Genomic DNA, 144,179 nt, shown 5'->3' with positions numbered 1-144,179 from the left:
CTAAGCAACTGAGGGTTAAGGACCTTGCTCAAGGGCCCAACAGTGGCAACCTGATTACTAGTCCAGTAACTTAACCACTAGGCTACAACTGCCCTACAGCTACCCCTTTGGACAGAGTTCAAGAAATACACCGATCAGCCATAACATTAAAACCACCTCCTTGTTTCTACACTCACTGTCCATTTTATCAGCTCCACTTACCATATAGAAGCACTTTGTAGTTCTACAATTACTGACTGTACTCCATCTGTTTCTCTGCATGCTTTGTTAGCCCCCTTTCATGCTGTTCCTCAATGGTCAGGACTTTCCCAGGACCACCACAGAGCAGGTATTATTTAGGTGGTGGGTCATTCTCAGCACTGCAGTGACACTGACATGGTGGTGGTGTGTTAGTGTGTGTTGTGCTGGTATGAGTGGATCAGACACAGCAGCGCTGCTGAAGTTTTTAAACACCTCACTGTCACTGCTGGACTGAGAATATTCCACCAACCAAAAATATATCCAGCCAACAGCACCCAGTGGGCAGCGTCCTGTGACCACCGATGAAGATCTCAAAGATGACCAACTCAAACAGCAGCAATAGATGAGTGATCATCTCTGACTTTACTACTACAAGGTGAACCAACTAGGTAGGAGTGTCTAATACAGTGGACAGTGAGTGGCATTTAAAAACTCCAGCAGCGCTGCCGTGTCTGATCCACTCATACCATCACAACACACACTAGCACACCACCACCATGTCATTGTCACTGCAGTGCTAAGAATCATCCACCACTGAAATAATACCTACTCTGTGGTGGTCCTGACCATTGAAGAACAGCATAAAAGGGGGCTAACAAAGCATGCAGATAAACAGATGGACTACAGTCAGTAATTGTAGAACTACAAAGTGCTTCTATATGGTAGGTGGAGCTGATAAAATAGACAGTGAGTGTAGAAACACCAATCACTGTCTTGGCAAACATACCAGCACACATCCCTCAAATCTTGAAGTGGGGGTCTTTGGGGAAACAGAGAATAAAGCAGTTTCACATTTAAAAAAAAATCCTACTGCAAGGCCAGAAGAGTCCATCTGAGATTTGTCCTGTCCTTAGACTAAATAGGTGCTGGCATGGGTATGAACACCTGTAGTGAACTACTGCAGAGGAGAAGCGCTCTGCCATCTGGTTGAGAAGTTAAGACCTCCCACAGGTCTAACATATGAATGAAGAGGCCACTAATGTGAAGTGGTACTGAATCTGTGATCACATCTCTTTTCACGGTTCTCTCAGGCACATGCGAGCCAAAACCAGCATACGTCTGCCATATCAGAACAAGATCTTTAAACTAGAGATTTTAAGATAAAAAGGTCAGGCCTGAACTTTACACAATAGTTGGACATGCTGTTTAGGACATTTTCCAGTTACTTATGTAATGATTTAAAATATAACACTATCCTAAGACCTTGGGAATAGTATCTAGTTGTCTGGTTAACAGGAGGAAAGATAAATTAGCCTTCGGATCAAATGTTTGTTATGGTTGATGCAATGAGTTTTGTTCACACCATAACTGATGAGATTAATTTAGGGCTGTGCCAAAACAAGACAATGACACCCAGACAACATAGCTCACAGTCCACTCCTGACTTTTGTTCTCAGCCCAAGAGAACAGCCATTACTTCACTAAAAATCCTTTGTTGTTGTTGTAATTCAGATGATGAAACTAGTAGATAACACCAATACATTAAAACAAAGTGTTGCCGTTGCACCTAATTTCTTTTAAGACTTCAGCCGTGTGTAACTTATCTCCCACTCATTCTTTGCTCTGTCTGTATCTGGATGGCATGCTTGAACATATCATATCAAAAAGATGGGTGGGAATTTAATAAATATTTGAGATTTTGAAGTGATAATAGTAACATATTTGTCTTATGAGCTCAGTTGACAGCATTTTATTAGACTCACCTACTTTTTACTTTTCTTAGCCATGTCTTACTCACCCCTGCTTGTACATAAGAAAAAAAAAATACATATATTCATGGTTAGATAAAAAAATATGATATATATCTCTCTGAAAATACTTTTTTCATTAATGGTCAAACACATGGCTGAAAAGGTGTAGATGTCTCTTCACCTTTGGGTTCATAACTTCGCCAAAAATAAGCTGTTTTAATTAATGAACTTGGAGGGTGGCACGGTGGCTCAGTGGGTAGCACTGTCGCCTCACAGCAAGAAGGTCCTGGGTTCGATTAACAGTGGGAGTCCTCTGGGTCCCTTCTGTGTGGAGTTTGCACGTTCTCCCCGTGTCTGCGTGGGGTTCCTCCGGGAGCTCTGGTTTCCTCCCACAGTCCAAAGACATGCAAGTGAGGTGAATTGGAGATACTAAATTGTCCATGATTGTGCTTGACATTAAGCTTGTGAACTGATGAATCTTGTGTAATGAGTAACTACTGTTTCTGTCATGAATGTAACCAAAGTGTAAAACATGACTTTAAAATCCAAATTAATAAATAAAATAAGTTAATGATTTTGGAGGTAGAGCTCTGCATTATTGTATGGAACATTTTTGACAAAAACAGAAGGTAAAATTGTCCAGTGTGGGTCAACAGTTTTATTGTAGGCACAAGTCACACAATATAGCAATATTGGTACTCATAAAGTATGGTTAAAAACTACAGTGTTTCCTATTATTTTATTTATTTGCTCTTTAGAACCTCATTACGGACTCTCTGTGCTTTTTATATGTGTGTATAACTAGTGGGATGTCATAAAATAAATAATTATTATATTTTTGTAACATCATTTGGTACGGTAAAGATTTTAGTTGGTGTGACAAATGCATTGATTTAATCTTCGATAAGTTACGATAATGTAAGTTGACCTTTAAGCTCTTCAAGCTAGAAACTGCATAATGGAGTATGCATCTGTTATAGATTGATCGATCTGTTATAAAACATAAGCCTGGACTGTGTTTAATAAAGTAATGAAAAGTATGAAAAAATAAAAATTGTGGAATGTGTTAAAAATCTGATTTGGATGAAGATGAGAACCCAGTTAATGAGTAATGAATGCTAAAATCTAGATGTATCTAAAGGGTTCACAACCTTTTCCTCATGACTGTCAAAAGGCTGATCACATTTCTCTAAAAGGTCGATCGTTCTTACCTAGCGAAATAAAAGAAATATGAAATGGATTACAATACAACTGAAGGGCCCTGCCTTTATTATTTTTGGTGAATTCAAATAGACTAGCTGAGAGAAAATCAAAGCGTTCATGGAATGTTTATTTGAAGAAGAAGTTTTAATTCCAGGTGTTTGAGACGTTCTTTTCCATAACAACCTTACAGTGATCACCAGCATGGTGCTAACATTATTTAACTACATCAATATGTTACTATTATTATGTGTGGATACTTAATAAAAAAAAAACCTTTCATTTTTCTTTCATTAATCAGCCTTTTAGGAGAAAACATTTTCCTATGACCATATATAATAAATATGTGTACTACACCCTTCGGTCGGTGAGAGACAGATGTTACCACTGTTGATAATGTCATCATCTTCATGACTGTAATCATGCAGTCTAGGCTTGATATTGATGTGCTCTCTGCATTCTCCAACCTGCTGCTTCTGCCACCTTTGCAAACAGCTGCTTCATCCTCTGATCAGTCTCTTTCTTCATCCACAGATTTGCTTAAACACAGGCCTTACTCTCCAAATGTCACATCGAGCAGCATGAGCAGCATGGATCAGCCTGACCGTGAAGTGGCGCTGTGCCATTAAGAAAGCAGCGATGTTGTAATTAGCAGCTTGTTCCCAACTGACAAGCCTTGTGGTGATGGACATGCACTCGCCATGGGTTCCCTCTGATTGCACTATGTGAAGTGATGTTGTGACAATGTTGTTAAGCTTGATTTTCACTCTGTAGACAAGAGCTAGGGCAAGCATTGCCCAGCCCCTGAACTTCTGGGCCTGTTAATCGATTAGAGTTTTTTTCACAGCAAGATTGTTTTTATTAACCTTGGAGCTTACATTTCTATGCAGTTAGCATGGCTAAATGCTACATTTGTAAATTCCTGCTTTAATTAGCTTTAATTTACTGCAAAATGTGCTTAATTTCACAGAACTTGTGCTTCAAAAATCGCAGATTTCACAAATTTGGCACAGCAGTCATTTAATAACACTGATAAATTGAATGATATCCATGTTTTGACACCCCCCACCCCCCACCCCCCGTGTCCACATAATCAGTTGGAAGTTTTCCAAACTCTGCTTCAGACTTTGACATCTTGGATATTTTGTCTAACAGATTGCTAGTGTAACCGAGCATCTTTAGAGTTTGCTGAGTTTATAAAGAAATAAATAAACTGTAAATAGACAAACTTTTGGGAGCTTAATACTTTACTGGCTTGTTCTTTTGAGGCGCAGCACAGACTACAGAGAGATGATCACGTGTGTAGAGAAGCACACTTTTCCATTGAATATGGAATCCACAAAGGGACAAAATGCACTCAATACATAAACACGTACATCAAACATCATATACACCACAGAAAAGTTTGTTATGCTATGATGATGGTTTATGCAGGAACATGGAAACAGAGATCTTCAAAAAGTTTCGGCATTTTTATATTTTGGTTTGAAAAGGTGAGGGTGGGAGGAGTAGTAATTAGTCATGTCTGAGAGATTAAGAGATGCTTATAACCCGGATTTAGCGTCATCTGATTTCCACCTTTTTGGATGCTCAAGGAGGTTTTAAGGGGAAGAAGATTTTCAGGTGATGATGATGTAAAAGTAGGGTGCATCAGTGGCTACACACTCAACCAAAAACATTTTTTTGCTGATGGCATTAAAAAGTTGGTGTGACGATGGGCAGAATGCATCAGAAGGTGACCATGTAGTAAAGTGATGTCATTTGTTTCTGAAATTCTTAATAAATAGAGTTAAAAAAAAAGTGAGGAAACTTTTTGAAGAACACTCGTACATTTAAAGCCTTCGTGAGCCTGGCACTCATTCAAATGCTCCCAGTGGTGCAGACATATGCACATTTCTTCTTGACAGACTTGAATAGCCAGCAAAGTAAACAATCAAGAGAATAAAACCGGCTGTCTTTACCCAGATACCTTTGTGCTACACTCCCCATACGATAAGCTTGATTTAGGTGTCTTGTCCCTCATCGCTGGGTGACGACTTGATTTTGCTTTAGGTTGCTTCAAATAATTTGTCATGCTTTTTATGCAGCTGACAAATCGATTGACTGGTGCAGTGACGGTTTGCCGTGCACATGCTCAGACTTGAGCTCGATATTCGCTAAGCGGGAGAGCTGCCAAGCATGGGGCCGAGAAAAGACCTGCTTGAAACGTGGACGTGTGAAAAATAGGTTTTCTGTAGAAAAACCCAGTAGAAGATTGAGCAAGAGCCAGATGTGTACAGTCGGGTGAACACTGTCAGCTGTAAGTCATCAGGAGCCCAACAATAGAAGATGTCACACACCTACAGGCAGTAACACCCATGCACACATAAGAAGCATTACAACAAATACACAGCATTCATTCACTGCATGTAAATGTCCCGGTGCATTTACAAAGACCCTTACAGTACATACTCGTTATTAGGTGGAGGGGTCACACACGAGGACCTGGGTGGGCCATACATAGTGAGTGAAAAGTCCCAGCGCATGAAAACTGATACATTGTCAAAAAGTGTGTGTGTGTGTTTCCAAATGTGTCTGATCCACAGAGACTAATGACCACTAGAGGTTAAGTTACCCTGCGAAGTCTATGTTAACATACACTGCTGCATAGCCTCACTATCAGTGAAACATGTGTGCAGGAGGGTGGACCTGCTACCTTCCAAACCCCACCAAAGATATAGCGCATGTTGCACTTAATCCTACCATGATCTCAGTCAGTCTTCATCGTGCTGGGAAAACCACCCATGTTCCCTGCCATTTGAATCGAAAAAATGACCTAATGCTGAATTCCACACAAACGCAATGGTCAACCTGGATCGCTTAGTTCAAAGTGACATCACTGGTCGCACCCAGGCTTAATCAGTGGCAGATTGAGCAGAAAGGAGACACAAAAAATCTACAGCTAAGACGCAGTTATTGCCAGAAGCGATTTTTCAGAAGCTGCTAAGATCTACACCTAGTTAACAAATATGCAGATCGATTTTAGTTAGTCATTAATATCTCAGGGTTATGGATTGATGTGCTGCCATCAATGCAACATCTGGTTTTAAGTTTTTTTCTGTTCAGCCACACAATACCAGGCCTCATTTTGCACATGCTACAACGATGTGGGTTTGTTTGTAGACATAGAGTGCATGTGCTTGACTGGCTTGCCTGCTCTTCAGATCTGTCTCCCGTAGAAAATCTATGGCAAATCAGGGAGTTGAGAATCAGACATCGTTGACTATGGACTGTTAAACTGTTTGGACTTTGGGCAAAAACTTCTTGCAAATCTGAAATAATTTGTATTCTTAGCTCCCAAATGATTAATAAATAGAAAAAATGATGTAACAAAGTGATATTTGCAAAATACAATTAAGTTGGTCAGTAAAAGCATTAAAATATTTTATTTCAGCTTATGTGAATTTCAGAGAATTGAGAAACCACAAGTCACTAATTCTTGTTTTTTTCAAATTAACCAAACTTTTTTGGAAATGGGGTTTGTAGTTTTGAAGGTGTTGGGTGCAATCATTCCAATAATTAAGAATTGCACTACCTCCCCATGTTGCTTCTAAAGTCTGCATATTTTCTTGTCAGCCCAAATAACCAGCATGCACTGAACCTTGTCCTTACCCCAGGTCAACCCCCAACTCATGTTGCCACAATTAACCTAGCTAAGATGATTTTTTTTCAGTTGTCTCGCTCCTTTGCACTTAAATCAAACCCCATCCAAGGTCATGTGGTACTGTCCTGAGACTATGTGTTGAATTCAGTCTGCACATACAGTATGCTCTAGGAGCATGTTTACACTTGTGCAAAAGAAAGAACCAAGTAGGTAAATGTAACATGCTTTAAAATAAACAGATGTAATTTTTTAGGATTTCTTATTTTCAGAGCATCTTCTAAGCCCTTGGCAATATTACAGGTTTCATGTCGACAGGATCGTCCATGTTTCAGACCTGCTTTTAATGGTTCTTGGATAAAACAAGATTATCCAGACAAACATCCTTTTAAAAATTAGCTGACAGCTTAAGTTTTCTTCACAATCCTGCCAAAGAGACAACTGTTCCATGTAGTTTGTAATATGTCAAACTAGCCGTATTCACATAGGCATAATTATATTGAATAAGGAATAAGCAGGCCATGTCTAAATCACAATAAAATTTAAGATTTATAGAAGTTTTATTTTTTTTCTCCATTTGTTTAGACATTCACAATTAATTGTGTAAGAATTTAAGTTTATAAAAAAGTTTTGGACCAAAAAGATAAATGAACTACTGTTCATTCATAATAAAAAAGCAGGTACATAAATTGTTGAATTCAGAGGCCACCAAGACACACCATACGGTTAAAAAGAGGTGTACACCCTTTCTAATTGCTGTTTTCAGGTTTTTCAGCCATAACTATTACAAACAGGTGGATAAAGCATATGCTTCCAACTTAGTGACGACAATTTCCTGCTTTAATATGGAATGAATTAAAGTGTTGATTGTGAGCCAGACCTTGTCTAACGTCAGTGCCTGACCCTCCCACAGACACACTTCAAAATTTGATGATTTAGCCATATTCATGACCACAGTTTTGGATTGGCACATCCAACAAGATCATACTTCACATAGGTGTCCGTATACTTTTGGCCATACCGTGTACATATCCCTGACAAGTGTATGTAAACTTTTGGCTTCACCCTATGTGATGATTAGTGTTTAGCAGTACAGATTACTTGGGTAATTTGAGAACCGTTCTCAGAACTATCGCTTTTTCTCACAGACCCAAACTAGACGAGATTCATAGCGTTAAGGAGTAAACTCAGCACTCATAACTAACAATAAAAGCCAAAACATCTCACCTCGCTGACAGTAATGGCTTGTGTGAGATTTAAGTGCAACACAAATCGAAGCTCAAAGTTTGAGCTTAAAACCGAGATGTGAATCATTGTTCTAGATGTTTGATGGCAGCTTTTAGGGATGACTGAAGATAGATACCTTGTACATGGTCAAATAAACAAAGTCTGGTTACAACCAAATTCCATTCCTGTTGAGGGACTAGAACACCAACTTAGCTATGGCAACATATCTTATGTTACTGGCTCACTGCACATCAAAGATCCATGAGAAGTCTGGCTGATTGTTTTATCGTTAATCTTTTTATTATTACAGAGTTTAATTGCAATGAAAACACACCTAACATTGTCACGTCAGGTGGTTCATAAAACCTGGAGGTTTGCTGTGTTTTCATATAAAACCTGCATTTCCATATATAAACCTGTGATGCTTGTGGCATTGGTTTAAGGTGTCTGTCCATCTAGGTGACCACAGCGGAGCACGCCACTTAACCTCTCCGCTCTAATGTTGCCCAGCAAGCTGTGAAGCTTCATCAACTTTATGAGAGAGAAAAGCAGAGAGAACAGGCCTTAAAAGCTTGTTTATGAAAAGCGAGTGTTTACCTTGTGCTTCTAAATGGATTTCAGAGCGACGCAGGCAACAGAGATAGGGGAAGGATGAACAGGAGGGTTGGAAGAAGGAGAGAGAGAGAGAGTAGTAAAAGAAAGCAAGACAGAATTGGAAAAAAGAAGGAAACAATGGAGAGAGTAAGGAAGAGAGATTAAAGAGTGGTGTATAAGAGGATGGAAAATATTAAGATAGAGGGAACGCTTGGTGGGGAGGTAGCACACATTTGGGAGAAAGCTGGAGGTGCTGGATTTTCTAAACAGTGAGCAATAATTCCCCTCCCTGTGCTTTTGAACATGAATTAATATAAATTCCAGGCGTTTTCATGCGCCGTCTCTGACGCTCCTTCTCACCGGCGAGCTGGAATCTCATAGGCATGTGTGAATCGTGCAGTAATGGCATTCCTGCCCTGCTACACGGCTGCTATTTCCCAACCATCAATCATACGCAAGAGAAGCAGCGTTAGGAGGAGGGAGGAGCAGGTTGTAGTGGTGGCACAGACAGGGCAGGGCGGACACTCACTGGTATTAGTGCCAGGACTGATAATGCAGTGACTGCTTTAAAACACCTCAGCTTAAAGTTAACTTGTAAGGCAGTTGTAGCCTAACAGTTAAGGTACTGGGCTAGTAAGCAGACGGTTGCTGGTTCAAACCCCACCGATGCCAGGTTGCCACTTTTGGGCCCTTGAGCAAGGCCCTTAACCCTCAATTGCTTGGACTATATACTGTAAGTCGCTTTGGATAAAAACGTCTGCTACATGCCGAAAATGAAATGAAATGAAGTACCAAACTTTTACTAATGTATCTGTCTGTTATTGTTAGATGTTTTAGTCGCTCAAATCCGTGTATGATTTGTTACTGAAATGGTTTGATCTTATTCACAAGTAGTGTTGGTCATGGTCTTCATTAAATCTCCTGGTGTTGTCTGGGTCCTAGGCTTGAACATTAAAAAGATACTTGTTTTGGTCTTTGTTGGTATAGTTCTTGATCTGAAGTGGAATGGGTCTTGGTCTTGTCTAGGTCTTGACCACAAGAATTAATACTCTTGGTCCTGTGATCTTTGAACTCTTTGTTTTGGATGCTATATGTTGTTGTGGATTTTGGTGTTATGGATTGTCTTAATCTCTACATTCAAATGTCGTGGTCTTTGCCATTACAATGGGCAGTTGTAGCCTAACGGTTAAGGTACTGGACTAGTAATCGAAAGGTTGCTGGTTTAACCCCCACCACTGCAAGGTTGCCACTGTTGGGCCCTTGAGCAAGGTCCTTAACCCTCAATTGCTTAGACAATATAATGTTGCAGTACTATAAGTCACTTTGGATAAAAGCATCTGCTAAATGTCAAAAATGTAAATCTAAGCCAATTAAATCCCATGTGAGCGGCATCAAGCATGTACACTATATGGCCGAGTATATGCTCACATACTTTTGTTTCCCTGACCCATTTGTGACTAAAACAGCATCCCAACAGTGACAAATGTTTTTAGTAATGTTAAGGTCAAAGCTTTGTGCAAGACCACTGGAGTTCCTCTAAATCTAACTTCTCAGAACATGTCCTTATGAACCTTGCTTTGTTCACAGGGAAACAGTTCTGCTAAAACAGGAACGCCTTCCGCAAAGTATGTTATTGATTTTTTTTTGCAGTGGGTGTAGCCGAAACAACAGAACTTGATCATTTAGAAGAGTAAGGCTCTGATTCTCGTCTCAGCATGACTGTGCTTCTGTGCACAAGTGAGGTCCATAAAGATATGGTTTGACATGTTTGGTGTTAGAGAACTACAGTTGCCAGAAAAGAGCCATGACTTCAACCCCATTAAACCTCTGAGACTGCATGCCAGGGATTAGAAATTATAAATACATGACAGGCTTTCTTTTACAATATTGGTGACTGAATTGACACAAATTCCTACAGATACACCTTACATCTTTGTGGAAAGCCATCAGCAGATATAAAGGCTGTTAGAACCATGAGGTTGGGGCAGGGGGGTCCATATTAATATCCATTGTTCTGAAATGGAACATTTAACAAATTCATGGTCAGGTGCCCACATACCTTGGTTCAGCGTTAGTGTTTTTTTTTGCCATGTGGTATCTAATTTTTATTTGTATTTTTTTCTGTCTATACATTTCCCCTCCAATTGTCCTCAAATCTAGTCTTATCCAATTACCTGATTTAATTTCTATACTAAGGAGGGTCACAATCACGTCTTTTCACATGCACAGGGAGGCTTTATATGGGGATTTGTATAACACAATAAGAGTCACGCACTGGTTTCCATTATTACCCGTCTAATAGCGAAGGCACCATCGATCAGCCAGCAGAGGCCATACTTGCAGCATTTATGAGGAAACCTTGTTCAGCCATTGTCCCAACCCTTACAGACACGCAGCCCCTTGTGTGTCTGTGTGGGCGCTTGATTGGCTGATAGTAGAGCTAAGATTTACACTTATGAGCTCGAGATCTCAGCACTGGTGGGCATGTTTTATCAAAGATGCAGTATATGGTCATCTATAGCTGCCCTAGTGGTCAGAAACCACAAACCAAATACAAATGTTCATTCACTAAGTACATACAGTATACCCCTTTTTTAGAACTGCCAAATAGGTAAGCTTAGGCATTAGGTAAACTCGACCACCACACAGTCTTAGAGTTGGGTAGTCATTGTGAACTCTGTATGCCTTGTGTCACATTTAGAATTGTTCATTGATTGCTGTGTTTGACATAATGATGTCATATTCTCTGGAAAGATGTACATGTTCATTTGGGTGTGATGGGTCCCTGAAAGGGCTCTTTTTTAACATTGACATTACACACACTTGCAATATGTATGAGTGCAAATGAACCTGCTATGTTGTACACCAAAACAAATCAGCATTAGCCTAGCGTACACAGAGTCTTCTGCACTTACTTTTACACCGGCCAGTGTTCTAAGGATTATCTGAGATACAAATTGTACATGGGTCTTAAAGTAAAACAAAGCTTGAATCAAAACTAAAACTAATCCATGACCAATGAGATTACAGCGTTTTGGGGTGGGGGGGTGGGGTGGGGGGTTAGGGGAATAGCGTTGGGCATTATGGAAAGAAACCTGGGTCTTGAATGGCTGCCAGAGGCAACCTCTGCCAGCTGCACAGTAGGCCTAGGATGCCTATACCAGTAAGGTAAAATACTTTTATTTACTTTGATTTACAGCTAAGAAAGAATTTCTGCCAAGTAATTAAGGATTAAATGCTTAAGCTCCTACAGTGGTAACTTGGTGTAGCAGGGTCAAACTCCATTTCCAAGTTCCAAGTGTTAGCCATCTAATTTATTTCTATCCAAGATCAAAATTTGACCTGCAGGTTTAGTCTATACTAATAAATGATATGTCACTGTAAGAAGTTACATTCAAACTTTTTAAGGTTCAACAGGCATTTTATATGGTTGAATGTAAAACTATACAAAAAACTCACTTCAGAACCAAGACATTTGAACTTATTATTCAGCTCCCCAGCAAAAGCTCAGTAGATGTGACGTGTTCATTTTAAGCAACAAGTTACCAGTTTTTTAACAACATCAGCAACAACAAAGAAGAACTCACCACAAGCAGTTCAACAGTTAACCTAAACAATCTCCACCACAGCGAAAGAAAACTGTGGCTTTGCAGCTTTTGTGTTTTCTGGTCGCTCACACATTCACTAATCCCGAACAAAGACAAAAGACACACATGGGGACATGAGGACAAGTTAAATAGGCACAATCATGAGCACCACAGGTGTTCACAATCACTAATTAACCTTCCTATTCGTCCCCCAATCTCCACACCCTACCCGTCACAGAGGGTTTTTGCTGCTTTGCTGAGATAAGATTTACTTAGGTGAGACATTCTACATATAGAGCATCCCAAACAGCAAAGGGCTGAACTAAATATTATAGATAATTAGTACAGTGATGATGTTTCTATTTCAGTACACAATTTGGTACATAGTGGGGTACCAGTCTAGTATCTATCTAGGGTTTGTAGAAAACAGCTTTAGGGACTATGGTTCGTTTCTTATTTGTCTGTGGAGATTAACAAGTTCTTTATGTTTAATTCCACATGCCAGTAGGTTAGTTGGCTACTGTAAATTAAGCAGTGTACAAAAGAGTAAGGGAGACTAATGCCCTGTGCTGGGTGTATTTTCCAGTCTTTTAGACTGCAGACCAACTATGACCCTGACGTAGCAGATGTAGGGTAGTTGTAGCCTAGTGGTTAAGGTACTGGACTAGTAATCAAAAGGTCACTGGTTCAAGCCCCACCACTGCCAGGTTGCCACTGTTGGGCCCTTGAGCAAAGCCCTTAACCCTCAATTGCTTAGACAATATACTGTCACAGTACTGTAAATTGCTTTGGATAAAAAAGCGTCTGCTAAATGCTGAAAATGTAAATGAAAAGAGATGATGAATGGCTGTATAAAACTTTTGCAGTTTCATTGTCAAAACAAATAACAATAAAATAAGTGATTTTATCTACAGAAACTATGTGTTGACCACTCACACTTTTGTTTAATAGACAGCTTTAAACATATTTTTTATGATAAACCATTAATATTTCAAGCTTTCAGGAGGCTTTTTAAAACACTTATGAAAAAGCCTGAACAAGGGTACGTTTCCATTTTTTTCCATTTAAGACTAAATTGTAATGTGCATATACTGTATATACTGTATATATAATACTTTAGCAAGCTGGTCTTCTCTATTTCAGAAACTGGCACATGATGTAGCACACAATCATGGGTGTGCATAAAAAGCCTCTTTTTTTTACTGATGAAGGGACTTGTAAGGGTTGATATGTGCACAATGTCCTTAAAGCCTTTGATATGGACAGAGACTGTTTTCTAATTGAACCGAACGTTCTGGAAAGTTTATGTTGCTTTTAGAGACCCATTACTCTTCTAATCTCAGACTATCATCAGACAGTGTTTACGCTAGACACACAAAATCTGCTCCGCACTTTGAAGGGTGAGGATCTTCTCATCATTCAGAGGGAATGCTTTCAAATGCACTGGGAGATTAATCAAAAAGAGAGAAAGAACCAACCAGAGCAGTAATCCTAAATTATTTCTAACCTTGACCTTAACTGAAAAAAAATGTTTCTCTGTTTTTAAAAACACTGATCACTTTCAGTTTCAATCAGCTAATCATGTGCTCAGGTTTACTGATCAATGTAAAGTGCCACAGTATAAAAGGACAGTGCTGTACAGTACAGTAGAAGCAGGGTAGTAATTATTCATATTAAAGTAAAAAATGGCAGTATCTTTATGAGAGACAGACTGATCACATCTCTCTGCTGTTTAATTCACCCTCTTTTCCTAACATACCTTTCTATCAAACATTCTTCTATCTTTTGTTGAGTGATTAATAGTTAGTCAAACTGTCTTTAATAATGAAAACGTAGGTTGTAATTGCTGATAGGACTTACACCATGATGAAGGGGATTTTTAGACCATTCTGGGGATTTTGGTGTGAAAAACCCTACTCAGGTCATGTCACATTATCTTACTGTCTGAGCTCTAGGTGTAATTTCAGGAACTTTTTAAATTAATTTTTTTAATTATTAATTTGTTATATGCCAATCTTAATAGTTTTAAGCTGCCCAAATTGTGTGCAGTATAGCAGCCTCAACCATTATGCTTCCTCCACCATGCTTTAGATATTGTTTGTTTGTTTGTTTATTAGGATTTTAACATCATGTTTTACACCGTGGTTACATTCATGACAGGAACGATAGTTATTCATTACACAAGATTCATCAGTTCACAAGGTTATATCAAACACAGTCATGAACAATTTAGTGTCTCCAATTCACCTCACTTGCATGTCTTTGGACTGTGGGTGGAAACCGGAGCACCCAGAGTAAACCCACGCGGACACGAGGAGAACATGAAAAATCCAGACAGAAAGGACCCGGACCACCCCACCTGGGGATTGAACCCAGGACCTTCTTGCTCTGAGGCGACAGTGCTACCCACTTAGCCACTGTGCCGCCCCCTTCAGATATTAGGATGTTAATATTAGGTGTTGTGTAAAAAGCCATTCTCATAAAAAAACAAAAAAACAAGCATGATTGATTTCTGCTAAAAGAATGAATCTGAATGATCAGTTGTTTGATATTTTTAACAGTTTCTAACACACTGTAAAACATTTGTGTTCACTGTACAAAACTGGGATGGTATCTTTTTTTCTGCAGTGTCCTTTGATTTCTAGTGGACAAATATAGAGTCTTTATCTTTGAGGAAACATGTGTAGGTCTTTTGCTTTCATTTCTGCTTAATTTTAATTTATTCTTCTCCTTTAGCATTATAGATTGTGCTTTTCGTTTTATCTTTGCAGGATTCTTTAGAGCTGACAGGTAAAGATGTCACTGTAAAAAGTTACTCTAAAGTGCAAAAAGACTTAGTCCACATGATGGAAGTGATGGTAAATTGCTAATGCTTTATAAACAATTAAACAATTAAATAAACAATTACAAACAATGTCAGTTTTATTCATTTATTTTTGTTTAAGTCAGTATGATGTCACATATTACAGCCCACATAAGAGGGTTTTTTTTGTACATATTTGTGGAAGACGTGTTGATGGTGCCATTTATCGAAGCCTCTACAGGAGAGAATTCACATCTGCTTTCGCACCTACATGGAAATACAATTTTATTCTAAAATCCACGATTTGCCTTCTTCATTCTAAAGACTACTCAACACGTTGCTAAAATCAAAACCAATTTACTTAACACCTTCATAGGGGTTGTTTTTTAAAGTCTGGGTGGCATTACCTTCCAGAACTAAGCCTTATCTTTTTACACATCCCAAGATAACACCAAGAAGGTGGCAGATCTCTCCACAATGTGCCATTAATTTCTTCATCTAAAGCACCTTATCAAAATATTTTGTTCCAGCTTCCATCAAAATATTTCAGTAACCTTGGAATCTGTCAAAACATTTGGATATTCTGGAGTTTAGCTGACAGCCAGCGCTGATTTGCCATCAGAAATAGTTGTATGAAATATTCTCCACGTCACAGGTTAGAGATCTACTTGCTTTAAACAAAGACGGGTTTGATTGTGAGCAGAGCAGGCGAGCTCTCCACCTTGCAGCATTACATAAAGCATGAGCTTTCGTCTTGGCACGGCTGAGCTGTAGACTGCTGGGCGAGAACATGACTGTGCAATGCTGAAACCTCTGACCCTCACCTCACCTCCCTGTTTTTTAGAAAGCCAATGCTAGCTCCTTAAAGCATGATCATCTAGTAAAGATATGATTGCACTATTGCAATTGTAACACTGGGGCTCTGTTATGATGCAGACCAAATTCGTTAACAGATTGTTAGGAGTTAATGGAAATTGATTGATTTAGACACATATGCTGTTGTCATTTAAAAAGACAAGTAAACATGCAATTTCTTGCAAGAATTAAACAATTTCAACCCTTTTTAAACCTCTATAGGATGACCGACCTTCTATACATCAGTTTAAAATAGTAATCTATGCTGAATCTCAGCCGTTGTTCAGTCCCTATTCTCAGTGAGCTTTGCACACTTGTATTTGGCTTAGAGCAGCTGCTCCTTTTTAAACATTGAAAAAGGATTTTCTTACAGCCGAGCTCTCCTGAGGAAACACCTCCTTTCAATTTAAGATGGCCACACATCAAGAAAAAGCCACAAGCTCTCGTTTAGTTCAGGATCTGACCAGGGAGGATTCTGCACACTCTGCTCTTGAACTGCAGCCAATGCAGCCGTTCCTTAGCTTAGGGTTTAGCGGCAGTTCACTTTGGACCTGAACCCGCCATCCCACTACCTCCCCACCATCCCCTGAGTTGCAAAGGGATCAGTGTCTGCAACGCAACCGAAGCTGAAGGCATTCTTTCAGGATAGAATAACAGCAGGTGAGTTCGCAGTCTGACAGCGTATTGAAATATCCCTATATTGTATAAACATTACATCAGTGCTCTTATAAGCTGCACCTGGAAAAAGGCCACATGTTATTCGCTGGAGATTGGAAAGCAGCTTTGATCCTCAGCATCAACGATGACTTCTCCAAAACAGCCACAAAACACCAGCGAATGTTGAAATGGTTCCAAACTGAGAACTGTGTGCTTAGAAAATGTACTTCAAAGAAATACTTCTCTGATTTCCAGGTTAATGTACTGCACATGATGCATATAAGCACTTACCATCAACAGTAGGTGTGTTCTGTTCTGCAGGCAGCTGCCTTACTGACCTTACTGGGCAGTATTTGATCTGAAGATGAAACTTGGTAGGCATACTTGGTAGGACATACTTTGGAGTCATTGTATAGCATCACATGATGGTGTGCTTATCACTTTTGTGTCTTTACTGTTACTTACAACGCTTCCCATGCTCACACACACACACACACACACACACACACACACACACACACACACAGAGAGAGAGAGAGAGAGAGAGAGAGAGAGAGAGAGAGAGAGAGAGAGAGAGAGAGAGAGAGAGAGATATGTCTATGTGCAGTCATTAAAACCCATGATACAAAAAATTTCTCCAAAGCATAATTACTCACTCTGGGTTTAGTACCACATAGAAACAGTGGGCACAAGGTGTGAGTCACTCCAGATGACCTTGAGTTGGTTTATAGTGGTCTTCCACAGAAATCAGACCCACCATAATCCTGACCAGGATAAAGCAGTGGTAAAACATGAAAATGAAATAAAATAATAATATAGTCAGTTTTACAAGGTTGGTTAGCAGTTTGTTCCAAGTCCACACAGTGTTTGTGTTCAGATATTTCATTTGCTTCCCACATTAATAAAAACAGACCTAATAAAGTGTGCACATTAATTTACGCATTAGGAGCTGGTATTGGCTCACATTTGTCTCTTTAGTCACCTGGAAAAAAATCTGAGAGGATTTTCATAGAGACTTGAATGAGAGTCACTCTGGTGTTGTTTTGGCTGTATGCTTTGGGTCACTGTCATGTTGAATTTTAAACCATTGCCCCAGTCTGAGTTTGTGTGTACTAAGAAATAGGTTTTCTTCAAGGATGCTCCTGTATTTGTCTCTACATTTTTCTGCTTAGACTTTTTCTGAGAAATACTTTATATATATTATACTTTAATAAGCACAAGTATACTCAAAATTTTATTGGATTATTAAAAGTAGTAAATTTGGAACAATAAGCCTTGAGTTTCATGTTGTCTTAGTTACAAATTACACAGCTTAAGATAGGATTAAGTTATAAATGTGTAAATCTTGCCTCAAGCCAGTCACTTCATAAGTAAAGAAAGAATAAATATGCAACACTTACACTTTTTTCACTGCTATCACTGATTTGACTGACAACCCAAGCCAAGGAATAGCCAAAACCTTCTCCAGTTCTCTAGTTTCTTTTGTTAGATTACCGGCACTGTTTATTGCATTGTTGAGTTCAGTCATCTTTCATTTTTACAAGGAGCATCATTTTTAATGTGCATGGAATGTGGAATCATATAATGAAAATACATTATTACTTTTGCCTCAAGTTGCGTTCCTACATAAGCAAAGATTGATGTATTGTATGCGTCATCAGAAAATAGATTTTGTGTGTTTTATAATGTAATCCACTTGATCTATGTGTGATTTCATATTAATATAAAACCCATGCGCTAATAATTCCCAGATGTTGCTCTTATCATGTCTACCACTCCATACAGAACATATCTGCACTGGTTCAAACACTGAACAGCAAATACCTCAACAAAATAAACACAACCCAGAAATGTGTCATCATTAATCATTTCCAACATAGCTACATTGCAATGCAACACCTACAAATTGGCTTTAGATTTCTAAATTGTAAAAACAGTGTTTTTGTAGGGGTTAGGAAATTCTTTTTTTTATCCCGTAGGGCAAATCTGACGGGAGTCTTTTTGAGGATGGTTTGATTAATGAGTATTTCCTCTAGAGTGGAAAGTCCCAATCACACATAAGGTAGCAGCCTGCCCTTCAAAAAACACAATGTTAACTAATCATACTGGAAATAAGCGCCAAAATAAAACAAAAAGCTTTATTGGCACTTATACATTTCATGATTATTTAAAAAAATACACTAAAAGCAAATTTCTGTACCACTCATTTTATTGCATTGCTTTCCACTTATGTGACCAGGTGTGCACTTACAGACAGTCAGACAGATACACAGACAGAGACACGCCCATGGAAATCTGAGGAAAGGTTTCTGCTTTCTGTTTTATTGTGTTATTTGTCATGACATGTTGCATTTTTGTTAGTATATGACATTTCATGCCTGTATTTGTCAGAAGTAAATGGTGAAGTAAGACACGTCCTTGTTGAATACTTAGGATGGCTTTAAATCAAGTGAAAATAGTAATAAGAAAAATAGTTATCCTGGTCAGGCTCAAAGAGGGTAGACATTCCGTCATGAAAAAAGTTAAAAGCAGGAAACATCAGTCAAGTTTAAAATACCAATTTTGAAGCGGTTCTTTTTTTTGCACGGCAGCCTTGAAACATGACAGTGTAAAATCTGCTTGACTGTGAACAGCATAAACCCTGCCTGATCCCGCAAGCTTTAATACCTGTTTTTTTTTTTGTTGTTGTTGTTGTGCATCTGGGTGCTTGGGTGGCACAGTGGGTAGCTGTCACTGTCACCTCACAGCAAAAAGGGCCAGGTTTTGAGTCCTCATATGTTCAGAACACCCATAACAAACTTGCATGAATCCATGGATCCTCCTGCCTTGTGTCAACAGTAGGCTGGTGCTGGTGTTGTAACGGTGTGGGAATGTTTTTAAGCCACATGCTGGGCCCCCTAATTGCAATCAAGAATCAATTGACTACCATGTAAAACTGGTTTCATTACCATGATTGCAAGTTCAGTGTACTTCAATTGCCTGCCCATTTACCAGATCTTAATCGAATAGAGCACCGTTGAAATGTGATAGAATCGCAGCACCAATGTACAACTGACAAATCTGCAGCAGTTATGTTATGCAATAATGTCAACAAAAATCTCAAAGATGTGTTTTCAACACTTGGTGAAATCCAAATGAGTTCCTACCCAGTATTAACATGATAGTCAAAACACTGCCATTATTTGTGAGATTAATTACTCCCTTATCTTTCTAGCATTCACTTTTCTACTAGGTTTGCTAAACCTATAACATGAATCAACATAATATAGGGCCATCACCCTCCTCTCAAAATAAATATAATAAAACATGCAAAAAAATATTGCTTAAACTTCATTTTAAACTTCATTAACTTCACTTTTAAATGTTGATTAATTTATACAAACTGACAGCTTGTCATGCCCAACCAATACATCTGGATCTGTATGACTTTGGCCCCTTTATTAATAAATAATCATATGATCTACCTATCCCATTATGTATCTGTACATCCCTTCTCATTCTCTCACCCTTGTCGCCCCCATCGGCCAGTCTCCGCCAACCCTGTAACCTAACCCAGCATTTAAAACAAAAAGAGAGACACTCTTCAACAAGCAAAGGGCCTTTATCGTCCTCCAGAGTGGTTTTGGATATCAGCTTGTTGAGATAGCATCTACCCTCCACTATTCAAGTGTGTCACAGCTTCTTTTCATTTGATCTTTATTTACACCGGCCATTGTGTTGCTGTGGCCATTTAAGGCAAGAGTTGCTGAATGGATGGGAAGCTGAGGAGAATGCCTCCATCCTCCGTTCACTCTCCTTCATTAGAGGGCTGTCTGCTCGTAGTGATGGATGAGCGATAAGAGAGAGAGCAAAGACAAAGAAGGAAAGGACGGGACAGAAGAAGCTAAAGAGGAGGACCTGGAGAGGCACTGGAAGGCAAGAGGATGACACACCTCATCGAATACCATTCAAATCAAGACTTGAAGGCAAAGTCAAGCTCTGTTTCCCTCAGACAGAGACGGAGATGGCACAGCTCCATGTAGGGGAGTGTGTGTATGTGTGTGTATACATGTGTGTGTGTGGCAGAGTGCACACTACAAATTGCACAGGGTGAGGGAATTTCCCCCCTACTGCGGTCTGTCAATCAAATAAAAGTAAGTGTGTGTGTGTGTGTGTGTGTGTGTGTGTGTGTGTGTGCGCATGCATCCCTTAATCTATTCTGTCCATCCATTGCTGTTTTCTATTGCACAAGTATACAGTATACACTCTATGGACAAAATTATTAAGACACTCCTTTAATAAACTAAAGGGTTAAACATTTATTTTTTAGAAAATGCTGACAGGTGCAAAAATGTAAACATAGCCATTTACCTCAGACACAATTTAACACCGAGATTTAAATGTGTGGAGGTTTAGATTTAATCCAAGTGTCACCAAAACTGATCTGTCATAAGTTGGAATCTGCTCTAAAAGGGGCAACACTGCCCACAGTCAAGTGCATTGTCAAAGATTCGAAGGCTGCCTTGCAAGAAAGAAGGCACTTCTTTTATTGTTGCTTATCATACAGACAAAGAAAGCAGGGACTCCTTTCTTGCTCAAAAGAATCTAGCTCATAATGGTGTAAAGCTTGCTTGACTGTAGACAGTGTCGTTCATATTTCAGCAGCTTGTAATTAATGGCAGACCTGACATTTGTTGGCTCTAGGATTACCTCTGACTATCCAGACAAATTTACTATCAACCTTGTTAAGAGGCCACTGTCTAATGGATGGAGTCAAAATATGACTATTCATATGGGCACAGAGAAGACCTCACCTGTAGTTCATAACAAGCAAAGGGCCATGTTACAAAGATCACAGAGATTCTTAAACCCTTTAAACTGATCATTCAAATTGCTAGATGTACATTTTTGAAAAAGAAAACTTATGAAGAAACTTAAATTCATAAAATAATAATTACATTTTTGACAAAGAAATGTGTTTCAGTAACTCAGCCTGTTGCCAAAATCCCCTCAAAATTATAAATAATGTAATAATAGAGTTGTTGAAAACTCTAGTCTGAATGTATAACAAATATATTTCTATTCCTGGACCTCCAGCAAACCACAGTGAAAACCATTACATCTAAAAACAGAACATTTAAAACAGTATTGAATCCTTCCACAATTCTCCAGACTAGTAATATTTAATCAATGACTTATGCAGAAATTAAAAAAACAACCAAAACAAACATCTAAGATACAGCAGGCATCACTTGCCTCAGATGTAGTCAGTGTTCATGATTTCACCATTAGAAAAAGTCCAACAGAAAAGAAACCAGTGCTAACCTGAAAGAACATTAAGGCTCATATCACATTTGTTGGAATTATATTCTGTGGACTAGTGAGAAAAACAGTCAATGATTTGGAAGACTTGGGTTTGGTTACATTTGGTGTAAACAGAGTATCCCACAATAAGAAAATCGTACCAACATTCGAAACAGTCAAAACAAGTGACAAATCTATCTATCTATCTATCTATCTATCTATCTATCTATCTATCTATCTATCTATCTATCTATCTATCTATCTATCTATCTATCTACCTACCTACCTACCTACCTACCTACCTACCTACCTACCTACCTACCTACCTACCTACCTACCTATCTATCTATCTATCTATCTATCTATCTATCTATCTATCTATCTATCTATCTATCTATCTATCTATCTATCTATCTATCTATCTATCTAATCTCCCATAATTTACAAAGACATTTTGCTTTCATTAATCCCTGATCTAAAGCTCAAGCGGAATCGAGTTATGTCTCTACCTCTGAATGGCTTAAAACAAATAAAATTAAGGTGTCAAAGTGACCTAGTGAAGTCCTGACAGGGTAGAAACTACTGACTGTATAAACTACTGCCTGAGGGTGTGTTAGTTGTCATGGGTAGTGTTTGGAGGACCTAAGCCTATAAATGCTCTGGACTTGGCTGTAGGTCACAGAGTAAAATCCCTGTGTGTGTATGTAAAATGTGTGGATTCATGTCTTTTGGAGCTTGTAGTTTGTAGGGGGTCAAGCCCTAGTTTGGTCGCTGACACATTCCAATGTAGTACTTGATAAGAGGCAGGACAGTAAGCGAGGAAGTCAGCCAGCGGTGGGGTCTACAGCCGGACAATGATTAATCAGGCTGAATCATTAATGGCTTTAATGCTTTCACAAAGCACTCTCACACAGATGGAGTCCAGCTCTGGAGCACGGTGATACATAGAACAAAGAGAAACAAAAAAAAGCAAATAAATAAAGATTAAGGTTGTCTGATCATACCTCATTATGGCACTAGGATTATCATAAACCACATGACCTGTTCTGAGCACCGTATGCATTTTTCTAAAGGCACAAACGACAGTGATGAATGTAAGAGCATTTTGCATGTGTACCAAATGTAGGTAATGAAGGTAGGACAAAATTATGGATGATGTTTAGAACTCTTGCAGCATGGTGCCTACAGGTTTGACAGAAGGCAGCTGTGAATTCGTGGCAGGTCTCGGGTGGGTCTGCTGCTACACCGGCTGCAGCGTTTTGATGAGTGCAAGTTGATCGGTTTCATTAAGACGAAACCTAATCTGAGCTATCGGATTGTCTGTGATGGATTCCCCTAAGCGAGCCACCAGTGCCCTCAGGGGAAGCAGGGGGGGGGGGGGGGGGGGAGTCAGCTTAACATGAGAGGTCTGGTAGCGTTTACTATAAACATACATGGGCAGGAGTGCTGCGAGGTCATTCTGTGTGTGTGTCTGTCTGTGTGTGTGTGTGTGTGTGTTTGGTGTGTGTGTGTGTGTGTGTGTGTGTGTGTGTGTGTGTGTGTGTGTGTGTGTGTGTGTGTGTAAGTACTCTATGCAGTCTTTTACTGTGTTTTTCATCCTTTTTAATACGATGAAACACTGACCGACAGAATATTTGAAGTAGTCAACCCACACTAGGCAGGTTGTTGAAAGGTAGAAAATAAGCACACTATATGAACAAAAGTATTGGGACACCACTTCTACTTTTTGAATCTGTGTGTTTCTGCATCAACTGTTGCTAACAGATGAAATAAATCAATTACATAAAGGAAATAATATGCTTCCAACATGCAGCAACAGTTTAGGGAATACCCATTCCTGTTCCAGCATAACTGTGCCCCGTGCACAAAGCAAGCTCTATAAAGACATGACGAAAAGCTCAGTTTAAAGAAACTCCAGTGACCTGCACAGAGCTCTGATCTCAGCCCCACTGAACAGCTTTGGAATGAACCGGAACATTAATTTAGGCTTTCTTGATCAATATCAGTGCCCAGCCATACAAATGCTGTTTTGACTGAATAGGCACAAATTTCCACAGTCTTGTGAGAAGCCTTCACAGAGGAGTGGCTGCTGTTATAGCTGAAACGATCACACAGAGGTCACTCTGTTTTAATACCATTTCTTTAAATGGGATGTCCAACAAGCTCATGGCTAGGTGTCCAAATACTTTTGGCCATATAGTTTATATATGTGTGGGAGGTGGATATGAACTTTTTTTAAGCTTTAAGTAATGTACGTTGTGAAATTTACAAGGATTTTAATGACTTGAGAAGCATGCATCTATCTGCTTTACTCTGTTAGCCTCATTATCCTGATCAGGTGCAAAGTGAATCCAGAGCATATCCTGAAAATACTGAGGATACAGCAGGAATACATCCTGATTGGAGCATCCAAATAAGGATAGAATAAAGGTGGTTGACGAGGTGTACAGAGTCAGTCATCTACCATACAGATCAACTGTATGTTGCCTAGTAAGTTGCTATTGTCACCCCTATGTACCCCATTTATTATTCCCCATGAGAGAACTGATGTGGATTGTAATACATGAATGGAAGTGTATCTGTTCAGCTTTAAAAACAGGTTTGGTGTGAACTCGCCCTAACATGATGCTGACTTTTTGTTAAGTGTTGTGATAGTGACACTCCAGTATGTCTGTCAAGTTGGTAGAACGTAAACTACGAGGGTTCTTCAAAAAGTTTCTGCACTTTTTAAAACTCTATTTATTAAGAATTTCAAACACAAATTACATCATTTTTCTACATCGTCACCTTCCGATGTATTTTTCCCAGCATCGTACCATCTTTTTAATGCCATCAGCAAAAAAACGTTTTTGGTTGAGCACGTAGCCACTGATGCACCGCTGTTTTCACATAATCATCATATGATAATTTTCTTCCCCTTAAAGCTTCTCTAGTGGTCCAAAAAGGTGGAAATCAGATGGCGCTAAATCCAGACTATAAGTCTCTTAGTCTCTCAGACACGACCAATTACTCCTCCTCCTGCCCTCACCGTTTCCAACCAAAATATAAAAGTGCGGAAACTTTTTGAAGATTCCTCGTAGATTCTGGCTTTTGATTGTAGAGCTAAAATCTACCTTTATTACACCCGTTCCGTAGAAGCAGCTGGGTCATGCTGAGAAAAGTGTGATGGATCTGTATGTGCATCAAGGCTACGTCTGACAGAATGTAGTGAATTTATTAGTTAAGATTTTGTTGGCAGGTTGTGGTGCATTAGCAGAAAGTCTCGGGCCATCATTCTCAGACTCCCTGCTGGTTTGTGTGGTGTATTGAACAGTGGGGGGTTACACTGTGTTTGTTTAAACCTCACAAGAGTCCCATTAAGCCCTGATTCCTCTCATTTAGAGCTTCCAGTAGGAGATGGAGCAGAGCCCCTGGGAAGCAGCACATTGCAAGGGACACCAATTATTGTCCAAAGGACACTGGTGTTCCTGTTCCTGGTCATGGCAGCTGTCACGTCGTGAGATGCCTCTCCCTGTCAAACCCATTCACCCAAGCACAGTGAGAGCTGCCCTAATTGGTGTTGGCCAAACAGATTTTACACAAAGCTGCAAAGGAACCTAAGTAGCTGAATGTTCACATTGTCCAACCCTTGACCTGCAGTTAAGGCCTGGTTTGCGATCTCCATCATGCTCCATTATGTTGATTAATAATCTTTGACTCATCTGTACAGAAGCAGCAAATCTAGGGCACCAGTTACAATATTCTGGCAATGAACAATGCCGTAAATGGTTCTCGCAGAGGTGGAAAAACTGGTTCAGTCTTTGGGGTACAACAGCTTTAATTTACATACGACCTTTGTCTTCTGCTTTGGGATTTATTTCTCATTTTTACTTTGCCATCTACTTGCCACTATCACCCTTTTCCCATTATTCCTTGCTTGTCCTCGTTCTCTTTCACCGCCTTTTTTAGCCTTACATTCTTTCTTACACTCTTTTTAGGAAGGGGATTTTGTTAGGGAATCACTTGACATCATTAGTTTTGGAGAGTTGCCACAATTACTGAACGCTTGTCTTGGCTTACAAAAACACGTCACATCAGCAGAAGTGAGGCTGTCTCTCGTCCTCAGGTGGAAGGTCTGCCTGCTTTTGTGCTCGCTCTGTTTTTGCCATTTCATAGATTTTTTTTTTCTTTCTTTCCTTATTTCTATTCAACCTCTTTTCCCCCCTCACTGTAGGCCTGCTCATTTCCCCAATGTATAACAGAGGTACAAGAACACCTTTTTTTTTACTAAAAATGCCTAATATGTTAACTATACTTATTTTAATAACAGACATTCTGCCCAAATTAATTAAATTTAGGTTTTATGTTACTGAGTGTACTTTTATGTCTACTTAATGCAACATGTCCAGAAGTGAGCTGGTTTAACTGCTAAAATGCAGTTGTCCTGCTCTTCACATGAAATAAGGACTGTCTGTCTGGTTAAGGTACCAGTATGAGCAGCTGAGGAATACGGAAAAAGTATCCGCATCCCTTGTATGTGCTGAGGCTCTCTCAAAAAATCTTACATGGTGTCGGAGAAGTTTAGTGCAAAGTGTGATAATGCAAAAAAGACAGGGGGGGGGTTGTTTAAATAAATAAATGTCGCCTCCTAGCAGTTCCCAGGTAAAGCGGTCTAGGTCCTTTCTGTATGGGGTTTGCATGTTCACCCTGATGCATTGTATCCACCGTAGCCATATAAAGGATAAAGCAGCGGTAAATCAGACAATGAATGAATAAAGAGGAATACATGCAGCAGAGTATCAAGATAGAGGTTCATCAAATAAAAAGTAAAAGATGAGATAAATAAGATAAATAAGAAAAAAATTTGGAATGGCCAAGTGAAAGCCCAAACTTTATCTAAACTTAGCTTCTGTGATATGACCTGACATAACCAGCATGTTCATTAAACACATTCAAGCACAACTGGTCTCTGTGTTATTATTTATAACGTATAATACGCTTTTCTTATAATGTAACTTGGATGAAAGTCTAATGAATTCCGATGGCTTTTTTGCACCTATATGTCAAGGTTACTTTGATTTAAGGTAAATGTGGAAATATTAGCAGTGACTATTTTCCACTCTTATATCAGGATATCAGGCAACTACGGAACTGTTTTATACAGAATTGCCCAGAATTTGGGTAAGAACAGCACTTTGACCTTAACAATGGGAACTTTAGATGCTCGATATAACAAACACCTCATTGTTAGTCACTTTAAACCCAGATTGAGATGATGAATAAAGTGTGTGTACTCTGAAAGAGAACCCTGTAATAAGAACTCACTGTAAAAACTCAACGTCTCACCTGATTTGGTTGTTCTGTTATTCTAGACAATGCTGCCACCTGATATGGAAAGTTTAAGTTGCTGAGGAATTGTGAGAAGTGTGTAAGAGAACAATGATAATGCTGTAAAGTAAAATAAATCTGGCTAGCAATATAACAAGATCATGAGATGACGTTGGTCTCACAGCAAATAATGATTGTGCATTTCTGGATTGTTAATGTACAGTGATGAACTTTTGTTAATTATGTGTAATCTTAAATCAATTCTGGACATGTTGCATCAAGTGTTTAGAGAATAGGATTTTAAAGTCTGTCCACACTGGACCCATCTTTGTGTTTTGTACAAGCTACTAGCAATGATCACCAATAGAAAATACTGCTACTCGACATTGGGTTGTGGGACAGTAAACGTCCAATGTGTTTGTGTTTTTTGGTTTCCTGTAAGTGGATTACAATCAATATCATACCGTACAAACACAGATTATGATTTAAAATAAAGTCTACAGTGTCTGACAGATATCTGGTCATAGATGTCAGCTCATCATCTTAAGCCTAACCTCGGCAAGACTGAGCTGAAACATTCCTGGAAACATGCCAAGATCCCCATGCAAAAATCTTGTCATCTCCTGTAATGACACTCAGTTCACACCATCCCAAACCTTTATGTTGTTCTGGATAACAGTTATCCATCTCGGCTCACGTTGCTAACCTAAACCAATCATGCAGGTGCTTTTGTACAACATCAGAACAATTTGGCTGTTTCTTACTTTGGACGCCACTCAGATTTATGTCCAGTCTCTTGTCATTTCAGTGCTGGAACATGGAAACTTCTTTTCTGGCAGGTCTTTCCATGTCCACTATCGGACCTCTGGAACGATATGCAGCCACACCTGTTGTAGCCACATATGTAGCCGTATTACCCCACCGCTGTGCTCTCCACTGGCTTCCTGTAGCAACCCTCATTAAAATTAAAATAATGATAATTGCCTAAAAAGCCAAAAACAGCACTTATTAAACTTTCAATTCTCCAAAGCTTTCAAGTCAGGTTTGTCTTGAAGTACCCCTCAGGACTCAAGGAAGACAGGCATCAATACTCTTCTCTGAATTTTTCCTGTCTGTTAAACAGACCTCTCTTGCTGTCTTGAAATTAAGTACTTGAATAAAAGTACTTGAATCAAGTATTTGAATAAAAACTAGCTTTTCACTTACTGCTAGAGGACTGAGAAAGTTTCCACTTCTTTCTCATTACTTACCAATCTACGTGTTATTATCCATAATGACAAAGATAATAAATTAAGAATCAAAAACTTAAATCTCCTTCTCACCAAAATATTTAAACCCATTTCTGTGGTAGTCCACATTGTGGTGCATCCTGTTTGCTTTAATTCTCCTTAAGATGTATCTGGAACTTAACTGGAGTTCACCTGTTGCAATTTGAATTGATTGGACATAGTTTGGAACGGGTCATCTAGGTCTATAAGGGCCCAAAGTTTACGCTGCATTGTCAGGACAAAAACAACTATGAACTCCAAGGAACTGTCTGTGGATGTCAATGATTAAATTGCAGCAAGGCATGGATTGGGGTAAGGGTATAAAACAATATCTAAGGCTTTGAGTGTCTCCAGGACCACAGTGAACTCAATTATGAATCAGAAGAAGCTTGGTACTTTGTTGTACCTCCCTAATGTTGGCAGTCCAGACAGACTGAGTAAGTTGCGCTGGATAAGTAAACGTAAATGTATAGAAAGTTGAATTGTGTGAATTGAATGGGCTTTATTGGATGGATCTCATTCTAATTAACATGCTCTTGCTCTTGTGCACCAGTATATTCTCTTCCAAGTAACATTTAATATAATGGAGGTGTCAAAAAATCAAACCTACATTTTTTTAGTATCCACTTAAAACTACAGATAAGCAACAGGATGGCTCTACCGTAAATAAATACATTAGCAACAAATGTGATACGTAAGTGCTTGGGTGGATCAGCAGTCTATTACACTAGCCCACCACCACTAAGATCCAAGTCTGAATTTCAGCAGTGCTTTTACAGTGTCAGTAAAACACTCCAGGCTTTGGATTAGAAACTAAACTAAAGAAACTGAAGTTAAATATTAATTTCATAATTTGATCACTCAGTTGCAGAGTTTGTATGTAGTTTTGTATGTAGTATGTAGTTTACAACGTGTAAACAGCAGCACAAGGCTGATGTAATAAATACCTACTGTATGACGTCTCTCGTCTTCAGGTGTCTTAATCCCTTTGAATGGACTCCTCCAGAACAAAAAAAAACAAATGTATGTTGGACTACATACTGACATGACGTAATGATTTTTTTGTTTACAAACAAAGAACATTCCATCAAGCCTGTGTGGTCATTGCAGGGTGGTTATTAGGGGGCGGGTATGGGGCTCAGCTCCTGAGAGCAAGAGAGTCAAGAGGCTTTGGCCATCAGTGGGAAAGGCCTGATTAATTGTGAAGAGGGTCTGTGAGAAAAAACACCCAGCACACAGTTCACTAATTACAGGCCTGCACAGCGTACAACAAAGAACCATCTCATATCTCAGTACAATGAGGGACCTACAGCGAAAGAGAGAAAGTGAGAGAGTGAAAGGAAATTAAAAAAAAAGAAAGACAAATAATTTATATGAACTAAACACTGGAAATAGAGTGTGACTCAGTCTGAAGACCAACGTTTAATTCTTGCCTCTATTTAATATCTTTAATAAAATTACCAGTTACTAACAAGCTCAAACAATGATGCTTGCCTGTACATCCAAAAAATGACCAGCTATGACCCTACCTTAGTGCTAAATCCCATTCTGTACCTTGTACCTTTTAAGCCACCTCTCAGGACTCAAGGTAGACAGCCATCAATGCTCTTCTCAGTTAAACCAGGTCAAATTTATTCAAATAGCACTTTGTATATTAAGGTAATTTTAACATATTCCAGATCCAAAAAACTTGAATTAAGACAAATTCTAAATAGATAATAAGAAAATAAAAAAAATAAAAAAAATAATTATTAAATTCAATGCAAGCAACTAGAGTTCATAATGTATCTATTTGGTCTGTGGTAGAATAATGTCTAATTGTGAGTATCTGGACGCTGTAGACTCATTTGACTTCTAGCAGTCCAGCAGAAACTGCATTGTTGGCATGGCAGCCTCAAACCTAAAAGCTTCAGCCTTCAGTGTGAAAAACCTTGAGTTATAAAACAGAAAATGTAGTTAAAATATGATACAAACAAAATATTTAGTAATAAGAAATCATCTCAGCAGTGTATATTAGGAGTATCTGGCACCCCTAATTATTACAGCATAACAAAAAAGAAGAGCCAAAACTTACGACAGTCATGAGGGCTTTCACAATCCTGAGTGATCGTATGTGAGAGGCAGAATGACAGCAACCCAATATTCCTGAACACTGCAAATCTGTATGGTCATAAACACCCTAAACTCTGCTTGATCTAACACAGGGGTGGACAATATAATGTCCATTGCATACATCCATGTCAACTTTACACAAATAGTGCCTTCAACTTATAATCGTTGTGCTTATGAATATGAACAAAATGTGTAACAATTGTCTATTTTAAAAATAATTTGAGATGGAAGAAAATAGTTATCTTTATGCAGCATTGTGTTTGACCCATTCCTACTGGCCGGTTTTAATCGGATACAAATTGTTCTGGTATGACTGCAGAGGTCAGTGAGCTACGTAGCTATGAATACAAAATCTCAGTCATTATTCCAATGCCCACTAAGCAGTTGTCTTTCTTGCTATATAAAACAGTTACTATAGTCTTATGATAGTCTTAGCAATTTAAATTGACACCTAGCTTTATTGTATCAGAGCATCTTTCTCATATTGCCCCCTGGTGTTAAGAAGTTGCAATTACTGTTGTTTGATGTTGGATGTACGCCATGGGCGTGCTGGACATCCAGTATCAAAACCATGGGCAAAATATTGTGGATTTTACCATAGACCTTGAATGAGAGTTACAAACACTTAAGCTTATAAAACCTTTCACCTAATTCATTAAAACTGGCAAAAATTATTAGTTAATGAATTAGACATCACTAATAGAGAGTTGGTCTTTGTGTAAATTCTCTGTTATACATAATAATCAAATAGGTTTGAAGCTTCTACTAGCTATGTTAATAATTTTGTTAAAACATCATGTAACTACTTTATACAAACGATTTCATTTATTTCATGACATTTTAAGAAATATACATCATTACATTTTTAATAAATGTAGTTCTATTCATGCTGTAAAATGCCCTAATTTTTATGTTCCTCATTTTGTGACAGCAGCTGGAAAACACATCAGTCTCCACAGTCAAGTAAGCTTTACATCACCATGAGAGGCAACTTCAGTCAAGCCCTAAGGTGCAGATTTTGGAGCAGGGGATTATTTCTTTTGCAATGGGTAAGCACATGGCAACATAAAGCATGGTTGACTGTTGACAATGTAACATATGTTTCAGCAGCTTCTAATAATAATAATGATTCTTATAAAGGCAGACCTTCATTTCAGCATTGAAAGACAGTTTTTTTTTTTTTACAACCTTAGCAAACAGACCACTGTTCCATGTACATTACAGCCTTATTTCAATAGGCACATAAATGTTACCAGCTGTAAACAGTCATAATTGGGATTTTAAATAAGTTGCTGTCTTCTTATTTTTGATCGAGCAAAAATTTTATTATCTGTCAGTAAAAAACATAAATAAGTTACTCCCATTTATTCAATTTAACTGGATTTTAACCCACACCAAGTTTCCCCTTATACTGTTAATGGTATGATATATCACTACACACCAAAACCATCTTTATAGCCTGAGTTGGGAAATTCCAGCTTTTGGAACATATAATAACATTTCAGCAATGTTAATATAAGAAGTCATTTTGGGAAGAACAGAAATAGAACCAAAAATAACCTTGAATAACCTTGAATTAAAGCTGACATTTGGCTATAGAACCAATATAACACAAATTTGTCACAGTAATTTATGAACTGGCCTGCATGTGGTTCTCCAGAAGTGCAGACATGCTCGGAGATTCACTACTTCTCTCTCAGTTCTCTCCTTACAGAGGTTGTTTTTTCCACTAAACATTCAATAACATGAACTGGTCCAAACAAAAGCCAGTTAAATCTGAGGTTTTAGTTAAAATTCCACCAAGTGGAGAAAAATAGGCTAGACAAAGCAATGACATTCCGAGTGACTGGATTATTATTTGGGTACACAGTAACAGCATCACAGCAACTGTTTCTACAGCATTGTTAAGTCCAACATGGAAAAAAATACTTGGATTAAATTGTCACATTGTCTTACTGGCTGTTTGAAGAGGCGTAAATGTACTGTCTGAGAATACATTAGTGTCTTTAATGTTTATAAATCAATTATTAACCACCAAAAACTTTAGATTTATATTCAGATTTTTTCTTTTGAATTTAGAAGATCTCTTAGTTCATAAGTTCATAGGCTCTTTCAGGCTGTATAACTTGATTTGTTTTACCAACCTACCATTGTGGGCAAGCCTCAAAAGAACCATGCCCGTCCATTCAGACTGCCAGGACTGTCCAACTATGGTGTGGTAATTTATTTATTTTAAATAAATACGCTTCTTTTTCTGGAAAAATATACATAAAGTTATGATTTAATAAAGGACTCAAATGTTTTGATAAACAACACTCGTGTAATTATGGTTCACCACATTTTATACAATGATGTGTTACTGATATGGTTAGACTGGCACTTTCTTCTCAATTTGACATTGTAATATTACAAATAAAGTATCCAAAAATACATGTTTAATGCTCAAAAACCACCTCGTATTCATGCTCCAATCAGAGTTTTGTCAAAACAAAAAGTGCATGGCATTAGTTTATTCTAAAAAGATGTTACATGCAACTTTAAAGATCTATAGAAAAGCTTTTTAATGAGAAATGCATGGTGTTAATATGTAGGATCAAGGACGGATTGCCCAGGGCCCCCTCCAAAAACATAAATAGATTAATACATTAAACCAGAGTCTCTCAACCTTTGCTCAGTCACGGCACCCTTTAAAAGTGTTCAAAATAATGAATTACCCCAGCCTACAATGTATTGAAAGGCACTTCATCTCTGCGGCGTCCCTCCTCACACCACGCCCCCCTCCCCTTGGTGAACCAGCTCTCAGTTGCACTGCTTCCGCCACGCCCCCTCCCCCTTGGTGGAGCAACACTCGATCGGCACACCCCCCTCCCCTTGTGGAGTCAGCGAGTACGGTGGCTTGCCTGGTAATTTCTAGGTCCCTAGAGGATCAAGGGCCCATGCTGAACGACTTCTGTAGAAGTCTAGGGGCCCCAAAAGCATGGCTAGGGCCCCCGGGGCCCCCCCTCAGGGCCCCCTGACCTCGAGGGCCCCTGGGCGCTGGCCCCACTAGCCCGGTCAGTAATCCAGCCATGCGTAGGATGTATTATAATGTTCTGTTTCATTGTGTATCGCCTGCATTCGCTATAATGTGGGCCTTTGATGATGCTGTATTCTGTAGTTTAGTATTAGTATCATTTAATTAGTGTAGCTATGATATGAAAACCGAGGAGTAAGGCCAATGTTTCATACATCACACTGCAGTGACAGTGTTCCAGACACAACTTGCAGTGGTATTGATTTGTTTTATTAAACACAAGATCACAAGTATCGTTTGTTCCCATCAGTGTTTGCTTACCCCAGCTGCTGTTTGCTATTCTATTTGTAAGTCACTTGATGTCATCCTATGGTTGTTGAGTGACATTCAACTTAGTTACAGGTCATCCTGATCAATGGACAGCCATTTTTGCAGAGACACTTAAACTAGTGATGGATGATCTGGAGCACTTAGCATGTCCCAGATGCAGCTTTCTATGAGATTCCACCACAGGTAGGTAAAAAAAACCGATGTGGCTGGCAACTATGTTATGTGTAAATGGGCATGTCTCAGTCCTCCTCAGCACGCAAGAGGGGAAGGGGTACTAGCCCTTTGGTTTCAATGGAAAGGAGAGGTAAAATTGCATATGTAACCAAATATTTGGTTCTCTGAAATGCCTATTTTGTAACAACTGTCCATATCACGGTCAGGGATATATTAAATAGTCATGGTCCATGTGATGAAAGCAGCAGGTATAATTGAACATAAAGACTGGGTTGACATATCTCCAAAACAGCAAGTGTTGCTAACAGACAGCCGTGGTAAATACACTGACAATGGTCTGAGGAGGTTGTTGGGTGGGTATGAGTCTTAGATGCCAGAGAACATGATGGCTATGGCATTTGGCCCTAGCAAAAGAGCTACTGTGGCTCCAATTGCAGATAGTTCTGACAGTGGTGATGAGATGAAAGTGTCCCAACACTGTTTATCAAACCAGTGAATGTGCCCATGTCAACTTCTAACCATTGTAGACACCAGTAGCAGAGACAGGGAGACTACTAGGAATTGTGGGACACATGAATGCACCCAAATGCAGGAACATTCTCGAGGAAAACACACACGCAAATTCAGATTTTTATTCATACATTTAACATGACAATGACCAACAGCATACAGCCAAAACAATACTGAAAGGGTTTCAGAATAATTCTCTGAATATCCATGATTGGTCCAGCCAAATCCCTGACATAAACCTTATTAAAACATCTGTAGAGACCCCTGAAGAGCCATCCAATCTGCCCAAACTGTCCAAATCCAGGTGTGCAAAGTTTGTAGAGACGTATCCAAGAAGACCTGCAGCTATGTAATATATTCTGTAATGTCATAAAAATATATAATGTAGTCCTATAAAAATAACCGCATGCAGTATGTGCTGGCAATAAAAACCAGTTGCGAATCAAAAACCATCGTCTTTACGTCTCAGAGTAATAACGGTGCAGCCGAGTGTGGTTGGACATTTCACTGGGGAGACGAAAGCGTGCAGTGTTTGCACAGCCTTAGGGAAAAAGACACCACACGCCGAGCTGTGACAGTCAGGATTATATTCGAGGTCAACCATTATTTTGGTTTTGCATGTTTCCTGCACCTCAGAAACCCAAGAAGAAGTTAAAGGTTTAAAGAGACAAAGGCTGTTCTGTGTAGGGAATAACTGGACCACCAGATTTCTGTTGACATGGCCCTTTCATTAAGTGTGTGGTTGCTGAAGAGTGCACTTTGAAGGACAGTTGGGCTCATGTCCCTCTGCTACTCGTTCCACTGCTGTAAGAGCCACTAAATACTTCAGCAGGACGGTGACCACGGCGCTATTCCACGCACCTTATTTTCTGCCTGTCATTCAGCAGAGAAAACAAGTGTTAACTGCTGGACTTTGGATGTGGCTTGTGGAAAATGCTCTTTTTTGATGATCAGCCTTCCAAAAAGTGTATTTTGAGCAGTGCATTGTTCTAAAAATACACACGATGCACAAGAGGCGCCTGCAAAAATATAGCAAAGCCAGGTTGCAACCTTTCACTTCTCTAAATTCCCACCAAGATTTTTTTTCCTTGAATAGTCAAGTCAAGTCAAGTCAACTTTATTTATATAGCGCTTTTTACAATATACATTGTCTCAAAGCAACTTTACAAAATCCAGGACCAACAGATACAAAAACCCCTGTTGAGCAAGCCGAGGGCGACTGTGGCAAGGAAAAACTCCCTGAAAATTACAGGAAGAAACCTTGAGAGGAACCAGACTCAGCAGGGCCCATCCTTCTTGGGTGGCCTGGAGGATACTTTAAATAAATACACGATTTACACAAATCATACAAACACAGAATTAAATGATCTAAAAGTCATAACTGGTAATAAATAGATAAATAAACAATTAAATAATAATAGAGTTGTTATCCGCTCTAGTCTTCAATAAAGTCTGTAGTGATTTCTTGTCGTTGCAATTACTCCAGACCAGTCACATCTGACAGGAGCAGCATCGTTGTCCCGGCAGTCTCGAATTTAATCCTTAACCTCGGCGGGTAAACAGGTTTCCATCAGAATGCCCTCGGGGTAAAACAACAGAGCCGTCCGTCTGCAGCGGTGAGTTCACAGAGCTGTCATCCTGAAAGGGAGGAGTGCCACAGAGGGATGTTATGTTTCATTTCAGCATATTGGGCCCTTTCCAGGGCCTTCCTCCACTGATCAAAGGTTAAGCCAAAGGAGAGAAGCTGGCAGGAGCCCTGTACCGAATGCTCTCTGTTCTTTACATTTCAAATGTCTGGACTCTTAAAAGTCTGTTTCTTACACTGTGTGAAAGTTGTAACTGTGGAATGGCTACATTTATATTGAAATAAAAAATGGTCTTGTAATCTTTATAGACAAAAATACTTTAAAACTGGGGTTGTTACTGATTTTTAGGGACATTCTTTGTTCTAATCATGGCCAGTGTATGAGGATAATCTAATCTTTATCTAGAATATGTGGTATTGTGAGGTACAGTTAAAATAAAAAACTTTGGATTTCAATCATTTCTGTAATTAATTAATTGAAACACACTATTGAAGCGCACTATTTGGCCAAGATTATTTAAAGCTTATTGTCTTTCAGTGGGATTTGGTCCCGATTTCAGCATTGAGTCTGGACAAGATGGTCAGGCTCCAAATCAAAGTCACAATTCAGCCAAGAAGCACAGTTTTGTGCAACCCACTTGAGTCCTGTCATACCAAACTTGTCAAACTATATTTTCATGATTCTCACTTGAGTAATGCTGAAACAGCAAAGGACCTTCCCCCAACTGATGCCACAATAATGGAAAATAATTGATTTTATACACCTTTTAGCACTGGATGTGGATTAAACACCCAAACTAAATAATTAGAAAGGATTTCCACATACTTTTGTCCATATAATGTAATGATGCATTGCCAAAGAATATGCACACAGCAGGTAAGATTATTAATTATGTGGTGTAAAAAGTTGTATAATGATGTCCATAAAATAGGACTAATTTTCACCAATTGTAATAAGCTCTAAAAAGCAAATGTTACAGTACAAATGTTACAGTGAATATCTTTTTCCAAGGTAGGTGGGAAAAATCAACCTACCTGTCAACTAATGCTTGTCTGGATGGTTGTATGCATATTTATTGCATCCATAGTTGTATGCAAAAATGAAATAATTAAAATCTGCCATAATAATAGAAATGCCATTTTTTTTAACATGAGACCCTCTAAGCCCATAGTAATGCAAAACCAATTTGACTATGACTAGTGTCATGACAGCTTCTTATGTCCCTTATAGATGTATTTAATCTTTTGTACGTATTTTAAAGTCGTTATTTCATTTTTCTTGTATCATCATTTGCACAGGACACACATTCCTCTTTAAATAGTGTCAGAAATCTGTTAGACTGAAAAATCACAATAAGTGTTATTATAAAAGTGCAATGTCCAGACAACTGTCTGTATAAAAATGATGGACTATTTTCTCAGCTATCTCTTCTGAATAAGGAAGGCTTGATCCCAGACCTAATGTTAGTAAAGATCTCTGTGCTGCATATCACTTCACTCTCCAGCTTAAAAAAAAAAGAACAAAAAGAAAAATGCCGAAGTGGTTGGCCATCTAAATCAGACCACGTCCCCCAGTCTTTGCCCTTGTAGGTGGCTGTATAGAGCCGGGCTGATAACATCAGTGGGAAGTTAAACAAAAAGCATTTTTTTCTTCAAAACGGCCATCTTTCAAGCTGACTGCTACTGTAAACACCATTCCCGAATACAACATTATAAGACATGCTATCCTGCATTCCTCATCCTCCTCCTTTAAAGAGGGAGAAGCGGCTTAAACAGACTTGCCAAGAAGTCACTAAGTGTAAGAGAAAAAGAGTGCAAGAAATAATGAAGAAGAAAGTACAATTCCAGATGTTTAACTGAAAAGGTACAAGTTTTGCACTTCATTGCTATCCATGAATGCAAAGCGCAGTGAGCGCATCTGTGCTAATGTGTTAATGTCAGTTATTGACACATTGAACATTGGAATGTTTCTCTTGTGGCTCATGTAGTCGCTCTAATGAGGGTACTGTCCTCCACAAACATAATGCTTCCCAGAACAAGGTTCATACCAGAAGTTTTACAAATCCATTTGGAAAAGGAATCGTTTCATTGACCTTAATACCTTTCCAAAGATTCTCTTTGAACCGTCTTTCACTCCCTTTGGTTCAAATAGATTTTATAAAAGGGGCAATATGTAAAAGCAAGGAGGGAATCTGTTGACTTAACCTCGAGTCTAAATGATCCTTGAAATCTAATGTTGTCTGAGAATCTCTTAGCTGTCTTTAAACGCCTCATAACTTAATTATGACACATTTCCTGGACCATGGTTCTCATTTCTGAAGTGTAATTCACCTTTTCATAGCCTGTTAATAGTTTAGATTACAAAACTTATCTGGGCAAAGCGATTTTCAAATTCATAGGCTTATCATAATAGCACAGTTACATGCACGATATAAGGTAAAATACAGGATTAAAATAACCTAAACACCACAACACTACAGGTACAGTAAGCACTAATGACTTTTTTTGCCAATTACCAGCAAGTTTTAGCTCTTTAAAAAATTATGAGAATTAGTGTGTATATATTGTAAAGCGTCCTTGGGTTTGTAAAATATGTAATATATAAATTGAATTTATTATTATTATTACTAGTAGTAGTACATTAATATTTTGTATTTTGAATGGCATATGCATAAGCATCAATTACAAAACTTAACAAAATTACAAAATGTACAGTGACTATTAGAACCCTATAACTAAATCAGCACCTCCCTGACCCTGTCTGAACATTTGGATGTTGTGAGCTTCAAAAGTCTGGAATGAATTCCATAACTACCATTTGAATAACTTTTTATTTGAATTAAAGGCTAATGAATGCTTAACTTGGTGTAAAGAACTCAAAGCCTGGACCCCAGAGCAATTAAAAAAGTAATAATGTCTGATGTATTAGTATTCACAACATGTATTTTATCTAAATATACACGTCTGAAGAACACTTTTGACCTGCTGCTGCCATGGATATATGATTGCCAGTAAATCTGAGGAATTTTTTCATGAACAAGTGCATCATATGTTACACCTTTTTTGAATATATTTACACATTTTAGGACTGTCAAACCCCATACTGCTATTATTTTATGAAGAAAGGGTCAAATCAAGCACCTTCCAGCCCTCACCAATCACCAGATTTATACACTGTTAACGAAGAAGTGGATCTCCACCTCCTTCATCTCTCAAAGACAAAGATTTTCCTCTTAAAGAATGGGCCTACATTCCACCGAATATCATTCAGGACTTGTATGACTTCATTCCAAGAGGGATTAAAGTTTCTGGAAGCAAAGGGTGGTCCTGCTCTTTATTAGGGTCTCGGTTGGGTTGTAATGGGTTTGCATTTATTTCTTCCAACTTTTGCACTTCCAGATTAAGAATCTTTTTCTTTTTCTTGCAGACATATAAAAGATACACAGGTAAATGTGAACCTATGAGTCATGTTTATATAGGAAGTCTGCACACGCCAAACCCAAATGAAAGAAGTTCAAAGCATTTGGCACATTTTGGGAATAAGTCTGTACAAAGCATGTCTCATCTGAGTAAATAAAAGAAATATTATGTTGAGCAAATGCAATTCTGTTCAGACACTTTCCTGCTAACATTATCTGTAGCTAAAACAAAAACAAAGCGTTTTAATATAGTCCTTGTTTTATTAAGAGATCAAATAAATTCATCAGGTTGTATTTACAAAGAAAGACAATAAATATTTTATAATAGTAATAAAATTATTATTTTTTGCATAACTTTTTAAACCATACATGTGTCAGGTTTGTTAGTAGTATCTCGTACAAATCTGGTCATGTGACAAAGGAGTATACAAATTTGTTTACACTACAGCGTCACCCATATGAAGGCCAGACCTTGGCATGAGTGAATAGATCTGAGGGTTTTCTTTTGTTTTATCTTCCCCTAGTGGAACTGTCTAAAGCTTTAGTAGACATGAACGATCTACATATTTGGTGCATTATTATTTACGCCAATGGTTCTTAAACTTTTTGTCAGCTGGACCAAAAAAAGGCCTTAGCAGGACTGAACAGGGCTACAGTCCGCCCTACTGGCCTCACTAATGCATTAATATTTAGAAATAAATGGCCTAAAGTACAAATGCGGGCCATACTGCCATATGTTGTGGGCTGCGAGTGGGCAACATGCTGCTGGTTGAGAATCCCAGAGTTAAAAAAATGAGACCAGAATTGACTGATTGTTGTAAATATTGGGCTTTTTCATGGAAAAGTGACACTTGGCCAGAAAATGCACAGAAAAATGACCATTACATTAAAAGGCTTTAAGGTAATTATTTAAAATGAGTGCATATTCCTATGAACTCTATTAAAATTAAACCAGTTTGCAAATCTTTGTGCGTGCCAGTGTCTGAGATCAGGCTGGTTGTCAATGCATCGCATTCTCATACAGTAAAAAAGGTCAAAAGGGTTTCAACAAATCAACACATTTTGCTCTTCCAGACCCTTCAACTCCTGACTTCTCATTGTTTGTTTTAACATGTACTACCGCCATAGCTGATGCCAATGCCTGGCTAGTCAAAGCATGTTGTGCTCTGCAGAATCACAGGTTGTACAAAAATGTAAAAGAATTCGTACTATTGCTTCACACAGCTGTGCACACTTGACCAGCAAAAAGGCCTAGAAAATGCATGTGCTGCCCATTAAACAAAAAGTTAAGGGAGTGAGAGAAGCAGAGGCGTTAAAATATTGCACTCAAAGCTTTACGATTGGCTAAGAAGGCCTGTGGGGGTCGCTTTTTTGCATTTGCATGACAGTCCATTCCAGTGGAAAATGTCGAATTCTTGTTGTTAGGGGCAAATAAAAATTAAACAAATAGATTTTTCTAGAGAAAGTGAGTCACATCTCTAGTTTTCAACAGGATGCCTGCTGCTGTAAACTCGTCAAAAAGGGAGTCAATGTTTTTTGTTGTCCATCGTTTGTCCAGTATAAATAAAATTACAGACACAATATAACATTAATGATAACCCAGAAACATTCACCTAGGAGATACTCGAAGCTCCTGAAATATAAAAATAAAATATCTTTGAACTTTTTTAAGCTTTTTGTCCTAAAGCCTTTTTTCCTTTCCTCGCAGTTCAGTCTTTATTCTGAATTAAGGCAGAAATATGTCCATAAAGGGCAAAGAGTGTCTTTTCGGTCCTTGTCTCTTAGTTCCTTTTAGAATTGGGCCTTAATCGGCGCGCCCTACGTGTCCGTTTTGTCACTGTGGTGAAACGGAACTCCTCCTGATGTTCCACCCGTCCCTTGGGATCGCGCTTCATGAAATGTACTTCCTGCTGCGTCTGTGTGGTCCGCGAACCCATCTTGGGTCGGCCCCTGCGGTCGAAGCCCAGGTACCAGCCTTTGTACTTGGCAGACACTAACGCTGTGTAGTTGTTTTCCAAGAACTCCTCCACGAACACACAGTCTGGGTTACTCCCATTGAGCTGCAGGAGAGAGAAAATAACATGTCAGATAAAGCCCACCTGTTAAGCAACTCTCCTGAACCCCGTCAGCTGGGGTTACTTGTGAGCTACTAAAGCCAACTACAATAGAAAGGTGTTGGGAGTAAAGGTAAAAAAAGATCTAATTTGCTGCTCATTGTTATCGAACAGTTCGGGTGAACAATTGCATACTAACTGTGTTGAAAGGGATGAAAAGGGAGCCTCCTTAAGCTTGTACTCCTCAGTAAAAGCCTAATAACATAGGTTGTAATAAGTATGGTTGCCAGGAATACAGAGATTCCTTAATTTTGGTGGCCTTTAGACATAGCACAAGTCTACAGTCTGAATGTCTGGGAATTTTTTTGTTCTGAATGTAAATGAAAATGGACAGTTAAGTGTAGCCAATGTGTTTTATGACAAGGTTTCTCACTACATAATATGTACTATATACACAAATCAGTTATAAATCAAACAGAAAACACCATCGCACTGCCAAGATGAGACTGGAACTGTGCCACCTTATGGTCGGTATTAAACAAGCCAGATGAAGATGGAATGTACTATTTATGGCTGAATAAAGGGGTGTTGCTCTTTCTGCTTTAAATGTACTTGTGGTATAGCAGCCACCGAAAAACCAAACTACAGATTTTTAGATTAAAAGCAGATTTAAAAGTAACTTAATTCAAAGAGACATCAAAAAACATTAGCAAAATTGGAAATGGGGAAACATCCCAATTCCCAAAGCTAACAACCCATGATCATTATTGCAGTGTGAATATCGGAGGAAATTTTATTTTATTTTATTTGACTTTATCTGAGCTGTGCACGTATGGCTGGATGATTCCAATTAAAAAAGAAACATTATTTCAGTTAAAGTATAGGAAGTTGTGTTTATGGGTCATCTTCTGTTCATGGGCTGACATACCAAACACATATTTGAGCAAGACACTCAAGTCCCAGGTATCATGTGACTCTTCATGCTACAAACCCTAATTGGCTAATGCTACTATGTTACTGTTCCAATTGACTTTAACACAATTGTACACATTACAGATTCCACTTAAGTGCCTGAAAAAAGCACCAATGCTCTTTTCACAAATTCCCACACACATTCAAATATCTTGTTGAAATTCTTCCCAAAAGTGCAAAGTCTGTTATAGCTTCAAAGGAGGCAGGACAAGTTTACCTAATGCCCAATGTTGGAATGCCCAACAAGCTCTCAGTCAAGTATCCACATCCACATACTGAGGTATCATTTCTAACAGTTCTACAGCTGTGGCTGGAACACCCTGTCACACCCCTCTACCCCAAAGCAAAGCAAAAATATATATATATCCTTACCTTGCCAACAATTTTGCCATTCTTTTTCATGCAGATATAATAGCCGCTTTCTTTTCCTTTTATTCGTACATGACTTCCAAACGTCTCGGTCTCAACCACAAGGAGGGCTGCAATAAAAAACAAACAAGTATTATTATTAAAAAAATAAAATACAAAAAGGGGCACAAAAATGGTAAGAATAGTGCCATTGTAGATATTTTCTTTTGTTTGTTTTAGGTATTTTAATTATAATTATTTCTGTTATTGAAAAAAGGCTGTGAAAAAAATGATCAGATTCTACCACACTGAGAAGCTCTCCCATGACCACCCTCTACACCTCTCTTTCTCTCTGTTTAGCCACCTTTGTTCAGGCCTACCCCTCCCAGGGGGAGCTATCTGCCAAACGTCTTGGAGCAGTTAAGATCCCTGGGGATTGGGTTTCCAGTCGCCTTTAGTCCCTGCTCACTCAATCAAAAAGTTAAGATGATCCATTTGCTTAACACACAGAGCTATTCAGTGGCGCTCAAAGGCAGGGGGCTCTGAGGGCAATGCCGAAATTGTCCCTTTTAAAAACAACTCGAAGTACAGCGAGTGGGGGAACCAGTTCAGGCAGAGCACTTGAGATTTGTGAAGGAGCAGGAGAAATATCCCACTATGTCGGCTTAGGCCAGCGGATAAAAAGGTGACATTTATAAAGGGGGCTGTTAAAACAGCCCAGCAGAGGAGAACACCGAGGGCAGACTGAATAGATGGAAGAGCAACACAGGGTGCAATACACCTGTTTTCCCTGACTGTTTTTCAAAATTATAGATATATAGCTCGCTATTTAAGATCTTCCTTCTGTACAACAGACGTATGCTCGAGGCATTTTCAAAAATATGTCTGACATAGTTTTTGGGCCATACATCTGTTTCACATGCGCGCCAGACCAAAGCAACAATCAAAGCTTTTACAGACAGAATCGACAGTTTCGTCTGCTCCATCTGAGAACAAATCCAAGGGTACACCATATGGCCAAAAGTGTGTGGACACCAACTGATAAGCTTGGTGGAAATTCTGTTTCAGAGCCATGAGCATTCATACATTCCCCCCTCCTTCTTCGCTGCCACAACAGCCTCCGTTCCTCTGGGGAAGGTTTCCACAAGAAATTGAAGTTGGAATTTGTGTCCACGTTTGTGATTTAAAGCATTGATGTTGGACAAGAAGGACTTGCTTGCAGCCGATGCTCCAAATCAATTCAGCAGTGTTCAATAGCGTTGTGGTCATTTACACTAAACTGTGCTTTTATATGCACCAAGGCACAGTCACACTGGAACAAGAAAGGGACCAAACTGCCCAAACAAAAAGTTTAAAGCACACAATTTATGTCTTAGAATTGATTTCATACAGCTGTTAGCAGGAAGTGTTGCTAAAATGTCTAAACTCAATAATTAGAAGAAGTGTCCACATACTTGTGTCAATACAATGTATGCATTATGATCAAAATTAGCTTGCCCTATAATGACCTAGTTGCAGCTAAAGTACTTTTTATCATGCTATTTTCTACAGGAAACCGGTTAGCTTTTTTTCCAAGTGTGAACTGCTTGAAGAACATAAAGCAGCCACTGTGAATGATTGTCATGTCTTTGTGTTGCTGAGAGGCAGAAATCTCCCAGGTGCCAGGTGTGGGGATTTACCTGGATCTGCCTGTACTCCTGTACACACAGGTACTCAACAACCTTTATGTCTGAGATCCCCACACAACATGGTACAGCTCAGAATCTCCTCCTAGCATCAGCTTATTTGCTGTCTGACTAAACAAATAGTTGTACTTGTGTAATCATTACATTTGTATTACATAAATCAACAGACCTTAAGCATTATATAATTTACTGTGTCTGGTGTACATAAACGAAACCCTTGCTTTTTGAATTACGACAAGCTAAATTATTGCCAAAGTGCTATTTTTTTCACTTAATGCTTGCTTCCCAGTTAAGATTTGCATGACTGTATTTTAGGAGATTCTTCACCGTGTATTTGTTGTACCTGCTGTTTTCATGTCATTTGTCTGCTGCTAATGTCTCTCTTACCTCACTTACTAATAGCTAATAACAAAGCTAATACATACATTGATGTTCATATTGATATGTACAAAGTAAAAAGACATAGCACATGTTTACTTACAGTGGATTCGTATAAAACAAAAGCAGACGTGGATAAACACTTGTCTTCTTTACTATACTGTATTGTGGGCACAGTGAGAGAAACTTTGCATGTGCCGCTAATGTATAATCCTTCTTATTCTCATCAGAGTCTCTGCAGGTCAAGATTGAGAAATGACACACTGAGGTTTGGTGTGTATTGATGTACATGGTCTGTTTAGCCTTTAGTACTATATTTAAACAATAAACAATAATTTATTTATGTTATTTTTTTACTATTATTATTTAAACACTAAACAGAATAATGTACTTTAACAACAAATGGACACTTTCCTTAAGCTTTTTAAACCAGATTATGTAAATTAAAGCTGAAGATTCTCTATGCAGAATTTGTTTTAATGTCATCTAGAGGACCACCTAGGTGAGCTACAAATACTAGAATCAGTTTGAGGTTCACTGATGTAAATCAATGTCTTTAATGTATTTTAGTAATAATTTTAGTATGTCTTTATTTTAGGAAACAGGGGCTATTTACTAGAATCAAATCTAGGGTTGGCATCTCTTGCAGCCATTTTTGTGAAGCCCCTGTGCAGAATTTTGAGACCAAGGCCAAAACTTAAATGCTATAATTTGTTATTTGAGAAATTTGTATAATTGACAGTATAATTCCTTAGCTAAAACATCTCCATCAAGTTGAAATTTAAACCGAATCTAAACTTCAGAAGTGTTTTACTAGTTACAAGTGACCTTTCACAAGAGGTCTGGACATCATTTATGTTTAGTGTTACCCACTATCACATCCATATTCAGCCGGTGGCGTGTCTGTAAAACAAAACCAGTCCTGCACCACAATCCGACATTTTAATACTTCTAAAAAAACACATCAGACGCACATCATACCCAGTTTACTGTGATAACAGGTAAGGGCACTGCTCAGGCAGCATGCCTATTGGGTATTTTGTACAACAGCACCGAGCAAGACTCTGGCTGACACGGTTGAAAATAAGGTCGGATGTAAACACACTTGTATCACTCAGCACAGCTCAGTCTAGCGTTCACTGCACTTACCTCTACCCACAACCCCCTCCTCCTTGGACATGCTCTTACAGTGGAAGTTACAAATGTGGCTGATCTAAGGTCAGTTTCTATTGTGTTGGTAAAAGATCTGATATAGAAAGGGACACGTGCATCTTTAATGAGTATTCACTAGACATTTCTGCTACCTGCTACATTCTGCTACCTGGACCTCGGCAAACAAAGAACAGTGTACCCACAGGTTAGTAATTATCCAGCAGGTTACATTTGAGATCCTGCAGTTCTTAGATTCATTTCATTCATCTGTCAGAGTCGCAATAAGTTTGAAGCCTATATAACACTGCGGACATACAGTAAAGGGTATCAGTATTATTATTATGCAGTCACTACACTAAACAGCAATTTATAACCTGAAACATCCGATCTACCATGCCACACTGACTGTCACATAGGAGGGGGCACAAAAGTTCCTTCTGATCTACACTTCAGAGTCTTTACTGCAAGTCATTTACTGTTACTCACTACACCTGAGGGAAACACCTCATAAGTATAGTTAGGATTTGGTTCAGGGCCTAGTCCTCTGCCTAGATGGAAGTGTTTCTGACTCCCTTGTTAACACACTTGCTAGTATCACTCTGTTACAATAGTTGGTCCTGGGCTTTTTGGTCCTGTAGCTGTCATGTGCATCTTTCTGTTTTAAGTTGTCCCATGGGTGGCTTCTCAAGTCTGTCCCTTTGTTCTCTGGATTTCCTGACAATCGCACTGAGTGGAGTTTGTGTGCCAGTATGTTTCTGTGCATCTGTCTTAGGATGCTCACTGTAATGATAACTCATTTGGTTAAGGCACCAAGTATGACACAGCTGTTTACAGAGTAACACAGTTAGTCATGACACATTGTGCAATGGTAAGCGCTCGTCCCATCCCCTCCGACCCTTTTTTCTGAATGCTGGGGTTGCAGCTTCTGGAGCTGATTTCATGATGGTAATTTGTAAGGATTTGGGGTACTGGAACTGGAACGGCAGGTATAAGGGCGTACATTGACAAAAAAGTGTAGTTCCCTCTCAACAACACTTTGAACTACTCCCTGAGCCTTGTCTAGTGTTACTTGCAATACCTAAGTAAAAATTGTCACCTGAAGCTCTGACTTTCTGGTTTACTGGTACCCCTGCTAGTGTTCTTCTCCATTTTTTTGAGAACTCAGTAAACAGTAGCAGCTTTCTGTTTCTTTAGCTGTCACAGTCACTCTACTGTTTTCAGTTTTTTTATCTCAGGTATTTAATAAGACCCACTGGCATGTTTTTGGAAGGCTGGTGGAAACCAAAGTACCCAAAGAAAACCCACAGAAACATTCAAAACCCCTACAGTTAGCGGACATTAGGATTAAACCTAGGTTTTTTAATTTACTAAGGATTTAGTGACTGCTAAGTTATATAGAACACATGGGAAAAGACAACATACAAACTAAAATGGATTTACATTTATCATAATATGTCTTGCTTTGATGTACAGTGAGGAAAATAAGTATTTGATCCCCTGCTGATTTTGTAAGTTTGCCCCCTTACAAAGACTTGAACAGTCTATAATTTTTATGGAAGATTTATTTTAACAGAGAGAGACAGAATATCAACAAAAAATCCAGAAAAAAAACATTAAATAAAAGTTATAAATTAATTTGTATTTAATTAAGGGAAATAAGTATTTGATCCCCTACCAACCAGCAAGAATTCTGACCCCCACAGACCGGTTATGTGCACAAAAGGCACACAAATTAGTCCTGTCCCTGTATAAAAGACTCCTGTCACAGAATCAGTTTCTTCTGTTCAAATCTCTCGACCACCATGGGCAAGACCAAAGAGCTATCAAAGGACATCAGGGACAAGATTGTAGACCTACACAAGGCTGGAATGGGCTACAAGACCATCAGCAAGACGCTTGGTGAGAAAGAGACCACTGTTGACGCGATAATTTGAAAATATCAGTCTATATTTTCACAGTCAAACGCCCTCGCTCTGGAGCTCCATGCAAGATCTCACCTGGTGGGGTAAGAATGATTCTGAGAAAGGTGAGGTCAGTCCAGAATTACACGGGAGGAGCTTGTCAATGATCTCAAGGAAGCTGGGAGCAGAGAAATGCTGGATATGACCCCAAGAACACCATCCCCACTGGGCATTTCTCTGCCTCCAAACACGGCGAGTGGAGTTGATGCCAAAGAGCTCAATTTTGGTCTCATCTGACCATATCACATTCTCCCAAGCTTTCTCTGAATCATTCAGGTGTTCATTGGCAAACTTCAGACGGGCCTGTACATGAGCCTTCTTGAGCAGAGGGACTTTGCGGGCAATGCAGGATCTCAATCCATTACGGCGAAGTGCGTTACTAATGGTTTTCTTGGTGACTGTGCTCCCAGCTCCCTTGAGATCATTGACAAGCTCCTCCCGTGTAATTCTGGACTGACCTCACCTTTCTCAGAATCATTCTTACCCCACCAGGTGAGATCTTGCATGGAGCTCCAGAGCGAGGGCGTTTGACTGTGATCTTGTATTTCTTCCATTTTCACATTATCGTGCCAACAGTGGTCTCTTTCTCACCAAGCGTCTTGCTGATGGTCTTGTAGCCCATTCCAGCCTTGTGCAGGTCTACAATCTTGTCCCTGACGTCCTTTGATAGCTCTTTGGTCTTGCCCATGGTGGTCGAGAGATTTGAACAGAAGAAACTGATGAGTCTTTTATACAGGGACAGGACTAATTTGTGTGCCTTTTGTGGGGGTCAGAATTCTTGCTGGTTGGTAGGGGATCGAATACTTATTTCCCTTAATTAAATACAAATTAATTTATAACTTTTATTTAATGTTTTTTTCTGGGGTTTTTGTTGATATTCTGTCTCTCTCTGTTAAAATAAACCTTCCATAAAAATTATAGACTGTTCAAGTCTTTGTAAGGGGGTAAACTTACAAAATCAGCAGGGGATCAAATACTTATTTTCCCCACTGTATGTTCAATGTTTACTGCAGTATTTACACCAAAATGTGTCTATGTGTGTGTAGGTAGCGTTCATGCAAGGCTATTGGCTCTAGCTAAAGCAGCAGAAGAGCACAGGAACGCCCCCGTACCATACTTGCCCCCATCGTCTCCGTTGGCGTTGACCCGTTTGCCGAGGATCTGCACATGCTTCCCCGTCGTTCGGCTGTACAGCTGGTATATCCGCACCTGCTTCCGGCTCACATCATCCCGAGTGTGGTTTTCAATGTAGAAGCGGAAGTCTGCCGAACTCTGGTGAGACTCCTGGATGAAGGAAAACATATGGTCAGAATGTGTATACATCCATATACAAGGATAAAAAGATGCTTTATTAACATTTTAGGACAAAAAAACTATTAAAGTAAACAGATGTAGGAAGTTACTCTGGGGGAGATTTTCTTAGTGTGCCCTGCATGTTTTGTTCCATCGAAAAATTTTAAACTACTGAAGAATGTCCAAGATTACAGGCAGGGATCTATGTAGCCTTCAGTAAGACAAAGCATGATTCCAGGTTAGTGTTCCCTTTTCATCTCAGCAGCTGAATACTATGCGCCCGGAGCTATACCGAGAAAACAAGTATTCCATTTCCAATAGCAAGCCACTAGCAATTATCCACCTGAAGGATCAGGACCTGTTTCTCTGTCATCAAACAAATATCTGCCTGAGGTCAGAATTACCCTCATAAATCACACACACACATACACACACAAACACACTCACATACACAGACACACATCTGCAGACACGCTTACAGACATTTACACAGACACATCTGCTGCAAGATATGTACCTACACACATACACACACACACACACACTCACACACACACGTATGCACACATCATATAAAACAATACAACCTAAGGGATCTTTCAATACCCGGCATTTATTTTCATTCACATATTTCACACACCATGCCAGTTTACCTGAGGCTAAATGCAGAAAAAAAATTCCCAGCCAATCTTTTATTTGTCCTCACTTTTTTCCTCGGCTATCCTCTTCTGCTCTCCTGTCCTGTCATCCTTCTATATGAGGAGAACGTATACTTTTAGAACCCCTGGAATCTAAACCCAAGCCAAGGCTGCTCTCCCCAGCTGTATGAGTGGTAATTACCCGGTAATAGGCTTTTATGTGGCTGCTCTCAGGTGGCTAATTATATACACATTACATACTCTGACTAGCTGTTATTTTAACCTCAGCAAATTAATGACATTTAGCATGTGCAAGTGGAAATGCATTCACGGCAGAACAAATCTTCAATGCCGAGATGTGAAACACGGCACTTCCACTGAGCTCGGTGTGCATCGAAGTGTGAAATTCATGGAAGCATGCACAGAACGAGCAGCCTAAATTTGGGACGCAATTAAAGCAGTTTTCAGCACTTTAAACATCCAGCGTCTCTTCACAGCTGTACCAAATTTATAATAAATTAATTGATTGGCCCACGGAAATCACTCAATGCCAAAATTAATATTGCTATAGTTTTATAATAGCCAAAGCATAGATATACAGAATGCACCTTCACAAGGCACATAGGAAATATCATGATTGGCAGGGGCTGTTTGAGGGTCCAAAGTCAGGAAAATAAACTGCATTTGGACAGTGGAAGCTCAGTGGTTAAATACTGGACTAGTATTTAAAAGGTCTTCAAGCTTCAAGGGGTTCAAGCCCCACATCTGCCAGGTTGCCACTGTTGGGATCTTGAACAAGGCCCTTGACCCTAAATTATTTAGATTGCATGATCACAGTTGTAAGTCAGTTTGGAAAAAAAGGTACCTACTAAATGCCATAAATGTAAATGAATACTAATATAATATTCAATCAATCTAATGTGTTACGCAGAGAAAACATGCACCAGGCAACCCAGTCCAGGACACTTCATGAGCAAGAGCTGTTCTGTAAGCTGTAAGTCTGCTCATCTTTTCTAACAAATCTGTGTACGTATATAATATTTGGACATCACTTCTAATTATTTGGGCTTAAGTGTTTCAGCCACACCTATTGCAAGCAGGTGTATAAAAATCTCTAATTAAAAGCAAATGAATACCACTACTGAATGACCCGTTTGATACAATAACAGAATATAAGGACCTGATCTGTTATGAGAAATTCTCAGCTGTTGTACCTGGTTATATAACCTTTAAACAAACGTACACATGCATACACATATGTGCTATAAATCTTCGCTATAAATCTTGAGAGTTTATCACACAAAGAGGGTCAGACTTCTCTTCTATAGCAGTCCTGTCCTGACTGAAAGCCCCCCCACACACTATGTGTATGAGGGAAAACAGACACAACCTCTCCTTTAAGGGATTCGCCCTAAAATCTCTCCATCTCTAGTCAAACACAAAGGTGTGTTAGCAGTTGAATCACATCGCAAGCAGGAAAATGGGACATGCCTATGCAAAACATTTTTATCATGCTGCACGTCTCCCTTCAAAGCCACCCTAACAAAATGGATATCATTGGGACTTCAAAAGATCAGCAGCATCCTCGCTAAGAAGCCGTGCACTCTTGCATGTCTGATAGGGCCCTATCTGCAGACACTATTCTCCACTGTAGCTCAGGAAACAACGCATCAATGCACTGCCACTTCAGCCCCGCTCGTTCTTATAGACTTATCACCTCATTGATTTCCCAGCATTTCCTTCAAGAAAAAAAGGACCAAACCCATTAGAAAACACTGAGTGACTGACGACAAAACAGGAAGCATTTTTACACTTGCATGTGTGACCTGCAATTAAAGCACTAGTGTTGTAATTACTGGCACAAAACACTGAGGAATCAGACTGCCTACTGGCCTTGTTTGATGCAATTGCCTTGGAATAAAGATTACACAACCGACTGGAGCCTTGTCTTCAATTCAGCTGCATTTGTATATTAGTCTTTTAAACGCAGTCTTTAATTATTAGCTGTTAATATCAAATGCAAATATATAAAAAAGCTATAAAGAATATACAGGAAAATTCATGGTTTCATTTAATGCTTGTCCTATTGATCTAATTTTTTTTCATTCAATTTCATCTACCACTTTATCCCAGTCAAGGTCGCAGGTCAGGTTCCACCAGGAAACACTCGGCACAAGACAGAACTACCTTGGACAGCATGCCAATCCACCAAATTCTTCAGCCATCCCTTCCCCTCATACATAATCAATAATATCTAGGTAGTCACCCAACAAGTCGATAGTTCTAGGTGAAGCTAAGGTGTTGAGGGGTTGCATAATAGACTGCTGCACCACATCAAGCACCAACTGTAAATATTGTGTTCTAAATTAAAACTGGTTGCTCATTAAGATTTTAAGGGGAAATATAGAAGGAAAGCCTGTTAACATACTCAGTATCTGAATGCAATATTGGTATCCTGTATGTAAAACATTATCAAGACTGAATAAAATTTTAATATAATTTGTTTATCATGTATTTATGACTAAAACGAGTGTCATTTTTTAAGGATATTAATTACTTAACCATTGGTTAAGCATGTCATCCTATAAATGGGTCTTTTACTCAAAACATGACATGCATTTTTGTCACCAATTCTATTATTTTCATATAAAAAAATAAATACATTTTACTGAAATATGAACATTATTCAACAATACCGCATTAATTTGTTTAACAATATCTTTTCAATGCATTTTGAATGAATCAGAGTAAAATTTTGTTTAATAAAATTATAAACATTAATGCTTCTTTTGCTTTCCTAAATGATACATGGTGGCGAGGTATGACCACATATTCAGTTGACCAATTAAAATGCTATTCACATTTAGATTTTTCAGTATATATATATATATATATATATATATATATATATAGATAGATAGATGACAAGTATGTTGCAAAATATTGCTTTATAAACTATATATATATATATATATATATATATATATATATATATATATATATATATATATATATATATATATATAAAGCAATATTTTGCAACATACTTGTCATCTGTCTGTATTCATGATTTTGAGCATCACATTTTAAAACATACTCCTTCATTAAGAAAATGTAACATGTACTATAAATAAAAGATACAAGTGGACGATAGTTTATAAATCATCCAACAGTTTATATATAATCCAATTTATGTATAGCTCCTACACTTCTGGCAGTAAAATATATTTGTTCTAATCTTAATATTCAGAATAAAAACAGAATACAAACGTACCTGTAACTGGAAATAAAGGACCAGGAGATGTAAACACCTGAATAGAGATAGAGAAAAGACAAGAAGAGAAAATGAGTATTAGCCAAAATGAAATAAATAAATACATTTTAAGCTTTGGCTTTGAGCGACTTCTATTGGTGAGAATGTAGAGGCTGGAGTAAGAAAAAATGATCTCTTACACGTAGCTGAACCTGGAAGGCAGTACGGACATCTTGGTCAGATCCACCTGTCTGTCTCCAGCAGTGGCCGGTCTGATCTGAGCAACTGCGCGGCCGGTTTACGCGCAAAATCCCGGGGGAGACTGGCGCTCCCAGTCACAACACAGATTGGTGCAGTAAAGCTGGAGGTGTAAGAGCCACATCAGGCTCTTCCTCGGGATTCAACAGTGTACACCAGGTGAATGACAGGGACCTATCGTCTACCCGCTCCGTTTACTCCCTACCCGATTGCCCTGATTTCCCCCCAGGCTGCGCCTACACGCCGGTCGGAAAGATTCAATTTGTTGTGGGATGCGCCTGCTTCTGCGCCTTCACAACTTATTTCTCGTCCTCAGGGCACTTTCACGCCTCGTGTGCGTCGGTCTGGTGGTATCTGCTTAATTCCTCTTGTACCTTGTACCTGTACCTGCCGGTAAAGTCCAAGTCCACAAGGGTGAGAAAATTGTAACTCCGTGTCCGGCGCTGAAGAGGTCAAAAATCACTCCAAACTGTCAGTCGGATAGTTAGAATAATAAAGAAATAACAACAGGAGAAGTCTTGAGGTTGGATGTGACTGGTATCCAGTAGAAATGAGCAGCAGATGCAGCGTGTGTCTGTGCGGGAAGAGTGGAAGCGGTCCGTGTGCCGCAGAGGCTCGCTGCGCCGCCAGGGGCTTTTTTTGGGCGCTAGTGGGTGGAAACCTGTCAGTGTTTTTTGCACCTGATAGGGCGATCAACAAGGACCATCAGTACATCAGAGCGGACTTTTTTTCAATTCCCTGCCTTCACTTAGCCCAGCTTTTCTAAACTCCTCTTTGGCTTTAAATAGTTTTCATGGAAATTCTTTGTGGTTTTCTACATAACTTGGCTGGAATGAGATGCAGGTGCAGGTCTTCTGCGAAGAAAACCAGATCGTGATATAGAACTGACTGGGTAAAGAATCAGAAAAAAACAATCAGATTTATTTTCATAGGTACACTATGCCTTGTTCTTGATGGATTCTTGTCGCCGCGTCAAACAGCCAAAACATCTTAAGGAAAACATGTCTCTGCCAACCCACCCTTTGGTTTGAGGTTAGATTGGACTGAAACTGAATTTTCTCATCTTACAAGTTATGCTCGAATTGTGAAGAACATTGCATTACCAATTTAAAAAAAACATTTATCAGGAAAAACTGACCTAATTGCATCACTGTGTCTATATTACACTTCCTTACTGTCATTTATCGTAAAAACATGCATGATTTACCATCACACTAATCATAAAAGCTGAGTTCTTATCTTGTTTAATACAGACACAATGATGCCACTGGTCCAGTTGGCATTGCTATTAAAACAGCCAAATTTGACAGTTCCTTTAAAAACAACACAGACTTTCTAAACCATCATGAGTACACCATGCTACAGCTGAGGTGGGGCTGTGTGAAATGTAAAGAAGATTTTAAAATAACATAAAAGCTGAATTTTGCTAAATCCCATGCAGGGGTGCTGCAGTGATGTTACTTAAAAAATAATAATAGAAAATGGTTAAGAAATTGTAAACTTTTGACCATAATTTGACACTCAGGTGATGTCACACGTCTGCAGAATGGTATGTCTGTTAAAAATAAAAACATATATAAGTTATATTGTTATTTATATTTATTTAATTTTTAGGTTGTGTACAGGGTAATTTGTGCACACGCACCTTAGACAAACTGACAGCACTGGATTATTTACAGCAATTCACAGAAAGCAAATAAACTACATTTTATTAAATGATCTAAACTACTGTAAGGTAGATAATACTGCCACTAATAATTATTCACCACATGTTAACTCGTATTTTCTCGCCTTCTTTGGTGAAATATGTACCGAAATGTTTCCCTCTCGTCGCTCCACTTCCGATAAAACGCACTGGGTTTGTTTATTGGCCTCCGCGCTCCCAGACACCATTCACATGCAAGCGCTTGTCGAACTGGACCTGCCAATATTGTGCTATAAGTTATCAGGCATTGAAATGCGAGTGAGGTGTGAATGCGTTTACATGCTCCCTGTGAGCCTGAATCCCCCTCCTGCCAGCTCCAGCATTGTACCCTCACATTTCTCCCCTCATTACAGGGTAGAAACTCCTACTCTCTTTCTCTCCTTCTTTCACTCCAACACTAACAATAGCAAGCTTTTAAAAACACAAACACTTTAGTTATACACCTTCCTTAAACTTATACACTTTAAATATACAGCACTCAGACAATTGTTACTATTTCTAAAATAAATAATAAAAAACTCTCCCACAATACCTTTTAAATAACACTTTTTTTAATTAGGCAAATAATTATTACTACGCATCGACTCTGAATTTTAATGGGTGAATTCATGGAATTCTGTTTTACCTAAAATGTAAAAACTGAGCCAAAAAACTTCCACATTTAGGCATTAAAATATATTTTACAGATTATTTACTAAGAAGCAGGTAAGAAAATAGAAAAAAAAAAACTGAATAATTGAAATAAATAAGATGAAAATGTTACCTTGAATGTACCTAATCTAAAAGAACTCATAATTACCACAGTAATAAATTACTTTATTAAGACACTTGTGATTTATTTATTCATTTATTTATTTATTTTCTAACACTGTTTGCAAAATAAATTAAAAGTTAAAATAAATTAAATACTAAGTAATATTTTGTGTATTTTAAGTTTAGGGTTTTTATTTTATATACTTACTAATTCAAATAAAAAAAAATAATAATGCAGTAATTTAAAATGGCTTTAAAGTTTTTACATTAAAGGTCATTGGCACAATATATTTATATTTTCCTAAATTTAAATTCTGTCAGACCAGATACTGTGTTTCTGACATGATAGAAAGGCTTTGTAAAATGCAATGAAATGCACTGTTTTACATCAGCTTTCCAAATAATCACAATTGTTTAAACATTTGGGAACTGTTTGATTCCCGTCTTCAGGAACTCCCATGAATAATGGGAGACAGATCTAATGTGCAGGCAGGCCAGTCAAACACATGCCCTCTGTGTCTACAAGATCTTGGTGTAGTGTTCCTGTAGAGACTTTCACTGTGTTTCTTTAATGGCAAATGTGGGAGTGATTTGTATTATAAAAGGCTGAATAAATCCAGCCTGGCTGTGTTTACCTAGCTGAAAAGGGTGCCGTTATTTGGTATTTATGATATATGTGTTGGATAACCTTTTAAATAAACAAACTTATTTTCACCAAATGTGTCTCTTTGTGTAACGTCACATGACAACATTACACCATTATCACTGCAGTGGTTGGCTGCACAGATTGGTCAGTTTTCTCCAATGCCCTCAGTCTTGTGTTGCTTGTAGCAGAATAAACTCTAAGCTCTCGATCCAGCTTTTTCTTGGTCTTCCTCATCTTCTGAGTTGTTCCACAAATCCTGTTATAATGTTGTCATGTGGGTGCCTCATCACCTGCTAAAAGTAACATAACTTGCAGGACTTAAGGTGGTTTAATAGCTCTTCTTCTGTTCTGTCCTCATTTGAGGTCTGTGGGATCAAATTGACTGACTGAGCATCTTTCAGCCCTGCAGCTGACTGAACGTTGTGCCAGGCTGACCCAGCATGTGCCTTATCGTGAAAAATTCACACCACAAGGACCTACATTATTTTAGTATAACAGTGGCAATTAAATATGGGATCAGTTAATTATTTCCAGCACTGTACACGCATACACAACATTTCCAAAGTTTTACCTCTAGTGTAATGCTGTAAAAATCTGTGTACTTGCCTAAAAGGAAAAAGGGCGGGTTCACATTAAACATTAGTTACGATAGCACTGCAGGGTCCATCATTACTCACATGTGAATACATCTAGGCTACGTCCCAAACCACACAGTGCCAGGTTAAAAGTATGTCAAAATACTACACAACCAAAGAGAGACTCATATCTCTGGGTGTGTATTACCTAGTGTGTGTGTGTGTGTGTGCCAAGCTGACAATTACCCTCAGAGCACATAGTGGGGTCGGAGACACTCAGACTTCCTCTTGGTTAAAAAAGGTCAGGAATAAAGTGCATGCATGTGTGCTGGGAAAGGCTTTACCTATTTTAATCAGCAGTCTGCAGCCTGGTAGTTAACAGATTTACAGCACATTGATGTGGGAAAGGGGAAGGAGTACAAAGAAAGAGCACCACATGTATTCTAAAATCTGTATGATTACAGTTTATCTGATTATCAGGGCAAAAATATTCATTTGAAATATATTTGAATGACTGAAAGCTGTAAGAATTACAGGCAATACAAAGTCAATATGAAGGCACTGTAAATTATTCATTCATTCACTGTCTCTTTTACCAACACTTTATCCTGGTCAGGGTCACAGTGGGTCTGATTAGTTGGGCAAAAGGCAAGAACCCTGCAAGGTTGCCACTGTTAGGCTGGAGAGCAATGCCCTTAACCCTCAATTGGTCGAATTGTATTCAATTTGGATAAAAACGTCTACGTAATGTCACAAATATAAATGGATCATTAGGTACATGTGGTTTAATAAAAATATATATTGCACCTTTACTAGGTTTATGTGAAGTAGATACAGACAGATAATTTGCCATTGGCACAAATACAAACACACACAAAGATTAAACTAGAGAAGTTTGTAACTCTTTTACATGCTTTTAATTAGCGAATCTGTGTGGTGACCACCAGGAATGCCGTGAGGTTGACATCCCCAAAGTTGAATGCAGTAAAAAAAGGTAACAAAAAATCTTTAGGGGAGGTCACACACAGTTGTTCAAAGGCTTATAAAGCCTTTTAAACCTGACAAAAGAACTTCACAGTTCTATAAGTAAGGTCCAATATACTATGTTAGTGTCAGAGCTCACTCCATCACACACATACACACAGCCAGCTTCCCACCTATTTGCTCTTTCATCTCTGACACAAACATATGGACTGAGAGGGGGGAGCTCGGGGTGGCATCTGCATCTTATTGAATCCGAAGGTGAGGCAGAGGCCTCGCTGGATGGTCCAAAGCCTGAGACCTTTCCGACAGTCAGGAACATTTCCTTTTCCCTCCTCATCTTCTTCAGTTCTCGTCTCACCCACTCCATCGGGGTTTCACCACCAGACCTCTCATGCCGCACGGAAGCTAAAATCACCAAAGCAACTCAGAACTGACAGTACTGAGGACCTGAACTGGGTTCCCTGAGCTTCAAGAGAAATTACAATGAGCAGTGAAGAAAGCAGTAAAAAGTGATTATCCATGTAGGTGTAAGAGGTTCAGTCACACCGGCCAGGGTCGACCAAGGGTCGTGACCCTACGAAGCATGACAGAGAAGGTGTGCAGAAGAAAGGGTCACTCTAGAGTGCCGCGCTGCTTTTAATGACATGTGCACAGTCCTAATTTGTCTCCTTATCACATTTGCATGGAACCATTTAGTGCAACATTGAAGTGGGTTTTTTGATGCTAGTAGAAATGGGATTGTGCAAAGGTCAAAGTAAAGGTTAAAGGTTAAAGGAGTAGAATGCCTTGAAGAAAAAACTATATATTTGCAATTTAAAACATTTTTCTATTTGAATACTTGTTGCCTCAAAGACAAAAATTTATTTTTCCAAAATTATTCTGCCAGGTTATTTGGGAATATGAGTATACATCAGTTTTGAGGTCTAACCATCGTAGTTATACGATATATTAGCATTGTAAATGAGCCACTTAATTTAAACCACTACAGTGTTGCATTGGCAGTGTAAATTGGGTTAATTCTCCCTTTGCAATTTAAGATTTCTAAAGGATAAGAGCAGATTTTTATACCAGATCTTTTTGTACTTTGCACCATGTATTTTTCGAATATATAGTGACCAGACTACCAATCCATGCTGCTGAAAGCTATCTTGATAATGTAATTATCTGCCACTATATTATATATACAGTAAGGATCATGCTGCTAGACTAATTTAAATACATAAAACACATACTGCTATGAATTCAGCCTAAAAAGTTTCACTTTAATCCAATCAGACCACAAGACTTCAGTCAGTTTTTGTTGTCAGTAATGTTTTGCAATGTGTTAGTAAAGACTTTTTAGAATCACACATTGGATATACAGTATGTGCTCAATGACCCAGTTGCAGCCACTGACTCTTGCAACTTGGTAAAATTGACAGTTGTTGCAGTGGCTGTTTTAACCGATTCTCCATCTACTTTATTGACTAAGTGTAACAGAGAAGTCTTTTTTAGGCTGTAATATTTGTATTTTTTCTACGAGTTCCGGGGTATATTCAGTGCATCTTAATTGGCCCTGTCCCTGCCCCCGATACAACATCCTTGAGTTGTCAGAATTCTCTTTAACATACTAAAAGACTACAGAAAGGTATTCTTGTGCGGTAACTGGAAACAGCTGATACAAAAACTTCTAAATTTTTCATTTTCGTGAACCGCCTGGTCCTATTCAGGGTCATGGCAGGCCCCGGTCAACCATGAAACGCTGGGTGTAAGGTGGGAAAACAATGGACAGAGCACCAATCTATCACAGGACATAGCCAATCATGTCTGCTTCGACACCTGGTCAGCCGACAGCACCTCTAAGATTCGAAACTGTATCTCAGAAGTGGTGAGCTAGCATAATATGCTGTGGTACCAGAGCACCCTGAAATCATAAACTGACAAGGTAATAAGGGGCAGGATTGAAGCTAGTCTGCTAATGACCAGTGCTATAACATGTGATATTTAACTACAATTAAATAGGACAGTGGTAGCCTAGTGAGTAGAGCTTTGGGCTATCAATCAGAAGGCTGAGAGTTCAAATCCTGGCTCTGCCATACTGCCACTGTCGGGCCCGTGAGCATGGCTCTCTGCTCCAGGGGTGCTGTACAATGGCAGAAAAAAAAAAGAATTTTGTTGTACTGTACACATGAATATGTATATATGACAAATAAAGGCATTCTATCTTTTAATTGTTTTGGTGTTTGTATAGATGTAAAAAGCTAAAAGTAAATATTTGGTTAAAAAGTTGTTGCTCTGTAATGCCTGTGTGCCAGTGTGAGTGTACATGTGCACATGAGTGGAAGAAGAAGAGCAGATGCTCGCTGCGCTCAGGCTGCTTTGGCCGCTGACTTTGATAATTATCCTGTCAGTGCAGCGCAAATACTGGCCTCCATATAGAATGCATTAACAGAGTCCTATGAGCGAACGGCGCAGCACGCCGCTAATGATGATATTTCCTCTCCCGCTCTCCGAACACTGTCCAACATCATAAACACTTGCATACAGCTCCCTCGCCGCTCAGCGCTAACATATGTTTTTATTTTTGCGGACTGCATCAATTTGCATGCCTCACTGCACTTCTCGTTCCTTAATTATTGCACAGCTGTTTGGGGAGAGCATTTTGCTGTGGAGGTTAATAGATTTTAAAGAGCCGGCCTGTCAGAGAGCCTGTCACAATAGAGGAAAAGCTTAAAAACTGTGGTGCGTAACTGGTTCGCGTATGACTGGATTTTACCCAGTTTTCTGACACATTCGGCCTGTCTGACAGAACAGGGCTGAAGAACCCGGGCAACAGCGACTAATCACACACGCATTTGTCTCATCAGCTGTACTGCTGAAAGGTGAGATCTGCATTATAATGATACAGAATTCAGAGTTTATGGGTGGATCTGACCACAGGGGTCAACACGGATGATGCAAGACTCAAGCTGATGTCTCACAATAAGCAAGCAATTACATTAAATAGCCAAAAGTTTATGGTGGGTTCAGGTTATTTCAGTCACACCCATTGAGTAACGTAAAACATGCATATTGCCACTCATTCTCCACTGGCAGTGGAATAGGTCATACTAATGAGCTCACTGAATTTAAACATACCACTGTCTCCATAGAATCCAACCCTTCCAACTAATCACTTCTGCCCTTATTGTGAGATGGAAAAACCTAGCAGCAACAACAGCTCAGTCATGAAGTGGTAGATGACACAAACACAAAACATCCAAATCACCTTTCCATGGTTTTATCACTCACTGTTAAAATCCAGTCTGACATTTACATTTTCAGCATTTAGCAGACGCTTTTATCCAAAGCGACTTACACAATGAGCAATTGAGGGTTAAGGGCCTTGCTCAGGGACCCAACAGTGGCAACTTGGTGGTGGTGGGGCTTGAACCGGGAACCTTCTGTTTACTAGTCCAGTACCTTAACCACTGAGCTATCACTGGCCCTGTACCAGCTTAAAATCATATACAATAGCCACTCAGACTTTAAATCATTTCATAATATGTATTACCACAGTACACAGTTGGTAGGGCTGTTGGGCTAGATGGTGTAAATAATGTCATCTTGTTTTGTTTGTTTATTAGGATTTTAGTGTCACGTTTTACACTTTGGTTACATTCATGACAGAAACGGTAGTTATTCGTTACACAAGATTCATTAGTTCACAAGTCTTTAATGTCAAACACAGTCATGGACAATTTAGTATCTCCAATTCACCTCACTTGCATGTTTTTGGACTGTGGGAGAAAACCGGAGCTCCCAGAGTAAACCCATGCAGACACGGGGAGAACATGCAAACTCCACACAGAAAGGACCCAGACAGCCCCACCTGGGGATCGAACCCAGGACCCTCTTGCTGTGAGGCGACAGTGCTACCCACTTGGCCACCTGTAAATGCCATCTAAATTGCAAGTTTTACTTTGTATGGATGCAAAGTTACCTTCTTCCACATCTTAGACAAGTGAACAACAAAACCAATGTATACCACCTTTCTGTTTACTCATTTTATCTCATTTTTCTTTTCATTTTTACCTAATTTTATCTATAAAACTATTTTCAGACTGCCAATCAGACAAAACCTTAATTATTTCTCAAACTAAAAGTAAGTCAAAGTTAAAATGTCATGGGTCATTGAAAAAAAGTCATGGATTCATTGAAAACTGCTGGTTTATGCTATAAATGTGTTTTAAATATCACACAGACTGGTTTAAAAAGTATATTAATAATGATGGCAGCGTTTATAGAGCAAAAACTGCTGGTTTTGATGTGGGCAGATACTGATTGCGCATTCTTATCCAACACCTTCAGTATGAACTGGGACAGCACCTGTGAGCCAGGCATTATCTCCCATGATCTCAGTGTCCAAACTTGTGTTCAGTAGAATAGAAGAAAATTCCCGAAATTCTAAAACATTTCAGGATTTAACAGAAAGATGTCATAGAAGAGCAGGGGCTGCTATAGCAGCAAAGAGGGGATTGGCTCTTCATATATCAGATATGGTTTTGGAAAAAAGATAATGCCACAATGTACAAAAGTGTTCCAATGGCACATATGGAAGCTGCTCTAGGGCTGTTTTGCATCTGTATAAAACAACAATAAAACAGCATGAAAGTTAAAACTAAGCATTTGAAATGCACAATGTACAAAAGTGTTCCCAATACCAATAAATACAGCGGTGCTATAACATTTCAGTCTACATTCTATGCTGTTGTTTAACAAACTCACTTTACTCCAAGGCAAAAACAGCCAAAGTTAGGACTGAATGGATCCTGTTTTCTCAGTTAAATTTGATATGTCCTCACACACAAACTCACTCACCCCTGTACACTTTGCAGGTGGAGTTTGGTTGTAGTGTTAAACGTGCCCTTCCAGCTAGTCCCAACTTGTAGTCCAACCTGAGCCCAATAGGCTAATCTGTTCCCCCTCTAACACCTAATGGGTCGGTCCAATCCATTCCCCTGTCTAACACCTCCTTAGAGCCAGCGCTTCCTTTGTTCTGACAATACACAAACTGCCATTCACATGGCTACTCTGTAATCAGTGAAATACTAGCCTCAGGGCTTTTGAGAGAGAGACAGAGAGAGCTGGAGAGAGAGAGAGATTTAGCTATGACCAATCCACTTTAACTACCTGTCTGGTTTCTAGCTGCAGATGCTATTTAAAAGACAAGAAGTGTCAGTACCAGCTGTAAATTCACATATCAGGTAAAGAGAAGCTGGCACCATTACTTACGCAACATTCATACCTCACAATTTACCCAGGGATAAGAAGTGGTCATTCTAAAAAGAAGATACATTTTTTAATTTTCTAAATGATCAAAGTTGGGTTTTTTTCTTTTCTTGTTGACATGGAGCAGCATGACCCTAACCCGAGCATATTCTGGGATGTTTAATGCTAAAAGCCAGTGGTTTCAACCTTCTTTTAGTCTGTGAATACATGTACATAAAGTGACATGTATGTCATGTTTTTGTTGTATTCAGATTGAGTCATCATATCATCAACTTAATTTTATTACAATTGTTTTTACACTAGAATACTTTTATTAAACATATCACAGGGCAAAATGTTTTTTTATTGACTGATTTATCCAATCAGAATTGTGCGTCATCATATTATGGTGTGTTAAAGAATGTAACTATTATTCTATTAGTATAATTTGTTTACATTTTAGTTGCTTACTGAAGTTTTTTTCTCCCCTCTTCTGCATGTGAAGTCGTGACCCCTACAGTTTCTATAAACTTATATGCCTTGAGCCACTAGGGGGCACCAATGGTATGCTTTCTTTTAATTACTTTTTTTATTTTATAAAATTCATTCCTTTATTGATCATTACTGATCACTTTATCCTAAGAAAGAGAAGTAAGGATTATAAGTATGCAACCTATAACACTTTAAAATCAATTCATGATAAATAAATATAAACCCCATTACTGGAGAAGCTGGGACATTTTTGTAAAATGTAACAAACAAAAATCTGCTATTTGTGAATAGTCTTGAAATTTTATTTGACTTAGAAAATATTTCTTTCTTTATTTGACTAAAAGTTAATGTTTTAGCTGATCAGTTGTAACAGATTTAAAATCTGATGCCTGCAACACACTCAAAAAAGTTGGGACATAGGAAAATGAAAGTAAAACATTTATGTAATATTTAAGTTACACATTTTGATATTCCTCTCAATGAGCAGGTGATTGGTAACAGGTGAGGGTATCATGATTAAGTATAAAAGGAGGATCAATATAGGACTATAAAAGGAGAATCCACCTTTGTGAACACCACTTGTGTGTGCTTGACTGGCCTTGCCAGCAGCCTAGATATTATTGAAAATCTATGGTGTATTATAAAAAGGAGAAACAACGGCGACCACAGACGGTTGAGCAGCTGAAGTCTTGTATTAATAGGAATGGAATAAATCTGACCTAACAAGAAGAAACCCATGGAAAAAAGTTGAGATTTAATCTTTTTTTTTTTGAGGACGTGGATGTTTGCAGCCAGAATACTTCAGTTTTTTTTATTTATATTAAGTCTTGAAAAAAATAATTTTATGTCAAATGTTTTATAGAGAGATCATGATGTATACATTTTAGTTTGAAGCTAAAAGTCATAGCAAAAATGAACTCTATACACTCCACCCACACTAAAAACCTCTGGGATGAACTAGAATGTTGGCTCTTTTTTGTCCAACGTCATTGCTTGACCTTACATATTTTCATTAGACATAATTGGCACAAATATTCTCAGTCACACTCCAAAATCTTGGGAAAAACCTTCTTAGAACAAAGACTGTCATGCCTGCAAAAAGTGGGGGGAATGCATATTAATTCCCATTTTTAAAGGGATTTGATCATATGCTGTAGGACCCAAATGAACCACCATCATACAAAATACATCATATATCTTGTTTAAAAGAACTGCTACAGTAATCTGTAGGTTTTAGCGATTCTCTGATTCCAGAATCAGATCTGACATAGAACCCAACAAGAATTTTGTAAATATCTCGTAAAATGTAACAGATTCTGTTTATCTTATTTATTGTTAAAGAACAACTGTGGACAATTAAAAACACAAACACGGACAGGGGGGATTACACTGGCACAAAAAGCTATAAATCATTAAGCTTGACACAGACCATTTACTACAAATGGCCTTAATTCATCTTTGTTAGAAGGTACAGAATTCATTTATGAGAGCAAAGAAAAAAAAAAAAAAATCTTGACCCACGCCCAATCATTCTCACAGAGCTACAGGTGCCCCATCCAGCCCGGGCAAGAGAATGCGTTTGAAGTGCAGCACTGCTGTAAACCTCAGGAGTAACAGTCTTCCTAAAAATCCTATTTTTCCATTCAAGTGATGTATTAAAATGACAAATTGTGCTTTTTAGCGTCTCCATTTCATAAGAGCTACATTAGCGAAAGGTCTGTGTATGAAACATGACCTCGAAGCTGAGGCCACAATGCAGGGAGAGCTTCAGAAACGAATAGGAAGAGGAATGATGGGTAAGGGAGGGTGATGAAAGGAGATAAAAGGGTATGAATACATGCTCTTTACTCTCTTTCTTACCCCACTGATGCTCGCTGCTTGCTTCAAAAATGGGTAAAATTTCTAATGAATTTACTGCAATTCTCACAATTTTTGACTGGGTTCTTTAAATTGCCCCCAAATGTGTGTGTGATGGCTTGGTACCCTCTTCAGGGCATGTTTCTGCCTTGTACCCAGTGTTTCCAGGTGGAGCCAGGCAAACCAAACCCTGATTATCATGAAGTTAAAATCAATAAACAAATAAATGTTTTTACAAATACAGACAAACGAATGACTTGAATAATTAAGGCAATGATTTTAGACTTAAATGACTTGCATACCTGACTGTTGTTACTGAATATTTATTTAAGGTTTTAAAACAAGGTTTTATGTCATTAATAACATCTATTTTTATTGCTGTCTGTCTGTCTGTCTGTCTGTCTGTCTGTCTGTCTGTCTGTCTGTCTGTCTATCTATATCTACACGATTAGCCATAACATTATGACCACCTCCTTGTTTCTACACTCACTGTCCATTTTATCAGCTCCATTTACCATATAAGAGCACTTTGTAGTTCTACAATTACTGACTGTAGTCCATCTGTTTCTCTGCATGCTACCACAGAGCAGGTATTATTTAGGTGGTGGATGATTCTCAGCACTGCAGTGACACTGACATGGTGGTGGTGTGTTAGTGTGTGTTGTGCTGGTATGAGTGGATCAGACACAGCAGAGCTGCTGGAGTTTTTAAACACCTCACTGTCACTGCTGAGAATAGTCCACCAAACAAAAATATCCAGCCAACAGCGCCCCGTGGGCAGCGTCCTGTGACCACTGATGAAGGTCTAGAAGATGACCAACTCAAACAGCAGCAATAGATGAGTGACCGTCTCTGACTTACATCTACAAGGTGGACCAACTAGGTAGGAGTGTCTAAAAGAGTGGACAGTGAGTGGACACGGTATTTAAAACCTCCATCGGCCCTGCTGTGTCTGATCCACTCATACCAGCACAACACACACTAACACACCACCACCATGTCAGTGTCACTGCAGTGCTGAGAATGATCCACCACCTAAATAATACCTGCTCTGTGGTGGTCCTGACCATTGAAGAACAGGGTGAAAGCAGGCTAAAAAGTGCTCCTATATGGTAAGTGGAGCTAATAAAAATGGACAGCGAGTGTAGAAACAAGGAGGTGGTTTTAATGTTATGGCTGATCTATCTATCTATCTATCTATCTATCTATCTATCTATCTATCTATCTATCTATCTATCTATCTATCTATCTATCTATCTATCTATCTATCTATCTATCTATCTATCTATCTATCTATCTATCTATCTATCTATCTATCTATCTATCTATCTATCTATCTATGATAGCTCAGGGTTTGTGGAATGCAGTGCACATCTTTGCCATAGCCAGTCATAGAAGTAATGTACTCACATGTTAGCGCATGTCGAGGGAAGAGCACGTTCTCTCATATTAATAAGGCCAGCAGTTCTGTACCCACGCTCAGTGCTTATCTGTTTCAGCACTGTGTAAAAGATCGTAACCTGCAATCACCGCACTACAGCTGGCCTACACTGCTGTTTACCTCATGATGACAGGGATCTTTCAGATATATATTTTTCAAAACACTGCATTTTTAGGCTCTGAAGTCTTAATATGACTGAGATTTTTGGCCTGTGTGACTAAGACTCATGTGAGTCTTTCTAACAGATTAGAACAGGTTAGACTGTCAGAGAGGTAAGCTGTGAAAAAGAAGAAGAAATCCCTGACACCGACATTGATGGCTTCCTCTCCGACTAATATAAACATACCAGCATGATCAGTTCTTCTGCCCTCGGGCTGCAGCATTGTTCCACTTCCATTTCGAAAGCTCTCCACAAATGCCTGAGATGTTTCCTTGCTTTTTTTTATTGGGCTGTATCTAGGTGTTAACGTGTCACTTTGATGTACGGGACTGCCAACAGCTAAGAACACAGAGCTGAAGAGCGAGAATGGACTGGAACACACATACACACACACACACTCGCACCACTTCTACATATACAGACACGTGTAAAAACATGCACTTTCCACCTTTATCCAGACAGACTCATCTGCCATAGATGGATTATTGGGATTTAACACATATGTATTTGTAACATGGTCCAAGAAGTGTGAAAGCTCCGTTCTTGCACAATTCACCTCCCCAGAGACACGAGCTGGAGCATTTACAAAGTACTTAGACTATTTCATGCATCTTCGCCTATAAGTGTACGTCTCACTCTCATTCAGGTTACACCACCAGATTTTAACGATAAGTCCACCGAGAATGACAGGACGAGGTAGGGTGGGATGCTCACACACATGAAAGATTTGCTCCAGTGCTTTTGGGGCTGACTGCCCAGACTATAAAGAAAAAGTCTGAAAGCATGTCCTACCTATGCTTCATATACTGCACGGCCTACTCCAGAAGCAACAAACTAAACCTTCTGCGTCCATCAATGCTGTGTCGTTCTAATGCTGTGCAGCTGTTCAACCCATACAAGCGTTCCCACAGTCATCTCCTGTGCTTGGGCTGATCTACTTACTCAGGTAGTGTGAGGTTCTGTCGGAGGGCATTGCATAGTCCTTTATCTGCACACAGAAAGACAAACGTCCCAAAGATAAGAATAATGGACTAATTATTTTGTACATATGGCAAGGAAAGTAGCAGAAAGCCCCAAATCTAAAAATATGACACATTATTTGCTGCTTTATAGACAATGTAAAATAAAAAAACACAAACCCACCTTTTTACAAAGTGAAATTTTTTTTAATATATTTTATTTTTTATGCATTTTCTCCCCTTTTTTCTCCCTTTTTAGTCTTGTCCAATTGCCCGACTGCATCATGCTTCCTCTCCACCAATACCGATCCCTGCTCTGATTGAGGAGAACGAAGCTAACCCATGCCCCCTCTGACACGTGGGCAGCATGCCGTATGCATCTTATCACCAACACTTTGACGAGTGCAGCGTACAGGGTACATTAATGTATGAGTTTCCACCTACTTTTGGAATGCCAAAACTGGACACATTGCATGGGCCTGGTGCTGCACCGTGGTGTTGTCCAAAGCAAAAAGGTCATATGGATGACATAGTGGTTGTGGAGATGTCATAAGAAAGAATTGGGTGCATAGTATTATACTATTGTGCAACCTGGAAATACACTGAAGTGCATTGTGCTTTAAAACAATATTAAGCTTGAGATTTGTATGACCAACACTAGGAACATTATTTATTTAATTGGACTCTGGCAGGCATGTTCCTACATCACATTCCCCTTTTGCTCCCAATCTAGCTGTATTCAATTTCCCAGTTTAAATTCATCCACCCCTGCAGAACCCCACCCTGATCGAGGACAGCCGCAGACAACACCCTCCCCCCGATATACATGCAGTCGCCAACCACTTCTTTTCACCTGCCAGAGATGCCTCACAGAGAGCAGTACCACATGCGGAAAATAATGCACCACTATCTGTGATTACTTCCAATCTCTTCTGCAGTCGTCTCGACCAGCCAACAAGCAAAGAAAAAAATGGGATAAAATGCTCAAATCTATTTCTAGTGCAAAGCTTGTAGAAACTATCCAAGAAAACTTGCAGCTAGTATTCCTCCCAACAGAACGTCTACAAAGTTTAAATAAAGACTATTTTATGAAGAGATTTCAGTTTTAGATTTTTATTCAAATTGTAAAAACACGTTTTCACTTTGTGATTACGGGTGATTAAGTGTAGAATGATAAATAAAAATGGCAATTATAATCATTCCTTAACAAATCCTCAACACAAAGTGTGCAAAAAAAGTCAATGGGTGCTGAAAATTTTCCGAAACCACTTTATCTCATCTCTTATTTGGGGAGGCAAACCCGCATGAAGAACTGTGCAATAAAAACCATGTGGGCAATACCATAAGTCAAGCTAGCTGTGCTATAGTGCTGCAAACACTGCTTGTTCATGAACTCCAATTGAGTAATGAATTGTATGTTTAGGCAAGTTTGTATAAAAGGAGTTAAAGCACATTAAGGAAGTAATCTTTATCCCAATCTGGATCCATCATTACCATCCTCAAAGAGGCTTTCTGTTGGGGAAGATGCATGTGGTGTAAGCCAAGTGCCAGCACAGAGAGAACATGTGCTGCACTGTCTCTAAACCATGCATGTCTCTGAACCATGTCTCTAACATGGATGAGCTTTATTTTATTCCTTTCATGGCAAATAATTTAGGGAACAAAAGATGTCAAAATAAATGATGTAACCACTTATTAACCAATTATTTATCACCAAATAAAACAGAATTATTTGTAATATAGACAGATACAGGTGTACTGTACAACGAAATTCTTTCTTCGCATATCAGAGTGCAGAGTCTGCCATTGTACGGCACCCCTGGAGCAAAGAGGGTTAAGGGCCTTGCTCAAGGGCCCAACATTGGCTGTGTGGGAGAGCTGGGGTAACCTTCAAGTTGATAGCCCAAAGCTCTACCCACTAGGCTAGCGCTGTCCACATAGTCAACAATCTGAAAGTTACATGCAACTCGACTTACATCTGAAACTTAAATTTCTCTCACATGCATGAAAGATGTTCCAAATACTGAAGCAATATCATCATCATCATCACCATCAACAGATCAATGACATGGTTTAGCCACAACTAGAATTTGTTTAGATCCTTTTTTTAGACAATGTGCACCTGACTTAACTAAAAAGATCATGTCCAGATGTAGTTGATTTCAATGACTATTCTGTTAAAAATGTTATGATCTCTTCATCTACACAGCTGCATTACAGATACTTTTAATAGCGGTCTGGAGAACTCAACACTGCTGTTACTGCCAATCATTTTAAATGTTTGGATTTCTGCAGTACCTAATCATATCATGTGGTCTGATCTCTATCCAAGTCATGAGCGTTTTATCCAAACTAATAACATACAGTTTCAATTTTTAGTCATTGTTCAAATGTAAAAGTTTGGACACTCCCTAAATTCTGTGCTTTGTTAATTTTCAAAGCAAGTAAAAGTAAGAAAAAGTTACCATCCTACACAGGAACAGATCTGGTACATCATTTACAATCGTGGACAATATTTTTTTTTTCCAGTATGTTAAATCTTGCACATAAACAAAAGTTTTGCCTTGAAATTAGCAGAAAAAAATGCATATTTAATTATTTTACAATTCTAAGACTAAGCAAAAACTGTTAATGGAAAAACACAACTGAAAACCACTGCTGTTGGGATAGATAAGAGAAATTTAAATTTGATTAAAAAAAGTATGTTTTATTTTAAGGAAAAAAACAGCAACTTCTTAGCAGACCAAAAAAGTTACATTAGTTAACAGATGGCTTTAAGAAGATAAAAATTAATGTTAGCTATGCCATCCTTGAGACTTTAAACTGACTGAGAAGCTGTGGCATGGCTTAAGGAGGGTTGGTCATACAAGAAGACAGAGGTAACTAATAAACAGGAAAGTGTTTATTATTAGAACAGGGACGAGATTAATCAGATCACATTGATGTGGAATTAATGCAGAAATCCAGGTACATTTAAAGGCTTAACAAATGTTAGCTAACCATTATATTCTAACATTATATGGACAAACCTAAACACTTAGGTTTAAAACTGAAATACTGAAATATTGCATTACAGATCGTACAAACATAAAAACATAAAAGGACTATCATTAAAACCTGTAAAGTTTATCATATCAGAAAAATTTAAGCGTAATTAACAGTGTAACTAACAAAGACAAACTTATGCATGCACTGATACAATGTAATGTAAAACAATAGAGGTACAACCAGAATGTAATTAATTATATGGAAAATAGTTTTACACTCTGCCATAACAGTTTTACATAAGTCACATTACATTTTACATTTAGTAAATGACAGAGCTATGGAAGCCCTTGTCAGATAGGATTCTCAGAGCAACAAGGCTTACTGTAAGCCAGACGAACTCCTCAGTCAGACGGGACATTTTGGGCCAGACGTAACACTTATTCATAATGCAGACCCAATCTTTAGCAATAATTCAGCTGCCATGTTTGCACATTAAAATGAATAGCACTAGCAACAGAAGATGAGAGCTATTTCAAAACTACACCAAGACAAACTGGCTAGAAGCACGAACCCTACAGTAAAAGGCTGGATAGCTCCCAATAGTTCATTCATTCACTGTCTGTTTTACTATCCTGCTCAGGAAGTAAAGACCGTTAATAAATGTCATAAAAAGGTGTGTGGTTAATAAGCTTTATCTAATATTATTAACACTAAAAATTACTGTTTTGCATTTAATAAAAGTTATTATATATATTAGGGCTGTCGAAGTTAACGCAATCTCAATTTAACGCGATTAAAAAAAATAGTGCCGTTAACGCAAATTCTGTTTGGCCCTGCGAGTCATCCGTAGTTCATGTTGAGACTTCACCGTGCGGGCGCGGGTACCGTCTGACTGGTAGAACCAACGTTTTAACGTCGGACTTGCCACCGTTTGTTTCATTTGCGGTTTGTTAACATAATGTAACCGAGCGTCGTAGTGATGCACTTGCTTAATAAAGAAATAAATACACGGTATATTCACAAATTGTCGGGAGCAAAACACTTTATTAACTTCTTCTGTTACGGTACCGAATAGCGGACAGCTAGAGTCATTACGTTAGCCAAGCATGCTATTCCATGCACTATGGAAGCCCCAAAGGGTCAAAACACACTCACTTCGTGTAGAAACGTCCATCAAACCATTGTCACGATACAACCACAGAAAAGTCTGTTACAATAACTACGCCTTATCCCACCTAAAGCACCGCTGATCTACAATGTTTGCTGATGGAGAAATTTTAACCTACAATCTGACATATTTACGAAGTCAAGGGTCTCTGCTGGATAGTATTACTGCCTAGTATGTGAGTGAATAAAACTCCCTTACAGTTTTCTCTTGTTGCAGCAGTTTTTAACATAAGTACATTTAGCATAAAATGTGTTCACCATTTTAATTGTAACATTTCACTTAAAAATCCTTGTTTTCTATAACATTTACATAGATTTTTTTTTAATGCGATTAATCGCGATTAACTATATGAAATTCTGAGATTAATCGCGATAAAAAATTTTTATCGTTTGACAGCCCTAATATATATACATATATATATATATATATAATGAGAAAAACAGTCATGAGAACAATAGAAAATACACAAAAATTAAATAAGATGTGTTAAGCTGAATAATAAAAACCCAAACATATAAATAAATAAAAAAATAAAAGACACTGGTGCACAGTAAAGGGGCAAAATTACTGCAAGAATCCTGATTAACGAATACAGTAAATGGCAGCATAATGCAGTGCCAGAACAAAATATATAATAATAATAATAATAATATATAATATATATATATATATATATAAAGAAAATTATATATAAAGAAAAGAACCGAATCCTCACTGCCAAGTATGGTGGACTACACTTGACAAAACACTTTTTTTCTTTAAACACTCTTGAAACCATGATAGGCTATGTTACATCAGGGACTCCATAAAGTACCAGGAAAACTTTCATTTCTATGCAAAGAAACTAAAACTGGTTTGTGATCAGATTGAACACCTGGACAATGATTTAACACATACATAAAGTCTTGATGACCATACAATCACCATACAGTCCACATAAGACGACCTAGGAAATTCTGAAGAGATTCTGTAATTAGAAGAACTTTTAGATCTGTTTTTAATTGCATGTGCTGCTAGTAAAGCCAGGCCACACAACATCCAAAATCTAGGGCTACCAATAATTGTTACAAAACGTCTTGTACAATAATGAACAATAATGAACAAAAGTATTTGGACATCACCTCATTTCTGAATTATGTGTTTTAGCCACAACAACCAACAACAGGTGTAATTGTTTGTTTGTTTATTTAGATTTTTTTTAATCATGTTTTACACTTTGGTTACATCCACGACAGGAACAGTATTTACTCGTTACACATGATTCGTCAGTTTACAAGGTTATATCAAACACAGTCATGGACAATTTTGTATCTCCAATTTACCTCACTTGCATGTTTTTGTACTGTGGAAGGAAACCGGAGCAAACCCACGCAGACACGGGGAGAACATGCAAACTCCACACAGAAAGGACCCGGACCGCCCCACCTGGGGATCAAACCCAGGACCGTCTTGCTGTGAGGCGACAGTGCTACCCACTTAGCCACCATGCCGCCCACCAACAAGTGTAATAAATCAATTACATAAAGGAAATTATATGCTTCCAACTTTGCAGCAGAAGTTTAGGGAAGGCCCCTTTTTGTGCAGTTATTACTGGAATGGCCTGCACAGAGCCCTGACCTCAGCCCAACTAAACAGCTTTCGAATGAACTGGAACATCAATCAAGACTCTTAACCACAGACACATTTCAAAGTCTTTTGAAAAGCTTTCTCAAATGAGTGGTGGTTGTTATAGCTGAAAAGATCACACAAAGGTTTTTAAAATTAGATATTCAACAAGCTTATGGTCAGGTGTCCAAATACTTTTGGTCACATAGTGTATTATTGATTACGTTTAATCAAATGTTTAATTTGTTTCATATTTAATACAAGGTTCAGCTAATTAACCTCATTACTGATACGTCACCTGATTTTTTTACTCAATAATTATGATGGTATTTATATACTGCAGTTGACCCAACATTTACATTTCAAGTAAATCATTTCAGCTTGAACTTTTCGATCTACCTATCATGCCACATTAACTTTGAACATGAACATGTATACCCAAAACATTAGGTACCTTAAGCTGTACAAAAGGAAAATGGGGTAATGAGGGTAAAAAGTCTCTCTCTTATTACTTCGACTCACAAAACAAAGTGGACAGATTCCATGTAAAATGAAATGGCCCAGATTCACAGCTGAAGACCGTCACTGGGTAGTCCTGTGGTACTCTGGGGAGGGGCAAAAGGGAGAGAGCTGCAAATTCAGCCATTACTTTTTCAGTGTTTGGACAAAGTTCCAAAGGTCTTTGATCACCTGCAAGAAAAAAATGTGGGGAAAAGGGAGAGAGGAGGCAGAGAGAGAGAGACAAGATGAGTTAGGCTGGAAAAGAGTCCTGTTATGTGGCTAGTCATTAAAATGCTTATTAATAAAAGAGCATGAGTCAGGTTAGACTAAAAAGGTCCATATTAACATGTGCCCAGAGGGAGAGAAGAGCAGACTGGAGCTGGGCATACCAGAAGGTATGACTAGTGTCTCTCTAACAGTCTTATAGTCCTATTTCTTACCCTGCTGCCTGGACCAAAGTGCTTCCAGAGCTAGTTACATACACACAAACAAACAACACACACACACACATACACACAGACAAACAACACACACACACACACACACACACACACACACATTACCCACTCATCATCAGAGAGTACACCTGCTCTGCTCCAAGGCTGGAATGACAAGTCCCCGCTGCACTAATGGATGCTCTGTGACACAGAGGCTGTACTGCATCACCACACAAACCTCATTACACAAGAAGCTGACTCAGTGGCGTCCCCTCCTTAAACACGTGCATATACACAGAGATGCACGCAAACATGCCATTTTCGTGCATATACACAGTTTGAGATCTTGGATCCACGAGATGAATTTTAAACCCGTAACAGATTTTAAAGAGACCAAGCATCTGGGCATTGCATACCTTCCAACTGATAATTGGAAGATTTTTATGATGACTATATAAACATGTTAACATACTAAGACATTATCCAGGATTTTTTAAAACTGACCTAAAGCCACCAAGCCACGCGCTTGACCATTACCAGGATACAGAAATACCAAAACAAACATGGAGGCCTCATGATTGGTTCCATGCTTCAGCAATCCCAGCTTTTTGGGGTCTGTGTGGTTCCAAGATTTTTTTAAATTTATGCTGTACAGGCACAAGTACAGCAAGCACTACAGTAGTTTGCATTTCCAATGCCTACAGAGTTCCTCAAAATAAAAAAATTAATGTTAAAAAATGTTGTCTTCTATTTGTTAGCCTCTTACCTTTACAGAATTACCAAAATAAGATCTATTCAAGATAGATAGTTGTTTATTTATTTATTAGGATTTTAACGTCATGTTTGACACGCTTTGGTTACATTCATGACAGGAACGGTAGTTACTAATTACACAAGAATGATCAGTTCACAAGTTTAAGTTCAAACACAGTCATGGACAATTTAGTATCTCCAATTCACCTCACTTGCATGTCTTGCAAACAGACTGTGGGAGGAAACCGGAGCTCCCAAAGGAAACCCACGCAGGCACACAGAGAACATGCAAACTCCACACAGAAAGGCCCCGGACCGAACCTCCCCACCTGGGGATCGAACCCAGGACCTTCTTGCTGTGAGGCGACAGTGCTACCCACCGAGCCATCGTGCCAACCAGATAGATAGAATGTCTTTTTTTGTCAACAAAATTCTTTCTTCGCATATCCCAGCTTGTTTGGAAGCTGGGGTCAGAGCGCAGGGTCAGCTATTGTACGGCGCCCCTGAAGCAGAGAGGGTTAAGGGCCTTGCTCAAGGGCCCAACAGTGGCTGCACGGCAGAGCTGAGAATCGAACTCTCAGCCGTTTTGATGATAGCCGAAAGCCCTACCCACTAGGCCACCACTGTCCCTATGAAGTCTATGAACTCAAGAACTAGACTCTGGAACCAACATTTCAGAGCAAGCAAGGTGATCACGAAGTAAATATGCATTTATCTCAGGCACTGGTGTAGATCACACTTATTATTTTAAGGCCCTATGTGCACATACACTATATGGCCAAAAAGTATTTCAGACACCTGACCATGAGCTTGTTGGACATTACATTTTAAAAACAAATGGTATTAAAACAGAACGATCTATACATAACCTTTTTAGCTACAACAACAGCCACTCTCTTTAGAAGGCTTCTCACAAGACCTAAAGTTTGTCCCCATTTAGTCTAAAGAGTATTAGTACGGCTGGGCACTGAAGTTGGTCAAGAAAGCCTTAAGTGATGGTTCTAATTCATTTCAAAGCTGTTCAGTGAGGCTGAGGTCAGAGCTCTGTGAAGGCCACAGAGCTTGCTTTGTGCACAGGGGCCGAGTCATGCTGGAACAGGAAAGATCCTTCCCTACACTGTTGATGCAAAGTTGGAAGCATATAATTACCTTTAGTTAAATTATTTATTACACCTGTTAGCAACTGTTGTGGCTGAAATACATGAATTCAAAAATGAGAAGGTGTGTCCCAGTACTGTCCATATAGTGTATATTGTAACACTGTTAGGAAAAGTTTAGGCCTAGTACCAGGCTAGACTTGCACTTTAAGGACAATATTTTACCATACTATACTGTAAACAGTATTCACTCCTTTTCTAATCAGCAAGGTTATAACCAACAGCTAAGTACAATCTAATTGTTTATCACATTTCACACTATCGCAGCAGTAAGAAACTAGTATTTTTGCTGAAACACGAAGAATTCAAATCCTGATTCTATCTAATCTAGCAGCTCAAGTGCCTGGTACCAACAGCATACCGCCATCCAGTTTCTTCATTAGACAGCACTAGCAACGCTTTACAGAGAACAGAAAGAGAGAAAGTGAGAACGAGAGACAGAGAGAAAGATAGAAAGGCACCTAAATCACAAGTAGAGACATCAGCCCTGGCAGCTCCCTCCTCCCTTCTCTCTGTGCTGTGAGAGTGGCATATTTCATCCACTGCTCAACAGGCAGGGAGCAGGCCTGGAGAAACATAAAGATGAGAGGAACGGGCCGAGGGAGGAACGAGCCCCGTCAGAAGCTCTTTAGCATGTGGCCTCGCTGCCCACAGAAAGTTAAAATGCTAATGCACTTGGTGCACTCTTGGGTTTGAGAGTCTACTCATCTTTCGAGCAGGGGGAACTTGATCTTTCAGGTGGAATGAGTTTGGTTAGTTTTTAAATACATGCTTTTATATGACAACTATGAAGTTTTAGTAAGATATGTGTGTGTGTGTTTTATTTAGGCTAGAAATGTAAAAAGCTGACCAGACAACATATTGAGAATGATGATACTTACTTGTTTATCCGTTATCTTAAAAGAACTTTTAGCATAGTTCTCAAACTTCTGTTCAGTCTTTGGAAGCGATTTTCCCTGTTTAGAAAGATGTAAAAAAAAAGCAGTTTTAAGGTCTTGCTAAATTTAGAACAAATTATTTTATTAATTTTTATTTAAAAAAGGACCAACTGCAATAAGCTGGTTTGCCAACACCCTACGTTCAAATAGTTTATGTAAAATGTAATTTGAAAATAATTTATTTTCGGGGGATGGCCTACTAATTGCTCGCTTATAATTATTATTAACTACAGTTAACATCTCTGTGCCCATATAAATAGGGATCATGTGTCTGTAGCCCGTAAAAAGTACATAAAACAGTGATTTCACCTCATGCTGAGGGAAAAATATGTATGGTTGGACATACACAAAAGAAGGTTAGTCCAAAAATAAAAAGCTGCTGGAACATGGACAACACTTTAAATTGCTGATAAAATGCTACCCTTTTCTGCTAGTCTCCATATAAAGAAAAAGGTTCCCAATAACTTCTTATAATGTGGTAGTGTGATGGATTGGCATCCTGTCCAGGTTATATTGCTACTTTGTGCCCAGTGATTCCAGAAAGCTGGACACACCACAACCCTAACCCAAATAAAATGGTGCCAAAACATAAGAATAAAATAAAGATGATAATTGATTTGTTAGGGCCATCAAGGTTGTTTGTGTATTCCTAAATCCACCCAGGGTAACATGCTTTCAGTTACAGTTTTGTGTGCATAAAAAAACCTAGGAAGGATAAATGTAATTCCATTAGAGGTTTGATTCCTTCTATAAGGTTGATCTGAGATTAAGCTAATTAAGTACAAAGACATTTTAAGACTTTTGTAAACCAGCTTTTCTAGGGGTGCAAATAATTCTGGAGCTTACTGCCCTCACTTGAATGCAATATACTATTTATAACCATTTTCTAAATATCACCTCATCATCTGATATTCATCAGAGAAGCTGAGAATTAGTGAAACAAATCAGTGCAGTGCTTCATAGTTCTGACTCTGTAATGCCTCATCAGCCGGACTCGAGGGGATCAAGGTGATGCTTAGGATGATTACCATGATGACAAGGCTCTCTGTGCGTCACCATCACACTGATCCTCCCTGGAGCTCATCAGAGTGTAAAAGTGTGTATGGTGTTCGGAGGTCAGCTCTGATCACTTGGTGATAGGCTGACAGATAATTTGACTTGGCTAAGGGCCTGATAGAATGAGGCAATTTCAACAGCATGAAGATGAGAAAGGCTGGTCACTCCGCCTCGGGACACTAAGATTTATTAGCATCAAACCCTTATACTGGCTAAGACCTAAATCATTTACAGTAAGCCTAAATTAGTACCCACTACATTCCAGCATGATTGCTGTGTGTACTGCTGTGTGGCCCCAAACAATGCTCACTAATATTTGTGTTGTATATCTAACTTCCTATAGACAGGGGCTCAAACGGTTTAAACCAACCTGAAACCAAACCAGACAGGCTGTAGTTTTACATTATAACACAGAAATGACGTTATAATAAAAGTAAAACTATTTTTACATGAACTGTTTAACATTCACTGATTTTATGTGGGTGCTCGGGCAGCACAGCTATTCCAGCCTTGTGCTTAGTGCTTTCTGGTGAAACCAGACCTGTGTGATTCTGACCAGGATAAAGTCAAACATCCTACAAAAATCCGATCTGATTTACTTCCAGCATTTATGAAGAATTGCATCTTTCAAATACGCAAAATGTGTTTTCGCATACTTTGCTTATCTAGCATTACAGTTTTGATAAGAAGTAAGAAAGGAAATAAACACTGGGTCTATTTTTAGTGTTCCACCCACTAAGAAACCATCTCTAGTTCTAAGGTTTTGTATTGACCTTTTATCAATTAGTTTTATGCTTTCTTAAAATTCTTATTTAGCCAACAAGGGAAACAAGAGAGCTTTTCCAGCTTTTTTGGATTCTTGTTTATTTTAACTAATTTAATTATTAAGCTCTAATTGTTTTAAACAAGTTCATAATGGCATAAAACTCTTTTTTTTTTAAACAACCCAGAAAAGCCTGTTTTTACTTTTTTTTTTTTTGTAGGATTCCTCCAAAGTCATTTTGCTCCACTCTCACCCATGCTGGCAACAAGAGAGCACACTCTTCAAGTTTTTAATTCACCACCACAGTTATTATTGATGGCAAAAGTGATATTTCCACTGTTGTCCACTATATTTGTCTGTTGTGGTTTGATCATTTACCCATAACTCTGCCATTAACCACACCTGCCAGCTAACAAATGCTGTTTTATTATAGATTTCTGTAAATTGGGACATTTTTTCATTTCATTTTTATGCTTCACCACCGCTTTACCTGGTCAAGGTTTATCCTGTTTCCCCAGAATCACTGGGAACAATAACACACCCCGGACAGGATGCAAATCCATCGCGTTGCCTCGGCCATCCACCCCTTTCTCAGACATAGCCAATTACGTCTGTATGTAGACACCTGACTGGCCAATGGCAGCACTGGGAATTCGAACCCTGGATCCCAGTGGTAGTGAGCTTGCGTAATTTACCGTTGTGCCACCTGTGAGCCACTAAATCAGGAAATTATGCTCGAAAAGGTTAGTTGGTGCAGCGGTCTATAACATTAATCCACCACCCTTGAAATATAGGTTAGAGTCTCAATGTTGCTATCTGACAGCCAGGCATCTACACAGACATGATTGGCACCCTGTTTAAAATATTCCTGCCCTGCATCCAGTGATTCTTGTGAAACATGACCTGCAGTGAGTGGCTGATGAAAACAACATACAAAATAAATAAATAAACAAAAAATATATAATAATAACAATTATTATTGTTATTATTATTGTTATTACATTGAATGTGTATGTCTGTGCACCTCTTTAGCAGCTGTTGCTAATCTGCTCTTGACCTCATTTATGCTGGGAGTCTTCCCTGGAGTCTTCCCTGAAGTCTTCCCTGAAGCTCCTGGTCCAGTCCTGTCGTTACCCTTTACTACAACCTGTAATAAAAAAAGACCTTCAGATACAAAATGTTTTAACATCTATAGATTTGATAGAAATGTGAAAAAGATACAAAAATTACCCTCAACGCCTTTTAAACTCGACGCCACTCCCACAACCAATTGACGTCGAGTCAATACAATACAATAGTAATTTTAACACTGCAAAGCTTGTGCATTCTGATTTCTTATAACATGTTAGAAAAGTAAAAAATAAACTGTAAAAGCTTGCCCTAAGCTGTATTCTTACAAACTACATTCACTCTGTTTGTCTGTGTTCATTTGTGTCTGTCCATCTGGCTTCACATACAACCTGACAAAAAGTGCATGTGGTAAAGGTTGGCACACATGCAAATCCTGTGTATTACACAAGTGATGGCCTGTCCATACATGCTGCCGAGTCTGGAATCCACTCTGATTGCAGGGTTTTACTGATGGACAGGGCACTGTTTTCATGACAAAAAGATCAGGGGATTGAAAGAGAAAAAGCATGAGAATCGATTACTGGAGACCTTATTTCTTAACCTACTTGACTAAACTACCACATTACTCACAAGCACTAAAAGAAATAATCTTCTCTTCCCTCTTTAAAGATTGACGCTTATGTCAAGAGATCAAAAGGTATCAAATTAAAGGACAAATGCCCGTGTACTCACACACACATGCTTTTACAGTGCTGGCTATGGGCCATGGAGGCCCGGTGTGGTGCAGTCATTATAAAGCTGGGTGGGTTTTTTTCTTGCGAGAGGACAGCTGTGTAGTAGAGACAGCTGATAGGCAGAAAGCGCAGCCAGCTTTTTAATCTGAGCCAGACGCTGATTACAGATGCCACGGGACAACACTTAATCACTAGCATGCCAGCATTTGATGTAATCGTCCATCCTGCACATGCACACACACATAGACACAGCCAAGACACTCTAGTATGTCGTCTTTGATATCGCTGAATGCCAGTTTATGTCAGGGTTTTTTTGTCTTTTATAATTGGGAGCAGAACTTTGAAACTTGAGCAATGTTTGCGATTCAGACAGGACTTGGGAACAGTGATGGAAATCATTACTATTATCATCAAGCTAATTAATGGTTGCGGCTCTGTGAATATTTTGATGACAGTGTAAAGTGTGGTGGCTAATTTATATATTTAAGAACATGCCAAGTTATGCCAGTTGAAGATTTTTGTATGTGTACATTGATGTATCGAAAGCTTTTCAACCTGATGGCATGGGGCAAACCAAAGCAACAGTACAGTCCCTGACAGAAGTCTTGTCACGAATGGACATAGTAACTTAAAATGGTATATAACTTTATTTGTAATCAATCGTTACAATAAATGGTTCACTTTAATGTCAAGGGCTTTCACATTAATAACTGGGTGCAAAATGAAACTGTCAAAAAGTGTCCTGATGTCCACAGCTTGGTAAAGCCCATAACATCTGTTTTTGCAAGGACAAAAGTCTTGTCGTGTCTTCAACAAATCACAGATTAGAGCTTCTCCTGGGACAAATAATGTAATTAACACATTCCCAGGTGTGTATAAAAAGAACCCCAGCACACCAGACTTTCATGTGAAGTGCAACCTGACCTCTGACAACATGCCAAAGATTCAACCACAAACCAAAGTGCTGATCATCAAGACCTTGAAGACCAAGTCTGCTGCTGAGGTGGCAGACATCTTTAATGTATCCAAACGTCAAGTGGAGAGAATAAGAAAAAGATTTCAAGAAACTGGGGACGTTCATGACAAGCCCAGGTCAGGCAGACCCCTTAAGACAACTGTTCGAGAGGACCGTTTGTTGCTTCGACAGTCTAGGGCCAGCCCTTTTTCAACTGCAGCGGAGCTACATGAGAACTGGTCACCAGAAAACGCTGTATCTACAAGAACAGTTTGTCGAATTCTTTCACGCAGTGGTCTTCATGGCCGAATTAGTGCTCAGAAACCAGCATTAAACAGAAGACAACAAAAAAATCGTGTCGCATTTGCCAAGGCCCACAGCTTGCAGAAAGGATGGACAGTGGAAAAGTGGCAGAAGGTTGATTTTTCTGATGAATCATCCATTGAACTGCATCCCAATCGCCGCAAATACTGCAGAAGACCTGTTGGAACCCGCATGGACCCAAGATTCACCCAGAAAACAGTCAAGTTTGGTGGAGGAAAAATCATGGTTTGGTTACATCCAGTATGGGGGTGTCTGAGAGCTCTGCAGAGTGGATGGCAACATCAACAGCCTGAAGTATCAAGACATTCTTGCTGCCCATTACATTCCAAACCACAAGAGAGGGCAAATTCTGCAGCAGGATGGCGCTCCTTCTCATACTTCAGCATCCACATCAAAGTTCCAGGATTGGCCAGCCCAGTCACCAGACATGAACATTATTGAGCATGTCTGGGGTAAGATGAAGGAGGAGGCTTGGAAGATGAAACCAAAAATTCTTGATGAACTCTGGGAGTCCTGCAAGACTGCTTTCTTTGCCATTCCAGATGACTTCATCAATAAGTTATTTGAGTCATTGCCAAGACGTATGGATGCAGTCCTTCAAGCCCATGGAAGTCATACACGATAATAATTATTTTTTCCAAGGCACCATGACTTTATGTTCTAATGTTATTGTAGCATGTTTGTGTATTCAAAATAAAGTACAGTATATGTATAATTTCAACATTATTTTTGTATACGACAAGACTTATGTCCAAGCAAAATCTGACCTTTCTGTCCTAATTAAATGATAAAACTCAATGAATGATACAAAACTTTCTTTTGATATAATAAGCATAATCTAGAGGGCTTTGCCTTTCATATAAGCCAGTTCTGATTTCAATTGATCAACTACAAGTCAAGTTATTATTTGTTGTTCCTACTACTTGGATAAGCGACAAGACTTCTGTCAGGGACTGTAGAGAGGGCATGAGGGTTGAGAACTTCAGACACAGCTTTTGCCTTCTACAGCTGGACAGTGGTAGCTCAGTGGTTAAGATACTGGACTAGTAATCTAAAGGTTGCAGGTTCAAACCTCATCACTACCAGGTTGCCAATGTTGGGCCCCTAAACAAGGCCCTCAACCCTCAAATGCTCAAAAAATGTGTTCACTCATAACTGTTAGTCGCTTTTGGATAAAAGCATCTACTAAATGCCAAAAATGTAAATGAAAATGTAAATGTACAGCTCTGACCTACTAAGCTAAAAAATGGGCCCACAAAGGTGCTAGAACAAGCAAGAATTGGTGCTCAGTGTTTTGTTTTACTTTTGTTTGGAGAAAGTGCTTCATCCCTTCATATTCACCCATTATAGCAATGGCTTCCTTACAACCACACCACCTGTCAAAGCTGCAGCTTAAAGTCTTAACATTTAAAACTGAGACTTGCTTTAACCAGCGCTAGAATGTGTCCAGTGAGCCGCCTATTACGTCAGCTGTTGACTCCTAGACACTTCTTCTGATGATGTTGTGGCTTTGGGTCTACCAGTCCTCTTCCTGTCAGAGCTTTTCCCAGTTTAAAAGTGTCTTTTGATGGTGTAGGACACTGTACTCACTGACACTGTGGCATTCTTCATAATTTTTCAGTAAGAAAGCATGTATGAATTCATTTCATTAATTCAAAGCCTAATTTAATTTCACTGCTGCAGAAGAGCTGTAAACTGTCAACCAATTGCTTGCTAACTAGTATAGCCTTTTTGTTATATCTCTGACATTATTATTATTATTATTATTTTTACCTCTACTAACGTGTTATTGTATTTACTCTGACTTGAACTGCTTACATAGCAGTAAAAAACCTGGTCCTTAAACTTTTAAGTAGTAGTTTGTGTATGTGTTGATATAAAAGACTAGAAGGAGATTAAAACACATTGTGTATACAAATGAAAAACAGTGTACAGGTTCCAGTCAGTTATTGTAAGGTCGGTAATCTGTACAGTAGCTGTAGCTCATAAAAATAATCAATGATTGTAAGAACCAGATAGGTGAACCTAATAAAGTGCTCAGTAAATTATTGTAGTCTTTGTTTTGTGTGTGTTGCCACAGTACATATTTTCTGTGTATAGTGTGTGTGATGTTTAATGTTTTACCCTCAAGTTCTATTTATTTCATGCCACTACTCAGTTCTGAGGGAGGTATGTATTAAGTGTGTGGCTGTTATTGTGGGGGGCCTACAATTAAACTCTAGCCCAGGGGCCACTGATCACCTAAATCCACCACTGCTGGACCTATTACAATGATTGCATGATTATCTAATCACAATTATTTTGAGCTTATCTTGATTATTTGAAATGACCGGAATTATTAGTCAGGTTTCCCAGTACAACACTGTCATGCATCAGCAAATCATCAGTTTATTATCAGTGACTTTAAAACAGGATTCACAGAGACTGGACTATATTAATCATCATTACTGTTGGTAAAGGCAAATGTTAATGTTTTCTTTTTTTCCTTTATTTGCTAGGATTTTATGTTTTGTAGCTTTTTTGTTTTCAGTAACACATTTTAAATATTTATTTCCCTAGTTGTTTATAGCCTTTTATTACCTGAAGATACATTACTACTGTAATTAATCTAATCTAACATATCTGGCATAACGTAAACAATCAAGACAAGTTTTTAATTTATATATTTAAGAACATGCCAAGTTCTGTCAGTTAAAGATTTTTGTATGTGTACATTTTTATATTCAAAGCTTGATGGCATGGGGCTAACCAAAGCATCAGAAGAGAGGGCATGAGGGCTAAGAAATTAGTACGCAGCTTTTGTTATATTGTTATATTTTTGTTATATAGCTCAATATAACTTAACAAAACTTTCTTGACCTAATTTATAATAACTTGCTAATCAACAAAACAAACTGCTGCGAAAACCTGATTTGTCTCGGAAGGATCATGTAGTGATCTAGCAATTACGATAACAATCACATCCAAACAACTGTCAATGATCAATCATTTCTGCTTGAGATATTATTGTTGAATTGACATTGTTGTGTGCATCTTTATGTATCAGTATTAGATTTTAAATGGCAGTAATTGATTTTAAATGCAGTAATTGATTTTAAATGGCAGTATTTGATTTTAATTGGCAGTAGTTGATTTTAAATGGAAGTAATTAATTTTAATTGGCAGTAGTTTATTTTAAATGGCAGTAATTGATTTCAAATGGCAGTAGTTGATTTTAAATGGCAGTAATTAATTTTAATTGGCAGTAGTTTATTTTAAATGGCAGTAATTGATTTCAAATGGCAGTAGTTGATTTTAAATGGCAGTAATTAATTTTAATTGGCAGTAGTTTATTTTAAATGGCAGTAATTGATTTCAAATGGCAGTAGTTGATTTTAAATGGCAGTAATTAATTTTAATTGGCAGTAGTTTATTTTAAATGGCAGTAATTGATTTCAAATGGCAGTATTTGATTTTAATTGGCAGTATTTGATTTTAAATGGCAATAATTGATTTTAATTGGCAGTATTTGATTTTAAATGGCAGTAATTAATTTTTAATTGGCAGTATTTGATTTTAAATGGCAGTAGTTGATTTTTATTGGCACATGCAGCAAATGTTTGCAAAAGTAAACCAAAACTATTACCATGTTTCATTTCATTTTCATCCACCGCTTAATCCTGGTCAGGGTTGCGGTGGGTCAGTTTCTTAAGTAATTGACAAATTGTCTTTGATCTGTATTAAACCCGAAAACACAAACACTTGATTTTTTTGGTAAATGTATTTTCATTCATAATTGGATCTCTGACACACTCCAAAAAAGGAGCAACTTTATTTACATAACGTTATTACATATTTCTGGACTGCAGGTGGGCCAGTCCAGCACCTGCACTCCTTAATTACGTATTAATGCTGTTCTGAAATGCTGAATCATGTCTGAAAATGTGTCTAGGCATTTTCACGTTAAAACAAGCAAGGACTACCCCCCACCACCAAAAAAAAAGTTCTGTTGTACTGTTGAAGTTTTCAGCACAGGAGGATTAAAACAGGCCTTGCAGTGTTGCATTAGTTTTCAATAAGCCTAAAGTGTACTGACATCACTAGCCAGCAGTTTTACTCCAGCTTATGATAAGCATTTTATAAGTTTGCCACCTGTTCAAAAACAGAAACGTCATTTGTCATCTGCATCTCATCACCCTCCAAATTCCGTTAACACCACCGCCTTAGAAAAATCCCAAACATCAAGAGGCCCTGTACTATAACCGAGCCAGTTTGGTCTGTGTCACTGCTGTACGTGTCTACACTAGTGAGATTATATGCTATGCTTAAACATGGCACCTGTAGAACTTTAAGCTTTATATTGTAAAACCAACATAATTTTCCCAAAGTGGTCTGAACTGTTATCTAGTTTAGTGGCCTCAATGGTCACAGAGAAACGGGTGTTGAACGTTAAGAAAGGGTTGCCTGACGCACTATAATCACAGAGAACTAAGTTTCCGGTCTCCTCGAGGGGTTCAGCAACATCAAAAACCGAACCCTAATGAGGACTAATGGAAGAGGAGTGGCAGATCGGAAATCGGTGCGAGTGTAGCAGAGGTACGTAGATAGATGAAGTGTGCTATCTTGAAAGTCTTTTAAAAACATAAAAAAAGAGTACATTCCAGTGTCCCAAACACACACACACAAAGAGACAGACTGTGCCCCAGGCTGTACCAGGGAATTAGTACTCCTCACGACAAGAATCTTTAAAGCTAATAAGGTGCTAATTTGCCCCCTTTATTGTTAGGTCAAGTGAACTGCCACCAGGAGCAATAAGAAACCAGGTTGGTTAAGGAGGTGGAACTGACTGGTGTAAATGTAGGGTGGCTGCTTGTGAGTGCATTGTAGATTTATAAACAGATTTGGGGACTGTGTGGTCAAAAGGTGATCTGAACAGATTAAAGCAAAGGTCAGGCCTGTACAGGGAGGGAGTGATTTCATTAGGTCAGAAGTGTTTTTCAAAGAGAGGAATGCATGGCCTCTCGTGTTTGTTTGTCACTTCTAGGAACTTTCTTTCTTTGCGACAACAATAACTGCCTATTTCAGTTTTTTGGTCACCAGGCTCACTTCAGGGCTTCGGTTTGTTTAACACACACCTTAAAGGACATCTAGGCATCATTCCACACCGAGCCATTCACACAAATAAGTATCCATGTGTCCTGCTTAGGTATGGGCCAGGAAGAAAGGAGTCTGGTCTTTATTATCCTGAAAGTCTAATATGGATGGGATAGGTAGTCACTAACAACATCCATCTTTGTATGTCTGCAGAAAAACGAGCAGTACAATACATTCCATGAACATCAAACGACACGTTTGACCACGCACGTAACAGTACCAGGAAAAAGGGGCTCCTCAAGAGTAGAATAATGTCTGGCAAATTTCTTTCAGATCCAGACAGTCAACCCCTTTTCCAGAGCTTTGTGGCTTTCAAATGACTTTTTTTTTTTTTTTTTAAAGCAAACCACAAATTGCTTCTTAAATTGGATGTTTCGGGAGCGGAGCCACCGACAGCTGTTTAACACCACAATCTGTGGAAAAACTCCCATTTACACATATATTACAAACTAAACATGAAATCCAAACCCACTCTGTTTGGTTTAGACTTTTCTATAACAGGAGGCGTGTGAGTGGCTCGCGTTAGCTTTGCATTTTATCTGGGCTTTTAAATCACCTCACTTGAGTTTTACATTCATTTATAATGCCAGCAAAACATAGTCATTCATTCATCCCAAGTAATCTGATCCAGGTCCCAGTGAGTCCACTGCCATACAGAAACACTGGGCCAGCACACACCTACTCAGACCTAAAGTGTGTTTATATCACAGAATGAATTATGACACAACACAAAAGCAACAAAAGCTTCTCTATGTCCTCTATGTCCTTTCACGCTGAAAAATGTACATGTATTTTACACCATACCTAAGAAACATCTGTTAAAGCAATTCAAAAAGGAAACTGGCAACAAGTTGTACCATGAGCAGCCCTAAGAGACAGTAGGCTGCATTAAAAGTACCATAACTAGCCGCTCAGGTGGCGCAGCGGTAAAAAGAAACGCGCTGCAACCAGGGCTGGATTCTGAGAGCGTGGTATCGAATCCAGCCTTGCTTTACCGGTTCGAAGCTGAGTGGCTATATGAGCAACGATTGGCCGGTTGCTCATGTGGGGGGTGGGACAAAGAACCGGATGTGGGTCTCTCTCTGTCAGAATGCGATTGCGTTCTCTGCCGGCTGATTGGAGGCGCTTACACAGAGATGGGAGAGGGTGCCCTTAGGGTGTGTCTCTCCGCATGCAACGCTGGGTGGCGCCAAACTCGTCAATGTGTGGGTGGCAAAGATGCATCTGGCTGCTGCTCGTGTTTCGGAGGGGATACGGGTTAGCTTCAATCACCTCCGTCAGGGCAGGGTTCGGCATAGACAGAGAGGAAGCACGATGCTAATTGAACAATTGGATGCGCTAAAAGGGGAGAAAAAGGGGTAAAAAAAAGAACCATAACTTAACAAACAATCGCCAATAAATCTTGCAGATTTTGAACATCCCAAAACCTTGGGAATGGACATGGAGCTAATCCTGCTTTCTGGCTATAACAACATTAATTATTATAGAAAAGGTTTTCCACAAGATTTGATAGTGTCTAAGGGAAACACTCCAACTTGTCTATTCAGCTGAAAGAGCATGTAAGACATCAGGTGCAGATGTTTGACCAAAGTGCCTGCTTTGCATTTGACTTTCTAATTCATCCCAAAGGTGTTCATCATGATTAGGGCCAAGGCTCTGTGCATTTCACTAAAGTTTCTTCAGAGCACACTTGTTAAACCATGTCTTTAAAGACCTCAATTCATGCAAAGAGCTACATTAGTGTTTAAGGGCTATAAATGTTTACAAATTATTTAATTCTAATTTTAAAAATGAATTAAACACCCATTAGTATTAAGTGTGTCTTTACCATCTAAACCTAATAATTAGAAGGAATGTTTAAACACTTCTGGTCATAGTGTATGTCAAGAACATTGAAAGGGGGATTCAAAATGTATAAGGAGGCTACACAAAGAGACTGGAATAAGTGATGAAGGCAAAGCAAATAAGTGGTCATTAAGTGAAGGCAGCTTTAAAACTATATTAGAGTAACACCATCACCTATGACTCTCTTGATCCTACCTGGCTTTGAGGCTTTCCTGCTCTGTCATCTTTTTTCCCTGGTGAGCTGTTTTGTTTATCTGCACTCTTCTTTTTCTCTGGTGCCTGAAAAGAAAGTCATAACAGTCTGTTATGTACCACTGGCATGATGTCAACACATGGTAACTTGAAAGGGAGTTGCTCTGAAAAACATGCTATCTACTATATGTGTAACGATACACAAACTTTATGTTACGAAATGTACTGTTGATAACGAACAATTCTTCAGACGTTCTGACCATGTTAGACTAAAACAAAGCTAAATAAATGCTTCTGTTTAAGACCATGGTGGGTCTGGTACAGGGCACAGAGCATGAACACACCTTGGACAGGGACTCAAGCCATCACAGGGTGACACTCACACATTTTCACACATTTACTCACACATAGGGACAAGTGGATGTTTCCATGATATAAAACATACTGCAATAAAAGATTATGACAGGATTACTCACTGCTGCTTACCTAAATATTTTTTATTTCTTTTTGGCTGGTCCACCCCTGGTCTGCATAACTGACCTGACATAACCCACCTATTTCCTCCTAATGACACATTAAAGTACAATTACTTTAACTAGAGCTAAAATGAGAAACTGTGTCAGCAGCAATGAATCCCAGCAGGTGTATGTCTAGCTGTCTATAACGTTAAACAGTGCATTGTGACAGAAGCCCTGAGGTTCCCATGGATCTGATTGACTTGTGCTTTATCTGTGTAATTCAATCCCCTTTTATGATCTTTTTGGGGAGGTTGTCAATGAGGAGTGATAAAAGTGCTCAGCAATTTGTGGAGTGTGTTGCCTGTCAAGTCGTGACCTGGAGGGCCTTCACAACACTGCCACACCAGTTGGGGAAGAGAAGGGAAAATCATGCAAGTACACAAAAAGGAGAGAAACAGTTAGTGAAAGACAAACAGGATAAGAAAAAGAAAGGTGAGGTTAGAAGGAAGAGAACAAAAGGACGAGAATCTAAAAATAAGTGCTAGACTTAAACCAGAAAGGACACAGAGAAGGAGGGAGATAGGGATTAAGTAATGAGAGAGCATAATGAAATCAGAGAAAGACTGGGTTAACCAAGTGTGTGAACGCTGTGTTCAGCTGTCATCCCACCCTTAGGGCAGGAATCAGCATTCACAAAGCAGGTATGCTTGAAAAGCCTTTGATCTCTCTCTCTCTCTTTCTCTCTCTCTCTCTCTCACACACACACACACACACACACACACACTATTTCTCAGACATTACTGAACATACATCTCCGTTAGCTGATTTCCCACTCACACACTACACCTCCCACATACACGTATTCACACCTACAGAAAACAGGTTAATATTCCACCACATACGAGACATAAAAACCCACTTCCAGACATACCAAACAGACCATCCAAACACAAAATCCAGCTGCCGAGGGGAGGAATCGACTTGGTGACAAGACCACAATAAGAATGGACGGAGTGAGAAATCAGAGCAAAGGTACAAAAGTGGTGTCTTGTGATGTCCTGTCTTATTGGGTGACCTGCAGTATTCAATGGAGATACTGACTGCATGTGTCTTAACTGACCAGCAGGCATAAAGCCAGATTACAGAGGATGGCAGTTGTTATTCTTCAAACAGCATGCCTACGGCTCAAAAACAGGTGGGTGCATGGGTCGGATCAAAAGTACTCATCACCACTAAACACACTGTTCAAGAGGTTGTTTTGTAAACGTGACATGGGCTATCATTAGAATTGTTCATCTTACATTGCACATTGTGACAAAGCTGGTGCCTCTTAAGGTGTTTGCAGTCCAGTCGAATGTGAATGATGTATAATGTTGCACATCATATTACTATTATTAATATTATTTAATTATGACCCAAATCACATTAAAATGATCACCATTAAGTAAAAAAAAAGTTCATCACCTTCATCTTTTGTTCTTTTAACCTTGCACACAACTCATATATAAGGAAAAAGGATGCTTAAGTTTTTGTGACAAGTTTAAATGGTTATTAAGAGAAATCCCTCCTGACCTCACAAAATGTACTTGCAGACAGTAAAACAATACAGCTTCAAAATGGCTCAAGTTTTAACATTGTAAGTCAAAACCAAATAAGAGAGACTTCAGCAGAATTTGAACATCATACGGCAGTTCTGAAAATACAGTAACAGCTGCCTTCAACATGGTTTAATATAAAGTGAGATTGCTACATGGACCACATCAGAATTACTAGAATTATGACTATTTGCATCAGTGCTCTCGACCGGTCGGGTGTCTACACAGACATGATAGGTTATGGAAGGTGGGGGCAAACAGTCTAGCCATTAGAAGATTAACTTGTAAGAGCGCTCTCAGTGCCGGTCCTAAGACTGTACAAAATTGAGAAAGGTTGCATCAGGAACGGCAGGAATGCAGACCAACTTGAATATATATAAAAAAAAAACTTTTCACTCTTATTTACCCCATCCAACTTTTTTGAGTGTTTTTTGAGGCATCAAATTCAAAGTTCAATTAGAAAAATAAACTAGAGATACTCATCTATAAATAGGTAACATGCATAATGTAATGTGCATTTTATGCATAAAGAGTAAAAATTTGCATCTTAGGCATAAAGAGTAAAACTGTGTTTTTAGTTTAGTTATTATTAATAGTAGGAGGTTTGCAGAAGTAGCAGCTTCACTAGTACAGAGAGCAGTAATGGGATATGTGTTCATCAAACAGTTATACATTTGTAACAGGTGTTTTGACATGCCAAAGTGTGATTGTATCAATCTCCATTTTTTCGCTTTGAACCCTCTCACACGAGCCATTCTTTACCTCTGTCTGCTTTACGGTAGACACTGTCACCTGCTGGCCAATCTAAACACTCACCGTACAGCTTTTTTTTTCTTAATAAAAGCAGTTGTCGTCATGAGTTTTAAGTCAATGAAAACAGAATAACTTACTTTCTGTTGAAATGTGAAGGAAGTCTTTGCAACATCAATTTTTTCATCTTCATCCTGACTAAAAACAGAGGAAAAAGTCTGCTTCAGTAAAGCAATTCTACACCTATTTACACACTTGTGTCGTGTGTTTTTGAGTGTGTGTGTGTGTGTGTGTGTGTGGTGGGCTTGGTGGTTACCATTAGTTGGCTGTTTAGACTATTTAGAGTACTACTATTTAGGTATCAAAATACGTATTGAAATATTAATACAGAATGTGTTTAGAATATATAAGACCAATTTAGGCAAAAAGGCTGGCTCAGTCTTGGGCTGCTCACTTGATAATTTCGAGTTGGTGGTTGGAAGGAGGTCACTGAATAAACTCACAACCATATTTGACAACTCATCACACCCCCTTCATGACCTGCTAGTCAGACAGCGGAGCACTTTCAGCAACAGACTCATCCAACTCCGATGTAACAAGGAACGGTACAGGAAATCGTTTGTACCAGCAGCGATCACGCTGTATAACATTTCACTAGTACAGGACATCATCATCAAACACTAAGTTACTATCAGGATAGACTCATGGAGCATGCTCTAGCACTCTGTTTATAAAGACTATACTACACATCTGTTAACATTTACACAATGAACACTTTACAACAGTTTAGTATATTACATATTACAAATGTCATCTAACAATATTTACTGCTAGGATACTTTTAAAGTTTTTATATTACATACTACATTACTATACATTACATTACTATATTACTATATTATATTACTATATTACTATTACATACTACATTCTATTTATGTAATTACAACATGTGTACAACATTACATGTGTACTTTAATACTTGTGTACTTTAATACTTTAATGTATCTTGAGCTGCTGTAATAGCTGAATTCCCCTATGGGATTAATAAAGCCATCCATCCATCCATCCATCCATCCATCCATCCATCCATCCATCTATCTAGTCATATAGACATCACTGTTTTGTAACACGTGTTGAACAGTGCTAAGGGCATCTAATTCTTTGCTCAGTCAAATTTTACCAGAGCACTAGAATTCTTCCTATTGTGCATTGAGTTACTGTGAACTGCCGCTCTGCTCTTAATTTTAAAATGAACTGATATAAAAAATGATAGAAATAAATTATGACCTTTTCAGCCAGCATTGTTAAACAAGCAACTTCTTTGTCGGATGTCAGTTAATTAAGAACATGGTACCTTGAACTTGTTTGCGTTAGTGCAGGTACCTATGAACACATGTATTAAATATTTTGAAGCCGCTCTTAATGCTCATGTTGTTTACTGATTATGCAAATTAAGCTTACTCATCACTGTCATCCTCCTCATAATCTTCACTGTCGCCCTCCTCCTCCTCCTCCTCCTCCTCATCATCATCCGAGTCCATTTTAAGCTTTTTCTGCAAAAAGAGAGTAAAGTGAATGAATGATTAATTTCAGCTGCTCCATTTTGGCATTGCAACAGCAGATGATTTGTCCACATATTTGATTTGGGACAACTTTTACACCAAAAGCTTTTCCTGATGCAACCCTCCTGCAACTTATCCAGGCTTAGGATCAGCGCTAAGAATGCACTGATTTGAGTGCTCCCAATGGCTAGGTTCACTTAACACCACACACCTTCTGTATTATATCTAACACTCAGGTGTTAGATAGTCTGTATAAAAATGAGACTTTAAAAGTTTTTGCAGAGTATACAGACACTTTAGGAGGTTTGTCTTCGTGCAAATCAAATCAAATTACAGACTACATACGTTAGATGAAGCCTTAATATTTTACCTGTGGCACTTTTCCAAGAGCCATACTGGATGGTCTCTTTACAGGGGATGTGTTATTCTCCTCCTCTACTTGATATGTACACTCCTTGAAGCCTAAAACACATCAGAGGTAGATTACACAAAGACTGTAAAAACATACAGGTCACATAATAAAATGCAAAAACTTAAAATTTATATGTATATGTAAAAGAATTGTTAAACAGGAAGTAAACATGACCAGAGGAATACCACTCACTTGTAAAATGTTGCCCACTGATGTAGACTGGTCCAGTTCCCGACAGCAAACGGAACGTGAATGGAGGAGTAACTTCAAACCCCCCTAAACTTAGCTAGAGAACACACAGAAAGTGAGCTTGCTACATTTTTATTACTACTGTTATCAAAAAACTGCTCTATTATTGATCCACGATAGGTTACTGGAAGACACCAATGTTACAATTATTTTTTTTACTAAGATGTTTCACTTGGTGTGAAGCATCTTCATAAGTATGGCAGCCATTCCATTTAAAGCCACACTTTATTCTTTGATTCAGTGATTAATGATCACTTAAACCAAATCCTATTTAACAAGGAAAAGTATAATAGACCACCACTGCGGTAGTCCTCACTACCATCTTGCAATAGGACCAGTTAGAAAGTATCAGAAATAAAAATACATTTTGAACATGCCAAACAGTAAAGGAAAAAGTTTTAAAGGGGTAGAAGAGAGTGGTAGAATTCTGACTTTACTGGCAGAAGAATAAAGTGAGCTTCAGGTTGCTTCCATCCTCAAAATTTAAGTAGTTTTTAGAACAAGGTCAAGCACAAGACATAGGACAACAAAAGGCTTTGTTTTTTTCGCTTGCTTTGATTATGGTCACAACTGTGAGTTGCTTTAAATAAAAATGCCAACTTAATTCCTTAGATGTTAATGTAAACAAAAAACCTTTCATCAAGCAAAAAAGACAAGCAAAAAGTAGCCAAGCTGAGGTTTGCAAAAGACCATAAGGATCGGACAACATAGGACTGAAGTAGGTCATCACCTCTAATGAGCACAATTTTCAGCTTAGCCAAACACTTAAGAGACCTGGAGAGGCCTACAAGACACTCTCACATCCACAGTAAAATTTGGTGCATGAACAGTAATACTCTGGTAGGGCATTATGCCTGTGGGTGCTTCAAATCACGTCCCTACACTTTTTGATAGATTAATAGAAATATTATTAATCCTGCATTTATTTGAAAGGTGGGAAGATTTCATTGCCAGAAGCCTGGTTCTGTGCCACCAATCAAGCCCTGGTCAGAAATATAACACAAATTGTAAACACACTAGAGCACCGTGACTTAATAAATTTTTTTAACTGGTTCCAACATTATAATTTTAATTTTTTTCTGTTTTAGCCCAGATTTTGATGTCTGCAACACTACATGGTCTCGCATTTCAGTTTAGCCAGCTTGCATGTCAAGAGCATTCTTCCAACGTTTGTCAAAACGTAGTTAAATCACTATTTGCCTTGGAACCAGAGACGACTTCCCCTGTGTAGTCACGTCAGTAACTTTGTTTCCCCAAAACTTACAAGTTAACACACCAGTAAAAGCACCAGAGCTCGATTCACCCAGACTCAATATTGCATATGGATATGTGCCCTAAACTGGAAAATATTTTTTCCTCGATGGCGTGAATGGTGCCGAAAGTACCAGCATATTTGATGGTTAGCATTTATTTTTACAGTCCTGATGAGTGCATGTCTAAAAATGATATGATTTTACATTCTGAACATTGCATTCTGAAATATGTCAGGACTAAACAAACTCTTCTGCTGAATTCTTGCGAAATGCAGAAATCTCAAGACGAAGCCAAAAATTCTGAATGAACATTCCACAGTTTGAGGTAAAAGCAGTAAACTCGTGTCCTTAGCAACAAGATGTCAACAACTGATGGTATGCAAGGATGTTCTGGTTAACGTTTACGTGGCAGCTGTGTAATTACATGCCATTACAGGGTTTGAACAGTACATGAATATGGATTCGACAGTAGCTTGTAACTGAGGTTTATTAAGTGAACATGATGCAATTTAATATGTGTTGTAAAGAAAGCAATGTTTTCATTGTCAAATAAAAACATATATATTTGTACCATAATTTTGAAAAATATTATCATTATTACTAGAAATTTTATTAGGAAAGTGACCAGCTTAACCCCTATACAAAATTTCTTGGAACTTTTTTATTTATGTATTTATTTATTTAAGAATATTTATGCCAACCAACAGAAAACTTTACTTTAACTTTAAAGTACAGATACCAGAAAATAGTAGTCACCTATTTAATTACACATTAATTTACATTTTTAATTGAATACAGAATTACTAAATGTACAAAAAAGACACAAAAACAAGCAGTGATTAATAAAACAATATTATGAATCACTTACAGAAGGCAGAACTGATGGCTTCAGCACAGCAAGAGGTATTTTGGTCATCCTGCCATCATACATAACGCCCTCTATCTCAACTGTATGGAAGGTGTCCTCTGCTTCTGCTCCTAAACACACCTGAAAATTAAGCAAATTAAAACAGATTACTATGTGTTTGCAGTGTTTCAGTGTTGTTAAAGAACTGTGCTATTCTTGGTTATAGCAGTGTTAAAAAATACCGTTTTCAGTGATAGTTGGTGATCAGCTTCATCATCATCTATATGAATTCTGTGTACTTTTTTACAAGTATCCAGCGTACAGCCTGTACAGCAAGAAAGAAACACTTAATTAAGATTACAAAAAAGCAGACAGGTGAAAGAAAATTAGACTTATTCATTTTTAAATCATATTTTGGTGTTTCATAAAACTGTTACTCACAACTGTGTTATTTACTTTATTACAACCCCAATTTCAAAAAAGCTGTGACAGTCACAAAAATATTAATCAATGTCTAATATTTAATCAGTAGACACCTCCTGATCACAGGGCTCTATTAGCTGTATGTTCTTGGTTGGGGAACTATTTTTCTCTAAGCATTAGCAATGCTTATTGTAGGAACAAATCAAATAATCATTTAGGGCTAGTGCAGTATCATGGGGAAGTGCTAGCTCAGTGGTTAAGGCACTTGTAATCAGGAGGTTTAAGCCCCACCACTGCCAGGTTGCCACTGTTGGGCCCTTTAGCAAAGCCTGTGACCAGTGATTGCTTGAATTTTATAGTGTCACATTGGATAAAAATGGGTTGTCAGAAATGGGTTGACAGTTTACTGTAGGATAAGATTTTATTATTAAACATATCAAAGTAACTATCAAAAATGTGGTTGTATAAAAATGTGGCTAATTAAAGATTATTTGTATAACTTTAATATATATAGAGGATAATGAGGAAATAATGGTATGTATGTTGTAACAGCTTAAAAGCAGTATGACTTTCATAGTGCGTTTTTTGAGTTTATTATGGTTGTAAACAGGGGGTCAATAACAATGAAAAAAATATTTTAAAAAAATGTAAATGAATCATTACTTAATCATTCTGACAGGATCAGTGTCTGGTGTATAAAGTGTGTGTTTTGCTGCAAAGGTATTTAAAGTACACAGTAGAGTATACAGTATACAGTAAAAATGTATTTATTTGCACAGACACACAAAAGAACCTTAAAAGTAGCCTTCCAGGAAGAGTGGAAGCTGTTTTAGTTGAACAAGGTAGGTTAAGTCCATATTAATGCCCATGACTTTGTGACTGGGATGTCCAACAAGCTCATCGAGTTGTGATGGTCAATGCCCACATACTTTTGGCCATGTAATAATAGTGTTATAATGAATCTATAATAATAACAAAACTAACTGGATTTACATTTTGCCTCTGTAATAGTTGCTTTAATTTTATTTAAAGAAAACGTTAAGCCAAATGACTTAAAGTAAGTCAATTAAATTTGTGCCGTCTTAAATTTTACTTATTAATGTTTTAAACATTGTAAAATATAAAACCACACACAACAACAATTATTAAAACAAGGATAGCACAGGAATGTAAGATTTCACCACAGCTGTAGCAATGCGTAGTACTGGTTCAAACTTAACCCTTGTACACATTTTAAGCAAGCACACACAGCAGAAACTAATGCACATTCTGTAAAACCTTCTGCATTTTTTATATAAATACAAGTCGACTAAACAATCTGGGTATTAAGAGACGAAAGTCGAGACTCCATACTGAGCTTCTGCAGGTTAGCTAACTGCTAAAAACAAAGGCAAGCAGGGCTAGCTGACTGGTTCAATGAGCTGCAACAACCACATTAAGCAACTTCTCCAGGCTGATACTATTTTTAAAATTAAAATATATATTAATTAAGCTTATACAGTTCTGCAACAGACTAACATATTTGCAAAGCTCACCAAACAAAAACATATTGGGTCTTTTTACTTCTGAGACGTTAGCCTCGGCCATTTTTGCGCCACTACTGACTTCAAGATCGTAACGCCTTGCATCATGATTGACAGCTGTGAGAGCGACTCAGCTGGCAGGAAAAGTGCACTGAAAGAGCCGCCGTCCAATAGAATTGCAGCATTCACTAGACAACACAAAAACAATTTGGGGGGGAACGTGTGTAGTTGTACTGAGTTTATCCACTAGATGGAACAATTAAACAGGAACAGTTTTCCTGCGTAAACTTAAGAACTGCTAATAAAATGCTAGTAAAACATAAAACTGTGCTTTATAAAATCTTTTAAACTTCATTTTATTTTTTTAAAAACACAAATAAAATGTATTTATATGTTACCTCATCACCTCATTCTAATTTGATGCCTGCAACACATTCCTAAAAAATAGGACAGTCCCAAAACAACTGCTTTGGAACTTTGCAGGTAACAGGTATACTGTAGGTACCAGGTGAGGCTACCATGATTGGGTATTTGGCCCACCTTTACATTTACAGCATTCAGCAGACGTTTTTATCCAAAAACGACTTACAGTACTGTGACAGTATACAATCTACGCAATTGAGAGTTAAGGGCCTTGCTCAAGGGTCCAAAAGTGGCAACCTGGCAATGGTGAGGCTTGAACCGGCAACCTTCTGATTACTGAACCAGTACCTTAACCGCTAGGCTACAACTTCCCACGTAAACATTAGAACTTAAGAAATTTGTGATGGTTGGTAAAATGCCTTTAACTTGTATTTATTTTTTAAAGCATAAATAAAATGTATTTAATATGTTCATTCTCATTCTAAGTTTTCCAACACATTCCTAAAAAATAGAACTTTACAGGTAACAGGTATATGTAATGCTACCATGACTGGATATGAAAAGGAGCATAAACCATAAATCTGGCCATCTTCAATTCATAAGATTATTCAAAGATTTAGCAAACATTGAAAAATATCCATGAATGAAGAACAAGGCCAAAAAACAATTTACATGCCTGTTACTTTCCATTCCAAAGAATGCACTACATCAAAAAGGAAATATAAAAAATGTCAGTTTTTTAAAGCATCTGCAAATGCAATTTAAGGCTATTAGGCAAGAGGAAAGCCACATTTTGACAACATACAGAACCGCCACTGACTTCTCTGCACTCACTGAGCCTGTGTGTACATATAAAAAACAATAAAGTGGATTACTTAAAAGTTATTTCTTTTGTCAAATTGGCTTTTATTATTTTTTCCACTTTCATGTTCGACCCAACAGAGATGGGATGAGTAAAATGGATGATATGCAGTGTCGAGGTGGAACATGATGGAAGGTGTATTATTAGGTGTAAAGACTTTGGTAACCTTTGCACAAAACAACCTGTTTCTGCCTAAAGCATTAAGTCATTAAAGTTTTTGTAAGAATCGTACATACTCGCACAAATTTATCTAAAATTAGAAATTGTGTTACAGTGTTTTGGAGATCAATCAAAATTTCTCTTAAATGCTAACACGAGAACTGTGCATAGTGTATTTGGATTATTGTTAATATGACAGTAACTACTAATATGAGAGTAACTACTTACCATATTGGTAGTCTAACTGAAAAACCAAAATACTGCTTCTAAAAATGTTCTTAAGCTTTGTTTCAAAGAAATTAATACACATTTAAGTGTATTCAGACATTTCTTTACTCTAGTTTATCTGTGTTTGGATAAAAATTTATATTAATAGTCTAAATCTGCAGAAAATAAATGTTCAAATATCCATTCATATGGCTGTATTTTTTATAAAACACTAATTAAAAACATTTATCAAAAAAGTCAAAGTAAATACAATTAAATGCAAGTAATGTACTGGAAGATTTCTACTGTATGTTTATGTAAAAGAAAAGAAACAATTACTTTTAAAATAATTTTTTTAATCATTGTTCATCTATTTTGTTTTGGAGGCAACATTTGTAGCTTGATTTTAATTGAATGTACAGTAATAGGCTGCTTTATTTCTGTTTAATTTAACATTGAGTAACCCTGCTCAGCTAGCCTGATAAACAGTATGTTATTGGATTTTGCCATTCTTTGATTGTTTCATGTTGTTGCAATGCCAGGTCATTCACTAAAAGGTGGTTTATATTTCTTGGGTCAGCAAACATTAAGTTAGGAACTGTAACGCATGCCTATTTTAAACCTCAGCTTCCTGTATGGTGACATTTTATGGGAAACTGTGGAGGCACTTGGGCTGACTGTGAAAGAAAAATAAAAAACACATTGTTGGGGTTAAATGGAAGCTCAGTACACCTGCACCTAAACACAATACCAGATTTTGAAAACAGTGGGCAGGAGGAATTTTTGTCAAAGGAGCCAAGTCACGTCGCAGTGGCGGCAAAGCAAGTGAGATAAAAACAAGTAAGTGGCTGGGGGAGGAAATAGGGGTGGAGGAGGCATCACCAGCTCATACTGACAGGATCTAAACCAGGCAAGACACTATCAATTCTAACTGGGAGCAGAGCTAACACTGCTGCTTTACATTTACCTGCACTTGTGAACATTTATATCAAGTTTAAACACACCTAATCAATGTGCATCATTTTTTTTCTGATAAATGAAGACAGGCAACAATTGTTCAGCATAAATAAAACCCTCCTCTATTAAAACTACAACTTCTATATTAAAAACAAGCTGCAAATATATACTGCAAATAACAAAAAATCTATCAATACACTACAAATATGCACTGCAAATATGAAAAACTCTCTATGACTAGGTTTTGACTGGTGGTGTTCTTATTACTGTAAGTTTGTAAAATGTTGTATTGATAGACATCTAAAAAATGAAATGAAAATGACTGTGTTGTTTTTGTCATGCTAGACAAACTCTCCCAGAAGACAGGTATAAAAGTAAAGCAAAGCATTTAATCTTCCCTACAAAAAATGTATAAACAGAAATATGATTCTTTTAGCATATAAAATTATAAAAAGGTATGTTGTGATGTCATTCTAAAGTAAAGCAGTTTCTCAACTTTATGTCTGTACAAGCAGACAGAGATTTAACTTGACATAATGACACATGCTCTTAAATTTGTAGGTTGAATCTTAGCTCTGCTACCGGCGGGAAGGGCGCCTGTACGGACAATGACTCGTCCAAGGGTGGGAATGCAGAAGGGGATTCCTCATTACTGCTGCAGTCATGTTTAATAGCACCTACACAGAGATGGGGCATAATGGAGATGATGTGTGACTCTTCGTGTACAATACGGAGATCCATATGAACCCACCTCATGCAGGTAGAGAAGAAGAGGTTGTCTACTGCACGTGTCAGTGGGGGTGTGTAGTCAGGAGTAAGGGTCAGCAGCATAAGAGGTAGAGAAATGCAATTGGTTGTTTAAAAACTGCTAGATTGGTAGAAAATCTGTGGAAAATGCACTCTAAACAAAAGACGTAAACCAGTAAAAAAATTCCCAAGCATTTGTATAAACAGGAGCCTGTTCCCCAATCAAACCATTAATGTATAATTTATGCTGCCACAGATCCTGTGCTGTGAGCTACTGGCTGCACAACACACACTTCTCTAATCAGTTTACTTCTTCAGTATTTCCTGGGAGAGGCAGCCATATGTACTGAGGAGTGTGAAGGCTCATTTGATGAAGGCTCATTTGAAGCAGAATAGAGCAGTGCCTCTGCACACCTTCTCTGGAGATAAACCCTGATAGTGCTGTGCTTTGGCATCCAGAGAGGAAATGCTTTGTTTTGACTTGGCTTTCTTTTTCATTCTTAAACTTAGATGATAAGACTTGTTTACGAGTGCATACGTGCTCTGCATGGTCACGGGTCATGAGCAACAAAAACGCTTGACATACACAGAGTTTTTTATACCAACCTCACTCAAAGCCTTGCATGTGCATTGCAACAGTCAGTGCATTGTTGATTTCACTTATCTGCTCCATTATCTCTTGGTTTTCATTATGTTTAAAGGTCAGACACTACAGGTAGAAATGGTCACCTTTTGTAGAAGTCAAGTCAAAATACAGCAGTTAAAATTTAAGATAATTGAAGAACAAGTAGCTCCACTGCTGGTGGCACAACCAGGACAGGTTATATATAGACACAATAAAAACACTTGTTATCTGTACAGTCAAACTAACTTACTTGGAAAGGTCATTTTATTTATCTAATGACCTGAAGCTGTTTTTAAAAATGTGTTTTGTATTCACAGTGAATAATGCTGCCATAATGCCTAACCTTTACTATTTCTTTTTAAATACTCATTACAACCAAATATCTCCAGTCTCTAGATCTATGACATTTCACATTCATATTCATCTGTTTGAGAGGATATTATACATGCATGGAGAGACAACTTGGACTGGGGCCACATGTTCCTTTAGAGGGAAGGGCTGGTAAAAATTCAATACTAAGTTAGTCTGACTAATCTGTGGATCAATAAGATGGAACATTTCTTTATAGATAGGTCGCAGTCACTTAACTGATGAGTATAAAACTGTCTTTCCAGTCTTTCCAGTAACCAGGTCTCAACCCACTTAGGTGTAATTCTGGACCAAACCCTTAATAAAAACAATTAGTAGAGTATCTTTTAAAAACAGTATTCATTGCAGAATCTACATCGAGTAGCATTGACGCTTTTCTGGTGGCTCATGGTGGCCCTTATCTTACTAAAATGTCATGTTTTTTAATTTATTTATTTATTTATTTATTTATTTATTTATTTATTTATTTATTTATTTATTTATTTATTTATTTATTTATGTCACCTGACTGAACATTAGCAGGCTTTTTTTCTTCAAATAAATTTAATCGTAAAAATGAATATAAAAAATACTTTGTAACAGTATTAGTAACCAAGTACCAAAAAGTAACTAATTTATATTGATTGTGTTACACTGTTCAATTATTTCTATTTACTTCAAATAAACATAGTAAACTTATTTATTTACATAGTATTTGTAGGCAACACAATGTATGTTGCATAAGAAAAAATAATAAAAAGATATAAAAAGATAAAAATAATAAAAAGATATGGTACGATATGGTTTTTCCAGATGATTGCTTTAAAGTCAAAAAACATTGTAATTATAATATCACTCAAAGGCTAGACTTGCAAAATGTCAGTTAATGCATATTTAACTACACTACACAGGAATTTTCATTAATAAATACATTTAAATAGTTTAATTTGAACCCTTTAATATAAAAATCATATCTATTGTTAGAAAAAGATTAATCTTCAGTGATTTGCCAAATGCATAGGACAATGATGACATACGGTTAAACAAAGTCAGTAAGATACCAGTTTTAGAAGTCACAATCATGTTTAATATAAAACAATTTTCAATGTCATGTGTACATAGGGAGCATTTCCGTAATTGCTTGCAAAGTTCAGGTGAAGAGCTCCAGTTAGACAAAGTGACCAAGTCTTCAGTTCCTGTCTACACACAGGAGACGTGGTGAACATGCAGCACAAACACATCTTACGGAGTTCAAATCAAAACAACAAGAACAAACGAGTCAGTCAGTGGTTGATTCAGCCTCGCTGATGCCAGGTGGCACGTAGACAAACAGCCGTCCTGATGGGCGAAATTCATCCGTGGTTTTGGGTTGGAAGAGACAACAGGGTGCCGCCCTCTGTTATACGGGCAGCTGAAGAAAAAGGAGCGAGAACGGAGTGTAAGCGATGAATTCATGACCAGATTCAGGTGGGAATAACAACATTTATCAGAAAGAAAGGAGTGTGTTGCTTTTCAACCTCCATTTTAGTCCATTTGGGAATGAAGAAATGCAACACACTCGTTTGTCACTGACCTCCCCCACAAGTCAGTTTTATTTCATAACATAGAGGAAGCTAATTCCACACCATCATAGAAAATAAAGCATTTAAATATGCAAATATGACTGAAAAACAACATAGCCAATGCATGTCAGCATGAAATGAGATTAAAAATAAATATACTTAATTTATGGCTTAGAACTGAGTCTCCTGTAACCAGTCCGAATGAGTTTGTCTGAGATCCACCCAAAATGTTCCCTAACTGGAGTCTCATAATCCTATTAAACCAAGACTATAAAATCTTTTCCTTTCTCATTAGCAAACACAAATACGGAGGTGTGGATCAGACAACAGATGCTACAGAGGTGACTGAGGTCACCTTGTTGTCTTCGGCCCAGGGCTGGAGGTTCTGCAGAGCATACAGGGATGAGTTGTGAAGGCAGAGAGGGTCTTGCTGGAGGGGTTGGCTAAGCGTCTTCTGGAAGGCTTCCTGCTGGAGCTGAAGCATTAACCGGTTCGCCTGTTGCCGCTCAGCCTCTCGCTCTTCAGCTGTCTGTCTCCTGTAAGCACAACAAGAAGAGTTCACATTAAATGTTCATCACAAAATGGCATTTCCAAATATTATGTGTAAATAAGTATAATTTTATCAATATTTTTGTAATCATATTCTATTTACATATGAATATATGCCTTATATATTAAGGTTTATTATAATTTTAATAATTATTATGATTTAAGCAAAAAGAAATGTTAAAAAAAAACATTTAAGCTTTTTAAAAATGCTGTGTTTTGGTGGATCGTGGTTACATTTTTCCTCAAAGCAAAAGGGGTTGATGTGACTTGATTAGTAAAAATAAGCAAAAAATGATAAAGATGACTGTTTTGGATTTCTCTTGACCATGGGATGAGATCATAGTTCCATGCATTAGCCCTGCGTATATGGGCACATAATCATTCATTTGAAATGAACAATTTCAGAATTTAAAGAAAACCAACAATAAACTAATAAAAGAACTTTTGTTAAAAATGAATGCAGAAAAGAATTATTGATTTTAATTTAAGCTTTGTCCTAACATAGTAAGACTGTGTTCCTAATACTAAGCCAAAAACCAAGTTTATGTTATATTTAATTCTAGTTAATGTTATAATATTTATAGATAAAGTCGGCACCACAAGATTACTGAATACATTATGTTACTATCATCCAGCTGCAGTGTGTAACTTTAAAGGGTTTTATTGATATTATTTATATTACTTTATGCAACTTGGACAAGATTATTGTGTAACATTTGTTGGCTGTGTAACTCTCCTGCTGAATGAATTACTGTGATATCAGCAAGTCACAAGTCAATACAGATTTATGTTTGTACTGTCGATCTGTAATCAAAGATGACACATGAGTCCAAAAAGCTCTATGCAATATTTAACCTCACAGCGCTGCCTTTGCATTATTATTTCTGTATTTTTAGAGTGACTTGCAGCAGCACAAGAACATTATACATGAGTGTTGTTCTTACTACTGACTTTACAACTTTAATTGTTTACAGCTGAAAGATATATACTGCAACTCTCAAGGGAAAAAATTACATTTGACTGTTTTAAATAGTGAAAATGTATTTTTTTTTATAATATATACAGTTGCTGAGCACTTTATTAGGTCATTCATTGTTTACTTTATAAACTACACCTACACCGTGGGTATACAATTACTGTTTATAGCTCATTTGTTGCTCTGGATACTTTATCTCTCCCAGTACCAAATTTAGCAATCAAAACAGACCACCATAGGACCCCCACTGACCAGATGATGTTGTCTGTGTGTTGGACCGGTCTCAGCACTGTACTGACATTGTAATGACATGGTAGTGTGTGTTGTTCTGGTATGAGTGTACCAGGTGCAGCAGTGTTATAAAAGGTTACTGGCCTCTTTATTAGCAACATATACTCTGTTAGCATACTCTCTGATTGTAGGTGTACAGTTAGAGACTAGAGCTATTTTCTTTTTCATGCACATTGTGTTAATCTTCTTTTAGTCTTTTAACAGTGGACACTTTTGGCTTTCTATTTTTGGTTAAAGTAAAATTTACCTTCCAGAACTGACAAAGAGGTGTTCAAAAATCCCAGCAACACTGCTGCACTTTATACATTTATACCAGTACAAAACACACTTCAATTTTACTGTCATTGCAATGATGAGTACAGACTACCACTCAACACATCTGGTTAGAAGGGGTCACCCAGCTCGGGATTCAGACCCCCAGAACTCTTTAGCAGCGCAGCTTTTTACCATTACACCACATGAGCTCACAGACCACTGTTTGAAACACTTCCCTAATTTCTTTTTACCAAACATTTGTTAAGTGGGGAGTGAATATCAGTTTAATATTTGTTCCACGTATATTACATCATCAATAAAAGATATATTATACATTAGGCAGAAAGACAGTAGATGCATCATGAAGAGATGAAATTTCTTCATTTTTCCTATCATTTAAATTCATATAAATGGCCTACTAATTTTATCTAAGTGCGCAACAAATGTTCCCACTAATGGCTAAATGAAGTAGAGATGGATATGTTATTGAGTTGACACATCAAAATGGCTTTAATCAATTTTAATTCTTTAAAGGCCATGACTCAGCTTCATTATAAATGCATCAGCTTCAGCAGCAGCTCTACTGAACACTGTAGTCGTTGATAAAAGAAAAAAAAAACAAGGTAAGAAAGCCTGGCCTTAATTAGATTGCACACTCATTTGTTCTAAAAGAGCCAACAGCAACAGGTTGATTGGATTAAAGAGACAGGATGGACATACACTCAATTATTCAGACCTATGGGCTCCATAATGCACTAGAAAGCAAGTTTCAACACAGGCTTTTAAGAGCGGCAGCACTTCTGCTTGCTCAAGGAAACTGCTGTCTGAAAATTGAAAGGGAAAATATTTAGCTAAGCTAAGCAAAACCGAAGTGTTATTTTACCACAAAATGCCCTCTTCAATGAATCTCACTTTTGGTCAAGGGAGCTGTCTGGCTCGGTGCAAAAACACAAAACATTTACTGCCAACAAGGGATCTCTCCGAAAGATCCTCAATTTTAACAAATGGTTGCAATCTAAAAGCTTTGGTTCTTTATTGCTCTCATTACCTGAACTGCATTTGGGTTCTACAGCCCTTTTCTTACATGTCAAATAAAAATTTAAAGCTGCACTTTGGTACTTTAAAGTGTTTTTTTTTACATGGACTTCTTTGCAAGACGAACCTGTTTGCATAAGCTTACATGTTTGCATAACCTGTGATCAGTACATATATATTGTGTAAGAGGTTTATTTGTGGTGTATATTATATTGCTATCATAATTTAGAATTTAGAAGCTTTTGGAAAAATAGATATTTAATACATTTATTTTCATTTCTATTAAAACTCCTCTTTAAAGCATAATTTACTTGTCTGGTTCTATATTTAAATCTATAATAAGTCTGATTTTCGCATCAAATGCAGTACTACATTAAAGAGCCTTCAGTGTCTGTATCATGATTGTTACACCAAAGTCACTTTTCTACATGTTCTACTTTAATTTTAGCTACAATTACAAAAGTATTTTTTTATGTGTGTGTGGTTGTTAATGAACAGGTTAGATCTTCTGGCAAGTTTTAATTATATACTGTTTATTATAATTTCTATTTTATTAAATTGTTGAGTAACTAATTGTTAAATTATCATTACGGACTGAATTAGGGTCAAGGTAAGTCTCATCCAACCAACTGTGTTATTCTGTCATTTTTTCTCATACGTTTTTAAAGAGCTGAAAAAATTAGCAGTTTTATAAACAGTTAAGGTTTTATTTACAGTAAAGATTTTCCTAATATCCCAAATATCTGGTGTCAGCACTGTAAAGCCTAAATAAGATCCAAACCTCCCACCCATGTGAAAAACAATGAAAAATAATGCTTTTTTGCTTTAATACATGTATAGAATTCCCAATTCAGCTACCAAACCCCACAACAATAACTAAATAGTTATCAGTCTGTATATTTATTAAATGTAATCATAATCAGCTCTGAAAGGTTTAGACAGGTTTACACCGAGGCAACTAACAGGGCCACACATATTCACTGATTTACTTACACTCACACACATACTTACACACTCACTCACAAACGCACACACACTCTCTCACTCACATACACTCTCGTACTCACATACATAATGCACTCATATACGCATAGTCATTTATTTGTTTATTTATTTATGTAACTATATTTGAGCAAATTAATGTTTATATGTGAATAAACGAGAGTTCCTTACCTCCATTTGGTTCTGCGGTTCTGAAACCATGTTTTAACCTGTGCGTCAGTCATTTTGAGGGCTTTTGCAAGTGTAGCTCGCTCGGCTGAAGCTAGATACTTCTGACGGTGGAAGCGCTTCTCCAGCTCGCAGATCTGCACGCGGCTGAACGAGGTGCGCGGCTTTTTGCGCTTAGGTGGAGTGCGGTTCTGATACGGGTGTCCGATCCTCCGCGTTACAGAAAACGGAGACAGAGCGGCTAAAACACACACAAAGAGGAGTTATGTTATAGTTTAATGTCTTCATTAGTATCCTAAAAAAAGGATTATAAAAAACCCCTAAAGATTATGGGAAAAAATCCAAAATTTTGACTGTTCACATTGTGGGCTAAGTTATATTAACTGCGTGTGTGTTGCTGTATAAATCGAAAACTGAAGTCTCTTATTCCAGAAAGTATTCACACCCTTTGTTGTGGCAACCCAAATTGTGGGCAGGTTCATCCTGTTTGGTTTAATTATTCTTTGGACAATCTAGAACTCAACTGAAGTCCCCCTCTTGCAATTTGAATTGAATATTCCTAGAGCTGGCTGTCTGGGCAAATTAGGGATCAGGGCAAGAAGGTCACTCTAAGAGAGACTTGCTTAAACAGGTCAATGAGAAGCAGAATAACAAATAATAAAACACATGATGTTTAAATTAAACAACAATTAATAAAAATGACAAAAATGTTACACAAAAGTGTTTAAGTGTAATAGCTAAACTTAGCCCTGTTTTTAGTTCATAGGATTTTATTTCTTCTGGGCATATTCATTCTTAAATAACTCGTAGCAGCTTAACCAAAGAACAAGAAACACAGTTAGAATAGACTCATCTGGATATGCCAGGGATTTAGACAACCCCAAAAACTGTTGCTGTAATTCATACTTGCAGTCCAACAAATCTGTTACAGCACCAAACATCTGTTATATTCCATAATGTTTTCATTCCTCCTGACTTGTTTCCATCTTTTGCATTTTAAATTATGTTTTAGTCACCTCTATGCTATAATGTTCTACTAGAACTCTTTTTTATCAGTTTAATCTCAGTAGTTCTCTTTTTAAACAGCTCGAAACGCTTGAAGAATTAAGTGAAATTAAATCATTAAATTTAGACTAAAAGAAAATCACTAAACTCCTCTACAGATAAAGCTCCAGGCCAAGTTAGATCAGAGAAGGCCCTTTTCAAAGCGGTTGCCATAAAATTAAAAACATATAATTTATTTTATATAATTGATTTTATGAGCCTAAAGGCAATGGATGTAGCTGAAACACCTAAACTCAATATGGTGTACACATACTTTTGGTCCTATTATGTAGTTAGAATGCTTATTAATATGTAATAGCTTACCTAAATAGCCTATAGGGTATTTCTTAAAAATACTCACTGATGCACACTTTGATATGAAAGGAAAGGTCACTAATACTTTTGCTGGCACAGCCAATACAATGTGTGCCTAGGGAACACAGCCTGTAAACAAAAGAAAAAAAGCAGAGGTGCCACAAAATATTAAGTCAATGATCAGCAGATGTTCAGAGCAGCTTAGGTGTATGCCTGTTTAGTGGGAACGCTCAAAACTGTTTCTAAAAACAGTGTGCTTAAAAATAATGATAGTTCTGGGCACTGGTGGCAGAGTGGTAAATTACTCTACCCTACATCCAGGATGTAATACTGTTTGTAATGTAATTATTGTATATAATATGTATCTGCTAGCTGTGATTAGGGGGCTTATGCTAATTTACTACATATAACAGTGATTATAATAAAATTGGTCATTAAAGCTGCAGTGTGGAACTTTTAAGGATATGAAGACCTCTCTGGTGGAAATGTGTCATTGCAAGCAAGTTTTGATACAATGCTGTTAAATAATAATTGTATTGTATTTCTGATAATTTTGGGTGATGATTAACTTTTACAAAGTGTATAAAGTGAACTCAATAACATAGTTTCATTTATAACAGAAAGTTACACACTACAGCTTTAGACCTGGACATAGTGATAATTGTCATACCTACTTATTGTAAAATAAAAATATCTGTAGAATAACTTACATTGAAATAAATCAAGTAGAAAAGTAGGTGCTATTTGGATTTGGATTTGGATCACATATGAAAAAAGAGTGTCTGTGTTAATCCTACTGGCAGACAGGGTCTGAATAAACCCGCATTAAGCTTCTGAAAAGACTTTTTGTTGGTAACCCAAAGAATCTTCTGCATTCAGACAGCTCCTGTGTAACACAAGTTCTCTACACTGCTGATGTAGGCAGACGGGATCGCAGAAGAACCATTGACATGTTCACACTGGAATCATTAGCAGGACTGGAACAGCTAGTCTGACACAGGATCTGCTTTGATTACAGATCTTTGAGTACATTTTGTTTTCCATTCTTTGGGTTTGACCTGCAGTACATCAGCGTTCAAATGCTTGTGTTCAGACATTAGAAACAAAAAACTATTTTAATTTTATCTTAACTTCAGTAAACATTTAGGCATCTCGAGTGTGTTTTGGAAAATAAATGGAGTTGTACAAAAGCTAAAGTTTCTTCTTTTGCGCTCACAATGGAATCTGATTGCTTTTAATTAAAGTGTTGAGTCTGTGACAGACTGTCAAGGTCATGATAGAATCACTTTAATAAGCAAGTAATGACTTATTACACTGAAGTGTGAAATGAGAGTGGACTGTTAACGACATGATAGCTTGTTTTACAAGAAAAATTACTTATAGCGCGCAAGCAAAAACATTTAGTTTAATGTAAGCAAGTTGTATTTAAATTGGGTAAATAGTGGCTAATAACTTCCATCATGAAATAAGCAAAACAGATTTCTATTCGAAAATAAGATGTAATAGCACACAGAAACGTTTTAACCAAATAAAACAGTCCAATTTAACCTGCTGTTTTGTAGAAACATAGGAAAATTGATGCACAGATACAGGCTTTGTTCTGTCTAGATGAACATGCAACCGTTTTATTACATTTATTGTTAGAGCCAAACGCCCTTAAATAATTTGATTAATTACAAAGAAGTAAGTATAACTAGTTTTGTATTAAAAAAGGGTTTGTATCAGCTAGTGTTTGATAGCAGCAGTTCTTGTGCTGATAAGTCTTGATAACCACAAAAACATATTAGGCAAACATTAATAGTCCGACTTTGGCTACTAAGAAATATTAGCACTGAACACAGATACTATTTATTATTGGTATATACATATGTTATTGGTACAGAAAAAAAACACTATAAATTTACTTAAGTGAACATATTGTTTGTATTTTCACTACGAGTCGAAAGTTTGGACATTTTAAACTAGTTTCACCTTATTATGTAAAGTCCAATAATGAACCAATAATGTAGCTCCCAAATTAAATTTTTATTAGAATATTTTTATTATTTCTTTAAAGTGAATATCTCTTCTTTATCATATAGTGTTGTATTAAGGGAACATCTCCTAATTTGATACATGCTAGAAATCAAATTTTTCTAGCATCATCAGAGTGTCAGGTGCAAACAAAGAGATGTTAGATCACCTCACTTGGGCGCAAATAAATCCAGAGGTCCGCAGCTGGTAAGAAAAGCGCATGAGGCTTTTGTAGCTCGACAGCAGAGGGAATTCTAAATGATTTGTTGCTGTAATAGAATTTAGCGTGGGCACATCAAAAAATATCAGAGCCTGCCGTAGAGAATATGCGGACAGTAATAAAATCATTTCGACGCGGTATCACCTTCATGCGACAGCGCCTGTCTTCCCCGGGTGCCAATATTACCTTTGTAGCAATCTAATAAATATACATATAATGGATGCAGTGGGGGATATTGAAACACAACATGGACCTTCGTCGCTGTTTATGCTTGGTTAAGGAAAACCAGAATAGGCTTTCACATTTTCCTTCAGACTGGGGATTGAAATATAGAATCAGATTAAATAATCGTCAGACGAGGGAAAACAGGAGAAAGCGACCGCTCGTCATGCAATGAGTGTCTGTGTTATATATACACTACACACTATTCACACTATACACACTATACACACTATACACAGCCTGATCACCGTCATAACATGTTCATTTCTTATACTACTGTTACTACAAAGTAATTTACTCACGTTACTTAAAAAAGCCTAAATAATATAATAGTATATAAACTTAACTAAACTTAAATATATATATATATATATATATATATATATATATATATATATATATATATATATATATGATCGACTTTCAATTTTTGTAGTCGCTTGTTGTACTGTCGCTTGGGCTATAACTATAGAATTGTATTTTGTGAATTTTATATAGTAATCACCATTTTATATATTGATATGATTATTTATTTTGGGGTTTTCGATACTTTTTGAATCCCTGAGCAGTTTTTTATCTGCTATTTGTGTTGTTGCCAAGTGAAAATGTGTAAAAAATACAATAAAATAAAAATACAATAAAATAAAATGCAAGTATACAACGTTTGTTTTTTAGTGTTGTTGCAGGCTATTGAACATTAATAATAATAGTGATGATAATAATAGTGATAATAATAATAATAATAAAAATGCAACTATGGTCGTCTAGATCGGACACACACACTGCAGTGTGCTTTTTTTAATTATTATGTCCCCTTTTTCCCCCTTATTAGCGGATGAGCTTATTGGCCTGCGATTTACCTCTCAAACGACGAAATACAACGTACATAGCGTTTCTTTGAAATAGGCAAAGACATGAAAATGTTAGCAATGATTAAAGAGAGAAGTTTTGTCCTATGAATTAAACACAAATGTTATAGTGCTCGTGTTTTCAGGACGTTTATAGCTTTGCTTCCGACGCGCACGTTAATGCGCTAATAATGCGAATATGACGCTTTGCGCAAAAATAAACGGAACCCATTGCAAGGCCTATTTTTATTGACTGATATGTTTGTACATTTCTGCGTTTTAATAAACTTGAAAACTGCCAAGGAGTCAATTAACAACAAACACGTGGTGTTGCCTTTCAACGCTTCAGCAGTCCTGAGATGTGCGGTGCGCAGTGAATATCAGGTCTCAGACAGCGCGGCCATGCAGCTCTAGTGGGACACTCATGAAACACAGACATGAGACCTGAGCTGCCAGCGAACACGGACATCAGACCAAGTTTAGACTAGACAGAAAAAAGCTCTAAACTAAAAAGTAAATGCAAACTGTTGTTAAAATGTTGTCTTTTCACGTAATTAACTATTTAATTTATTTCCTCTATAATAATACACAGCATGTACAAATTATAACGATAAATTATAATTTACAATCTATTTTTATTTGTACACATTGATAACGCATGAAAATTTAATTTAAAATTTTGGAATTTCATGTTTTAATTCCAGGTTTGGGACCATCTGGCTATTTAGTTAATACAAGCTAAACTGATTTGGCATAAAATTAGTCTAATCATTAGACTAAAAGTAGTCTGATCATAAAGTTTCTCACACGTCATGTAGTATAAATTTCAAAAATTATTTTAAATTTGGTATCCCTTTAACACAAGGCCCAAATGACCTTTGTGTTGCAATGAAAAACTACCCATAAATAATACAACTATTACAATTCATGTTATATTGCATTACCTGATTTATGGTTACTTTAGGGGTGTCAGGTGGTATGACCTCAGGATGTAACAAATGTTATAGAAATGTGTTTATTATGAATGTAATAGATCAAGCGATGTGGAAAATACAAAGTTTTGAAATTGTTGTTTTTCTGTGGTTACACCACCGGATGTTTTGAGTGCCGAAATGTGTAGTTCTGTTTCAAATGAATAATGTTGATTATATTGTTGCATATACAAACATGTGTCAGACTGTATTTTTATTTATATTATTTTGAACTTTTTATCAAAATCAAACGTCCCTCTTATTCATCATTAACCAATCAACGTTTTTCAGCTCGTTTATAAAGACCACAGCTCTCGCGAGAAAAGTGCTGGTCTCAATAAGCACAGGAACCGGTTGCAGTGCAGACCAAGTCTCGCAAACAATTGAATATAACCGCAGAAAATGAAAGCTCGCCACAATTCACAGTAGTGTAAAAGACACAATGCAACTGCGCAGCACTGGAGCCATTCACACATACTGCAAAGATAAAACATATTAAACGAGTGGCCCAAAGTGACTATGAGTAAAATTGATAAGCATATTTACAAGAGAGCTTTTCCAGTTGACATATCATTCTCTCATTTGAATAATTAATGAGAATAGCGCGGCTTTGTGAATATTTTATGTGCAAAAATCCATATTGTTCTTCATTTTCAGCTTAATGTAGGTGACGTCATTATTGTGGTGAACTCGCGCTGCCTAAATGAAACCCGCACAAACGCACGCGCACACACGCACGCGCCACCACCTAACCCACCAATAATATTTACTATATCTGTATCATTTTGTCTTATTTATTTTCGTTTATTTAAAATAAAAATGGCTAATATTGCATTTTACATAAACTATATGCGCATATAATAATACAGAAAAAAAGACAAAAAATCTTTTTTTGTTTCATTAATACGTCGTTTAAATTAAATTGTTTTTGATTAATTAATTCTTCTATGCAAAAATAAACACAGTTATTACAATGATTAATAGGTTTTAAATAAAGCCTATTTATTTCAACGAATAATCAAGCCCAAACTGAATTCACATTAATTTAGAATAAACAATAATAAATGGGATTAATATCAAGCCCATCTGCAATTTTTAAGATTCATCTGACTACTTAATTGACATTTATTGTTGTAATGTGGACATAATGTAGAGGATTACTGAAAACAGACGGGCATGCTAGTTTTCTCATGCACGCCCTTTATAAATGCATTATATTTATAATTATTATTATTATTATTATTTTGTTGTTATTATTATTATTATTATTAATATTATTATTATTTGGTCAGGGTTTTTAAATGGCAGATGTGTAACTGTAACACGGACAAAGTTTCGGTTCACTAGATCACGCATTCCTTATATAGTAAATAGTAAAAATGTTATACATGAGGTATATTTTATCATAAGTGGCTAATTCACGAATATAATATCAAGCTCCAATTGTCTATGAAACAGCACATAACATATTGTGCTTCAAAATAAACTAAATAAATGAATAATAAATTTAAATATGTATAAATACATCGGTTGTTGAATAAATACGCTTTTTGTGGCACACACGCATTATATTAAAAGTAATAAAATAAAATAACGTATAAAATTAACAGTAGTTTTTTAAACGTCACAGTCTTACTGAATGAATCTTAAATATACTGCTATAACAGCAAATGCAAATAAATAAATAAATATTTTAAAGCAGACAATATATTTTGCCTGTATAATAATAATATTAATATTAAAATAATAATAATAATAATATTAATAATAATAATAATAATAATAATCGTTTGAAACATGCAGGGGACGTGTATGGCACTAAAATGTGTGCCACACTTTATCTGCTGTATTGGCAGATGGCACAAATGCATATTTTACTGGGCATCCTCAAAAAGCAAACCCCCCCTTACCAGTTAGTCTGTCCTTTGCAAACCTCCTACTGCTTTCCATCCATGGGAAGGTAAAAGTAGACGGGCTGCCCATGGTGGGCATTGTTGGTACGGTGGGTAGGCCGGCCGCGAAAGCCTGCGGATGGGCAGTGGGAGGCGGGTGAGGTGCAGCTGGCATAGGTCTGTGAGCTGGTACCCGAATGACACCCCCGGCATTCCCTGAGCTTACGTTCACGTTCATGTTCATGCTCACGTTCATGTTCATGTTTACGTTGTAGGAACCAGCCAAGCCGGGCGCCATGGAGCAGGCCGGGCTGTACACGCCGCCGTAGCCGTTGGCGTACACGTTGGGCGCTAGTTGGTAGTCCGGATCGGCCGTACGGCTGGGCACCATGCAGCTGCTCGGCTGCTCCGTGTTGTTTAGAATCTGATCGATGCCGAAGCTGATGGGCTCATGCTGCTGGTGCGTCTGGTTCACCTCTTCAATGCCCGTGTGCTCCATCTTCGACGTTTAGTCTGGATACGGACGCAAACGCTCCCGCAATCGCGTGGTGGATGTATTCCTCTTCTTTGGCTTTCTATTCCCAATGTTTAGTGCGTTTTATAAAGGTTTTTCCTCGGAATGTCCGCAAAACTCAAAATGCGCGCCGCAGCCATTCGACATTAAGAAGTGACTGTAAAAAAAATCACAGCGAATCCATAGCTGTCAAACACACAAAACAAGCTTTCACTTTAGTTTATCCATCACATTCTGGCATTGCGCCTGAACCTGTTTTCAAAACATTAACATCTGGAAAAGAGAGTACAAGCAAAATGATTCTCCACCAACCGTTAATATTCCGTGTACGAGTCTCTAAACTACTGAGACTCTGGCAGAGGAGAAACGCGCAAAGCCGACTTCAGCACATCATGATTATCTAAAGCAAACTGTTAACTGCCTGATACGTGTATATTAATTGTCGAAAGCAGAAAATGTCCCGTTCTTCTTGAAGTGATTTGGAGCAGGTGAGACAGCCCTTCTTGCCCTAATTCTGTCACACGCCTCCTTATTGGCTGCGCTTATGAACGGACATTGTGCGCTCCCGCACCCCTCCCTTAAAGGAGCCGCGCCCGCTATTACAGTGGATTGTCCGTCCAGCAGTGCACTGTGATATAATACATTTGCAAAGGGACTGCGACCCACCAGTCACAGATCACATATAAACAAACGTTTACAAGTCTTTTCCGACGTCAAGGTGGATTTGTAACTTGAATGGATTCAAACACAGTCGTTCGCATGTTTAGGCATTTTCATTTATGCGTTTTTAGTAGTACATGTGTAATAAGGGCAGCTTTATTATTACTTTATTACTCCAAACGTGTCTGTAACACTGTATGGACACTACATTTTTTATTTGTGTATGTTATTTATTAATTTGGAAAAGTGTGGGAAATACATTGCATCATGCAGACTTTGAAACTAGAGCCCCTAAGTTTGCATTCAGGAATTGAAAATGGTCATATTAATATGATAATATAACTTTTACTAACATATTTTTATAAAGGATGGGTGGACCTGCATAATGAGCATTTTGTTTTGCTAAAATAATTTAATGAATATATGGTATAATAATTCTATTCTATACAAATAATTTCATGTATATGTTGCATACTAATTCTATTCTATACAAATCGTGTCATGAATATATGGCATAATAATTATATTTTATACAAATTAATTTTATATTACATAGTTTAGGCAAACACACTGAAACTACTTCAAAATAAAATGCAAGGACTTTTATTTTGGTGTGCTTTTCAGTGGTAAGAAATGTGGGACAGGGCTGTGTGTTATAAATAAGATCTTTGTAGGTCTGAGACAGTCATTTAGCTGAACATTTTTTTATTTCGTGTCCAATTGATTTTTTTTCTTTGAAATAATCAATTAATCAAAATATATTCTACTTCTTGTTTTTAAAGCATTAAGATGTGTTTAATACATTTTATTTTAAAATTAAACTGGCTCTGTTTCCCCAGACAACCCCACAATGGCAAATAGTTTTAAAACTTGGTATAAAGAGCATTAATGCAAAACAGTAATACTGTATAATAAGGTATAATTAAACTATTAATGAATTATATTCTGAAACGTTTGACACCCCTGTTAGTCACTAACCTATTTATATGTAAATGCATATTCATACTTTATTTAAGGTAGACATGTAACAATGTGGCTTTACAAGAGAGAGTCAAGCAAACATTATTTAATCAATCTTAAAAAGAAATATCTGATCAAATCACTTTGATAGTAACTCAGTAAATGTGTGAAATGTTTAGGTTTGACACCTGCCTATTAAATCAAATGAAATCGAATGAAATTGAGTTGATGTATGTAGCAGCCTGTGCACTAAACCCCGCTTGCTGTCAGTGATGCAGGCTGCGCTGATTGGCACTAATAATTTAACCTTTCTGCGCCTGAAGCAACACGAAGGATTTGCCTCTTTCAATTCAATAAAAATGAAAAATGACGCATAATAAAACCTCAACACGAGGGAAACGAATTTAATATATCATCGTTTTATTACGCACTTATTTCAGCTTTCGCGCGAATAAAAATATTTCTCTGCCGCACAAACTGGCTAGGGGGAAGCATAAAAATCAATTTTGTGAATTCAAGGCTGTATCAATAAGCAGCGTTCCTGTGTGTCTCAATAGGAAGAGAACATGTTAGCTTCACAGTGAGACAGAGTGAAAAGACATGAGCTACGGCTTTTAACAACGTCAAGTCATATAGCTTGTTTCTTTATAACATTTTGTGCTCATAAATTCTCATTCTTTTCAACCAACTCCAGATCGTCCACATAAGTGATCCTGTTATGTGAGACTACCCATTTAGGAAAATATATTAAACCATGTTACCAGTGAGAATGAATATATATATATATATATATATATATATATATATATATATACAGTATATATATACATATAATTATTTCATTCTAAAAGATCATTTCGCTACATAATTCGTTTAAAATAAATACAATCCTAATTGTAAGAGTGGGAATACAAGCTACATGTCACTGAGCCACTGGGCACCAGCTGGTTTATCCACTGGTGTGTATCAGAAAACAGTGTCAATCACAGTAAGGAAAATAGTAAATGTGTAGCATGTGCACATTTTGCTTCTTCTTCTACACTTTTCATGAGTATGTATTGCAAATTTAACCACCATTTTTATATGTTATCTTGGACAAAAAATACAAATGTCTTGAAAAGTTGAAAATGTACTGCCCATTACTGCTACATATTGCATGCATGGTATATTATAACGATGAGATGTACTACTGTATAGTAGATACAGCTTGCTGACCTGGTGTCTCCCACGTGGTAATGAAGAGTCATGTTCAGTCTGTAACCATCCTGAGCTTGCCATAAATTTAATATAAGATTCATGTTGATACCACAAATAGGCTTACATAAATGTCTTTGCCATAATAAACAACACACTATAATGTATAGATTTAATGGCTCAAATGTACCTGCACCTAAATATGATTTGACTCTTAATGTGTAGGCCCTGCACGCAAACCTGTGTGTAATTGTACACCTAATTCCCTCCACAATTACAAACACTACTACAGCAGCTATTGCCGTCTGTTTGCCATACTTTAACACAATTATTAAATGAAATGTGCCGAAAAGAAGCACACGCGTGTTTTAATTGTGTTTCTCTCTTGTTCTATTATTGACTTGAATTCAATTTCGAGGCGTCAGTGCACTGAGTTCTAGAGATGTTTTCTACATCAGTGGAGGCTAAACACAATCCCTTTCTTTCTACTCACGGATGCAAATGTTATCGACTAATTCGTTTATGCTGCAATTATTTTGAATACTAGGAAGTGCTGGTATTATTAAAAGTGACAATTTGCGCCTACCAAACTTGTTTCATTTCATTAGATTATGTGTACTGAAGAGTCCATTCTAAAGCGCGCTAATTACTGCCCTGTTAATGCAGCAAAGCGAAAGATGCGCAGTCAATAACCCCACCGGAATGATCATTTCATTGAGATTTACATGCTTTACGTTACAAATAAAAACCAGACATATAAAGTGCCAAAGCACTGACATGAAATATCTTACTGTGTAATATAAGTTAAAATGACTTCAAGTGTCCACTCATAAAATGACTTCTGTTATGTTTAAGTCAGCTTAAATTTGTTCTAATTTCTTACCGAAATGCAAATTTCTGCAATAACTTAATAAAAACAAGTAATAATGTTATTTCAGAACACACACAAGTAAGTAATCCGTAATTTACTTAACATTATTAAAGCAGAGTGTATTTTTCATACAGTAAATTTAAGTATATTAAATTGTATTACAGTAATGTAGGTAAACATTATTTTATTATATAATAAAATGTTTACATTTACGGCATTTAGCAGACGCCTTTATCCAAAGCGACTTACATTTTACAGTCTGAGCAACTGAGGGTTAAGGGCCCAACAGCAGCAACCTAGCAGTGGTGGGGCTTGAACCAGCAACCTTTGGATTACTAGTCCTGTGCCTTAACCACTAGGCTACGGCTTGCCCTAAATGTTGTATTTTATCATGCAATACATGTAAATACACATTATTTAATTACACAGTTTGTGTATAAAGTATTTAACAGTGGGCCTGCACATAAGCATATTATATTTTACTACAGAGTTTATTATAAAATATTTTACTATCCGATAGACCTACATTTAAGCATATTATATTTCACTACACAGTTTATGTATAAGATATTTAATTATCCAGTAGACCTACATTTAAGCATATTACATTTTATTACACAGTTTATGTGAGGAAACATTATTTCATTATACAGTTCATGTGAGTATACTGTATTTTAATACACTACATAAAAAATGCTATAATGTTTTATACAGTGAGTGGAAGCAAATTAATTTATTATGCGGCAAGCAAAATTAAATAATTAATAATACTATATTTATGTCACAGTACAATAATATCTTTTACAGTGATTTCATATAGTAACTTATAAGCTACAGTTTCCCTTTAGGCTACTGTGATTTATAGTAATATAAAGTATATTTATATTTGCTTTTGCTTTGGAAGCCCTTCTGCCCTGGGGTTCCCTTTGAAAACAACCCATCGCGACCCTGACCAGGATGAAGCGTTTTATGAAATGAAATACAATGTAGTCTAAATATATTTTTTAAGACAAAGTTATCTTAGAAAAGCTTAAATTGTAACATTAACGTTACAGTCTGAAGCTCAGCTATTGCATTATAATGGTTTTGGTTTATTTGGTATTCAGTGTGTGTAAGCAGTCTACAGTAAGCTAAAACTAGTTTTATAGTAATTGAACTGTGGTAAAACACAATAACGTAGTATTTGTTGACACTACATTTCTGCCATTTGACCAGCATCATGCAAATTCATACATTTCTCAATGTTAGAAAAAAATGCTGGTTATTTATTTAAATCCTTGTATAGACAGTATCATTTTTTTTAAATAAATAAATGTACAGCCATGCTTTGTAAACCACACAAGCCCTGATCGAGGTTGCAGAAGCCCAATAAAAGCCCATAGCTGGTGGGCCGTGGGCGCTCTCAGGACCCTGCAGGAGGATGTATGAAGCAGTGATGAATCGTTTGCCCCGGGCTGTATCGCTTCTCTCTGTAATAAAGTGGCTGAAGCACAGACAATAGGAATTTGTCACAGATTTTCCCGTCGTCATTCTGTGACCTGCCGCCCTCTCGCATGGTGCATTTTAGTTTGCTTTCTGAGATTTGCACACAACTGCCGTATTACCATAGGGATCAGCTTTTATAGGACTGAGAGGGAAGGCCGTACCGACAAATGCCGATTATAACGGTACATTAAAGCTGCACAGACTCTACTTTGCAAATAGTGAAAGTGTGCATTAAAAGAATAACACAGACTAATAAGTATTAGAATTGTGTAGCTGAGAACACCTGCCAGCTCGGTTCATTTAGGTCTGGACACGTGGATGTGAAAGAAAACCCCCCGCAGCTGCAGGTCTACAGACAGGGCCCCCACCTGGTCCTAAAATTGTGTTCATCTAGTTTTAAAATCACACTAATTCCAGGATTGTACTTTCTAATTCAAATTTGTATAGCTATAATGATTTAGTTATTACATTTATTAATTACATTAATTAAATAAATAATCATAACAATTGTGTATTTATTTATTCGTTCATTTATTTGTTTGTTTGTTATGTACTGAAAAAACGTCTCAATACTTGCAATAAATAAATACAATAAAGTGAGTTGAGTAAAATGGGTACATAATATTATTTTCAATAAAACTGTTAAAACACCTGTTTAACAAAAAGCAAATCCCAGTTGTTCTTATTTAATAATAATAATAATATTAATAATAATAATATTATTAATAATAGTAATAATAATAGTATTAATAATAATAACAGTATTAAATTAATACTATTATTATTATTATTATTAATACTATTATTATTACTATCATTACTATTATTATTATTATTATTATTATTAATACTATTCATAATAATAATAATAATAATAATAATAATAATAATAATCATAATCATAATCATAATCATAATCATAATTATAATCATAATCATAATCATAATCATATTAATAATAATAATAGCTTTGGTTTGATTTACATTATGGCAGTTAGGGTTGAGGGTTTAGGGCCTTGCTCAGCTACCCCACAGTGGCAACCTTTTGATTCCAGTGCCACTGCCCTTCTTATAATTATTATTAATATTATAATTATTTTACCTTGTTGTAATATAAGCTAAATGAACATGCTTCTACTACTATCACAACAACAACAAGACTAAAAATATTGTTATTATTATTATTATTATTATTATTATATTCCCAAAAGTGCATAATATTAATAAAACATCATCGTCATCATCAACAATAATAATAATAATAATAATAATAATAACAATAATAATAATAATAATAATAATAATAATTATTATTATTATTATTATTATTATTATTGTTGATGATGACGATGATGTTTTATAGCCAGCATAATATTGCAATAAGGGAGGTACTAACAACAGCGTTAACAAGTTTATAATAATAATAATAACAATAATAATAATAATAATAATAATTATTATTATTATTATTATTATAAACTTGTTAACGCTGTTGTTAGTACCTCCCTTATTGCAATATTATGCTGGCTACACAAGGTCTTACAGGTAGGCAGTTTTAGGAGGCTCTGTTGACTAGGTCATTTTAATTAAAGGTATATACATTGAATGAAACAGCTTTCAACAGTTATACTGTAGATACTAACACTATTTATGTTCCATCTGCTGCCTATAAACTGAGATTTTATAGACAGTTTAAAAATCAGAACTGTGTGTGTTTTGGTCAGGGATCCTCTATCTGCTGCATTTCCTGACTGTCCCCTTGCCCCTTGCGCGCGTGTGTCAGTGGGTAGTGAAAGATGTGGATAACGCTGATGAGCCTGTCAAAGCCCCTCTGAGCCCCCCCTTCCTGGCCTGTTGTGCTTTCTCCTGTAATTAGGTTGAATTCGGAGCAGATTGAGTTACTGTATTGTGCATGGTGAGCTGCAGTCCTTGACTTTGGCGCTCCCGCGGGAAGAACTGGCGCCTCCCGGCCTCATCAGACGCCTAAAGTGCACGCGCGGCCTGAGAGTACGCGCTCCTGCGCGCGCTCACGCGCTCATCACTCCGATACGTCATCTCATAATGCGGCATTAGTGGAAGGTGCGCAAGTGTGCGTGAGCGCGCTGGGGTGTGGGGTAACAAATCAGAAAGAGGAAAACACAGAGGGGTCTTGTGTAACCTGAAATAGATAAAGTGCTGCATTAATGAATTGTTTTAGTAGCCTTTTCGATATGAATTTAGTTCAGATGAAGACCTTTGGGGGAAGAACAGAAACCCAAGAAAGAACTCAAGAAAACAACGATTTAAAATCAATGATTATGCAATTATATAAGTCTTAATAATACTAAATACATAATACAGCACACCACAGGGAGCCTGTAGGGGTATCATTTTAATTATTTTTTTATATAAAGTGCATGTGGTAATTAATGAGTTGGTATTACGTTTAACAGAGAAGACTTCAGTCTTTTGGGGGCCCAAAGCTAAACATTTTGGGGCCCCTCTAATTTTGTCACAAAATTCAATAAAATTCTTAAACGAATAAATGTAAATAACGAATAATAGTACATGTATGCCTAAAACAGTATGTAATTTATAGTCTTAATTATGACAAAGACACAAATAGCAAGATCAAGATACAAAATACATTATCAAATGAATTTAGTAAAGGTGACCAATATTAATGCAATTTGTACTTAGACAAGAGGTCAATGTTTTGTATAATTAGTGTGTAAAATATGTACAGTATAAGTTTATTCAACTTGTTATTTGCCCAGTTTAACCAAGAGTTTTAAATTATAAAAATATTTAAAAGATAACTTATATTACAGATACATATATTATAATATATAAATATTATCCATAAGGCCTGTTTTAGAATCCAAAAAGCTTATATCAACTACAATTGTAAATGACAAAGTAGCTTTTCATATTGAATTAGCTCTATTTTCCTACTAAGGTTTCATAATCGATTAGGTGAAAACATCCTTGAGTTTGTGCTGCTGTTTTAACGTTATAGATTTGGTACAGCTCGTCTTGGACTCTGTGCTGGAGTTTGATTGATTGTGAACTAATTATTTGAATATTGCAAAAGTGATATTTTATTATGAGTAATTAATAATCATCAATAATTATGATAACGATTGTGAACAAACATTACAGCCTGTAAGTGGCTGGCATTAGATGAAGAAAAGCTCTTAAATGAAAATGCCTGAAGTGAAAGGAATGAACTCTCTGGTGTGTCTCTCTTCTGTTCGATCTTCAGTAAACCACCGACTTGTGCTGATGTGTAACCTTTAAGCTTGTTCTGAACATTACGATGTGGCCCACTGCAAACTTCTCCTCACACTCTTTCATCACACATCTGATGACAGTGTTTTCTCTCTCTCAGCCATGTGCCACAACTGCAAATGACTGACTTTGTCAACAACAAGTCCGACAGCCGACACACCGACAGCCAAAACACACGGCAGAGGAGGAGGAATAAAGAGAAAGCAAAGCAAACAAAGCAGAAGTATTTTTATATGGATTAATGGATTTAAATATAGACATAGCGTTGGAATCCTCATGAGAACCAAGTGTCACACACACACACACACAAGAAGTTAACATAAAATAAAATCATATTTTATAATCTGAATGGGTGCATAATTAATAATAATGAAATTAAAATGAATGATTTAATTAAAACTACATTTTACTTTTTGTCTAACCTAAAAATAGCATGTGTAACTGACCTGTCTTAATGAAACCTCTACTGTTCGAATATGTTCATTAAATTAAACATTAAAGATCTAAAGTCTACACAAATGGTAATAAACACATAATTAAATACATTAATTAATCATAAATAATTAAACAATAACAATTAATACTAATAAACATATAAAACCCTAATAATAATAATAATAATAATAATAATACTCTTTACTCTAAAATTGAGAATGTAATCATTGGGGAGGACAGTAGGTAAAATTAAGATCTGCATGTATGGTTAAAATATAGGTATGATTAAAAACTATGAATAATTATAGGTATGATTAAGAACTAACTGCACTCTTTCTCTTTGCAGTTTTGCATGTTTTGAGCTTTTACTCTTTGTGTTTATATCCGCGTGCTGCATGCTGTCCGCGCGCGCACACAGTGCTAATGAAGCGTATCATTGGCTTTGTGTTGTTTACATGGCACGCGCATTGAGCTGTAATTTAATTTCCTGCGCCGCCCGGGGCGCTACCAGCCTGCTGCAGAGCTGCGGGCACTAAGCCTTGAGTCCTGCATCTTGAGTCTGAGCCTTGAGACCTGCATCCTGCGTCCTGAGCCCTGCATCCTGAGTCTGAGCCCTGAGCCCTGTGTCCTGAGTCTGAGCCCTGAGCCCTGCATCCTGAGTCTGAGCCCTGAGCCCTGCATCCTGAGTCTGAGCCCTGAGCCCTGCATCCTGAGTCTGAGCCCTGAGCCCTGTGTCCTGAGCCCTGTGTCCTGAGTCTGAGTCCTGAGCCCTGTGTCCTGAGTCTGAGTCCTGAGCCCTGCTTCCTGAGTCTGAGCCCTGAGCCCTGTGTCCTGAGTCTGAGCCCTGAGCCCTGCTTCCTGAGTCTGAGCCCTGAGCCCTGTGTCCTGAGTCTGAGCCCTGAGCCCTGTGTCCTGAGTCTGAGTCTTGCGTCCTAAGTCTGAGAACTGCCTATACCCACACCTGAGCATTAGCAGCATCAGGAGGATCGAGAAAATTTACCGATCAGCAGATCATGAAGAAAATCTAAACATTATTAACACTTAAATCCTTTTCTAACACAGACAAAAGGCCATTATGTTTCTGTGCTTACACATACTGTATACTTGCCTCAAATACTAAGCAAGCAAACAAATGCTTTAGTTATTTTCTTTTATGTTAATCACATGAAAACAAAACACAAATATAACAATGGCCAAATGCTTCATGGACTGTGCTTAAATAAATGCCTAATTATAAATAATAAATAAAATGTAATAATAATGAAACAAATAAATACTATTTATGACTGAAATAGGCTACAAATTAAAATGCATTTAGTGTTTACGTGTCAAAATAAATATGCTAAATAAATAAAAAATGAATAAATATATTTTTGTATATGTATATATTACTTGTATCATTTATTTTAAATATGTCATATCTATAATATCTATTATTCAAAATGTTTCTTTATTTAGTTGTGTTTTACACAAATTAATTGATCCAGTCGAACAAATGACTAAAATAAGCAGTTAGCACCAGCAACAGAAAAAATGCATTTATTTTTATATAGATAAAGAATGGCAGACACTTCACCTTCTCAGACTGGTGTTTAGTTTGAATACTTGTGTTTGATTGAGCAATATTTATGTATATATTTATCCATTCATTCATTTATTCCCCCTATTTTATTATGTTGGTGAAACTAAAATTATAATCAAGTTTCCCAAGTGACACAGCAATTAGCTTTGTTTAAACTGTACAAAGTAATAAATATATTCTCATTCCTGTTTTACAAAAGGTCTTATCCCAAAATCATTTATAAAGCTCTTCTATCTTTTACTTTGAGGGAGAGAGCGAGAGAGAATACATGAGATGGGTTTGGTAATAATAATGTGCCCTCGGGCTGAGCTCTCTCTCTCTCTCTCTCTCTCTCTCTCTCTCTCTCTCTCTCTCTCTTTTTCTTACCCCCACTCCCTTTACTCTCTCTCTCTCTCTCTCTCTCTCTCTCTCTCTCTCTCTCTCTCTCTCTCTCTCTCTCTGCTCAGTCTCAGATTAGACAGGCCATTCATGGACGAGGAGGGGGGAGAATGGAGTCTGGGCCAAAATACAGGGAGCACCAGCTTCCTAATTGATGACTCCCTTTGAGTGAGAAACACCAGACTAGATTAATGGTTTTGCAATTTCCAGCTTTTGGAGAGGATCCCTGCAGCAGCCATTAACTCAATAAGATGTCGCCCAAAGTCAGGCCAAACCCCTACATGTGACAATAGAACTAAATGAGGGATTGGAATCCATTACAAGCAATTTGCAACCAGCAGCATTTGGAAAACAACGCACACTGAATATATAAGTACATAAAAGCTGTGTTGATGGTCTCTTTGCTCTAATACGTGCTTAATGAACTAGCCTAGATATGCTAAATATAAACTAGTGATTACAATGTCACCAGAGGTTTTATTTTGTTGTGACAGGCTACAATGAGCATTTTTATAAGCCCTTAAAATCATTGTTACACGGGCAGCAAAGTATGCATTTTTAGAGTTAAAGCCTAGACATTGCAAATCCTTTGTGAATTAAGCCTAGCTGACTGTCAGGCCAGCGGTGCAACCCAGATCTCTATGTTATTCATCAAGATGAGAAAGCACCGATATGCTCTCATACATCATCTATGTGGCATTCAAAGAATTTGCAGTTCACATTTATAAGCATTTTTGTCCTGGATTATGGCTGACTTCACCTGGTGACTTCTCTAAACCTATGTAAATAGGGCTAGCGTGACTGCACAAATAAGAATATGCCACAATGATTGCAAAGGTAAACGTATTAAAGTGTTCTTTAAAAACAAATCAAAAAGCTAATAAAATAACTTTTAGGAGTCAGAAATTGGGGTTAAAATATTTCTAAGCAAGTTCCAGAACTGTCATGACAAAATCTGGCCAAAAGTATGTAAACAGATGAGCATGGCTTAGTGGCTTAGTGTGGCCTCTCATTCCTAAACCATAAGAATCAATACAGAGCTCCACTTGCTCCTCTTTGTAGCCATAATAGTCTCCACTTTTCTAAGAAGGCTTTTTTTTAAACTTTGGGTGTGTCTATGAGAATTTGTACTCATTTAATGAACCCGGTGAGGTCAGGCAACCAATATTGCAAAATATATATGATTTTATAAACCTTTAGAAACTGGTGAGGACAATTTATTTATTTATTTATTAGGATTTTAACATTATGTTTTACACACTTTGGTAAGAGGTGTAAAACCACACAGACACATGGAGAACATGCAAACTCCAAACAGAAAGGACCCAGACCGGTTTACCTGGAGATCAAACCCAGGACCTCATTGCTGTGAGGCGACAGTGCTACCCACAGAGCCACCATGCCGCCTAGGTGAGGACAAAACAACATAATTCAATTATAAAATAAAAAGCACATGCATGGTCTTATGTATCACTTTTGTGATATGTTAATGCTTTTGGTTTACAGTTTACAATTATTAGTATTTCATAATTTATAATGTATTTATTTTAAGTTAAACCCTTCTTACATAAATATTCTTTCACTACATGTGGTTTTTGAAAGTGACATTCATTTCATATTTGCTTTGCATTTACAGCGAAATGTCATTTAAATCTAATTACCAGCATCCTAAATTTGAGTTACCCCTGTGGCTTGCAGCATATCTAATGTTTTATGAGACATTTCATTGCAGCGAGTTTCATTTTATAGGCTTTCAGAAGCGAGTCACCTGGAGGTGTGAAGAGAAATGTTTAGTCCTTTTAATATAAGTTTGATTAAAAAGATGCATGGATCTGTAATGTATATTAGCCTGAAGATCTTGAGAAGATTTCTCAGAGGAAATGTGGTTATCTAGAGGAATGGACAGTGTGAAAACATTTATTACAGCTCTCTCATGACCTCCGGGCTCAGTCTCTTATTTTGAGAGTAACAAGTGCTTCAGTTGTTTTTGCCGTCTTTAACTCTAGTGCAATGACTTCATTATGGCCCAGCAAAATACAGCCGAATCGACGTGGTCAGTCTTTCAATGACCACATCAATCTTAGTATAGGAAAAAAGAAACACAATCAAAGCGAAGCTGTTTGTGTTCCGCTTGTTTTTCGCCCTGCAGGAGCAGTTGAGCCAGATTCATTTCTGACGAAGGGTCCCCTCAGTAATTAAGAGGGTTCGGATAAACTCTGTGGTAGCCCTGCAGTACGACAGCGAGAACGAGATGAATTAAGGGCTAATGAGAAAATGATTGCACTACTCAAGACTCAAGACGGATAAATTCACAGCTGTAGCCAATATCACACCTTCCTTTATCCTCATTTCTCTCAGCCAAGTGTGTGCATAGATGTGATTTGTGTGTGTATTTGCATATACTGTACAAAAGCTGACAGCTTTGCCTACTATGTTGTAAATGAGTAAATAAAGTATTTAACTATATAAATACTTGTCTAGGGTTTAATAATAATGCTACTAAAACACCTCCTGCTGTCCAGGCTAACCTACTTAGCTAAAAGGAACCTATATCTTACCCTTCTGAATGCGCAAGTCAGAATTAAACTAAGTATGTATACATCTTCAATAATTCTATTGACTGGATTCATTGGAGGAAAAAAAACTGCAATTCCAAATTTCTGCTCAGCTTTGTCTGTCCATGCTTACGGTTTGAATCATTTAAAGCAACATGTATTGTATTATATTGTATGTATTGTAACTTCCTGTTGAATATCATTGTCTTAGTGTTTTACCACCACATTATCCTGGTGAGGAATCATTGAAATCGCCTGGTGCAATGAAGTATCACACCCGGACAGAATGACAATCCACGGCAGGGCCTCAGAACCAATCATGTCTGTATGTAGATGCCCAAATAGCTGATAGCACCACTGGAGATTCAAACTCTTGATCCCAGCGGTAGTGAGCTAGAGCAATTTACCACTGTGCCACCTGAGTAACACCTAAATAAATAAATAAATAAATAACCTAAACACACTGCAGATTGTTTGGAGGTTCAGTGCAACCTGGATTTGCATATTATCCAAGAAAATGAGAAAGCATAGTTATGATTTATATATCAGTCATGTTTTTGAAGAACCATAAGCAATACTAATCTTCTACATAGTCCTGTTGTTCTATAAAGGTTTAAAGTGTGATTTTAAATGGATAAGTTCTCTTGGACAGTTGATTTTAGTTGTATATAGTTAATATATAGTAAATTTTATTTTTTTATTTTCAGTCAGCCGTCATCAGAGTAATTTTCCCATTAAAAACAGACTTTCTGTATCTCTGGAAAAATGATTTAAAAAGTGTGACATTCAACATGACACAACTCTTCAAATGCAACAGCTTCAAGACAAAAAAAAAACTAACATTAAAAATAAATTGAAGATGACTAAAGTTCTGGAAAATACTACAATTCTTTATGAGCAGTAAGTTTGCAATAGGAACACTAAAAACAGCTGTACCACTTTATATAGTCCAGCATAGCATCATGCTTCCAGGTGTTAATGTCAGTGTCATGTCATGTGTTCTTGTCTCTTGTACAGCTTCAGCTTCTTATTTCTGATATCCCACCTGAAACTGATATAATGAAATCACCAATAATAAAACAAAGAGCTCCTAATTCCTCTACATTATTGTTTGTACACGTGTGCTCATTTGTGCATGCACATGTGTGTTAAGTGTCTGTATGCTGGCCATCTGTCAGGTAAATGGTGTTAGCAGAAATAGCTGGCTGCAGGTGAACCATGTAGGTGTGTTGCAAGCCTCTGGTGAGTGATGATCAAGAGACGTTTTAACAGAACAGAGCATCAAATGCAGTTAAAGGATGAACCTGACTCATTCAGCTCAACGCTTCACTTCACAATGCAAATATTCATTACACTGAAATGTGGCATGTCAGGAAAGCTCAGAGTCAACAAACCCGGGAAAAAGAAAAGAAAAAACCCTGAAACATATAGAATGGTATGCCACAAATCACCATGGTGCCAACAAGGGCAACCAAGTGTACAAAGACTACAATTAAACTACAATTCACATTCTAAAACACAAATTTAACCGTAAATTTAATGCATTTTTACATTAAAGTACTGTTGTTTGTTTTGATTATTAAACATTTATAATGAACCATACATTCCATTAATATAAAATGAATTAATATAAAATTAGACAACTCAACTAATTGACTCCATCCTTTTGCAGTACAGTGATCATTTCATATCAAATTCTTTTATCAGAATAAAAGTCAAAAATAATAAAACAAAAACACTATTCACTCATTATCTAAAACACTGCTTATTTAATTGCAAATTGTAATAAGATTTGCTTTCGTTACCAGCTAGTGCGTCTAAAATAATTAGAAAGTGTCTTTTAAACCCTCCATTATCACAAAGCTCTCATGTTATTTTTATTATTTCACTTTAATTTTTTACCACTTGTTTACTCTGGTCAGGGTTGTGGGTGCAAAGCAGTAACATACCCTAAACAGGATGGGGCCTCAGCCAGCCAACCTATTTGACCCACTACAGACACAAAATAGAAGTCAAGCATTGGTAAAAACACTAAAAAGGTGTGTGTGTGTGGGGGGGGGGGGGGGGTAACAGTGGTGTAGCAGGATTGTGTGGCTGTCGTACAACACTTGGTTAAAACCTGGTCTCTGATTACTGTTTATGAGGAATTTTGTATGTTCTTTTCCACATCTAAGTGAGTTTTAGATTAAAGCTTGAGACCAGGGTGCAGCCCCTCCTTGTGCCCAGTGTTTTCATTTTATAATGACAGGGTGGTTATAAAAGATGAAACTGATAAATTACAGTTTTAGGTATTTCAGAAACATTCTTTTGTATGGGTTTTTACCTCAAATTTTGTTGACTGGCAACCCATAAAATCCTTGAGTGATGAAAGTTTGTGAATTCCACACTCTAGCGCCATCTCACATTACAAAAAAAGGTCAAATCACTTGTCCTGACTGCTCTGAAGTGGCGAGACCAAGACTGTGAAATCACACCAGTGCAAGAGATTGGTGATTGACAGCCATGTTTAAACATGCAGAGTGGAAAATAGTCACATTGTAATCCTCAGAAGCCACAAGTGGTCCATGTCATTCACCATTGGCACTATAACAACTTCTGTGGGCAGATGAGAAGATGTCATCTCAGTTTGTTGTGGGAGGTTTTGGTGACTTCTCCCGGGTTATGCATTTGTAGAGACATGCAGTCAGTGCAGCGTCAGATAGACCTGAAACATGATCCTCCACATCTGTGCCTTTGCTCCATGCTTGGATTCCTAGTTACTGTAGCAAGAGGTCTGTTTTGTTCCACTGTAATTCAACTTCAATACTTTTCTCCCCGGCCCTTCCATAAAAATGTCAAAGAAGAAATATTTAGATTAAACCCCAGTGCTGTCGCGTCTGTTTTCGGCACGTTTGTATGAAGGTGCTTGGTCCATCAGGTCTGGCTTTGCCCAGGAGGAAAATGCATTAGGTGCAAAATGCAAAAGGGTTAAAACATGTTTTGGTAACCAGATATAGAATAAAGGCAGCGGCTCTGATATAAAGCTGCCCGATTTATGTGTGGATTCAAATTTGGTGAGTTGATAAGTCTTATGTTGTGAAAAAAAAAAGCACAAATCATTGCAGGTGTTTTTTGGCTTAACTAGCTTCCTTTTGCTGGAGTTTTTTCTGTCATACAATCTCCACAAAGGTTCAAATGTAGAATATGTCCACAACTGACTATCACATTATAAAAGATATATCATCAAACCAGCCAGTAAGTTACTTCTTTTATATCAAAGTAAAAAAACTGTAAAAGTGATAATATTGTTTGTCTGTTTATTAGGATTTTAATGTCATGTTTTACACTTTGGTTACATTCATGACAGGAAACGGTAGTTACTCATTACACAAGGTTCATCAGTTCACATTATATCAAAGATTATATCAAACACAGTCATGGACAATTTTGTATCTCCAATTCACCTCACCTCCGGAAACCGGAGTAAACCCAAGCAGACACTGGGAGAACATGCAAACTCCACACAGAAAGGACCCGGACCACCCGGACCGCCCCACCTGGGTATCGAACCCAGGACCTTCTTGCTGTGAGGCGACAGTGCTACCCACTTAGCCACCAACCGTCTCCAGAGTCCACAAGGAGGTTGCCAAAAACCAAAAAACATCCAGTAAGGAACAGATCTCTGGGTGGAAATTCCTTGTTAATTATTAATGTCAGAGAAAAATAACCAAACGTGTTTGAGCCAGCTAATCAGTTACAGAAATAATTACAATCCCAAAATTTAATGTAACAGCAGCAATCAAAAACTAAATTCTGATTTAAAAAAGCTTCATAATGAGACACGCTACTGTGCTGTAAAAAGTATTTGACCCTTTCTGATTATATATACATTGGAAATCGAAAGTCTGGGACCACTATTAAAAATGCTGCTATTTTGCATTTAATAAAACGTTGTTTAAAACAACTCATAAAACCGGCAAAACTGACACATTTTGGGTGAAAAGCTTGCATTAAAGACTGAATCCCTAAAACTGTACAAAAATGTTAGATTGTATTATCTCAAGTGTTTCCATTTTGCCGTAATGACATCATTGCTTGAGTTGGCACAGACTCCACAGGTTTGTGTAGAATCTGATAATCCATGTTATTGATTTAGATCTTCAGACAAAAGCAACACACAAAAGCACAGTGGGTGGTGCAGTGGTCTATTACACTAGCCCATTACCACTCAGATTCGAACCCAGCCAGCCAGGCGTCTCAGGGTGTTTGAAGCCTTGCCATGGATTGGTGTCTTGTCCAGGGTATCCCTGCCTTACGCCCAGTGTTTCCCTGTGGAACAGGGCCTGCTGCGACCCTGACCAGGATAAATAAAGTCCTTCCAAAGGCTGAATTGAAGCAGTTTAGCAAGAAACATTGGGCAGAATAACTATTGGTCTCATCATCTAATCTAAGTCTAATCATCAGTTATTTGAAATGTATTTAGTCTTTAATTTAATTTAAGTGTGACAAACATGCAAAAATATTTAAAAATCTGCATGTATCTCATACTCGTTTATAAAGCAGATGGTAACAAAGGCAGGGACGCAAATAGTATTTTCTAGGCCTTTCAGGTTTGCAGTCCCATGACTGCCATTTTCCTTCCATCCCACCAGTTTGAAGCTCTTATTCCACCTGTCATCCCAAAGTCCCCCCCCCCCCCAGGCCTTACTGTTGACAGCACACATACACCAGTGCTTTTCGGCTACCGAGTGCATGTGCTATTCCATTGTTTGTGTTTGGTGTGTGTGGTGTTAGGACACAACATAATTCTACGTGATGACTGATTAAAACAGAACTAATAATTCCGCAACATTGTTTTAAGTGACTGCAGTGAGAATCTGATCTGTCTGAGCATCTAATCTCAGATTTGTTCTTACATTTTATTCATCTGTGTTTTAGCAGAGAGCATAGCTGAATTTTACAAGGCATAGACAAGGTAATGGAAAAAACAATTGGGAAAGAAATCTGACACTGAAGCGACTAAACCTCCGCTTATGCTTAATATAAATATCATTCATGTTTTAGCTGCAAAAGACATTTGACAATCTACACTTTCATCTGAGACCAAAAAAGACATCCTAACATTAAGTCTTCTAACAGATAGACGGCGTGGTCTGCTGACTGCTTTATTACATCTGCAGAACATGATCTGGTCTTTGTTTTTAAGTGATTTTCCCCTCTGTTTGGACTGATTTGCGCAATCCACGTTCATCAATCTTTGGTCAATTTTTCCACAAGTCATTAGAGGAGAAAACTGACGACTCAATCTGATGTCTGATTTATGTGACCAATCAGTGCAGTGATGAGTATACGGTCTCACTCTTACCAAACCTAGATAGGTTTGGTAAGATAGCAGATAGTTCACCCTAGAAACATTTAAAGCTAATAATATTTACTATTTTATCCCTTTTAGATTTAATTTTACAAAAGAAAATGCTTTTTTTAAATATTATTAAATAAATGTTACAAACACAATTTCTAAAAGTTGGGACATTATAAAAATGCACTAAAAAGAATCTGTGATTTTGTTAATTCTCTTAAAACTTTCTTTTTCTGACAAAAGTATAAATGTAAAAAAAATCCTATGTTCAATAATATTTTAAAAAATAATTTATTTGATGCCTAACACACTTAAGCCTTAACAGATTGGCACCCTGTCCAAACTATTTCTGCCTTGCTCAGTGTTTCCCAGTGGACCCAAACCTGCTACAACCTTGACCAGTATAAAGCAGGTAATGAAAATTAAATTAAATAAATTATTGTTTTATGTAAATATTATTTCCATAGTTACTATGTTGTTCACCTGTAAAATTAGCAAGATCTGTTTATGCTTGACAAAATAGTAATCTCACTGTTATAACTTTAATTAAAACATACCAATTTAATTATTGTCAATTAAAATATATATATTTATTTGTTGTTATAATGACTTGTTTGGTATATTAACAGTTATTTAAAACACAAACAAAATACTTTTATTTAATCTGTTTTTATTGTTGGTAAGGGTTAGAATTTGTCCTTAAAGTTGCGAAACAGCATTTACATGAAGGGACTTACACAAAGTCTCGGATCATTTAAGCAGTTAAGCTGAGCGTATTATAAGAATGTAAACAGGCTTTGATGTTTGACAGTGATTAAACCCTACCTTAATGTGTCAGCAAAGCTTTTATCCTCATCCTCAGCTTTTGTAACCTGAGATACTAAATCAGCTACTTTAAAAAATATATATATAACGGAACAATGTGTCCACCTTTAAAATGTTTCTCCTTGAAGAACTGTGTTCCTTTAAAGTTGTGCTATCAAGGACATTGTTCTGGCTGGCCACCTAATGCCAGTATTCAGTCCTCCAAGCATAAAGTCTACCTTTCCAAGCTGATTCAGGTTTCACCCGTATTGTGCTCACTCCAAACCATTAAGCAATAATGAATTCAAAGTCATTTCAAGTGAGACATGACCGGCGTGCTGCAGTTCCACTAAAGTGGGAATCTTTGTACTTCCCTCATTAGTTACTTGGGAAATGACTTGATACTCATCTTCAGATCATTTCACAGGATGTGAGTAACCCTCATCCACCATGAGGGCTTGGCTGATAGATAAGCCTTTACTTGAGCGGTTTTTTAAAGTCTCCACAAAGCTTCACACGGCTGAGGCTAAAGGTGGTAAGACATGTAAATACTACCATCATGGCTCTATTTCACCGTGCTGGCTCTCAGTCACTCTAGTGTGTTTCTATCTTCTTGCCATCTTCAGCTGTTTGCTTAGGTTGAGTTAAATTACCTGCATCCACTTTGAGGATATTAAAGGTATCACATTTAAACCAGGCATTCCTGATGATCCATTATAATCCTCTTTTCTGTTCATTAATCCCAGGCAACATCAGAGATATGAAGAAAAAAATGGGAATGCTGCCTTAAACGTGGGGAGATGGAAGGATTCCCAAAAGGATTACTTGGCTAAAGAATGAGTACATTTAATGTACTTTGTTTAGGGCAGATGGAACACCTTTATCTGTCATATATACATGTACACATGTACAGTACAATGAATTTTCTTCTGTATATCCCACTTACTTTGAAAGCTGGGGTCAGAGCACAGGGTCCGCCATTGTACGGTGCCCCTATAGCCAAGAGTGCCTTGCTCAAGGACCCAACAGTGGCAGTGGAATGTCAAAGGTAACCAGAGTACCTAGAGAAAAGTTTATCATTATTGTACATAGCTGATTTTATTGGCAATAGTTCAATGGCACTTTAATAACCAGTACTAAATACAGATGCCACCGTTCTTTTTGAGCTCTTCCATCAGCAAAAAGGTGCAAAAATCCACATTTACTTTCTGTCTGGCAACAATAATAAATCTGCTTGTTGTAAAGCACATACTATATTGTTTTCCAGACTTTCTGTCTCTTTCTGCTCTGCTCATCTGATCGGTTTTGTTCATTTAGAGCTGCCAGTCATCCTGCTCATGCTGGAGGTTTGATTGTGGTTCAGCAGTCAGAAATGAAACACCTCAGCCGAGCGCTAAACACTTCATCTCGTGACTCTGCAGCCAAAGTGACAGAGTTCCAATAGCATTAAGCTTTTCTCCCTGACCTGAAATGCATTTTCACGAGGTTAAACTGTGGCTTAGTGTTGTGGCAGTGCCTGTCGGTGATGTGTTTTGTCTTCTCCTCTTACACTAATTTCCTGATATTTAATCACTTCTCATATGGTCAGAGAAGCTCTGCATTTAGAACCAGACTGCTTTGTCACTGACACTTTCCTGAAGTCAACCCAAGCACTCTTGCTGGAAGTATGTGGATACTATATTAATTTCAGTAGCTTCAGAGAAAATAAGCCAGCTCCATTGTAGTTAGTCAACACAAACCAATGATATAGCCGAGGCCATACAGTTGCAAGAAAAAGTAAGTGAACGCTCTGGAAGTAATCAGAGTTGGACAAAATTCTTACTATAATGAATTCTTACAATAAAAAGAACACATATATAAAGGTATTTAGTAACATATTCCATTACAGTATAAATAAAGCAAGACCTTCAGGATATGTTACATGGTCATAAGTATGTAGAAACCTGACCATGAGCTTGGAAGACATTTGATGCCAAAACTATCATCATTAATATAGGGCTGGCAATAACATGGTCATTTGCAGTCTTCTAGGAAAGGCTTTTCATAAGGTTTTGAAGTGTGTATGTACATATGTATGTTTCCACATTGTTACTCCCAACCAATTTATTGTATGTAATTTACATAAGTTCTTTGTGAGCAGGTTTATGCTGTATATAGCACTATCATTCCTAACTGCTGCCACAGGATGCACCTCAAGCTAGCGTGCAGCACAGCTGACCTAATGAGGCGGCAGGTATGTGCAGCAGGAGCTAACGCGATTTAGCCCTCGCACTCAGCGGATCTTATGGCGCATAAGTGGCTATGATGGATGAGCTGGTCCTCTTACTCCTCTGATACACCCCCTCTGAACACAGGCACACAAAGGCACACACAAAACACATGCACACATAGCACCCAGAACCTAGACCCAGGCCCGCCTGAGTGGTGCCGAGCATGGTGTGACATCACCCAGTGTTGAGGATTGTTTCTGTTGCCTGTAAGTGCTACCCTTGTCTCCGGCATGAATTATGCAGCAGGCTGGGCTGTTGAGGCTGGCCAGTTCTGCTAGCATGAGTGCAGCAATTAAGGTGCCACAGCCTCCTAATCGTCTGAGGCTCAGGTCCCCAAGCCTCAGGCTATAGATACTCTAGAGTCTGTCCTCTCAAGGGCGAGGGAGAGTGCGGTTTTAACAGGGAAACCAGGGACCATCTGGCAGGGGGAGATCTGCTGTGGTAACTTGACCAAACATTGGTAAAGAAGAGAAGGTTCACACTCGCTGTTGTCCATTAGGACAGGGATGTTTTCAGAAAGCAATACAGTTTTATCCCACTGTAGCATCTCTGACAGGGATGCTGAAACCTTAGCACGCTGCAACAGAGGACAGCGGGATAGGGACGGATGAAGCAAGCGGTTTGAGGGCTACTAAAGACGACTTTTGAAGAAATATTCTAGATACATTGGTACATAATGGATGTGAAATCCAGTTTATTTAAATGAACTAAAATATGTTCTTCTTTAAAGAATATTTAAAACATAGTCATAGCCGAGTACTGATCACAAGAAAATAGCAGGTGTAGCAGGTTCTGTTATTCTATTATTTCACCTTGTGCAAATGGCCTCCTAATTCCTTGTGAATAATTTTGATTGATTACAGTCAATGACTTCACTGTGTCCATATAAATAGGGCTAGTTTCACTGAACCTATTGAACCCATTGAAATTGACAGTACAAAGTACAAAGTGAACAGTGCAGTGTTTAGGGGGGGCTACTAAATCTATCGAGAAGGGGGGTTGTTATTGGCTGGCTTTGCGCAATGTCTATCTGATTAGCAAAGTTTCTTTTGGACAAGGAAGAATGCATTCCAATCATTCAGTCACAATAAAAGAACATCATTTTAACGACATGTCCCATACACGTCTGTTAAACTTTTAACCCCAGCTGTATGTTTAATCAAAGATTTGATCCTCGTTAATCAGGGTGAACTTTGACATGTCTCATCTTTCAAACAGTTTTGTAGCTGGTTTGTTTCTATCAGCTGTTCTGCTCATTTAAAATAAAAATCACCTGGTGAAACGGTTTGCATTCGTACAGTATGATGCCGTAAATTTCAACATGTCATGTCACGCAATGGAAACAGTTAAATTCTTGTCAGACAAGGCATTGCGCAGCCTTTTGTAACTCTGCGGCATTTAAGCAGGTGTCTTCTCCGTCAACAGCAGCATTTGTCAGTTACGCCTTGCTTGGAGTTTAGAGAGTGCATGTGGAGAACATGTCAATCATTACTCATGATATAAAACAGGATGTTGCATTGCTTTTAGGAATTTTAGTCAGTCTGAACAAATAGAAATTCATTTAAAAAAAAAAACATTTAGTAAGAACAGATGTAACACAGACGTTTTAGTGTCTGTTTTATGCGTTAGTACTCGTACGTCATACTCATCTCTTTCAATATTGTGACATTTTACTATTTGTGTTTCTTCTTGACAGTTAGTGAGTGACTCTGATGTGAATTAGTAAGTGCATGTATGCATTGCAGCAAGCGTACCACTGCTGGGACCTGAGTTTGAATCTTAGTGCTATCGACCAGTCGGGTGTCTACACAGACATGACTGGCTCTGTCTTGGTTGGTTGGGTGGCCAAAGCCCCTGAGACAAATTAACGCCCTGTCCATTATGCATTGTGCCCTACTGTATATATACTCTATCTAGGTTATTTTTCCACTTTATGTAGGCATGAATGTTTTGGGATAGGCTCTGAATCATTGCAACACTGATCAAAATAATAAAACACATTAGTCAAATTATATATATATATATACAGTATATATATATATATATATATATATATATATATATATATATATATATATATATATACTGTATATATATATATAACAACTAGGAGGCCAGACTGAGATGGTTTGGACATGTCCAGAGGAGGGACAGCGGGTATATTGGTAGAAGGATGTTAGATATGCAGCTGCCAGGAAAAGACAAAGAGGAAGGCCAAAGAGGAGGTATATGGATGCAGAACATGGAAGTAGTTGGGGTGAGGAAAGAGGACGCAGTGGACAGAGTGAGATGGAGGAGGATGATTCGCTGTGGCGACCGCTGAAAAGGGAAAAGCCGAAAGAAGAAGAAGATATATATATATATATATATATATATATATATATATATATATATATATATATATATATATAATTATTTAATAATTTTTTTTCTCTCTAACATGCTCTAAAATATTGAAGCTGTTTTATAAAAAGGAAACATATACACTATAGCAGTGGTTCACATAGATTTTAGACCAAGTACTCCAAAACCTGCATGTACAACCTTTAAAACATGTTGCAGAAACATAAGCAATACACACGTATGTACAGTAGGCTCATTGGTTTACTGACCACTTAGCATTTTAGTAGAATAAGTGGTGGTGTTTTTTTCCAACAACTCATGATAAATACATTCCAAACTGCTTATTTGTTATTTCATTTTATTTCATGTTTTACTATTGCTTTATCATGGTTCAAGTCAGATTGTGTCATGTTTCGCCAGAATCACTGGGAGCACAGCAGTATTACACCCCGAATAGGATGCCAATGATGCCTATATCTAGACACCTGACCATCAGATAGCACTGCTGGGAATTCAAACCCTGGTTTCCAGTGGTAGTCAGCTAGCGTAATTTACTGCTGAATCACCAGAGCACCTACAGTCCTGATTATTCTTATTGTATGTCTGATCTACCAAGGTGGGAATAATTTCTGAACTCCTCAGTTCAAAACTCGACGTTGCCACCGCTCAGCTGAGGTCATCTGGTGGGCACAATTGGCAGTGCCTGCAGCAGATACTAATTGGCTACCGTATCTGCTGGGGCGGGATGACCAGACTACATGTGGGTAGGATCTTCATACAGTAAGGGCCCAGATTGGCAGAAGTTTACAAAGTATAGATATTGTAAAACTTTGTGGGTTATAAATGTTCTACTTTTTATTTTAGGGTATGTAACAAATTTTCCGGGCTCATTTAAGGGTTTCCTCCGATTAAGGGTCATTTTCTTACCAGCAGTGTTACTTATGTGGTTACAAACACTACAGCAACAGTAAATAAAACTACAAATGAAACCGTGTATAGATGAATTTGAAATGTTTGTGTATTTCTTCTACTACTGAATAGTATTAAGAAGAGTTTTGGACTACACCCCGAATGTCTTTAAGTAAAGAACTCGTTTATTTTACAGTCCCATATTATGATAATTTAACTAAAGTTTCAGTCCTTTTTTCTAAGAAGTTCTTGAAAACACATTAACAAAGCCAGAAGGATTTTAATTAAACTGGAAAACATTAAGACAGAAGTGTTTTCATTATAACATAAGATTATTGAGACTGAAACTTTTACACTTCCCATTACTGTAGTATATGTAAATAAATGCAGAGAAAATTACAAGGAAATCTGAATATTTTCCCTCTGGTTACTCAGGTCTAAAATTTAAATTAAATTTAAACTTTTCATTTAAATAGAATAAATGAGATTGCTGAAGAACTCAGCAGTATGTTAATATAAACTGTATAATGTACACTACATTGATAAAAGTATTGGGACACCCCCTCTAATTTTTGAATTTATGTATTTCAGCCACAACAATTGCAACAATTTATTACCTTTTTATGAGTGTTTCTTAATGGCCATACAGCTGTTTAATCCCAATCTTTTGAGCTGCATTGTGCTTGTGGAAATTCTTTTACTTTACTATAAAACATAGCCATGAGTTCTACTGTGCATTTGTTATGATCTGACGTCTCTTTTTATTAGCCTGTCGTTGTAATTTTATTTTAACCTTACCAAGAAACTAAACGTCTGTGTTAAACATAGACAAATAAGGATTAGTGGCTAAATACTTTTCAAGGCACTGTACTGCAAAATGTCAAACTATTTTGGTCCAAAGTCAGAAAAATCACTGGCCATTGTTCCCATCATAATCTGTGCAGCAGCACATCAAAGAATAAACTACAATCGTTCAGTACTCTACGGTCAGTAAAAATAATGACAAATCACATTAAATTTCACTGAGATTGCTGCAATAAAACTTGTCAGACATAAAAAGGGTCTCAAACGCCCCAGTAGAACCATTCAGCAGTGGCAACAAACATGATCCATGTCTCAATACTGTCCTGAAGAGCATGCTGGGAGTCCGGTGCTTTAGCGCCAACTAATTAGACCACCATAATATTAAGAGCTGCTGGAAGCGGTGCATCATGGGAAACGTTTACACTATTAGTTCTGTTGGTTCGTTGGAAATTTAATGGCTCATAGGAGTCACATGGCACAGCTTTCATGACTGCAATCTCTGTCATTTTGAATCCTCTGATGATTCTTCATAATTTAACTGGGAGAAAAAAATTCAAATCATATGTAATTGTTACATCGCAATAGGGAAATAAAGCAGTATGCTACAAGGGGCTTCTCCAATTACTGCTCTCATTAAAGCAATTGAAATGACATGATGATATTATAAAACTCTAATGTGAAGGAGTGCCGAGGCCTGTGCAGTGATACAGAAAAGGAAATGACTGAAGAAACACATCAGGGCTAATGTGTGGGTGATATTCATGTGATGGAAATGATTTGAACAGTTTATTTTGTTGCTTGCAGTGTTGTGAATCACTCTTATGCTAATGCACTCAAACAATGCTTGTTTATTTAAGTAACTGAGACTGGATCATTTGCTGGGTTGTTTTAGATTGCATTAAACATTAACCAATTAACATAACCCATTATTGATTAATTCATTCATTTATTCATTGGTGTATCTGTTTTTGTTAAGTGCATCATCCTGATCAGGATCATTCGTCTGGCATCACCGGAAAACACTGAGCTCAAGGCAACAATACAACTTGAACAAGTCAGCAATCAAAACTCTTGGAGCTCTTATAAAGTGCCTGTTGGGTTTAAAGCCAAGCACTTTCTGCCTAGATGCCCAATATGGCTGGATGACCAACCCTAGGAAAGTAAAAGTTTGTGCCAAGATTATATTATTTCAA

The 144,179-nt window shown here is 37.6% G+C and overlaps 3 protein-coding genes across 6 annotated transcripts; all 3 read right to left on the bottom strand.

Annotated features, from left to right (window-relative positions):
- Positions 1-39,753: 39,753 nt before the first annotated feature.
- Positions 39,754-54,599, bottom strand: fgf24 (fibroblast growth factor 24). 2 transcript variants are annotated; one of them, XM_062999762.1, is made up of 5 exons: positions 53,430-54,599; positions 53,251-53,287; positions 49,158-49,329; positions 42,894-43,000; positions 39,754-41,555 (listed from the first exon to the last, which is right to left on the bottom strand). In XM_062999762.1, exons 1-5 carry the CDS (start codon positions 53,459-53,461, stop codon positions 41,277-41,279), a joined length of 627 nt encoding a protein of 208 aa, XP_062855832.1. In that variant the 5' UTR covers positions 53,462-54,599; the 3' UTR covers positions 39,754-41,276. The 2 variants fall into 2 exon arrangements, with proteins under 2 accessions (XP_062855832.1, XP_062855833.1); XM_062999763.1 differs by having other exon boundaries at positions 49,167-49,329.
- Positions 54,600-67,624: 13,025 nt separating this feature from the next.
- On the bottom strand, positions 67,625-99,065 carry npm1b (nucleophosmin 1b). Of its 2 annotated transcripts, none has more exons than XM_062999760.1 (11): positions 98,996-99,065; positions 97,280-97,362; positions 97,059-97,178; positions 94,881-94,974; positions 94,647-94,738; positions 94,176-94,267; positions 92,852-92,909; positions 89,912-89,995; positions 80,679-80,801; positions 77,779-77,853; positions 67,625-68,317 (listed from the first exon to the last, which is right to left on the bottom strand). In XM_062999760.1, the coding sequence occupies exons 1-11, from the start codon at positions 99,045-99,047 to the stop codon at positions 68,264-68,266; spliced, it is 927 nt and encodes a 308-aa protein (XP_062855830.1). In that variant the 5' UTR covers positions 99,048-99,065; the 3' UTR covers positions 67,625-68,263. The 2 variants fall into 2 exon arrangements, with proteins under 2 accessions (XP_062855830.1, XP_062855831.1); XM_062999761.1 differs by lacking the exon at positions 67,625-68,317 and adding an exon at positions 74,670-74,739.
- A 5,250-nt stretch (positions 99,066-104,315) lies between these two features.
- On the bottom strand, positions 104,316-117,113 carry tlx2 (T cell leukemia homeobox 2). Of its 2 annotated transcripts, XM_062999759.1 has the most exons (4): positions 116,633-117,113; positions 109,093-109,330; positions 105,169-105,349; positions 104,316-104,662 (listed from the first exon to the last, which is right to left on the bottom strand). In XM_062999759.1, exons 1-4 carry the CDS (start codon positions 117,111-117,113, stop codon positions 104,651-104,653), a joined length of 912 nt encoding a protein of 303 aa, XP_062855829.1. In that variant the 3' UTR covers positions 104,316-104,650. The 2 variants fall into 2 exon arrangements, with proteins under 2 accessions (XP_062855829.1, XP_062855828.1); XM_062999758.1 differs by lacking the exon at positions 104,316-104,662 and having other exon boundaries at positions 105,127-105,349.
- Between the last annotated feature and the right edge of the window lie 27,066 nt (positions 117,114-144,179).

This window comes from Trichomycterus rosablanca, chromosome 8, assembly GCF_030014385.1.
Source record: "Trichomycterus rosablanca isolate fTriRos1 chromosome 8, fTriRos1.hap1, whole genome shotgun sequence".
In the NCBI taxonomy this organism is placed as follows: Eukaryota; Metazoa; Chordata; class Actinopteri; order Siluriformes; family Trichomycteridae; genus Trichomycterus; species Trichomycterus rosablanca.
The sequence above is the reverse complement of the archived record's forward strand: the minus strand, read 5'-3'. Positions and strand labels throughout refer to the sequence as shown.

Excerpts from the sequence above, each read along its gene's own strand:
- fgf24 (XM_062999762.1), bottom strand. The coding sequence starts at position 53,461 with ATGTCCGTACTGCCTTCCAGGTTCAGCTACGT. Across the intron at positions 53,288-53,429 it reads CCTTCCAGGTTCAGCTACGT|GTGTTTACATCTCCTGGTCC; the intron begins GTAAGAGATCAT and ends ATCTCTATTCAG. Across the intron at positions 41,556-42,893 it reads ATGGCAAAATTGTTGGCAAG|CTCAATGGGAGTAACCCAGA; the intron begins GTAAGGATATAT and ends TCTCTCCTGCAG.
- npm1b (XM_062999760.1), bottom strand. The coding sequence starts at position 99,047 with ATGGCCGAGGCTAACGTCTCAGAAGTAAAAAGACCCAATATGTTTTTG. Across the intron at positions 97,179-97,279 it reads ACCAACTATCACTGAAAACG|GTGTGTTTAGGAGCAGAAGC; the intron begins GTATTTTTTAAC and ends CTTAATTTTCAG. Across the intron at positions 77,854-80,678 it reads TAGCAACAGCTGCTAAAGAG|GGAAAATCGCTTCCAAAGAC; the intron begins GTGCACAGACAT and ends CTTTCTAAACAG.
- tlx2 (XM_062999758.1), bottom strand. The coding sequence starts at position 117,113 with ATGGAGCACACGGGCATTGAAGAGGTGAACCAGACGCACCAGCAGCAT. Across the intron at positions 109,331-116,632 it reads TGCAAAGGACAGACTAACTG|CCGCTCTGTCTCCGTTTTCT; the intron begins GTAAGGGGGGGT and ends TGTGTGTTTTAG. Across the intron at positions 105,350-109,092 it reads AACCGCAGAACCAAATGGAG|GAGACAGACAGCTGAAGAGC; the intron begins GTAAGGAACTCT and ends TTGTGCTTACAG.